Raw genomic sequence first — 104,076 nt, 5'->3', positions numbered from 1 at the left:
AGGCAGCTCCTTAAGACACAGAACAGAACAGCAAGCCAATATCTCATTCTAAGCAAGGCCCTCCCTTCGGGTCTGTGAAAACCAAGGTGTAAGCAAGCAGCAAATGAGAACTTTGACACTCAAAGGCTGGTTCATGAGGATTAAAGAAATCAGCTGGCTTTGGAGTATAAAATACAAAAAGATAGGCTTAGGGATTGAAAGCACTCGTTGCTCTTGCAGAGGACCTAGGTTCGGTTCCCAGCACACACACAGTGGCTCACAACTGTTTATAACTCCATTTCCAGAGGTTGATAGGCCCTTTTTTGGTATCCACTGTATGCATGATTTTTTAATGCAAAGGGAAGCACAAAGCCTGATGTAAAAGCTGAAGCAAGTTGTCTAGAAAATGAAGCTAAGATTCGTGATGAGGGGTGGCTATATTAAACAAATCATCAGGCTGGGATGTAGCTCAGTTACCAGAGAGTTCTTGCCTAGTATGTAAGAAGCCAGGTTCAATTCACAGAGCTGAATAAACTAGGTGTGGTATGGTAGTGCATGCTCATATTCCTAGCACTCAAGAGGCTGAGACAAGTTCCAGGTCACTTTTGCTTACATACAGAGGCAGTGTCTGGAACAGTCTATGTGAGACCCTGCATTGTAGGGAGCCGTCCCTGCATTCTCCATTACAATGATGGTGCCTGCAGGCACTGAATGTAAATTATTTCACAGGAGCTGGGTAATTTTCCATTTCCTTGATCTCTGCCTATTCCGTGGCTCATATGGCCTGAGGAGCTAAAGCCAATCATAGGGGTGACACGTCCCAGGCGGGGCTGCCAGCCTTTATTAGGGGACGGGATTCTTGGCTCGGGGTCTCCGCTCTGGTAAGCTTATGTTCTCCTCTCAAGATGCATTAAAGCTTTCCTGCAGAAGGATCCGAATGTCCTGTGTGATTCTTGCCGGCGAGAATATCGCGCGGGACATCTGGTGCCGAAACCCGGGAACTTGTTAACATCGCCGGCACTGCGGAGACCCCTTGGCTACAAGGCGGATTCAGAACTGCAGGGTGGTAAATTCGGAGAGGTATGTCTTTTCTGGACTTTGGCTTGGGAATGTTGCTATTTTGGGAGGTTAGTGTAGAGGCTTCTGTGCTTTTACTAGGAGCCATTTTGACCTTTCTCACTGTTGTAGCAATCTTAAAGAAGTCCAGAATTACATGTCAGAAACCGAATGTAATGAGAGATGGGGCGCGCCCAACAATAAAATATAAGGAAAAAGGACCTCCCGGGATGTCTAATGACAAGGGAGTATGTATAAAAAGAGAAACAACAACAAATAAGGAAAAAGGACCTCCTGGGATGTCTAATGACAAGGGAGTGAATAATTTGTTAGATGATTCTGTAAATAAGTTTAAAGCTTTAAATCTTGATAGCTCTAATGACTCTAAAAGCTCAAGAGATAAAGTTTTAGAGGAAACAGCTCAGCTAGGTGAAAAAGAAACAAAAAAGGGGGGAGAGAAAATAGGGAATAACCGGTCACACCCCGGTAAATTTAAGAGACCTGTTAATCCAGCGGGTGTACTTCCATCAACACCCCCATTATTCTGTACTGACTCCTTTTTACCATTAGAGGAGCGGAGAAAATTACAGATGGCTTTCCCAGTCTTTGATAGGGGAAAAGGCCGTGCATGTTATTCAACACTTCTTGGAGGCCTGGAATGCCTGGGGCTTTAAAGCCTCATAAACATTGACGCTCGGGGCCATACTGCGGCCAAGCGTCACACCTCAGAACCTAAAAGGCCAAAGGAAATGGTAAAATGGAAAGATATCTTAACTGGTCTTTGGAGAGGCCCGGATCCTATTCTCATAAGATCCAGGGGAGCTATATGTGTTTTTCCACAGGATGAAGAGAATCCCCTGTGGATCCCGGAAAGACTCACACAAAGAGCCCCTTCGGACCTTCAAAAGTCGGAACTCCACCCTCTCCCCGGGAGTTGAGAGCCGCTATTATTATCCAGATTAACTCCTGTCCTTGACGGAGAGATTGTCATCGCTTAATGGGTGGGGATGGGATTGTTTGGTGCAGCCATTTGCTGCGGATTGGTGTTACTTCTCTGGCTGGTCTGTAGGCTCAAGGCTCAAACTAAGAGAGACAAGATGGCTATTGCCCAAGCACTTATAGCTTTGAAATAAGGGGCTTCCACTGATATTTGGCTAACTATGCTTAAGCAATAGGCCGCCGGCCAGACAGCTCTTGCACACCCGGAGCCTAGGCTCATTGCACAGGGTAGAGTGTCTGGTTTGAGCAGCCCATGAGGGATGTTGAGCAAGGCATCGCACAGAGAGTTGCCCAGTATGCAGGCTTCTCTGGGAGGCATGTTGTCCTGCATAAGGGTTGCCTGCCCGAGTCTCCCTTTCCCAGAAAAATGGCAGAGGACAGGTCGAGAGCGCTTCGGGTCAAGCTAACAGCCTGATGGCGACTCTTGTACACAGTCTTAATGTTTGATTGGGAAGGTACAACCTCTGCCTCTATCCCTCAACATATGGGTGACCTATTTGCTTGTAAAAATATAAAGCCTTATCATTAATTAATAAAAAAAGGGGGATCTGTAGGGAGCCGTCCCTGCATTCTCCATTACAATGATGGTGCCTGCAGGCACTGAATGTAAATTATTTCGCAGGCGCTGGGTAATTATCCATTTCTTTGATCTCTGCCTATCCCGTGGCTCATATGGCCTGAGGAGCTGAAGCCATTCATAGGGTGACACGTCCCAGGCGGCTGCTGCCAGCCTTTATTAGGGGACGGGATTCTTGGCTCGGGGTCTCCGCTCTGGTAAGCTTATGCTCTCCTCTCTCAAGACGCATTAAAGCTTTCCTGCAGAAGGATCTGAGTGTCCTGTGTGGTTCTTGCCGGCGAGAACATAGCGTGGGACATTCAGGTTTTAATACTGATTGGCAATATCTCTTTAAGAGACAGGCCCTGCCCCCCGACAACAGTCAGGGCATGCACAGGAAAATGTGCTATGTCATCACCACGTCACCCGCCACGCATTACGGCCTGCTGAGGACTCTGGGCATGTGTAGAACCTCAGTGCGCATGCGTAGACCTCCTTTAAAAGTTCCAACTTCCCTGCTGTTGTCTCTCTCTCTCTCTCTCTCTCTCTCTCTCTCTCTCTCTCTCTCTCTTCTCCCACCTATGCACTCTCTCTGCCTCTCTATGGTGACCAGCCATGGCGGTCAGCCATTACCCCTGTTCCTCTTCTCTCTTAGTGTCCCTACTCTGCCGGGCCCATATAGTAAACTGGTTAACATGTCTCATCCGCCTCTCTTTTCCTCTTTTTCTTCAAAAACATAACAAATGGTGATTAAAGAGAGCAATGTTCACTTCCTATTCAATGCCTCGTAGGGCCCTTCATCATGTTCTTAAATCTCCATGTTCTATAAATGGAATAACAAAGCTTGGATATCTGTACCTCTGGTTACAACGTGGTCTACTACCTATTTTAAGGACTTTTCAGAACTACTGATCAGAAGAATAATATTGCTTGCCAACAATTGCTGTAGTTACCCAAGCGATCCTATATAGACCTACAAGATTAATGCTGTTTTCATGTCTTTGAAAAAGACATCTCATCTTCAGCTCATGGATAAAACAATAATTTAACCTTCAAGTTGTATTTAGGAAGCACATGAAGTTCTTTGTGGCAGAGCAGTGATTCCACAGTACCTTTTCTGAAGGATCTGGGCCAAGTAAAATGAAACACGCTGGGATTTGCCATTCCAGAAACCATCAATAGCACCCATGAGCTGGGTGTGGTGGTCTGCACCTGTAGTCCTAATTAACACTCAGGAGGCTGAAGCACGAGGATCTCCTTGAGTTCGAATCCAGCCAAGACTATAGTGCAAGACGAAAGGGGAAGGGAGCAGAGGAAGAGGGAGGGAGAAACAAAGGAAAAGTCTGGGACCCAGGTCGTGGTTGCCCGTGGCTACAATACTAATACTCGGCAGTGCTGAGTACTTGAGGAAGAACATGGAGATTGAGGTTCCAGGCCTTTCCAGACTATATAACAAGTACTAAAGAAAACTGAAAAGGAAGGAAAATGATTGAAGAGGACTTGGAAGGAGAAAATGCCAGATGATGGAGATCAGAAAGGAGGTTATGAAGCAGGCCCTGGTCTGTAGAGTAAGATCTTACCAATTCCTACCCACACAGCCTTTTGTGGTGTCCCAGAGTACCAACACCCCTCATGGAGGGAACAGCACCCCAGTCTCATCTCACTTCATGTTCAAGTATATTTTACACAGGGCTACCATGCTGGAAAGAAGCAGAAGGATGATTTCCTTTCCTGTTTGGAAGTTCTGTTTGAATTTTGTAGTGATAGAGATTCCAGGGCCTTGCACATGCTATCAAGGATCTACCCCCATGCTACATCCTCAGTTCCTGGCATTTTGAGACAGGGTGTCACTACGTAGCTCAGGCTGGCCTTGAGCTCACCATGTAACCCATACTGTCTCTGGCTCTGAAGTACGGGGATTACAAGTAGGAACCACACACTTGGCTTTCAGGACACTTTTTGAAGCTGGAGTTGATAGGTTTGGATGGAGTTTCTCAGTCTCATCACTACTGACATCCGGAGTCCCACTTTTCTTTGTTGTATGGGTTGTGTTGTGCACTGGAGTTCTCCTGCCCTTTATCCACTAAATGCCAGTACCCTGCCCTCAACTTGCAACAACCAAGAAACATCTTGAGGCATGGCTGTCAGGGTATGAATGGGAAATGCACCCTGGACACCACCCCAACCTTGGGTTCCTGTTCTGAATGTTCCAGTCACCAACTGGCAGCACTGGTTTTGTTTTTTGGGTTTTTTGTTTTTTCCGAAACAGGGTTTCTCTGTATTGTTTTGGAGCCTATCCTGGAACTCGCTCTGTAGACCAGGCTGGCCTCAAACTCACAGAGATCCACCTACCTCTGCCTTGCAAGTGCCAGGATTAAAGGCGTGCACCACCAATGCCTGGCTGGCAGCACTATTTTAATGGTTGTAGAGACTGTGGCAGGTGGGGGCTTGGTGATAGAATAACTAACGACAGGCCTTTGAAGCCCTGGTCCTGGCCTCTTCTCATTTCCAGTCAGCTGCTTCACATACCAAGGGGCAGATCCTCCCCTGGTGCCTTTCCCCACCATGCTGGACTAATGCTTTGAGCCAAAAGAAACGTCTCCTCCCTCACTTGTTTCTGTCAAATACTTGCTAAATGGCCACCAGAGACAAAATTGCCCCTACAGGGTTCCTCTGTATAGTCCTGGACAGCTTGGAACTCACAGATATCCACTTACCTCTGCTTCCCAAGTGCTGGGATCAAAGGCATGCTTTGCCCATTTTCTTATTTATCCTAAACCACAGAACCATGCCTTTCCTCAGATACAGGTAGGGCTTCAAAACCCCCTAAAGTGTATCTAAAGTGATACAGGGTCAGGGGTGTTCCTGCTCTGTCATTACTCTGTTCTAGGAAATGCATGCTCCGGTCAAGCCTTGTTTTCCTATGTAAAATGTACAGCTGTGTAACAATTAAATGGATCAGGCAAGAGTCCAGTTTGATTAAAGATTGGTTTTAAGCCAGGTGTGCTGGTGTGTGCTTTTAATCCCAGCACTTGAGAAGCAGAAGCTGGTGGATCTCTGTGACTTTGAGGCCATCCTAATTGACATAGCTAGCTCCAGGATGGCCAAAGATACATAATGTAGTGAGACTCTGTTCCAGAAAACAACATCAACAAAACAAAACAAAATTGATCTAGGATGGGTCTGGCTTAATCTTGGTGTTATAATACAGCTCGAGGCGGGACAGAGGAAGAACCCATGGTGTGGGGGGGCACAAACATGCCACCAGGCAGAACTTAAAATGGGAAGGAAGTTTTATTGGGGAAGAAGGGGGATGGGGGGGAGAAAAAAAAGAGGGAAAAGAGAAGGAGGGGAAGGAGAGGAAGAAAAAGGATGACGAGAAGGAGAAGAAAAAAGAGACAGGAAAGTCCTGCCTGCCCCTTCAGAGGAAAGGTGGGGCAGGGCAGGCAAAGCTAATCTCTTAAAACGGACATTTGCACCTGTATGCGGGCTACTTAATGATGTAGCAGCCATAGGACTCTGGGCTGGCCATGGTACTGCCTGAGTGAGTGCATTCTGCCAGTTGCGGGGCACTCAAGAAGCAAAGGTGGGTAGATCTGTGAGCATAAGGCCAGCCTGGTCTATGTAAGGCATTATGCTAGCCTGTCCCTGTCACCTGGCAGAAATGCACTCAGGCAGTACCCTGGTCGGCCCAGGGTTCCATGGTTTCATAGTCTGCAAGTGCGAAGAACTCCTTTAAAAAGAAAGACCCCTGCCCAGTTACACTGTTTCCCGCTGTTCCCCTGGGGCAGATAGGACTTACCCTGTCTCCCTTTTCTCTTCTGTTCTGTGTCTCTTTACCTCTTCCCTCCCCTTCCCTTTCAAATACAACTTCTCACTAAGCTCTCTCTGCCTGGCATGTTTGTCCCTCTGCCTAGGTCAACCTCGTCCAACGCCAAGGCACCCCACGCAAGTTTCCCTGCAAGTTTCCCCACGTGCATTATCATACCAGTTTACATGGCAATTTTCTGGTTAGCCAGTACTACACAGTGAAATCTTGTCTCCAAAAATGTGGGTTGTTTTGTTTTTAGGAGTGTTCATCAACAAAACAAATAAACCTTGCTATTGTTAGACCCCCGAAAACTCAGGTCTCCAGGGTCCCAGGCCACGACCGCGGTCACCCAAATCACCAGGCAGATTCGAGAGCTTGATGCAAACTGCATGAGACTTTATTGTAATTTTAACGAGCTAACCCCATATTAGCTCAGGTCTTTTGTCCACCCACCATGGCGGTTGGCTACAAAAGACAGTTTTAACCGGCTGTCGAGAGATCTTGTAGGGCAGCCTAAGGGGAGTGTCTAGGGGTATGCACAGGCTCACGATTGGTGTGCCTCCAGGCTTGGAGGGCTTGCCCCGTGTCGATCGGTCAACTGGTTGTTATGGCCCATAGGCCCTCCCAGGGTGGTTGCTATGCTGTGTGTGTCATTGCTGTGCGCTTGTCCATAAAGTACACCCAGGGTCGTAAAGCATAGCGCCACCAGCTAACTTCTGATTGGTTCCTTGTCACGAGGCAGGAACCTAACCTCTAGTGACTAAGACAAGGTCATAGCGAGCACGTGTTACTGTCATGGCTGCCGAAATGGGGAGCTGGTCCCTTCACTATATTCGCTTTAAAAAGTGAAGACAGCCTGGGGATGTAGCCCAGAGGAAGAGTGGTTGTCGGCACAGCATGTACTAGGCCCTGGGTTCAATTCCCATCACTGGGGGAAAAAATAGAACTAGCCAGCCATGGTGTTTCCTATCCGTAATCCTAGCACCAATGGCTAAGGCAGGAGGATCTTGAATTCAAGGCCAGCCTGTGCTACACATTAAGACCCCGATTCAAGAAAATAGAAACAGATTTTTTCCTCCTGCCCTCTGTGCAGCAAGCCCAGATTACCACCAGGCTCTATTTTGTTCTTTCTGACTCCTGACTCAGAAAAGTGTAACTTTCCCTCTCCTTCCCACCTGTTTTGTTTTCTGAGACAAGGTCTTACTTTGTAGCTTGAGCTCACTGCCGTGAAACTCACTATGTAAACAAGCCTGGCCTGAACTCAGAGATCCACCTGCCTCTGTCTCTGAGGGAGTGAGAGTGAAGGCAGATGCCACTGTGTTCAACCTTTTCCTTATGTATGCTTCCCTAATAATCTGGATTTCTCTCTAAAACTCTCCTCTGTGCCGTGTGTGTTTGTTCATCATGAGGCTGGCACCCCACACACACCACATTAACTCAAACTCTGAGGCTTTTTCTTTCTCTGCTCTGTCTCCCTCCTCTAGGCTCCTTGCCTAACCTGGAGCCTTTCTTTTTCTTTTTCTTTTCTTTTTTCTTTTCTTTCTTCCTTCCTTCATTCCTTCCATCCTTCCTTCCCCCTCCTTTCCTTTCCCTCCCCCTCCTTCTTTTCCCTTTCCCCTCCCCTCCTTTTCCTTCTCGCCTTGGTTTTTCAATACAGGATTTCTCTGTATAGCTCTGGCTGTCCTGAAACTCACTCTGTAGACCTAGCTGGCCTCATAGAGTCTGCCTGCCTCTGCCACTCAGCTTTTCATTAAAACTCTAATGAAAGTGTCTTCAAGCTTAAGAAGAGAGAAAGAAGGAAGAGAGGGAGGGAGGAAAAGGGAGTGTATGTTACTGGAAGGAATGACTGTGTGGTTATTTGGATCATTATACCAGAAAGAAATGAACAACACAATTCAAAAAAGGGTTGTGGCCAGAGCAGCTTCAACAGCTGTTCCTGTCACTCAGAAATGTCCTGCCATTAGCATGACTCATTTAAAGCCTCTAGAGCCTGTAACACTCAACTCAACCCAAACTTAGAAGTCATGGAATGTTTCTCTCCTGGCTGACAGACAGGTCAGCCTGGCCTATAGTGTGTGATCTCACAATAGAAATAGGTCTGCAAGAACCTACTGGAGGAAGAACAGCCCTGATGTGTCCCTGTAGCCCCAAGCCTAACTGTATCTGGCACTAACACTTGGCCCACCACATAGTTCTCAGTAGATCTTAGGCTAACGATAGTGTTTGTAGATTTCCTTGTGGTTTGCAGCCCTCATGTTTCATTAGACTATGTTTACTTCTGAAATAACCTTGCTTTCTCTTTCTGTCTCTCTTCCTCCCTCCTTTAAATCTGTTCCCAGATGATGAAACCCATGCCTTGTGCCTTCCCTCCTTTAGGTGAAAACAAAAGTGTCCATTTATCCATTCATTTAGAAAAGATTTGTCTCATACTTATTATGAATCAATGATCTTGGCAAAGAAACTAAAAGTCAGCTTTCATGAAACTTATTTTCTAGTAGGGACCAGATGCTAGGACTATTATACCCATAATCCATGAATTAGTATGACTTAAGGTAGTGGTTCATGTCAGAAAGAAAATAAAGCAGTATAAGAAGATAGATAATGATCATGGAGTGAAAAGGACAATGAAACTTTGAACTAAAGAACTGGGATAAGAGCCGGGAGTTGGTGGCACACACCTTTAATCCCAGCCCTATGGAGGGTGGTAGGAGAGGGTGGAGAGATGGCTCAGCAGTTAAGAGTGCTTACTGCTCTAGCAGAGGATCCTGGTTCAGCTCCCACATTGTGGTTTCACAAGCACCTGTAACTCCAGTTCCTGGGTGTCTTATGTCCTTCTCTGAATTTCTGCATGTACTTGTGCACACTGACTCACACAGATGCGCGCGCGTGTGCACACACACACACACACACACACTCACATACCATATATAAATAAATCTAAACAAACAAATCAATATAAGAGGCAGACCTGTTGGTGTACACCATTAGTTCTGACACTCAAGAGGCAGAAGCAAGTGGATCTCTGTAAGTTCAAGGCCAGCCTGGTTTACATAACAAGTTCTAGACCAGACTAGTACAAATAGTAAGACCCTGTATCAAACAAACATTAAAAAAAAAAACAAGACAACTTAAAGAAAATAAGGCATATGGAAGTTGAGCTAGAGAAATGGCTCAGTGGTAAGTGCAAATACTACACTTGTAGAGGACCCCAAGCAAGCCAAGGCTGAAGGGACCAGCTCCCCATTTCGGCAGCCATAACAGCCAAACACGTGCTTGCCTGGCCTTGTCTTGGTCACTAGGAGGTCAGATGCCTGTCTCATGGCAAGGAGCCAATCAGAAGTTAGCTGGTGGTGCTATGCTTTACGGCTCTGGGTGCGCTTTACGGACAAGTGCACAGCAATGATGCGCAGAGCATAGCAACCACCCTGGGAGGGCCTATGGGCCATAACAACCAGTAGACCAATCAAAACAGGGCAAACCCTCCAAGCCTGGAGGCACACCAATCCTGAGCCTGTGTGTACCCCTAGACACTCCCCTTACGCTGCCCTATAAGATCTCTATGTAGTGGCTTCGAAGTGTCTTTCCTAGCCATCTGCCATGGCAGGTGGATGAAAAGCCCAAGCTAACATGGGGTTAGCTCGTTAAAATTACAATAAAGCCTCTTGCTGTTTGCATCAAGTTTCCGCCTCCGCATGGTGATTGGGGTAGCTGAGGTCCTGGGCTGAGATCCTGGGGGCCTGAGTCTCTGGGGGTCTTTCCAGGCTACACAATGAGACTGTCTCAAAAAACAAGTTAGGGCTTCTATTGTTTTACTAAAACACAATGACCTTTACAATTTAGGGAGGAAAGGATTTATTTTATTTTATAGTTTTTAGTTCATCATCCAGGGAATTCAGGGCAAGAACTCAAGGTAGGAACCTGGAGGCAGGAACTGATGCAGAGACCATGCTTACTGGCTTGATTCTCATGGTTTGCTGTGCCTGCTTTCATGTACTATCCAAACCCATCTGTCCAGGATTGACATCACTCACAATGGGCTGGGTGGCTCCTCAGCTTTCCCACATCAATCACTAATCAAGAAAATGCCCCAGCCGGGCGTTGGTGGTGCACGCCTTTAATCCCAGCACTCAGGAGGCAGATGCAGGCAGATCTCTGTGAGTTCGAGGCCAGCCTGGTCTCTAGAGCGAGTGCCAGGATAGGCTCCAAAGCTACACGGAGAAACCCTGTCTCGAAAAAAACAAGCAAACAAACAAAAAAAAAAATCAAAGAAAATGCCCTAAAGGCTTACCCTCAAGCAAGTCTCACCGAGGCATTGTCTCAGTTGTGGTTCCTTCTTCTCAGGTAACTCTGGTTTGTATCAAGTTAACAGAAAACTAACTTTGTGGCATCTGCCTGCCACAAAGCCAGACAAGCTGAGTTTGATCCCTGGAATGCACATGGTGTATGTATACTAGTTACTTCTATATTGTGATAAGACACCATGACCAAGGCAACTTATGGAAGGAAAAGTTTATTTATCCAGAGGATAAGAATTCATCATGCTGAGGGAAGCATGGAAGGAAGCAGTAGGCTTCTTGTTTGTTTTCTTGTTTTTTGTTTTTTTTTCTTCGAGACAGGGTTTCTCTGTGTAGCTTTGGAGCCTATCCTGACAGTCCTCCGTGGACTGGCCTCGAACTCAGAGAGATCCAACTGCCTCTGCCTCCCAAGTGCAGGGATTAAAGTCGAGTGTCATCAATGCCCAGGCACTCTAGTTTTGATAATTATCTTTCACAATGCAAGTTGCTATCACAAATGTGTATGTCCATAGATATACATTATTTTTTTAATTTTGCATAAATAGTCAGCAACTGTTCCAACAGAACTCACTATATAGACCAGGCAGGCTTTGAATTTGCAGTGATCCTCTTGCCTTAGCCTTTCAAGCCCTGTAATTAGAAGCAGCCAATTTTAGCAGTATTTTTGAGGTTTGCCCATTTTTACATGTATTTTTGACTTGTTTTTCTTATTCTACAAATAGTGTTCTCTTTCAGGAATCTATTGCAATGTTATACAACCACACACCTGATGCATGAGTTTGTTTTTATTAGTATCAACAGTGATGAAGTACATATCTTACTATATGTTGCCTAGTGTGGTTATATATGGTTGAGTTTCTGTAGGTTAATGCTTTCTTTTTTTCTTTTTTTTTTTCTAGACACTGTTTCTTTTTATTGCTTTGGAGGTTGTCCTAGAACTCATTCTGTAGACCAGGCTGGCCTCGAAGTCACAGAGATCTGCTTGCCTCTGCCTCCCGTGTGCTAGGATTAAAGGTGTGTGCCACCAACGCCTGTCTGGTTAATGCTTTTTTTATTCAGGTCAGAGACCAAGTAGAACTGACAAAATCTGTGTAATCCCACTCATAAACTAGAGAGAGTGTCAGTCTGAAGTTTGGTGGAATAGATGATTACATTTTCTTTAAGGTCATAAAAAGATACATGAAGTACAAAAGTGTTAAGGAAAACATGAAATACAAATTTTGTTTGCATCTATTTTTGTTTGTTTTTCCAGGCAGGGTCTTGTGTAGCCAAAGCTGGCTGAACTCACATATCAGAGGATGAACACAACTGCTGATCCCTCTCCTCTGTCTCCCAAGTGCTGGGGCTAAAGGCATTCAACAGCATAACTGTTTCCTGTCACCTTCACTTGGGACTCATATGGCATGATTTCCGTCATATTATATACTAGTGATAGTACATTTTGAGGGGAAGAACTGTAAAAACTTGTGATTGTCCAAATTTGATCACACCTATCCTTAACAACTGGGGATTCTTCACTGAAACCACATAGCTCCAAAACAAAACAGGTATCAGAAAAACCTGGCTAGGGGCTGGAGAGATGTCTCAGAGGTTAAGAACACTGACTGCTCTTCCCAAGGACCGGAATTCAATTCCCAGCAACCTCATGGTGGCTCACAAACCATCTGTAATGAGATCTGGTTCCTTCTTCTGTTCTGCAAGCATGCATGCAGACAACAACTGTATACATAATAAATAAAATATTTTAAAAAAAGAAAAGAAAAACCTGGCTAGATGTTTAAGACTAATCAGTCCTGGGGACTGAACTCAGGCGGTCAGGTTTGGTGGTAAGCATCTTAGTTGCTGAACATCTAGATAGTTCCTTGTTATGATCTTTCGGTCATAAGCCACCAAGCCCTACTGCCACATGGGCGGTCTCTGCCAGCCGCCAGAGTTCTGCCCGCAGCGTGGATGGACAAAATAATAGAGAGACATATTAGGTTCAAAGCTGCTTGGTCAATGACTAGGATTCCTCATCTGTTAGCTCAGTCTTAATTATCATAAATCTATATATTTTATAAGACTTATCTTATTGGAGGCCTTATTGGCGTCCTCCCTTGCCGGTGGATCACATCCTGACGCTGGAGGAGGAAGGGGAAAAGAGAGCCACTTCCTATTTCTCCTTGGTTAAATATGAGTCTCCTTGCTATGTCACTTCCTGCCTGGATCACCACTTCTCTACTACATTTCCTAGAATCCTCTTTGACTCCTAGTCCTGTCTAACTTGCTGTCTCATTGGCCAAATAGTATTTTATTCAATAATCAACAAGATAAACATACAAAGAAGTACATTCCCCATCAGTCCCTATTATCTTTTGCAGATTGTTTATTCTTTGTTTGTTGTGTTTTTTTTAAATCATTTCATTCACTGGCTATACCTTTTCTCCTAAGAGAAGATTTACTTTTATCCTATTATGTTATTGACCCTATGCCATAATTCTATGTTGGAGAAGGTTCTAGAATCTAGATTGTTTGGGTTTTTGAGACAGGGCTTCTCTGTGTAGCTTTGGAGCCTATCCTGGCACTCATTCTGGAGACCAGGCTGGCCTCAAACTCACAGAGATCTGCCTGCCTCTGCCTCCCGAGTGCTGGCATTAAAGGCATGCACCACCAACGCCCGGCCTAGAATCTAGGTTATTAAACTCACAAACCACTTTATTTTGGTCTGCTTGAGACAGGTCCTTACTAGGCAGGTCAGGCTGGCTTGGAACTTATCATCTGTCTTAGTCACTTTTCTGTTGCTGTGACAGATCACCACCACCAAAGTAACATGCAGAAGCACAGGTTTAACTCGTGGTGCCAGGGGCATGAGAGTCCATCAACATCACTGCTGTGAAGCATAGCAACTGGAGCTGAGGGCACACATCTCAAACCACAAACAAGGAAGAGAGAGGAAACTAAGAATGCTACATGTCTTTTGATAGCTCAAAACCCACCCCAGGTGACATACTTCCTACAGCAAGGCCACACCTCCTAAACTTACACAAACAGTGGGAAACTACCAACTGGGAAACAGGAGGACTGTGAGGACACATCTCATTCAGCCCTGAGACTCTAGGTTCACCCTCCTGAGTGGGGAAATTTACAAGCTACTTCATTTATAATCATCAAATCTTGGAAACAATTTAGATGTTCATCAACACAGGAATGGACAGATTGGTGTCTAATCATACATGTAATACTACTAAGCAAATAAAAAGCAACCAACCAACACGAATAATGTTAGGCTAAGGTCAGTATGCAATGTTGAATGAAACTTCAACTGTTTAGATTTGAAGAATTTATTTTTCAGTTTGTAAGCGCATAAACTCTACTCATTTACTTTATTTCCCTTAATCCTCTAATACCCTAGAAGTAGGTATAGGTATAACGTTCTACAGATTAAAGAACCCAGGATGAAACTTTGTTCAAATGATATAGTAAATGTTAAATTTTCTTTGCATATTTGACTTCACGAAATATAACTTTCAGATTTTAATAACAGAATTTGCAATTAGTGTTCTAACTGGACTGATTTTAAGGCAGTGATCTACTGTGGTATTCCTCTAGACCAGTGCTTCTCAACCTGTGAGTCACAACCCCCTTTAGGGTCACATATCAAATATCATGCATTACAGGTATTTACATTATGATTCACAACAGTAGCAAAATTACACTCATGAAGTAGCAATGAAATAAATTTATGGTTGTGGTCACCACAGCATGAAGAACTGCATTAAAAGGTCCCAGAATTAGGAAGGTTGAGAACCACTAATATACTCAATTCACAAATATTGTGGAAATTTGTTGTCATTATAAAGTGTTAAATGAATAACAGAAAGAAAATACACACAAATACCCTTCAATGAGGTTTATTAGAATGAAAAGTCCCCAGATGAGAGGCTGGGAGGGAAAGCATCAGGCCAGACAGTAGAGATATATGGAGATCTAAACATGGCAGGACCTTGAAGGGGAAGGACTCTCCTTCAAAGCTGGGAGAGGAGCTTTATTAGTGGAAATTAGAGAAATGACTGCTCTTGCAGAGGACTTCCAATATCCACATAGCAGCTAACAACTGCCTGTAACTCCAGTTCCAGGGCCTCCCCAGGCAGTGCACACATGTGCTGCACAGAGACATACATGCACAGAAGTAAATAACTTTTTGTTGTTTTGTTTTCAAGGCAGGGTTTCTCTATGTAGCACAGGTTGTCCTGGAACTCACTTTGTAGACCAAACTACCTAAACGCAGAGGTCCTCCTGCCTCTGTCTCCTGAGTGCTGGGATTAAAGGTGTGTGTTACCACTGCCTGGCAGAAGTGAATCTTAAAAAAAAAAAAAAATGAAGCTGGGCAGTGGTGGTGCACGTCTTTAATCCCAGCACTCAGGAGGCAATGGCAGGCAGCTCTGTGAGCTCAAGGCCAGCCTGTTTTATAGAGGGAGTTACAGGACAGCCTCCAGAGCTACACAGAGAAAACCTGTCTCGAAAAACCCAAAGGAAGCGGGGGGGGGGGGGGGGGAAGGGGAAGGGGGGGATGGACATAGGGAGAAGAGAGAGGGATAGAGATGTTGAGAGAGATGGTGTGGAAGGGCCATAAGAGTCTCCAGAGAACAGCTTTCAGAACAATGGTGAGAAAGCATGTTGTTGGTTTTTTGAGACAGGGTTTCTCTGCAGCTTTGGAGGCTGTCCTGAAACTCACTCTGTAGACCAGGAAGGCCTTGAACTCACAGAGATCCGCCTGCTCTCCCTCCCACATGCTGGAACTAAAGGCATGTGCCACCAATGCCTGACGAGGAAGCTTTTTTTTTTTAAAGATTTTATTTATTATGTATACTGTTAGACCCCCGAAAACTCAAGTATTCGGGGTCCCAGGCTACGTTCGCGGTCACCCCAATCACCAGGCGGATTCGAGAGCTTGCTGCAAACTGCACGAGGCTTTATTGTAATTTAACGAGCTAACCCTATGTTAGCTCGGGTCTTTCACCCACCTGCCATGGCGGACGGCTAGAAAAGACGGCTCCTTGGGTCTCCCAAAAGATCTTATAGGGCAGCGTAAGGGGAGTGTCTAGGGGTACGCACAGGCTTACGATTGGTGTGCTTCCAGGCTTGGAGGGCTTGCCCTGTGTTGATTGGTCAACTGGTTGTTATGGCCCATAGGCCCTCCCAGGGTGGTTGCTATGCTCTCTACGTCATTGTCGTGCGCTTGTCCGTAAAGCACACCCAGGGTCGTAAAGCATAGCGCCACCAGCTAACTTCTGATTGGTTCCTTGTCACAAGACAGGCATCTGACTTCTAAGTGACTAAGGTTCCTTGTCACGAGACAGGCATCTGACCTCTACGTGACCAAGGCAGGTTTATGGCAAGCACGTGTTCGGCTGTTATGGCTGCCAAAAGGAAGCTGGTTCCTTCAATACAATGTTCTGCCTGCATGTACGCCTGCAGGCTGGAAGAGGGGACCAGATCTCATTATAGATGGTTGTGAGCCACCATGTGATTGCTGGGAATTGAATTCAGGATCTCTAGAAGAGCAGTCAGTGCTTTTAACCTCTGAGCCATCTCTTCAGGCTCCACTAGGAAGCTTTTTTTAACTCTAAAAATTTTGTGTGTGTGTTTATGAGTCTTCCTGTGTGTATACTGTTGTTCATTTGCGTAAGTTATGCTTGATGAAACACAAACACGAGACTCAACAAACCCAGGAGGAGTTTATTGGGGGAGGAAACAAGGAAGGGGGTTAAGTGTTGGCCAATTGGAATCAGAAGAAAATCAAAGAGGTGAAGGGGTGAGGGGCACTTGTGTCAAAGGGGAAGCTTGCACATGCATACTGAATCATTACGAAGCCCCGTAAGTAGTGATGTAGCCATGATGTGACCACACAGGGCCCATTGAGCTGCCTGAATGCTGCTATGCTATGCGTGTCCCACCCATTGTCAGGGGGCAGGGTCAGCATAATGCCGGAGTTCCAAATACATCACCTCTTTTATTAAAAAGGTGGGGAGTCAGGTGAGTCAAGGCACCAATGTTAGCATAAAACTTGAGGGGGTCCTTGGGTGAGGGTCCATGGCAGATTCCATGGCAGGCGAGGGTGACCAAGGTGGGAGACAAACATGCCAGGCAGACAGAGTTTAAGTGAGAAGTTTTATTAGAAAGGGGAGTGAGGGGGGAAGAAGAGGTAGAGAAATAGAGATGGGAACAGTGGGAAAGAGAATGGGAAGAGCTGGAAAAGAGCAAAAAGAGAGGAGAGCAGAGAGAGAGAGAGGAGCCAGAAAGAGAGAAAAGAGCAAAAAGAGAAGAGAGGGGAGAGAGAACAGCTGGGAAGAGAGCAGAAAGAGAGGAGAGTGGAGAGGACTAAGAGCCAGAAAGAGCTTAAAGAGGAGGGGGGGGAGGCAGAGGTCTTTCTTTAAAGGGGTTCTTTGCATCTGCATTCAGACTAGTACTCATGGAATCCTGGGCTGACCAGTGTACTGCCTGAGTGCATTCTGCCAGGTGACAGGGGCAGGCCAGCATAATGCCTGAATCCTTACATATACTATTTGTGTGTGGGTGCCCATGGAGACAAGTGGAGGGTATTGGATCTCTTGGAGCTGGAGCCATAGACTGTTGTGAGCTACCTGACTTAGGTGCTGGAAATGAATTCAGGTCCTCTGCAAAATGCAACAGTGCTCTTAATGCCAGAACCATCTTTTCAGCCCCAAGAAGTGGTTTATTTTTATTTTTATTTTTTTAAAAAAGGTTTTTTGTTGTTGTTGTTGTTTGTTTTTTTTCCTATTAAAAGCTCACCAAGGGTCAATAGTCTAGAAGCCCCCATCTTGTGGTTGTGTTTTCCCAACCCCTAGACTGTACAGCCCTTTCTCTCCCTGCTAATCTGCCAATTGGGATGGACTATGAGGCTGGGCCCATGGGATAAGACTTAGTCATCACCTGTACTAGAATGAAAACTAAGAGAACTTCCTGCTCCAGTATGCTTACTCAAATAGTTTGGGTTGTGGTACATCTTTTTTTTTTTTTTCAAAAGAAATTGCTCGGCCAGGTTACTTTTGCTTTGTTCTTGTGTTTGTGTGTGTGTTTCTGAGAATATTCTTTCCCAACACAATCTCCTCAGCAGTCTCCTGAGGGATCTTGGACAAATGCACCGAACAAAGGAAATATCTCAATTTTAATAACTATTTATAAGTGATGGGAAATTTCATATCATATAGCAAAAAGCATGCAAGAACCAGGCACCATAAATTGAGAGCTGCCAAGCCACAGCACAGATTGTTTCTTCCTCTTTTGTTTTCTGAGATAGGGTTTTACTATTGAAAGACCCCCCGAAGAGGTACTTTCGTAGAAGGAGACCCGTACCCAGGAATCAGCGAGACCACGAACTTGGATGCAAATAGCAAGAGGCTTTATTGGATACACGGGTACCCGGGGCGACTTAGCTTCTGTGAGGCCAAGCGCGCCGAGCCAAGGGAAAGGGGTCCTTATATAGGGAAAAAGGCGCAAGCTAGAAGCAGGGATTCTATTGGATAATTCTAATGAGGCATTGTACAGAGCTATTCCCATTGGTCAATGTAAATGAGGCGCTATACAGAGTTATTCAAATGAGGTGAAACACAGAGTCTTTCAAATGAGGCGAAATACAGAATCATTTCTATTGGATGGTTCAAATGAGACACAGAGCCATTCCAGATCAGCATTTTCTCAAGGTCTGATGTCTGGTACAACAGACTCAATTCCCCCCCCTCCGCTTCCTGATGGCTGACCTTGGGGGCGGAGACCTTGGGACGGAGTGTTTCTCATCGGGCAGGGGCTCAGGGGCAGGGCTCCAGGCCGGCTCACTTGGTGTCTGTTCTCGTGCCGGCCCACCTGGTGCTCGCCCTTGTGCCGGCCCACCTGGTGCTCGTTCTCGGGCCGGGCGTGCGGCGGGGCGCGGGGGAAGTGGAGGCCGGTGGGGGGTGGGGATCGGGGAAGCCGCCGACCAGAGGAGGAGGCAAACTTGAGAAAGAAAGGGCTAAGGGGCAGGGGTCTTTCACTATGTAACCTGAGTCTAGACTTCACTATGTAGACAAGGATGGCCTTGAACTTACAGAGATCCATTTGCCTCTGCCTCCTGAGTGCTGGGTTTAAGGAGTGTGTAGCCATCCTAAGACCTATTGTTTTGTTTTGGTTTTTTCGAGACAGGGTTTCTCTGTGTAGCTTTGGAGCCCATCTTGGCGCTCTCTCTGTAGATCCGCCTGCCTATGCCTCTTAAGTGCTGGAACTAAAGGCGAGCACCATCACTACCACCCCACCCCCTTTGGACAAGTGAGATGTACAAATCTAACTCAGAGTCAACTCACAATAGTGAAGAAAAGTAACAAGTGTCCTTTACACCTTTTAGCACTGAAGTCTTTCCTTTAAGTGGATAGCACATGACTATTAACTGTAACTTCAGAAAGGCATCCAATAATCTGCCTCAGGGAGATAATTCCCCATTCTGGGGTTTTTAGTGGCAATTAACAAAACACTCAAAATATTTACATGCTAGAAGAAAGGTACTGGCAAAGGCAATTCTGACTTTTTGTCATTTCTGATCATGAGGCCTACTATTAAGGTTGGCTTCTCAACCTTAGCAAAATATTTCCCACCAAGAGTTCTCTCATTTGTAATCATTGAATGCTCCCAACTTCCCTGACCTGCCAATCATAAGATACACTTGATCAGCTGGGCGTCGGTGGCACACACCTTTAATCCCAGGAAGAGGCAGTCGGATCTTTGTGCGTTCCAGGCCAGCTTGGTCTCCAGAGTGAGTGCCAAGATAGGCTCCAAAGCTACACAGAGAAACCCTGTCTCCAAAAACAAAACAATAACAACAACAAAAGATACACTTGATCTAAAAGACCAAGCCTGGAATTGTCCAAAGGCAGCTGGAGCTGGAATCACATGCCTAGCATTACTCTAATCACTGACTAGACCTTTAAGACAACAACCCGCCCCAAAACAAACAAAACAAACCCAAACAACAAAGCCAAGGACCTTGCTATGAAGTACAGGTGAGTGAAGGCTGGAGTACCCCTTACTGCCTCCCAGGTCATGTGGTATTACAAACATCTTAAGAGCTTTTTTTCATAATTATCAGAACTTGGAAGCCATGACACGGTCAGGTGCAGCAAAACAGAAGTGAACTACTGAGGCATCTTCGTTGGTTACAGCTTGGTGGTTTGAATGACTCCCATAGGCTTACATATTTGAATACTTAGTCACCAGGAAGTGGCACTATCAGGATTAGGAAGTGTGGTCTTGTTGGAAGAAGTGTGTCACTGGGGGTAGGCTTTGAAGTTTCAAGCTCATAATCTCTCTCTGTGCCTATGCATTAGGATGCCACTCAGCTATTGCTCCAGCACTGCCTGCATGCTGCCATGCTCCATGCAATGATGATCATGGACCAAACTTGTGAAGGTGTAAGCAAGCTCCCAGTCAAATACCTTTTATTATAATAGTTGTCTTTGCCATAGTGTCTCTTCACAGCAAATGCATTCTGACAGACAGAAGTTGGTATCAGGAGTGGGATATTGCTGTGATAGGCCTGACCATGTTGCTCATTGGTAGAAAATGGGCTTTAAATTAGGAAAGCAGTTGAATGCTTTAGGTGGGGCTTAATAGGCCATCCTAGTAGGAGGATGCAAGATAGTGGTGCTGATTATGTTGATGGCCCAGCTCGAGAGGTTTCAGAAGGGAAGAATATTAGTAAGTGGCTTAAAAACAAAAACAAAGTATGTGATTCCTTTTTGCCTTTGTCCTAAAAATCTGCCTGAGGTGAAATTGAAGTTTGGATTAATGGCTGTGGCAGGGGAGATTTCAAGATAGCCTAGTACTGACGCTGTCCTGTGGTTATTAATTATTCTTATGTAGATCTATAATGATAAAAATGTTGAAGATGGACACACAAATACAAATATTGTTTGGGGAGAAAAGAAGCACCAGGAAGCATAATGGAGCTAAATCCAGTGCTCAAAGAGACAAAAGTTTAAAGAAAAGCATAGTGCTAAATGAAATAAAGGGAGTTGTGACCTCACCCAGCTAAGCTTCCAACTTGTGGAAAGGAATTAAAGAAAAGCTTAAGTGGTGAAGAGAACCATCATCAACAGAAAGCTGGTGAAAATTTAATTGAAGAAGAGGGCCAAGTTCCAGTTCCAGCAAACAGCAGAACTTGGCAGCTTCTGCCATGTGGTTCTGGCTTTAGAGACAAGGAAACAAGAAGGGGGTTGTAGAATCTCCCTCTGAGACCAAGGAAAGCTGTTGAGACCAGGCATGTTGGGGAGTCCCTGCATGGAGGCCCAGAAAGGCCATTGTGTGAAGCAGTGAAGATGCAGCCTGGATTGTCTTGATAACTCAAGGTGTTGGAGGTACCAGTCTTGGGATCACCTGCTAAGGAGAGCTGCTAACAGGTTATGGAACCAACCCAAGAGAAAGAAGTATGTTGTGGTCAACAAAGCTGAAAGGAGCTGGAGATCTGAAGATTGCTTTCTCATCAGACATAGAGATGCAGAATTTGGAGTTTGCTTTGGTCCGGTATTTCCTCACTATCCTCCCTTTTGGAATGGTAACACATATTTTGTGACATTGTATTTTTTAAGTATGTGATCTGGTTTTTTATTTTGATTTCACAGGGAATTACAGTTAAGAGATTGCATGAATGTCTAAAGGGATTTTGAACTTTGGATTTTGAAGCAATGTTAGGACTTCTTTTTTTTTTGTTAGGACTTCTTATGTTGGACTAAATTAATTTTACATTATGAAATGGCTACAAGTCTATGGGGCCAGTGAGTAGGTTGTGGTGGTTTGAATACCCCTCCTTGGCTCATATATTTGAATGTTTATAGTCACTAGGAGTGACACTATTTGAAAGGATTAGAAGGATTAGGAGTTGTGGCCTTGTTGGAGGGAGTGTGTCAATGGGAGTTGTCTTTGGAGTTTCAAAAGCCCATTGTAAGCCTAGAGTCCCTCTCTGTGACTATGTATCAGGACATAGGTCTTGGCTACTGCTTCAGCACCTGCCTGCATGGTGCCATGCTCCCTACCATGATGATAATGGACTAAACCTCTGAAACTGTAAGCAAGTTCCTAATTAAATGCTTTCTTTTATAAGAGTTGCCTTGGTCATGGTGTCACTTCAATAGAAGTGCTGTGTCTAAGAAACAGATGCAGCTTTTTGGTTTTGAACCTGTACACATTCCACTCACTGAAGCTCAGTTATTTATTACATACAAATACCTTACTCAGTTTAGGCTTTCAGTCAGCTCTTGGGTAAGGACTTAAGAAGAGACATACTAGGGCTTAGTTTTTTGTTTTGTTTTCCTGTGCTGGAGACAGGAGGTCAGGGCCTACCATTGTCTAGACAAGAGCTTACCAGTGAGCTAAGACCTAACTTTAGGAAGGCATTTGAATTCAAATGGGCAAGACTCAAGAATGTACAGAGTAGGAATTCTTTGTCCATGGATCCAACACTTTTAAACTCAAAAGTGCAATGCTCCCAGAATGAATGCAAACGGAAAGAAGTCTTAGGTAGGAGCAATGGTAAATGTGTAAATGCATCGTCACTCACTTTTTTTTTTTTTCAGTCTCACATTTACTCCAGGCTAGCCTCCAGGAATTGGTAACAATTCCTGATCCTCTGGCTTCAGCCTCCCAAGCGCAGACACGTAGCCAGCCGTTTCTTTCTTTCAACCCCCATTCTTTCAACTTCACCAGGGTTCTCTTGGGGCACTCTTAACTTCCCTTTTCTCCTAACCTCACCCCACAATTCTTTCAACTTTGTTGTCCAGGCCATTGACATTTGCTTCAAGGTCAGTTAAAAACCAGTCAAGGTGAATACTTTAAAGACATAAACAAAAAGCTCTTATGCAGCTGGGTGTGGTGGCACACTCCTTTACTACCGAGTTAGAAACCAGCATGGTCTACCTGAGTTCCAACCTGTCTCAAAAACAGACAGACAACCCCCCCCCCCCAAATTGTTATTTGTGAGCACCATTAGCTTGGAACAACGGTTTACCCATAACCCATACTTGGATTATCCCACCATAGCTACTCTGGGGATGGCACTGAGGCTGCTTCCTGTGTTCTCAGCCACCTTGGGAAGAGCACTGCGAAATCTTCCCGAATGCCTCGGTGAGTCCGTCACCTCTCTTTTCCCCGCCACTTCCTCAGCCAAGGCCTTCCTGCAAGTCCGGGAAGAACGCGGCAGTTACGACCGCGCTCCTACGAGCCTCGGTAGCGGCCAGCGTCCCCGAGTAGGGAAAAGGGAGAGGGGGTGGGGCCGGGAAACGCGGGCCGGCGAGACTCAGCAGGGACAGGCCACCACCGGAAGCGCGTGGGGGGCGCTCGGGCGGAAGGCCGAGAGCGCGTGGTGGGCTGGGGCGCCGCGAGGGGCGGGGCCTGCGCGCGCGCCGGGGGCGGGGCCCTCCCGCGCAAGGTCACGTGGACGGGCCCGGTGGCGGTGGCGGTTCGGCGCGCGGCGCGCGGCCGCGCGTCTAGAGCGGCGCCCCAGTGCAGGATGTTGCAGGAGGCGGGCGGCGGTGTCGTTGGCGCAGCGGGTGGAGGAGCGGCGACGGCTGAGGCGCCCGCGGGCGGGAATAAAATGGCGGATTTCGAGGAGTTGAGGGTGAGCGTCGCGGGGGGGGGGGGGAGCGGAGGCCGCTGGCGGGGGAGAGGGGAGGCGGGAGCAGCGCGGGCGGCGCCGGGGCGTGCGACCCGGTTGGCGGAGCCGCATCCTCGGCGCCTGCGCGCGGGGAGGGACGGAGCGGGCGAGGGCGGGGCGAGGGCGGGCGAGGGCGGGCGAGGGCGGGCGGTTGGCCCGGGGTGGTGGGCCGCACACCTGGAGGGCCGGGGCCCCCGAGGGCCGGTGGGCTGACTCGGCGGCGGCGACCCCGGACTCTCGTGGCCGCCGTTCGCTGGGTGAAGACTGCCTCCGGCGACGTTAAGTTGCGTTTGGGAATTTTCCTCTCCCCGCTGTGGTCTAGGCAGGTCTGTCAGGAGATCAGGCCCCTTCCTCCCACCAGTGCTTCCTCAGCGTGGGGAGAAGCGCGCCCTTTTGGGAACACCGCCTTCCGTAGTCGGCCTCATATCCAGATACTTGGTTTGTAACCATGGTAAGAGATCTTCAAAGTCCGTGTTGTCATGTAGTTTGTGCACCCCTTTAGCTCTTGAGGAAAAACTGTTTCTTAGCACGAGAGCAAGGTCATAACTTTATTGTAGTCGGGGTCTAAAAGAGAGGTGGTTACACCGAAAAAGATTCTTTTCCTCCACCAGATTCACAGAAGTCTTATCCCTAACCAAACCAGGTGTGATAAATGAGTCGAGTTGAACCCCGAATTACTGACGACGAATGTGGGATGGTTACAGACAGAAACCCTGATTTTTAATTGTGTTTTAAAGTAGAGACGTATAAGTCTGGATTTGAAGTTAAATGAATTGCAATCAGCTGTTTGAACTGGTAAAACTGTTCTGCTTTGTAAGACCATTATTGTGTGGGAAAAGGATGTTGTGTGGTTGGACACCAACAAAAGAATGAATTTCACAGTACCCTCTTGTTTCTGAAATGAGTGATTTTCACAGTAAAAAGTATATCATACATGTTGTATCCCATATCAGTTTATACAGAGAACCATGATTGTAAAGCATATTTGAACCTTCTTACTTGTCCTGTGTTTAGTGGTGCTCCTGACGCAACTGTGCCTCACTATAGGAAACTGAACACTGGAGTTTTTTTCCCCTGCAATATTACCATAACTTTTGTAGAGTAACATGTATATTTCCTCTTCCAGGGAAAGTAGTCTTTGTTTTCTTAAGTTTGGTTGGTGGAAACCTCACTAGGGTTTCTTGTATTAGACTTCTTGTTGTTGTTTTCCGTTTTTTGTTTGTGTTTTTCAAGACAACATTGCTCTGTGTAGCTTTGGAGTCTGTCCTGGAACTCTCTCTGTAGACCAGGCTGGCTTCGAACTCATAGAGGTCCGCTTGCTGGGATTAAAGGCCCGGCTGTATTAGACTTTTAGAAGTGTCACTGGTTAAAGTGAAGAGCTAAACTAACCTTAATCATATAGGGTGGAAAAGGGCATTAGTACTCAGATGGACCTTGAAAGCAGTGGAAACCAAAGTATCCCTTTTTGCTTTTCTCCATTTTGTTTTCTGGATAAGCTTCACCTGAGACACAGTGGTGTTTGCATCTTCTTGTGCTTGGTACAAGGTAATGTCCTTGGCTCATCTGAGGCAGTAGATGACCACAGGAGACTTGGCCTATGAAGGTTTTTGGAGGACAGGAAAGAAGGTTGCAGGCTGAGAGGTGTTGTGTGATATTTTGTTTCTGTTCTGACAAAGCTTGCCTGGAGGTCAGAGGGTGGAGTTAGCCACTAATTAACCATAGAGGTCTGGAGGTCTGTACAAACAGGAGACAGAAAGTGATAAGGCTGGACATAGGTGGGATCTCAGCCCTTTTGGTTTGAGGACTGGGTGAGGTAAGAAGTGTGGGTGGCTGTTCTTTGTATCTCTGATCTTTCCACATTTACCAAGATATCTGACTCCAGGTTTTTATTGATAAGACTATTTAGGACCATGATTCAGAGTAGATGCTGGAAGATTATCCACTATCTTTTGCCTTAGCTGCTTAGGGCAGACACATGTTATCCTACTTCTCAGTGCAAAAAGTGATGATGATGGCACATACTCATTTTAATATGTCCCTATACACACCAAATTCTGGTTCAAATATTTCATATATATATTGTTATTCTTGTAATTCTGTGAGGAAAATGAAACATAGATTGTAGTCATGATGATTATAATACTGTGGCTTGCTTAAGAAGCTTTCACGTGCTGGGGAAATTATTTGGTTCCCTAGATGCTCACTTATAACATCTTTGTTATAATTGAAGGGATGGCCAACTAGTTTGTGAATTAACTAGCTAGATGTAAATTAACTTGTTATAAGATTGTATTAGTTTCTATTGTTCTAGTTCTGTGAAGAACCACCATGACCAAGGCAGCTCTTAGAAAACATTTAATTAGGGCTTGCTTTCAGTTTGAAAGGGTTAGTCCCTTATCATCATTGTGGAAAGCAGACAGGCATAGGCTAGAGCAGTAACTAAAACAGTGGTTCTTAACCTTCCTAATACTGTGACCCTTTTAATATAGTTCCTCATGTTGTGGTAACATCCAATCATAAAATTATTTTTATTGCTACTTTATAACTGTAATTTTCCTACTGTTATGGTTTGTAAATATCTATGTTTCTGATGGTCTTAGGCCACTCCTGTGAAAAGGTCATTCGTACCCCAGTTTGAGAACCGCTGAGCTAAGAGCTGTGTATCTTGATCTGCAGTCAACAGGAAGTGAGAGAGACCTCAAAGCCCACCCCAGCCACATACTTCCTCTGACAAAGCCTTGCCTCCCAATCCTTCTAAGCAGTCTCATTCAAAACCACCATAAGCGGGGCCTTTAATCCCAGCACTCGGGAGGCAGAGGCAGGCCTGGTCTCCAGAGTGAGTGCCAGGATAGGCTCCAAAACTACACAGAGAAACCCTGTCTCTAAAAACCAAAAAAACATCCCACAACGAAACCACCATAAAGGGCTGGGTGGTGATGGTGCATACCTTTTATCCCAGCACTTGGAAAGCAGAGGCAGGTGGATCTCTGAGTTTGAGGACAGCCTGGTCTACAAAGCCAGTTCCAGGACAGGCTCAAAAGCTACACAGCGAAACCCTGTCTTGAAAAACAAAGAACCCCCCCCCCAACCTAAAACACTCCCAAAAAAACACCACAAAGAAGTGTGGCATGTCTGTCGTTGCCTCTTTGCTTTTCCCCCTTAAAGTATTCTCTCAAGGATCTAAGTACTGGGTGAAGTCATAAAGGCAGAAAAGTTGGGTTTCTGATGTAGACGGAGTTTCTGTCCAGTCTGGTCCTGCTGTCTTTTAGCCCCAAATAAACATACTGATTCTTATATTAATTATAAACTGGCCGATGGCTTAGGCTTCTTTTTTTTTTTTAAGATTTTATTTATTATGCATACAACATTCTGCTTCCATGTATATCTGTATATCTGTACACCAGCAGAGGGAACCAGATCTCATTACGGATGGTTGTGAACCACCATGTGGTTGCTGGGAATTGAACTCAGGACCCTTGGGAGAGTAGTTGGTGCTCTTAACCTCTGAGCCATCTCTCCAGCCTGGCTTAGGCTTCTTACTGGATAGCTCTCTCTTAATTATTAACCCATTTCTATTAAACTGTGTATCTCCATGTGGTCTTGGCTTACCAGAGAATGCTTCAGCATGTTATTCTTTCAGCAGCTACATGGCGTCTCTCTGGTGGCTTCTCTCTGCCTTTCTCTCCCCAGAATTCTCATCTTGTAGCCCCACCTATACTTCCTGCCTGGATACTGGCCAATCAGTGTTTTATTCATCAACTGATAAGTGAAACATATATGCAGAAGGACATCTCCATCATCTCTTTTCTGTCTAAATAAAAAAGTTTTTAACTTTAACAGTAAAATTATATATAACAAAATAGTTACCAAGCAAGAACTATATAGTTAACAGTATTTAGTCCTTTAACATTTGGCAAAATTTAAAGACAATATTCTATCTTTCATCTTTGTGAGTCTAAAATTTTAAATGTAACTTATCTTTTATCCTTAGTTATCTGTCTTCAACTCCATCAAACACCCCAGAAGGATAATGTATAAACTCTAGAATTGACAGAGATCACTTACTGCCTGGACAGTCACCTAGAGATCTTCTGTAATGTTGGGGCATCCATCTTCAGCCTATAGTCCTAGAGTGTCTGGCAGACTTCTCAGCGAAGCAGGAAATTTAACCTGTCCTGCCTGTATTGGCAGTTTGTCAGTCATTTTTCTGTGTCCTGCAGAATGTCTGGCAGACTCTTCCATGAAGCAGGAACCCTGAAGGACTGTCTTGTTTTTGGCAAGTTCAGCAGTCAGTTTCCTGTGGGTCCTGCATGTCCAGTTTATACAATATACAGCCAAACAGTTCAGACAAGAGCCCAAATGACTAGTGTTGCCATGTCGAAGGCAAACTCCACAACAAGTTTCTTTGATGCCCATCTTCTTCTCTGATGTAATTGTTGTTGCCAGGAGCAGTTGTGTCTCTTTGTCATGAAAACCCTAATAAACCATTCTAAATGCCATATTTTGTAGGTCTTTGAAAGGCTTGAAGAATATCCAGCTCAGATATATCTCTGCATATCTAGAAAACTAACATGACTGTAAGTTTTGACTATTGTAGGTGACTATAATCTGTATTTAACTATTTATTTTTAAATGAGCTGTATAAACACAATGCCTAAACAAGAGTAGAAATATACACAACAAACTTGACTTAAATTTGTATTAATAAACCAAAGTCCATATCAATGCAAAGTATTCATTTCTATATCATAGTTTCTTTTTTTCTTTAGAAAGAGATTGACTGTGATCATTAACCATTTATAACCACCTCTGTTTAAATGAAAACAAGCATTTTAAACAATATTTGGGAATTTGGGCATAGTTCCCTCCAAACTGCTTCCTGCTGTTTGGGGGCGCTGTCAATCCCAAGGATATCCTGAGAAAACCCATAATCATGGCCAATTCCTGGCTGTAGTAGTCTGAGGCTGCATCATCTCAGCTGTTTTGGATGTTTGATCACCTGGACCACTGCTTGAGAGGGTTTTGTTGCCTAAGTTTTTTTTTTTCTTCTTCGAGACAGGGTTTCTCTGTGGCTTTTAGAGGCTGTCCTGGAATTAGCTCTTGTAGACCAGACTGGTCTCGAATTCACAGAGATCCACTTGCCTCTGCCTCCCAAGTGCTGGGACTAAAGGCGTGCACCACCAACTCCTGGCTTTGTTGCCTAAGTTTTGCCACAAAAAAAGTAAAGTTATTAATACATCTTAAATGCCATCATTCTGTAGTCACTGAAGTATTTGAAGATAACCTGTCTATTTAAAATAGGTATTTTTGACTTTGAAAACATACCTAATATGACTGCAAGTTCAATTGTAATAGGTGTCTAATTACTAACTTGAATTTTCTTATTATCCTAAATAGTTGGTAATAATAACTTTCAAGGGCTAAAAATTTGCATTGGATTGTTAAATGAGTTGCATAGGTGCAATATGTTGAACAAGATTAGAAATGTATGTACAGTATGTTCTAACAAAAATAATCTCAACTTTTACCAATATACAAAAAAATCCAAGCCAGTGTAAAATATTTAAAACTAGTAGTTGCTTTTTTGGTTTAAAAGTAGATTCTTTTTATCCTATTTCCATATTCACCATTATTTTCAGAATAGAGTCAATAATCTACCCTTATATCCTATCTATATCTCCCTTTTTTCTTTTTAAAACAAGAACTCTGAATCTAATCTTTAACTTTCTTCCTGACTATAACTAAAACAATTTGTAACCAACCCCCCTAAAGAATAACAAGTATCCATAACTCATTGATCGACCAAAAACCACCCATTGTACCTCTTGGGAATGTGGGTGTCATTATGTTCTTAAATTTACTTCCTGTTGTCTGGGGGGTGATGTCATTTTTTAGGGGATCCTGAAAAGAATAATTTGGGTTAATTGTCAAGCCCTGGGAGAGGTAGCTGTATCATTTGTCGTCCAGTCTCTGAGTAATGGGAAAGTGCAGGGCTTGTCTCAGTCAAGTCATAGCTAGAGTAGTCTGTTTTGCTGGTTCATGTCAGCTAGCTACATCAAAGTTGTCCTGAGCAGTTTGTGGTCCAAAGATGATCTTTAGGTGATGTTTTTCAGCTTAGTGGTATTATCATAGTCCTAACAGAATTGTCATTGTGGGTCCCTATCATCCTTTTGTAGACTTCAAAGGTCACTGTTACGTGTGTTCTGTGGTCGTGGTTCACTCCAGAAAACATTTTAAATGTCATATGCAGCACATTTCAAAGAGGTTAAAGGATCAGTATTTGTTAGGTACATCTAGAGTACAAAAACTTAGTTCCTAGTTACCTAATAGAGACCCGAACCCAAAATCATGTACAAGAAACTACATGATGAAGCCTTTTTCTAGAATTAATTAGTACTTTATGTGACCATTAATATGAAAATTAAAAATATGAATATATTAAATTTTGAGACAATGATTATACCTTAAGAAAAGCTTCCAAGACTCAAAATAGGACCAAAGGATCATGAGATTAGTGGCAGTAAAATAGTTTTGTAATTTTTGTTTCACTTCATATTAGGTAGCTGTTCTGACAGGAGACAGATTTTAGATTTTACTTTAACAAACATTCTTGGGTTTAGAGGAGGAGAGAGCCACATTGTAACTCCAAAGCTAGCTTCAATTTTTAATTGGACTGGGACTATAAAAAGACCATTTGCATTATATGTTGGTAGAGAAAAGCAGAAACAAATATTTGGGAAGATTTATGAAAATTCTGTCCTGTTGGAAATATGTTATACTAATAAGCCAAATTACTCTTTTTCTTGGGACTTTTTTTTTTTTTTTTTTTCCTGGATGATTTGTCCTTTTTCTCATTCCTTATTTATTCAGTGATCTTCAGAGTCCTTAGCAAGATGCCTTCAATCTCCTGAAAAGACAAAATCAAAACCCTTCCCCAAACCTAATTTTGGGGGAGATTCCCTTATGGCAAGTTATAACTGATCAAATAACAAGCATTTGTTAGTTTTAAAATAACTTTAGATTGAATGGCCATGCTGTTTGATTAACTATCATCACCTCCTAACCAGGAGGTCTCTCCTGTTCAAGTCTAATCTTTATCAATCTTGATGGTATCTATAGTGTTTCTTCTGTGGAAACAAGGAAAACCTCTTTCCCAATGTAACACATATTATGGTTTCTATTCTGAGGTCAGTACATCTTTTTTTTTTTTTTTTAAAGATTTTATTTATTTATTATTCATACAACATTCTGCTTCCATGTATATCTATCTGCACCAGATCTCATAATGGATGGTTGTGAGCCACCATTTGGTTGCTGGGAATTGAACTCAGGACCCCTGGAAGAGCAGTCAGTGCTCTTAACCTCTGAGCCATCTCTCCAACGAGGTCAGTACATCTTAAAATATATAGGCTGATTTAATTCAGGTTTTTCTGTTATCCATTGCCTCTCCACAGCCATTGTTCTTGTGGTGGCACTTGCCTTTAATCCCAGCATTCCGGAGGCAGAGGCAGGCGGATCTTTGTGAGTTTGAGGCCATCTGGTCTACAGAATGAATTCCAGGACAGCCAGGGCTACACAGAAAAACCCTGTCTCGACAAACAAAAAGCAAAAGTCACCAAAGCACTGTGTAATCTATCTCTGGGAATCTTTGTCCCCGTTTTTTGCTTATTAAGCTTACCTGATTTTGTTTTTTTGAGACAGGGTTTCTCTGTATCTTTGGAGCCTGTCTTCTAACTTTCTTTGTAGACTAAGCTGGCCTTGAAGTCACAGAGATTCACCTGTCTCTGCCTCCGGAATGCTGGGATTAAAGAGGTGCACCACCATTGTCCAGGAAAATATATCTTTTAAAGTGTGATTAGATCTTTCTATAACTACTTGCCTCGTAGGATTGTGTGATATACCTGTAATATTCGAAAAATTGTTTCATTTTACTAGAGACATATGCAGGAACATTGCCATGCGTAATTTATACAGGTATCCCCATAATGGCCATGACTTCTAATAATTGTGTAATTATGGAATCAGCCTTTTCAAAACTTAAAGCAGTTACCCATTAAATTCTGAATATGTTTCTATGATATGATGCACATATTTTTAATTTTCCAAACTCTTACAAATGAAACTCTGTTTGCAAAATTTTATTTCTTTGAGTACCTTTTGGGTTATGTCCTGTAGGTCATGGAGTTTGATTATACAAAGGACAAGTAGGACATTTCCTTATTTCTTTGTCTTCTTGCCAAGTAATAGAAAAATATTCCTTCAACCATTTGCATTTGAAGAAAATGTAAAATGATGGTGTTTCTTACGAAATTCGGAGGCTTCTAGCACATTTCCTAACAATAATTGATCAATTTCATCATTACCTTGTGCTAGAGGGCCTGGTAGACCTGTCTGATAAGTGTTATATACAAAGGATGACTTCTCTTTCTGATTACTGATTACTGTTGTAGATGAATAAATAACAGTTAATTCTGAATCATCTGAAAAAGTTTAGCAGTTTCAATATGTAAGATAAATCTTAATACATATTGAGAGTCAGTAACTATATAAAGAGGTTCTGAAAATCTAATAGTGCCACGAGAATAGCATATAATTGTGATTTCTGAACTGGATCATAAGAGTTTTAAGTCACTTTACTTAATTTTCCTGACTTACAGCCTTTTCTGATTTATTTGCATCAGTGTAGAATGTAGGGGCTCCAGAAATTGTTGTTACCATTGTCATATGAGGGAAAATCCAATTCTTTTTATAAACAGGTCTCTTGCTTTTGGGATATTTGTTGCTAATATCTCCCTAGAAATTACTGTTTATTTTCTGTCCATAATGAGGCGATTTCAGCATTGGTAGAAGGTACCACAATTTCTGCTGGGTCTATTCCAGCTATTTGACCAAGTCTCAGTTTTCCTTTCAGAATCAATTCAGAAACCTTCTGTACATAGGTCTTTAATTTTTTTACTCTGTGTAGTAAAAACATCCATTCTAAGATATCACCTCTTGATGGGTGTTGGTGGTGCATGCCTTTAATCCCAGCACCCAAGAGGCAGAGGCAGGCGGATCTCTGTGAGTTCAAGGCCAGCCTGGTCTACAGAGCGAGTGCCAGGATAATGCTCCAAAGCTAAATAGAAAAATCCTGTCTCGAAAAAAAAAAAATCTCTCTGCATAAGAATTCCTGTAGGAGAATGAGTAGAAGGTTAAATAAACAGAATATAATCAAGCTTTGGATCTAAGTTATCCACACACACAGCTTGTAATTTCTTTTCTACCAGAGCAATTCTTTCCCATCCTCAACTGGTAGTTTTCTTGGTCTATATAAGTCCTTATCTCCTTTAAGATTTCAAGTAAATTACTTAGGCTTTTGAGTTGTGTGCCATAGCCAGTTAATATCTCCCAGCAATTTTTGAAAATCATTAAGAGTTTGTAATTGATTGTCTCTTATTGGTACTTTCTGTGGTTGAATTTTCTGTAAACCTATCATATATTTGAGGGCTTTTTGTTTTGTTTTGTTTTTGCTTTTTGTTTTTGTTTTCAGGAGCAATTTGTAATCCCCAACAAGGCAAAATTCTCTTCATCAAACATTTTTTCTAAAATATCTGTGTCTGAATCATCCAATAAGATATCATCCATAAAATGGTAAATTTTAGATTGGAGAAACTATGAATTAGTTCTAATGACTGTTGTAATAAATATTGAAATAACATGGGGCTGTTTCATTGTGGAATAACCTTCCAGTGGTAGCATTTAACTGGCTGGGGATTATTATAAATAGGCACTGTGAAGGCAAATTTTTTTTATGCTTTTCTTGTAAAGGTATAGTAAAAAACCAAAAAAACAAAAAAAACAATCTTTTAGATCAGTCAGTAAAGACAGTCAATACAGATGGCAAGGGAATTCCCAGCTGTAAAGAGCCCATTGACTCAATCACCTTATTTCTGGCTCTTAAATTTGTTAACATTCTCCATTTTCCAGATTTCTTTATAATAACAAATACAGGAGGAATTCAAGGACTGGTTGATTCTTCAATATGTTGAGCATTTAGATGCTCCTGTGCCCGCTGTTCTTAATGCTTGTAATTTCTCTGATGTCAAAGGTCATTGTATTACCCACAGAGGTTTGTCAATTAACCATTTGAAAGGTAGGGCTGTTGGTACCTTTGAAAGATCAGCAGCTGTTATGCCCTGCTTATGTACATCCTGAACAGTCGGTGACTGTTATTGATAATCCCTTTTAATATGTTTCTCAGAAGCATATGTTTATGGTTTGTTTCAGACCTTGGATGAATGTTAATCTCTGCTTTCTATTGCTGTAACATCATGTCTCCCCAAAACCATTGCTATGTTGACCATATGTGGTTTTTACTTTCCTTACTGTTTTCTGGCCCTATACACTCAACCCATCTTGTACTTTTTTTTATGTGAGATAAAGCTCCAATCTCTGGACGATGAAAAGGGCAAACTGGATGCTAAGATTTTGGTGAAATGATAGTTACATTTGCCTTGTGTCTACCAAACCCTTAATTTTAATGGCATTTATTTGTATTTTTAGCTTTGGTCTTTGATCATTTTTAGAAGTTTGCCAAAATACTTGTTGGATGGTCTCTCATGAAATTTTTTTTTATCTACTGAAGCTGTTATTTCATCAAGAGCAGTATGGTTTTTAATAACAGGCATTAAATCCAATATGGGCAAAAGGGTCTCAAGAGCAGACAGAGTCAGAAACATCCCCACTCCCACTATTAGGCTTCCCACAAAAATATCAAGCTAACAACTATAACATATATGTAGAATATCTATCTAGCACAGACTTTTGGTTGCCATATCAGTTTCTGTGGGCCATTATGAGCCCTACTTAGGTTGAAGTCTGTGGGCCATGTACTCCTGGCTCCTACATTTCTTCCTCTCCCTCTTCCACAGGGTTCTCTGAGCTCCAAGGGGAGGGACCTGATGGAGATCTTCAATTTGGGCTCTCCTAATGTTTGGCTGTGGTCTCTTCATCTGCTTCCATCAGCTGCCAGAGGTAGTCTTTTTAATGATGATTGGGATAGACACCAATATATGAATGTTTAAGAATTCTATTGAATTCTTCCCCTCCCCCATCATAGGTCCCTGGGCTGTACAGCCTCCCCTTCCTGGTCATCCTGTCAGTGTTGGGCATGGGCTCCTCTCTTGTGGTATGGGCAGTTAGACTAGTTATTGCTTGGTCACTCCCCAAAGTTCTGTGTACCCATTTTCCTAATATATCTTGTAGATAGGATAGATATGGGTTGAAGATTTTGTGGCTGGCTTGGAGTCTTGTTTCTACCTTGCCTGGTTACAGACGATGGCCAATTGAGGTTTCCATATCAGTCCACCACAACCCCTGCCAGATACATTTCCAATGCACTTGTGTCTCCTTCCCACCCCCACCCCTCTTGTTCCCAGTCTACCCACAAAAATCTATCACCCCCCCCCCCAGGGAGATTCATGCATCCCTCTTAGAGCCCTCCTTGTTAGCATTTCTGGGTCTGTGTATTGTAGCATGATTATCATTGACTTAACAGCTAATATCCTCTTATAAGTGAGTACATACCATGTTTTTCTTTTTGGGTTTGGGTTACCCACTCATGATTTTTCTTTTCTTTTCTTTTCTTTTGGTTTTTCGAGACAGGGTTTCTCTGTTTAGATTTGGAGCCTATCCTGGCACTCACTCTGGAGACCAGGCTGGCCTCGAACTCACAGAGATCCGCCTGTCTCTGCCTCCCGAGTGCTGGGATTTAAGTCGTGCGCCACCAACGCCCAGCTCAGGATGATTTTTCTAATTCCATCCATTTGCCTACACATTTTCTGATGCCATGTTTGATTTTAAACACCTGACCATTGTGTAAATCATTCTTCTCTTGAGGGACATGTAGGTTGTTTCCAGTTTCTGGTTGTTATGAATAAAGCTGCTGCCTATTTTTAAACCCGGTAATTGGGAGGCAGAGGCATGCTGAGTTCTGTGAGTTTGAGACAAACCTGGTCTACAGAGTGAGTTGCAGGACAGCCTTCCAATATACACAGAGAAACCCTGCCTTGAAAAACCAAATAAATAAATAAATAAATAAATAAATAAATAAATAAAGAAGAAAATAAAGAAGAAAATAAAGAAGAAAATTGAACAGAGCTGCTAAGGACTTGTCTTTGTGATAGGGTAGAGCATCCTTTGGTTATCTGCCCAAGAGTGGTGTAGTTGGGTCTTGAGGTAGATGATTCTTAATTTTCTGAGAAACTGCCATATTGGTATTTACACGGTGGTTGTATGAGTTTGTACTTCTACCAGCAATGGAGGAGTGTTTTTCTTGTTGCACATCTTTGCCAGCATGAGCTATTCACTTGTGTTATTGATCCTTGCCATTCTGATGAGTTTAAGAAAGAATCTCAGAGTAGTTTTGATTTGTATTTCCCTGCTTGCTATGGATGTTGAACATGTTCTTCAGCCATTTTGTCTTCCTTTATTGAGAATTCTCTGTTTAGATTTATTCCTCATTAAACAAATTATTTTTATTTTATTTTATTTTTTTATTTTTTTGGTGTTTTGCCTGCATATATGTTTGTGTAAAAATGTGTGATCCTCTGGAACTGGAGCTACAGACAGTTTTGAGCTGCCATGTGGGTACTTGGAATAGAATTGGGGTCCTCTGGAAGAGCAGCCTGTACTCTTGAACTGTTGTACCATCTCTACAGCCCCAGGACCCATTTAAAGAAATGGATTATTTGTTTTCTTGATATCTAGTTTCTTTATGTATTTTGGGTATTAGCCCTCTGATGTGGAGTTTATGAAAATCTTTTTCCATTCTGTAGGCTACTGTTTTGTTCTATTGACGGTGTTCTTTACCTTAAAGAAGCGTTTCATTTTCATGATGTCCCATTTATTGATTGTTGATCTTAGTGCTTATTCTATCAGTGTTCTGTTCAGTAAGTTGTCTCCTGTGCATTCAAGGCTATTCCCTACATTCTCTTTTATCAGGTTCTATGTATCTGGCTTTATGTTGGGGTCTTTGATCCACTTAGATGTAAGTTTTATCCAGGGTATCAGATATGGATCTATTTGCATTCTTCTACATGGAGATATCCATTTTGACCAGCACTATTTGTTGAAGATGCTTTTCTTTTTTCCATTGTTTATTATTGCTCCTTTATCTAAAATCAGGTGTCCATTGGTTCATGTCTGGGTCTCTGAATCAATTCCATTGATCCAAGTGTCTTTATGCCAATACAATGCCATTTCTATTATTATAGTTTTGTAGTACAGCTTGAATTCAAGGATGGTGATACCTCCAGAAATTCTTTTATTGTACAGATTGTTTTAGCCATTCTGGGTTTTTTGTTTTTTCCATATGAAGTTTAGTATTATGTTTTCAAGGTCTATAAATAATTGTCCTGGGACTTTGATGAGGATTGCCTTGAATCTGTAGATTGCTTTTGGTAGAATGGCTGTTTTTACTATGTTGATCCTACTGACCCATGAGTATGGGAGATCTTTCTATCTTCTTATGTCTTCTATTTCTTCAAAGACTTAAAGTTTTTAATCTTACAAATCTTTTGCTTGCTTGGTTAGAGTATTTATATTTATATTTATATTATATTTATATTTTATATTGTGGCTATTGTTAAGGGTGTTTCCCTAATTTCTTTCTCAGACCATTTGTCATTTGTATTTAGGAAAGCTACTGTTTTTTTTTTTTTTTTTTTCTTTTCAGTTAGTCTTGTATCCAGCGACTTTGCTGAAGGTGGCTATCAGCTGTAGTCCCTCATAGAATTTTTTTGGGTTGCTTATGTGTACTATCATATCTTTTGTAAATAGCAGTATTTTGACTTCTTTCCAATTTGTGTCTTCTTGATCTCCTTTAATTATCTTTGTGCTCTACCTAGAACTTCAAGTCCTCAGTAGAAATGGAGAAGAGTGGACAGCCATGTCTTGTTTCTGCTTTTAGTGGGATTGCTTTGAGTTTTTCTCCATTTGATGTTGGCTATAGGCTTGCTGTAAATTGCTTTTATTATGTTAAGGTATGTTCCTTGTATCCTTATTCTTACCAAGACTTGTGTCATGAAAGGGTGTTGGATTTTGTCAAAGGCTTTTTCAGCATCTAATGAAATGATCATGTGGTTTTCTTTCTTTCAGTTTGTTTCTATAGTGGATTACATTGACAGATTTTCCTTTGTTGAACTATCCCTGCATTTCTGGAATGAAGCCTTGATCATGGTGGATGAACTTTTTGATGTGTTCTTGGATTCAGTTGGCCAGTATTTTATTGAGTAGTTTTGCATCAATGTTCATGAGGCATGTTGGTCTGTAATCTTCTTTGTTGAATCTTTGTGTAGTTTGGATATCAGGGTGACTGTGGTCTCAAAATGAATATGTCAATTTTCCTTCTGTTTCTGTTTCTGTTCTGTGGAGTAATTTGGGGAGTATTAGTATTAGCTCTGGTAAAGTCTGGTGGAGTTCTTTGCTAAAATTGTTTGACCCGGGCCTTTTTTTGCTTGGGAGACTTTTTTTTTTTAAATTAATTTTTATTTAAATTAAAAACAATCTTATTTTACATACCAATCCCAGTTCCCTCTCCCTCCCATCCTCTCATTCCCCCCACCAATCCCCATCCCATTCCCTCCCATGGGGTGTCATCAAAGTCTGTCACATCATTTGGCACAGGACCTAGGCCCTCCCCTGTATATCTAGGCTGAGAGAGTGAGTATCCTTCCATAGGGAATGGGCTCCCAAAGCCCATTTGTGCTCTAGGTATAAGTACTGGTTTCACTGCTGGAGACCCCAGTAGTAGTAGTAGATTGCCCAGGCCTCCTAACTGACACCCACGTCATGGGGCTGGTTCAATCTTATGCTGGTTCCCTAGCTTTCAGATTCCTTTTCCTCATGGGTTATAGGTCTATTTGAATTGTTTATCTGATCTTGATTTAATTTTGCTAAGTCCTATTTATCAAGAAAATTACCATTTCTTTGAGAATTTTCCAATTTTTTAGAGTATAGGTTGTTTTCCTTTTTCTTTCCTTTCCTTTCCCTTTTCCTTTTCCCTTCCCTTCCCTTCCCTTCCCTTCCCTTTCCTTTCCTTTCCTTTCCTTTCCTTTCCTTTCCTTTCCTTTCCTTTCCTTTTCCTTTTCTTTTCTTTTCTTTCCCAGGTTTTGTTTGTGTAGCCCTGGCTGTCATCCTGTAACTCAGAGACCTGCCTGCCACTGCCTCCTTAATGCTGGGATTAAAAGCATAGGTTACCACTGTCTGTTGCAGTACAGGATTTTGAAGTAATACCTAATGATTTTTTAGATTTCCTAAGTGACTCTTGTTGTATCCCCCTTTCCCGTTGATGATTTTGCTAATTTGGATATTCTCTCTCCCTCTTTAAGTTAGTTGGGGTAACTCTGTATCGTTGGTACTTTGTATTGTTCTCTTTGTTTCTATCATTGATTTCAGCCCTTAGTTTATTTTCTGTAGTCTACTTCTCTTGGGTGTTCTTGCTTTTTTTGTTATTTCAGGTGTGATGTTAAGTTGCTAGTTAGCATGAGATCACTATAATTTCTTTTTGAAGGTACTTAGTGCTGTGAACCATCCTCTTAGTACTGCTTTCATTGTGTCTTTAAGTTTGGGTGTGTTGTGCATTCATTTTCATTGAATTCTAGGAAGTCTTTAATATCTTTATTTCTGCCTTGACCAGTAGTCTTTCAGTAGGAAGTTGTTCAATTTCCATAAGTTTTTAGGCTTTCTATTGTTTCTGTTGTTGAAATCCAGCTTCAATCCATGGTGTTCTGATAGGATGCAGGGGTTATCTCACTTTTATCTGTTGAGAACTGCTTTGTGACTGAACATGTGGTCAGTTTTTGAGAGAATTTTGTGAGGCGCTGAGAAGAAGGTGTATTCTTTTGTGTTTGGGTGAAGTGTTCTATAAATTTCTGTTTGGTTCATTTGATTTATAAGGTCTGATAGCTCCAGTATTTCTGTTTAGTTTTTGTCTGGGTGACCTGTCTGTTGGTGAGGATGGGATATTGAAGTCTCCCACTATCAGTGTGTGATTTTAAGATTTTGTAATGTTTCTTTTGCAAAGGTAGATGCCCTTGTGTTTCGTACGTAGATATTAGGAATTGATATATAATTTTGGTGGCTTTTTCCTTTGAGCATGAAGTGTCCCCATCCTTCTTTATTAATTTTGGTTTGAAGTCTATTTTGTTAGATATTAGAATGGCTACTCCAGCTTCTTTTTCAGGCCCATTTGATTGGAAAATCTTTTGCTAAAACTTTACTCTGAGGTAATGTTTATCATTGATGTTGAGGTGTATTTCTTGTAGTCAGTGGAAGAATGGATCTTGTTTTTGTATCCGTTGTTATTCTGTCTTTTTATTGAGTCATTTGATAGTGAGAAATGTCAGTGACCAATGATTATTCCTGTTTTTTTTTTTTTTTTGGATGGCGGTGTGTGTGTTCATGTTTATATGCATGCACTTCCTTTTTGGTTTTTGCTGGTTGAGATTATTTACTGTGCTTTCATGGGTATATTTAATCTTTTTGGATTGGAGTTTTCTTTCTAGTACCTTCTGTAGGACTAAATTTGTGAATAGATATTGTTTAAATTTGACTTTGTCATGGACTATCTTGTTTTCTTGTTTCGTGTGGTTGAAAGTTTTGCTGGGAATTGGAATTTTGGCTGGAATCTGTGGTTCCTTTCAGTCTGTAGGACATCTGTCCAGATTCTTCTAGCTTTTAGAGTCCAATTGAGAAGCCAGTTGTAATTCTAATTGGTCTGCCTTTGTATGGTACTTGCTCTTTTCCCTTTGCAGGTTTTAATATTCTTTCTTTGTTCTGAATTTTAGTGTTTTGATTATTGTATGTCAAGGGAACTTCCTTTTCTTGTACCTTTATAGACATCTACTTTAGGGTAGGAAATGTTCTTCTATGATTTTGTTGAAAATATTTTTAGAGCCTCTAAGCTGGGAATCTTCTTCCATTCCTTTTATTCTTAGGTTTGGTCTTTTCATAGTGTACCAGATTGCCTGGATATTTTGTGTCAGGAACCTTTTACATTTAATATTTTTATTGGCTGATATATCTTCAATGCCTAAGATTCTTTCTTCCACCTCTTATATTCTGCTGGAGATGCTAGTGTCTCTGGTTCCTGTTTGCTTACCTAGATTTTCATTTCCAGAATTCCCTCAGTTTGTGTTTTCTCTTTCTTACTTTTCTTTCTTTCCTCCTCCTCCTCCTCCTCCTCCTTTAATATAAGTTAAGACAACCACAGGTTGGATACAACACATGCTAAAAAGTGGACTGTCTTTTAAAACCTCAAAGGTGAGTGGGGCGTTGGTGGCACATGCCTTTAATCCCAGCACTTGGGAGGCAGAAACAGGCGGATCTCTGGAGTTCGAGGCCAGCCTGGTCTACAGATCGAATGCCGGGACAGGCTCCAAAGCTACACAGAGAAACCCTGTCTTGAAAAACAAAACAAAACAACCCCATAAAACTTCAAAGGCAATTTTTTCCCCAACCCCCACAGTTATTTGTCTACAAAATAAAGGCCCACATTAAGACATTGAACAGTAAAGTATGTAATAAATGTTCCGATCTTCCCCAATAATTCAAAATCATGAATTCGACTAGCCTTGCCATTGAAAATCACTCAGGGTACTCGAGGATGAACCAGTTTTCAATGTATGAGCCCTTGAGAACATTTGATGTTAATCCCATCTTCCACCCCCAGCATATTCTAATTTGTTTTGATTTTATAAATAAGGAATTAACATTAAAGCCCGTTTAAAAAAAAAACACAAAAATTAAATGAAATTCCTTTTAAGATTTTTTCCCCTGGGCAAAACACACCAATTTCTGGGAAGACATTTGGACCTACTTATCACCATTCTGAAATAAAGCTGTTGGCAAACCCACTTAAATCTATGGCTATATTCTGATCTTTTTAGCAGTTAGCACATTAAATACAATCTGAAGAACTTTTCTTACTGTGCTTGTGATTATATTGCCTCGTTTTCTTCCTTGTGTTGGAGTACTGACTAGCCTACAATCTGAAGACCTCTAAAATGCCCTGAAATAATCTGGAGACATTCCTGGCTGCCAATGTGATTCTAAGAACCCTGGCAAGTCAGTGAGGACTAGAGTGTTGTGTTTTTATTATCACTTCTATTTCCATCTTCAGGTCTTAAACAGTTATTTATTTCCTTTAATTTTTTTTCTTGAATTTCTTTAAGGGATTCCATTTCCTCTTTAAGGACCTCATTCATTTTCATGTAAGTTGGTTTTTAGGGTCTTTTTCGTGTGCTTCTGCTGTGTTGGAATATTCAGGGCTTGCAGAAGTAGGATAGCTGGGTTCTGGTGGTGGTATAATTACCTTGACTGATGTTGATTGTGTTCTTACCTTGGTTTGGGGTGATTATAGGTATAGGTGCTGATTTCTGAGTTTGTCTGTGTGTTTTGTTCCTTAGTTTATGTTTCTTCTCTGTTCTTCTGAGAAGTGTGGACTGTAGTTGAGCACAGAGTCTCCCCTAGAATTGGGGCATGGGATACATTGATTAGGCAGTCTCAGGATTGGGAATAGAGTAGGTGGACACTGAGAGAGAGTGGGGGAGTTTGGGGGACAGGCAGCCTACCTGGACTTCAGTATCTGTGGTCTCTCAAAGCTTGTCAACTTTTAAGGCTTCAGAAAATTAAGTTTTTGACTTTATGCTCTTTATTTTATCATTTCCCCACTTCATTAATTTTTGCCCTTCATTTTTTCTGGGCTAATTGTTCTCCCCACCCCCTAGTTTCTTATATTGAGTGTCATTAATTTTCATCATTTTAGTATATAGGCATTTAAGACCATGGGTAGGGAAAGAGGGGGGGGGGAGGGAGGTAGGGGTGTGAGTGTATGTATGTACGTGTACATGTATATGTGTTTGGAGGCCATAGGTTGGGTGACTTCTTTAGTTGCTTTCTACCATACTTTCTGAGATACTGTCTCATTGAATGTGGCTTTTTGGCTGCCATGAACTTTGGATGTCCTGCGTCCTCACCTTCCTAGCACTGAAGGTGCTAGGTGTGTGCTACTGTACCCAGCTCTTTTGTGGATGCCAGAAATCTAAACTCAAATTCTCATGATTGTGCCAGGAGACCTTTACAAACCAAGCTATCTCACCCCTCTCCCCATTTTTAAAATTTCACTTTATGTGTATGGGTGTTTTGTCTGCATGTGTATCTGTTTCCCACATTTGTTGTTAGTATCCATGGAAGCCAGAAGAATGCATCAGATCTGCTAGTACCAGGGTTTACAGATGGTTGTGAACCATCATGTGGGTGCTGGAAATTTAACCTGGGTCCTCTGCAAGAGCAGCCAGTGCGCTTTAATATTAAATCATCTCTCTAGCCATCTTTAGTTTTGTGTGAATGAGTATTTTACCTGTATATATGCATGTGTATTGTGTGTATACCTAGTATTCACAGAGATCAGAAGGATGTGGTAGGTACTGGAAATCAAAGTCCTCTGCAAAAGCAAAAATTAAATTTTAATCACTGAGACCTCTCTCCAGTCCTGCATTCCCTCTTCCCAGAGATGGAGTTATACCTGTATTATTTCGGGATGATTTTATTTGTTGATGGAACATGAGGTGTCATGTATCTAAGGCTGATCTTGAATTCATGTGCCTGAAGATGACTTTGAATTGCTGATCCTCTGGAATGTTGGAATTGTATGTATGAGCTGCCATGCTCAATTTTGTACGGTGCTTGGGAATCAAACCTAGGGCATTGTACATGCTAGACAAGCATTCTTCCAACTGAGTTAACTGCTGAGAAATTCTCCTCCCCCTGGATTTTTTTGTCTTGTTCAGATTTTTCTTAATGTTCTATCAAGATATATATATATATATGATCAGTGCTTTAGGATTTTTATTGCTGTGAAGTGATGCCATGACCACAACAATAATCGTGGTGATATCTTACTTGTACAAATAAAGCCTGTTTGAAGGTCAGAGAATGGAACTTACCACTAGCTTGCCATAGAGGTCTGTACAGACAGACAGGAAGTGAGGTAGCGGGGCAGAAACGGGATATAATCAGGGAGAAACAAAACTCATTCTCTTGTCTGCTGAGACGCTAAGGAGGTAAGATGTGGCCGGTGGCTTGCTCCTTCTCTGCTCTCTCAACATTTCTCTTTTTCTGACCCCAGCTTTTTATTAGCTAGACCAATTAAGAACTCCATTTACACCCGGCGTTGGTGGCGCACGCCTTTAATCCCAGCACTTGGGAGGCAGAGGCAGGCGCGTCTCTGAGTTCGAGGCCAGTCTGGTCTCCAGAGTGAGTGCCAGGACAGCCTCCAAAGCTACACAGAGAAACCCTGTCTCAAAAAAACAAAAACAGACAAAAACAAACAAACAAAAAACAGCCCTCTTTCCCCCAAAAACAAAGATGGGTCACCTATGGTGTTATAGCCACACCCAGTTCTCTCTCACTCACTAACTCCTAAACCTTAATCTCTGAGACCCTCCAAGCAGTTCTTCTTTCTGGGTTTATTTTATTTTATTTTTTAATATTACATAAGGACTGGAGAGATGATTAAGAGTGCTTGGTGCTCTTATCAAGGACCTGTATTTGGTTCCCAATACCCAGGTTAGTTTGCTTACCACCACCAGTCATGAGAAAAATATAAAAGAATGTTATATAAATTATGTCTGGGTTCTGCCTCTCCTTTCCCTAGCTTTTTTCTTTGTGTAAGTGTGTTGTGTGCATTCATTTATATATATGTGGAAGCCCAAGGTTGATGTCAGGGATTATTCTCAATTCTTTTCAACCTTACTCTTTGAGGCAGGGTCTCAATGAACCCCCCAGTTTGCCAATATGCTAGCCAGCCTGTTCCCCGGATTCTGTCTCCACCTCTGAGACTGCTTATTTTGCCAGTCCTCAAGCATGTATGGCAGCTTTTCCATAGAGCGTATCTCCCTGGTCCCAGTGTTGCTCATTCATAATGAATTCTCTGGAATGCCATCTGGTCCATAATACACAAAAATGAGTCATTCCTTTTTTATTGTTGAGTAAGTAGTAGTTGTGGGTATATATTTATTGCAGTTTCTTAGTCATCTGTTAAAGGACATCTGAGTTAATAGTTATGAGTAAAAGTTTTATAAAGATTCATTCACAGTTCATGCGTGTGCATGCATAAATTTTCATTTCTCTTCCCAGGAGTATAATTGATGGGTGTTATGGCTATTGTATGTGTGGGTTTTTTTTTTTTTTTTTCTTTTAAGAACTTGCTAAACTGTTTTCCAGAGTTGCTGTACCATTTTACATCCCTACCAACAATGTATGGACTGATCCAGGCTCTCTGCCTCCTTGCCAGCATTTGGCGTTAACACTGTTTTTCATTTTAGCCATTCTGGTAGGTATCTAAGTGATATGTTAGTGAGGTTTTAATTTGCATTTCCCTGATGGCTAATTATGTTAATTTTCATGTGCCTGTTTGCCTATATATTCTCATTATTGAATTGTATCTGCATGTCTCTTGACCCTTTTCTGATTGGATTATTTCATCCCTTTTTTTTTCCTGTTGAATAACAGTTCTAAGTATATTCTAGATTCTAGTCTCTTATCTAATGTAGTTTGCATATATTAAACCAAGCCCGATACCTGCGTTTTCATCATTATAAAGGGTCTTTTGCAAAACAATGGAGTCTAGTATGTCATTTTCCTTTTTATGTCTCTTTTTATTGTCATATTTAAGAAGTCTTCCTAGACCTAGATCCTGAAGACTCTTCTCTTCCCTTCAAAGGACAAGACATCTGGTGATCTATTTGAAGCTATGGATGGCCAGTTGCTTTAACACCATTTATTATGTTGTTTTTTACACTTTGGTAAAAAAATAATTTGGGCATATTTGTGTGGTTCTGTTTCTGTTTAGGGGTTTCTCTTGTGTTTCATTGAGCTACCTGCCTGTTTTTCACCTAACACAGCACAATCTTGAATCTGTATTACTGAAGCTATGTTGTAAAGCTGGAATAGATTGATTTCCTCACCATTTGTTTGTGGTTTGGTGCTGAGGATTGGTTGCATTCCTTGTACATGCTGTGCAACCACTCTACCACTGCTACATTCCCAGCTCTCTTTTCTTTAAAAGAAATCAGAGCAGCTTTTCTAGGATTTTTTGTTTGTTTTTTTTCCCTTTGTTAGTTACTGTTCTGTTGCTGTGAGGAGACGCCATAACTAATGCAGGTTACAGAGATGGAGTCCATGGTCATCATGGTGAGAAGCAAGCAGGCAGACCTAGCATGGTGCTAGAGAAGTAGCTGAGAACTTTATATCTTGATCCACAGGCAGCAGGCTGAGAGGGGGGCAGGGCTGGCCTGGCCTGGCATTTTGAAACCTCAAAATACACATCCCCCCCTAGTGATACACTTCAACAGCACACTTCCAAATCTTACCAAACAGTTTGACTAAGAATTCAGACATGGGAACCTTCAGGGGTGCTCATTCACACCCTTGCCTCATTCCTAATATTTGGGGAAGGCATTCACTTCATCTTTGAGTAAAATCTTAGGGCCCCACCATTTGTAGATACTGTTTGTCAAATGAGGACTTGCCTTCTATTTCTAATATTTTGTTTTTGTTTTTTTTGAGACAGGGTTTCTCTGTGGCTTTGGAGGCTGTTCTGGAACTAGCTCTTGTAGACCAGGCTGGCCTCGAACTCACAGAGATCCACTTGCCTCTACCTCCCAAGTGCTGGGATTAAAGGCATGAGCCACCACCGCCCGGCCTATTTCTATTTTTTAAGACAGCGTTTTGCTGTATATCCTTGGCTGACAGACTATGTATTCCAGGTTGGCCTTGAACTAGTAACTGTCTCTGCTGAAGCTTCAGCCTCCAGTACTGTATTACAGGCATGCACCAAACACCCACGTGAGAACATTCCTTCTCCTTTTCCAAATTATGATTGGGTTTTGAATTTGTCAGTAATTCTCTGTTGATTATGTTCATATGACTTTCCTTTTTAGCTGTTAAAATGTAATACTATGTTAATTTCTTGAACCCAGTCTTGCCCCCCCCCCAGCATAGTCCCACTTGGTATGGTGCTTAATTATTTCTAGATATTGCTGCACTTTAGTTATTATTCTTTTGAAATGTGGGATATTGATTTGTAAGTTTTTTTTTTTTGTAGAATTCTTTAAAATAGAGGCCTCAGCTTTTGTGGGTTTTTTTTTTTTTGTGGGTAAGCCCCCCCCCCCCAACAGGGTTTCTCTGTATTGCTTTGGAGCCTGTCCTGGAACTCGAACTGGCAAAGGTCTCAGTTTCTTACACACACACACACACACACACACACACACACACACACCCACCCCCACCCACCCACCCACCCAGAGTTTGCATACCCACATGCATGCAGTGTCAGGAGCTAAACTCAGTCCTTTGGACGAGCAGCAGATGTTTTCATAGGCCTCACAGTTTTTCTTTGGGGAGTTTTGAGTTGTGAGTTAAAAACTGGGTGTGGTGACATGTCACTTTAATCATGTCACTTTAATCTTAGCATTTGGGGAAGCAGACGATCTCTGAGTTCAAGATCAGCCTGGATTTTCTTAGTGAGTTCCAGGCAAGGCCACACAGTGAGGACCCCCTCTCCACCCCCCAAAAATTGACTTAAGTTTCTTGGCAAACTAGGAAGATACTTAAGTTATTTGTTTTATAGTGAGTTTGGATTGTTTTGTAAGAAATGTGTCCACGGGCTGGAGAGATGGCTCAGCGGTTAAGAGCACTGACTGTTCTTCCAGAGGTCCGGAGTTCAATTCCCAGCAACCACGTGGTAGCTCACAACCAACTTAAATGAGATCTGGTGCCCTCTGCTTGCCTGCAGGCAGAAAGTCTTCTATACAAAATAAATAAAAAAATGTTTCCACATTCTCTAAGTTGGATATAGAGTTCTCTCCATTCCTGTATTATCTTTCTAATACAGTTTTTTCTAGTGATTTTCCTCACCTTTTAAAGGGGGTTATTAATATATTTCTATTTTAACCCTTTCATTTTATCTTTATCTTTTTATGCTATTCTGTGGTTTGTTTTGTCTGTCTGTGCTGCATTGCTATAGGGTTGATTTTAATTTTTTCTTTCCTCTTTGTTGTGTTTTTTTTCTCACTTTACCAGTTGTGACGTTACATTTTTCCTTTTCATATTCTTTTGACACCTCTTGAAATTTTGATGAGTTCATCTAAAATTACTTTTGTTTTCTCTTGTGTATCATTTTAGACTGCTTACCAACCTGCTTGTTCATATGCTTACTGTTGCCTTTTCCGTTTGTCTGACCTAACACATGGAATTTTCTTTTCCTTTTTTAGAGTAAATATTTACTTAAGATAAACATTACTCTTCTCAGGTTTGTTATTTTCTTTGCTTATTGTTCTGTTCTTTGTTTTTGATGATGATCAAACATAGGACCTTGTGCTTGCTGTGTAAACACTCTACCAATGAGCTGTAGCAGCAGCCTAAGCATCTGACTGGTAATACTCATTTTATATTTATTTCAGTAGTGATGATAGCTTCTCTGATATGTTAAAACTTTTTTTCCCCTGTTGTGTTTTATATTTGTCATGCTTTGGAATGTTTCTTATGCATCCATTGTCTCCTTATTTATGACCTCCCTCCTCCCTCCCCTCCCTCCCTCCTCCCTCCCTCCCTCCTCCTCCCTCCCTCCTTTCTTTCTTTCTTTCTTTCTTTCTTTCTTTCTTTCTTTCTTTCTTTCTTTCTTTCAAGGCAGGGTTTCTCTGTAGTTAGGAGCCTGTCCTGGAAAACTCTATAGACCAGGCTGGTCTCAAGCTCACAGAGATCCACCTGTCTCTGCCTCCCTAGTACTGAGATTAAAGGTATGTGCCACCACTGCCTGGTTTATGATTACCCCCCCCTCTGGTTTTTTTGAGACAGGGTTTCTCTGTGCCTTTGGAGGCTGTCCTGGAACTAGCTCTTGTAGACCAGGCTGGTATCGAACTACACACAGAGATTCGCCTGCCTCTGCCCCGGAGTGCTGGGATTAAAGGTGTGAGCCTCCACTGCCCAGCATGATTACCTTTTCAATTAATCATTCTCCATTTAAGATTGCAAATCTTTCTTTGTTGTTTCCTTTCTTTGTCTTTATTAATTTTATCCATCATTACTTATAAACATTTATTTCTTTATTCCAATTTGGATCTAGTAAATTTTCCAGTTGCTCATTAGTTACTCATTTGAAATCTAGAATTTTCTCCTGTTTGTAATTCACCTTCAATACTGAATTTTATTTTTAATCTGATAACATGTTCTTTTAGTCCTTAATTTACTTAGTATTTCTTTTACATTCCATGTCTTTGGTTGGTACTTTGCGATCACGTATCACTTTATAACCCTGGATTGCTTGGAACTCTCTATATAGACAAGACTGGTCTTGAACTCAAAGCACCTGTCTGCCTTCCTCTGTGCTGGGATTAAAACTGGACTACCACTCCCCCTCTCAGTTGTGTTTTAATGTTTGAAATTTATTCTTTAGTATTTTGAGTTTGTGTTATTTAGGGTTCCCCCCCAATTATTAATTTCCCTTAGACATTTGAGGCAGGTTCATGCTTTGTGATCCAGGCTGGTGTGAACTTGTATTGTTAGTTCCTCAAATGCTAAGATAACAGGTGTGCTACTCCATACCCAGTTAATGCAGTGCTGGGGGATGGGACTGTGGGCATCATACATGCTAAGCAAACATTCTACCAAATGAGCTATATTTCCAGCTCCTACTTCAAAGTCTTTATTGCTTTGTTATGTTATCTGTAATTTTGGAATAATGTTTAATGACAAAATAGTATACATTTTATGGGCCTTCAGTTTATAATTCAGTGTTTAATTTCTAAGAATTTGTTGGTTTCTGATGTCATCGTGTTGACAGGTTTTTTTTTATGCCTAATTGGGTTTTTATTTTACCATGAATAAATAAAATTTTGTCAGATGCTTTTCTGTCATTTATGTAAGACATGTGGCTTTCCTTCTTAAACCAGTAAATCTTTCTTAAAAATTGGTTTGCTTTTCATAAACTTCAGAATAATAATTTGGTTACTCTTGTCCTCTAAAAGAAATTAGTGAGTTTTCTAAATGTCATTATGAGCAAATTCTAATATATATATATATATATATATATATATATATGTATATACATATATATATATAATTTTTTTTAAAGATTATATTTATTATGTATACAACATTCTGCTTCCATGTATATCTGCACACCAGAAGAGGTCACCAGATTTCATAATGGATGGTTGTGAGTCACCATGTGGTTGCTGGGAATTGAACTCAGGACCTCTGGAAGTGGAGTCAGTGCTCTTAACCTCTGTGCCATATCTCCAGCCCCACAAATTTTATTATATATTTAGTGTTTAAATTCAGTGTAACTAACTACTCTTTTCCCATTCTCCTAATTACATCATTCTGACTGAGACCTCTTAAGAGTTTTTTTTTTTCTGTGTCCTTCTAATAAGATCTCAGTAGTTTTGTTACTTTTTTGTTTTCTGTTATCATAAAATATTATAAAATATTGTAAATACATCTTGTATAGTTTTAAACCAAGGCCTGTAGTTCCTATAGTGAGCTATTTCCTTCAAAGAGCCTGGATTCCTTTTATATGAATTAGTATTTTGACTAAAACCTTTTTTACCCCACCATAAAATACAAAAAAAAAAAATTGTTTCAATTTAGATTTGAATAAAAGTTTGGAAATTAATAGCCTCTATATGTCTATATTGACCTGCTTAATCAATCCAGGAAACGTTCTTGCTTTTTCAAATATGGCAAAGTATCTATACTCATTACTCAGTTTGTTTAATTATTGACTACATTTTTAATTTCTCCACTTTGTACAAATTATTTGAATGTATATGCCATACTTCTAGTGTAAGTACTCAACTCAGATATTGATTTAGGCTCGGGGTTTCAGAGATTTCAGCCAATGGTTCCTTGGTACCTTTCTTAAGTCTTCTGGTGAGGAAGAGCACTTCAGGGAATGTGCTTACTTCATGGCTGTCAGGCAGGAAAGTGATCTCAATCCCAATAGTCCCTTCAGGGTTATGCACACTCTACTGACCTCTTCCTTTAAGTATTCCTCTACCTCCTAAAGGCTCTATTGCCATCTCTTAGTATTGTCGTAAGCTGGTGACTAAGCTGTCAGTGTATGGCCATTGTAAGACATTAAAACCATGGCTGGGCATGGCATGTGCCTTTAATCCCAGCAGTTGGGAGACAGAGACAGGCAGATCTCTGTGAGTTTGAGGACAGACTGGTCTACAGAGTGAGTTCCAGGACAGCCTTCAAAGCTATGGAGAAACCCTGTCTCAAAAAACAAAAGAAAACAAACAAATAAACAAAAAAAAACCCCCAAAAAACAACAATTATTATGGCTCATTTTAGGAAATGCAAAAGTTGTATGTGAATCTAATGTTTCGTCAGACTTTTACCTGAAAGTTTGACTAAATGATCTGCACCCTTGTTGTCTAACAGTTTCCTCTGAGATTGAAACAGTCCATTCTGCAAGGAAGCTATGCAGAAAGATTTGCGACTCAAAAAGAGCTTCAGGAAGCCCCTGAAACTGACCAGATTCATTAGGCCCCTCCCTGCCAGACTAAACAATAAAAGCTGAGTGTCCTTCTCAGAGGATAGAAAGCTGAGCTGCAAAGAAGACTGAGACCAGACCAGCTGCCTGAAAGAGGTTTAGACCAACAGGACACTTTCCAATGTGTGGAGCTGCCTGTAGGCTATTCAACATGCTATAGGTTTCCCTGCTCTTTTTTTTTTTTTTTAAGATTTTATTTATTATGCATACAACATTTTGCTTCCATGTATATCTGCACACCAGAAGAGGGCACCAGATCTCATAATGGATGGTTGTGAGCCATCATGTGTATGCTGGGAATTGAATTCAGGACCTCTGGAAGAGCAGCCGGTGCTCTTAACCTCTGAGCCATCTCTCCAGCCCAGTTTTCCCTGCTTTTGTGAGCTGTCACCCATGCTGGAATGGGCCTTGGTGATACAGCTGTCTTTGAATCATTTCTGCTCCTGAAGCAATCCCTAACCCATACTTCTGTAGGTAACCAAGTCAGACTTTGGTGGTATCTGTACTTTGTCATGGGATCCCTGTCTGGGGTGAGTAGACACCTGTGCTGTGTCTTGGTGACAGGACTTAGCCTCTGACACCGGTATATAGATTTCAGGTCACAGGATTTCCACTGGGTCTCTTAGACCCTTACACCATTGTCTTTGCAGGAATTTCAAGACAGAAAAAGTTGTGTCACACTTAACTCCCACTTGCTCGTAGTTTTGAGTATCAATACTTTACATAGTTCAGCATTTTTTCAATTTTTTTCTTTTTTTCTTTCTTTCTTTCTTTTTTTTTTTTTTTTTTTCCCCAGAAACAGGGCTTCTCTGTGTAGCTTTGGAGCCTATCCTGGCACTCGCTCTGGAGACCAGGCTGGCCTCGAACTCCGCTTGTCTCTGCCTCCTGAGTGCATGCTTATTTTATTTTTTTATATAGAGTCTCTGATATACGTTAATTCCCCAGTAAGAACGAGGTGATTACTCTGTGTGCTAAAATGTGCTTAACTTCACATTCTCTTCACGGTCCAGGAAATAGGATTCCTTCTTTTCCTTGGAGGTTGGGCAGGTTTGCTCACTAAACTGCTTGGTCTGTGTAGTGTCTTTAAATGGAGGTGGTAAACAATATTACTACTTGTTCCTGATTCAGGTGACATAATTTAGGTTTTCCATCAGAGTGCATACATGTGAGCAATTGCTCCCTACCCCTAGCTTGCCTCTGTGCTGTGTATGTACATGTACACACAAGGGACTTACTCTGAAGCTCACACTGTTGACTTGGAACTTGTTGCATGTACTTTTTTTCTTCTTCAAGGAAGAGCAGCTTTCATAGCCCACAGTGCTCTCAAATTTGCCCTCCTCCTGCCTCAGTTTCTAGATCACAGGGATAGCAGGTATGACCCACCATGTCCAGTTTCTTTTATTGTTATTATTAATTTTTTTTTGAGATAGGGTCTCTATGTATTCATTGATATTCCTAGAAATAGCTAAGTAGACCAGGCTAGCCTTGACCTCATAGAGATCCTCCAGCCTTAGCATCTGGAGTGCTGAGATTTAAAGGCATGTGCCACTACTCCTGACCCCTCCCCCCCCCTTTTTTTTTTTAAATTCATAGTCCTGTGCATTTGTTTACTTTTTTTTGGGTGGGGGGAGTTGACTTCATTTTGTTTTCTAGTTAATTTTTTTCCTTTATCCTTTATTTCTCCTTTTTGGGTTGATTTTGATACTATTTGTTTCTTGAACTATTTTTGTAATTCTAGATAAACATTTAGATGTCTAGAGCTGTGGGTTGCTCTATCGATTTTGAAATCTAGTATTTTTTTAAGGGTTTATTTTTATTTTTTATTTTTTGGCTTTTCGAGACAGGGTTTCTCTGTGTAGCTTTGGAGCCTATCCTGGCACTCGCCCAGCTAAGGGTTTATTTCTACTTTATGTGTAGGAGTGCTTTGTATGAATGTATGTTTATGTACCATGTGTATGCAGTGCATGTGGAGGCCAGAAGAGGGTGTCAGGTTCCCTGACACTGGAGTTACAGGTGGTTGTGAGCTGCCCTGTGGGTGTTGGAAACCTCTTTTTTTTTTTTTTTTTCTTTTGCAAGATGCACTTGCTGCTTCTGCCTCCCAAGCGCTGGGATTAAAGGTGTGTGTCATCAGCCCGGCTTAGTCTTAATGTTTTAAAGTATCTTTTAAAAAAAAAAAAATTTTTTTAGCTGGGCAAAAGTTGGTGGCACACGCCTTTAATCCCAGCACTCTGGAGGCAGAGGCAGGTGGATCTCTGTGAATTCGAGGCCAGCCTGGTCTCCAGAGCGAGTGCCAGGATAGGCTCCAAAGCTACACAGAGAAACCCTGTCTAGAAAAACAAAACAAAACAAAAAAATTTTATTTTTGTCTGTTCCTTAATGTTTGAGTATGGGTTAAAAATACATTGGCTTTGGATACCAGTTACAACTGGATTTTGTAATTCTGCTAAGCAGTGCTAGAAGTTAAACATGTGGCATAAAAAATCAACTTGTTTGTTTAATTAGTGACAATTTTGTAACAAATACTGTGTAAGTGGAGTTCTTAATCAGTCTAATAGAAACCCAGAGTCAGAAATACAGGAAAATGCAGACAGATCAAAGAGAAGAAGGAACCAGCCACCGCCATACTTTACCTCCTTAGCGTTTCAGCATACGAGAGCGATTTCCTGTTTCTTCCTGCTTATATTCTGTTATCATCACAATGTTGAGCTTTATATTAGGAGGTCTTAGTTTTGAAAAAGAACATATTCATTGGGTAAAGAGCTCATAATGAAGAAGCAAATAGCGATTTATATTAGAGCATAATCTGACAATTAGGTGGTTAATATGAACCAAGACTGGGTTTTCAAAATGAAGAGGAAAGCAAAATCTGATTTAACAACATAACTCAAATGGATGTTTCAAGAGAAGATAGCTTTTTGAATACTAATGTTCCAGGTGGTATGGTATATGTAAATATTGATTAATATCAGGAAAAAATATGACTTTATACTATAATTTAGGTAGTAATTTTTATATATGCTTGATGATGATTTGTTCTTTTTTTCTTTCCCCTTTTAGAATATGGTTTCTAGTTTTAGGGTTTCTGAATTACAAGTGTTACTAGGCTTTGCTGGACGGAATAAAAGTGGTCGTAAGCATGACCTCCTGATGAGGGCGTTGCATTTATTGAAGAGTGGCTGCAGCCCTGCGGTTCAGATTAAAATTCGAGAATTATATCGACGCCGATACCCACGGACACTTGAAGGACTTTCTGATTTATCCACAATTAAATCATCGGTTTTCAGTTTGGATGGTAGTTCTTCACCAGTAGAACCTGACTTGGCTGTGGCTGGAATCCACTCGTTGCCTTCTTCTTCAATTACACCTCATTCACCATCATCTCCTGTTGGTTCTGTGCTGCTTCAGGACAGTAAGCCCACATTTGAGATGCAGCAGCCATCTCCTCCCATTCCTCCTGTCCATCCTGATGTGCAATTAAAAAACCTGCCCTTTTATGACGTCCTTGATGTTCTCATCAAGCCTACAAGTTTAGGTAAGTATTAAGAAAAATTAATTTTTAATTAAAATTTTTTAGAAGAGAATAAAACAGCTTACAAAATATTTATTAGTGATTTGCTCTTAATACCTTAAAATTGATAGCCAAGTTTGGCAAGATGGCTCAGAGGGTAAAGACAGTTGGTGCCAAATCTGACAACCTGAACTCAATTACGAAGACCCACAGGGTGAGAGGACAGAACCTATTCCTGGAACAAGGTCTCTGATCCTGCATACATGTACCACAGCATGCATCCTCACACAGATAAATAAATGCTAAAAGTATTCATAAGAACTAATAGCCAGGGGCTGGAGAGATGGCTCAGAGGTTAAGAGCACTGACTGCTCTTCCAGAGGTCCTGAGTTCAATTCCCAGCAACCACATGGTGGCTCACAACCATCCGTTATGAGATCTGGTGCCCTCTTCTGTTGTACAGATATACATGGAAGCAGAAAGTTGTATACATAAGAAATAAATAAAATCTTAAAAAAAAGAACTAATAGCCAGCTATGATGGTATGCAGTAACCCAAGAGATCTTTGGACTTAAGCAAGGTTATCATAGGGAGTCCAGCCTGGATTTCTAGTAATTTTGAGTCCAGTCTGGATTAACATAGTGAGTCTATCTCTCAAAAGCAAAACAACCCCCCCACCAAAACAAACAAACAAAACACAAAAAACAAACACCAAGCGGGCTAGGGAGATGCTTTATTGTCAAAAGCAGCAAGCTTGAGGACCTGAGTCTGAATAACCGGAACCCATGTAGACCCAGACTTGGTGACACATACTTCTGTAACTTGTTGTCCCTACAGGGAGGTGGAATTGGAGACAGAAAATCTCAGGGACATGTGTGCGCGCACGCGCATGTGGGTACACACATAAATGTTAAAAGTCAAAACAAGTTAGGCATGATGGCTATTCCTATAGACCCAGTACTTGGGAAATTGAGGCAAGAGGGTTGCTGAGAATGGGGCTAGCCTGGGCTACATAGTACCTGGGCAGTACAGGATTACATAGCAAGATATTGTCTCAAAAGCAAAGGGAGATAACAAAACTGAACAAACTAAAACTAAAAAATGGAGGTCTTACTGCTAAATATTTAAATGTATGAGTGAAAAATTGTGGTACTCATAACTGAAATTTAATGTAATATGTTATATCATTTGAGTGTCTTTTTTTGTTTTTGGTTTGTTTTTTCAAGACAGGGTTTAGGTTTTCTCTGTGTAGCTTTGGATCCTGTCCTGGAATTCACTTTAGATCAGGCTGGCCTTGAACTCAGAGATCTGCCTGCCTCTACCTCCTGAATGCTGGGATTAAAGGTGTGCTCTACCACTACCCAGCTCTTCTAACCTTTAAGAGTTGTATATGTGTAGCAGAGGGATAGAGATGGGTATGAAAATCCAATATAGAGCTTATCTTAACTCTTTTTTTGTTTGTTTTGTTTTTTGCCTTTTTATGTCTTAAGGACTCAAATTGCTATTGAATGAAGGGAATAGACTTAAGACCTTAATGTCTCTATCACATTAGACACAGAGTCCTAGTTTTTGTTTAATGTACTGTTAAGCTTCTTTCCTAACAAATAAACCTCTTGGGGTAACAGTAAGTACTACTCTTGCAGAAGTTCCAGGTCAGTTTCCAGCGCCTGTATCATGGTGGCTCACAGTAGCTGTACTACAGCTTCAGGAATCTGCCCACCCTTGTACCCACATACAAGCATATACACACACTTAAAAGAATTAATCTTAAAAAATAAACCTTATACATTTTTTTCTAAGGTGGGAAAGAGTGTTTGATAAACTTTATGATTTTTTACCATTTCTATTATTGTGTATGTGGGTGGCACAGTATATCTTTGGTGACTCAGGATGAAATTGTGAGACAGGGCTGGTTAATGGGCTTATGATGGCCTGATTGCTGACAGGCCAAGATGGCTACTTGGTCTCTTTTACTCTTTGTTTCATTTATTTATGTTTTAGTAGTTTAAATTCTTCAAGAAGAGCAAGAAACTCATTGAACTTCTGGGCATTATTAATGCTATTAAAACATAGGGGGCATTGCGGACAGTCAGGTGGCTCAGTGAGTAAAAGTTGTCTGCTGTGGAGTCGTATAACCTGAGCCTAGATGCCTACAACCCACACGGTAGAAGAGGTCTGACTTGTACAAGTTGTTTTCTGATTGTGTGTGGTACACATACAGATATATGTAATATAATGATGTTCATCCACCGTAAAAACTACATTATCTTTGAGATTTTTTATATGAAAACTTGCTTGTTTAAACTTTTTGTTTTGAAAATTAATATTATAGGGAAAGCAATATGCCTCAGTGGGTCAAAAACACTTGTATAATACTGACTTTTGCTTATCCACTTGTCTCCCTGTAGACACTGGGTTGCTTTTACATTTTAGCTATTGTGAATAATACTTCTGAAAACATGACTATAAATATCTCTATCCAATGTAGAATTGTTGGATCACATGGTAATTGTTTTTAATTTTTAAGCAACTACCATATAACAGCTGCACTATCTTAAAATGCCATGAACTCAGACATTTGCATGAAAATTTCTCCACATCCTTGCCAAAATGTTTTGGTTTTGGAGGGAAATGCTTTATTTTGTATTGTAGCCAACCCAGTGGGTATAAAGTAGTACTGAATTGGAGTTTACACTTGTATTTCTCTAATTATGAGAGAAACTGAGAACTTTTAATGTGATTATTAGTCATTATGCATATTGTTTGGAGAGATGTCTTTTCAAATCTTTTGACTTGTTTGAATTGGGTTACATTGGTTTTTAATGTTGAATTTTAGGAGGACCTTCCCACTTCTTTCTAGCACCCATTTACTTTTGATTAAGAGATACAATGTAATAAGGAATAAAAGAAGACTATTCTTAGATGATAGTGCATTGATTGATGGGGGATGGAAACCAAGCACAGTCTTAGATGATGCAGCATAATAAATTATCTTACTCATTATTAACTTTATTAATTATGAGATTAGTTAAACTGAGCTAAAAATCTACCTGCCAAACTTTAAAATTAAAAAAGTTTAATGCATATAATTGTCTTTATATGTCTGTGTACCACATGCATGCCTGTTGCTCATGGTGGCCAGAAGAGACCATAGGATCTCCTGGAATTGTAGTTACAGATGGTTGAAACTCTGTGTAGGTGCAGGGAATTTAACCCTAGTTCTTTGGAAGAGCTGGAATTTTAACCCCAGTTCTTTGGAAGAGTGGCTTGTGTTCTTAACCAGTTAGCCATCTTTCCAGCTCCCATTGAGACTAATTGTTACATCTCATTATAAACCACTCCCAACCTGAGTACAACTTTTAGAGAGCAACAGTGACCAAAGTAAAAGCCTATTACAGGATGTTAATATAATACTTCAGGGAATGAAGGGGATGGCTTAACAGACTTCATATTTTATTTGCAGTATTTAACAAGGTATGTTAAAATGCTAACTTTTTACCTAAATGTTTTACTAAACCAGAGTCATTATTATCAAATAGGTGGCAAAATGCATGTATTAGACTAGAGCTCTTTTTCCTTGAAATATTTCATTTATTCTACTTATTTTGAGACAATCTCACTATGTAGCCCTGGCTAACTTGGTAATTGCCATGTATTACAGGCTGGCCTTGAAGTCACAGAGATCTGTTTGCTTCTGCCTTCTGAGTGCTAGTATCAAGGTGTGTGCCATCATGCCTGGCCCAAATTTTAATTTTTTTTTTGGTACATGTGTGTATTTATCTTCAAAATCCAAAGTAGATGTTGGGCCTTCTGGAGCTGGATTTACGGGGAGATGCTAGCCACAGGATCTGTGTGTTCAAAGTTTAACTTTGGTTCTCTGTAAGAACATCTAGCACCCCTAGCTGGTGAACCATCTTTCCAGTCCCCTCTCCTCCCTCCAGATATATGCCTGTATATTTTCTGTTTTCAGAAGGCTTTCACATGTGTTTCACATTTGGCTTATAAAAAGTCAAGAAAAGTGTTCCCATATTAACTGAGAGAAAAGGTATTTGGAGTGTGTGTGTGTGTGTGTGTGTGTGTGTGTGTGTGTGTGTGTGTGTGTGTGTGTGTGTGTGTGTGTGTGTTGTGTGTGGCTTCTTTTTTGGGCATACTGTACTTGGCTAGAGAAACCCAGTGCTCCTGCTATTAATTAAGATTAAAAACTGTATGTGTTCACTTGTTTGCGTGGTTTGTGCTGTGATTAGGTTTAGGGTCTTGTGCATCTTAGACAGTGATTCTAGTGCTGAGCTATAGCCCCTAACCACTTCGTGTCATTTATAATCTTAAAATGTGGGTTATTGTATAATATCTCATAGTCATGGGTGAACTTAACTATTAGTAGAGACAAGTGGAAACCATACAAGGAGGAAGGAATGAAGAGCAAGTAGGAGCTATGGCAGTGCGCAGACTTTGTTTGATGTCTATAATTATCATGTAATGTGTAGTTCATCTTAAATAGCCCCTCTCCTCATTTTAGACATAGTCTGAGACAATATGAATTAGGGTTTTATTTCTATGAGTCATAATTCTGCAATAAAGTTGACCATACTTTTTACTCAAAGAGTTAATATTTTTCTTTGTTTGGTGTGACTGACAAAGAGGGCTTTTTGACATTAGACATTTAGTTATTATCTTGTTCATGATCTGGGATAATTATAGCAATAACATACAGAAGTTACTTTTGCTTGGTCTTGGGTGATGTTGCAGTATTTTATGGTTTATTCTTTCTCTCTCTGTGTCAGTGGGCTCTGTTACTTTTTGAGACAGGGCCTCTGTAGCATTGAACTCCTTATGTAGCCCAGGGTGGTTCTGAACTCATGATCCCCTTGCCTCAGCCTCGTGAGTGATAAGATTACAGGCCTGTGCCACCATGCCTATAATGAATATTAGAACATCATTAAATAATTCATCAGTATTAATGTGTTACAGTGCTTCGTGACATTATCAGTACACTTCAGCTTTTAATAATTGTAGTTGGACAGGATGACTTTACCAGCTAATCATTTTTAACTAGGTAGTCTTTTAAAAGTAATCGTTACTATTTACCAGATTTATGTAAAGTTCTGAAAATTTGGATTTTCTTTTGTATGCTCTGAAATAAAAGTGCTGAAATAAAGAAACAACAAATATTCTAAAAACATCTGTTTTTTGGATTGCATTACTGCAAGTGAATGTTTCTGACATGAGATAATCCAGAGTGAAATGTCATCCTGAGTGGTTTCATTGTATTCTGACATCACAATATAGTCAATGTTTTAGAATATTGAATGATTTAAGTATTTAAAATAGAGTCACTTGGCTAACTACTCAGAATTGAGTATGAATGCAGTCTCACGAAACACTGGAGTTTAGAGTGTGTATATTTCTAGGTTTAGCAAATACTTTCTCAAAAGGTTCTGGTTATTGCAGGTGTTTATTTGTACTGAATTTTTTTTTTTTTTTTTTTTTTTTTTTTTTTTTGCCTTCTCAGTTCAAAGCAGTATTCAACGGTTTCAAGAGAAGTTTTTTATTTTTGCTTTGACACCCCAGCAAGTTAGAGAGATATGCATATCAAGGTAAGAGGAACATTTCATATATATTTTTCCTTAAGGGTTATGTGTGTTTCATCTTGAGTTATAACAACATATGATAGACTGGTTGACTTAAAGAGAAACTTATTCTCAAAATTCTGGAGAGTTCTATCAAAGATTGAGGTATTGAGATTTTGGTACTTCAGAAGCTTTTCCTTAGGCCTTATGTCACACATGACTTTTGTGTTGCAATGCATCCCTCTATGAAACATGACACCGTGTCTTTTAGCTTAGGGATTCCTTTAAGAACTTTAATTGCATCTGTAAAGGCAGTTACAAATACAATCGCATTGTGGGTTAAGGCTTCCATGTATAAACTTTGGGGGCTCACAGTTCAATCTTTTAAAGTTCAACTATTTTTTGTTTTTGTTTTTTACACATTTTTTTCGTGTGTGTGTGTGTGTGTGTGTGTGTGTGTGTGTGTGTGTGTGTGTGTGTCGCGCGCGCACGCGCGCGCGCGCGCGCGCGCACTCTCAAGAGAGGAGAGAGAGAGGAGAGAGAGAGGAGAGAGAGGAGAGAAATGCTGCCATGGTGCAAGTGTGATGTCAGAGAATATCAGGAATTCAATTAGTTCTCTTCTGTTATGTGACTTCAGGGATTAAACTCAGATCAGGCTTAGTATCAAGTTCCTTTGCCACTGATCCCTGCTGCCAGGCCCAATTGGAATAAGTTTAGTTAAGTAGCAAACACTATATATTAGAAAAAGTTACAACCTTTGAATTAAACATCAAGCATCTTTGAATTATTTTTTAGTAACATTTGCCAATACATTTGTTTGTTTTTCTGATACTTGGAATCAAACCCTAGCCCTCTTTCTGTGTGCTGGGCAAGGGTTCCTGTCACCATCAATATTTCAAAGGAAAATTTTATTTCAAATAGGGCAACATAATAAAAGAAAGTGTGAAAATTGGGTGTGGTGGCATGCCTGTGATCCTCCTGCTCCAGAGGTAGAGGCAGGAGGATCAGAAATTCAAGGCCAACTTAAGCTCTCTGAGATTCAAAGTAAAAATGGATTTGATAGTAGCCCAAAGATAAAGCAGCTATGAACAAACATTTCTGAGACTAAATGTGAATAACATTAATGACTCTGGGGTGAGAACAAAAGCTGGGCTTGGGCATGGTGGCATTTGTTTTTAATCCCAGCACTTAAGACACAGATCTCTGTGAGTTGAAGGCCAACCTGGTCTACATACTGACACCTTATCTTTAAAAGAAAAGTACTGGCTATCTTTATGTCAACTTGACACAGACTAGAGTCATTTTGGATAAGGGAACTTAAATTTACCAAATGCCCCCACTAGATTGGCCTAAGGGCAAGCCTGCTGTCTTAGTGTTCTGTTTCTGTGATGAAACACCATAACCAAGGTAGCTCATAAAAGGAAGCATTTAGTTGGGAGCTTGTTTATAGTTTCAAAGGGTTAGTCAATGATCATCATGGTGGGAAGTAGGCAGTCATTGGAGCAGAAACTGATAGCCTGATTTATAGGCAGAGAGAGTGGGGGTGGAAGAGAGGGAGAAACAGACTTTGGGCCTGGCCTGGGCTTTTGAAGCCTCTAAGACTACCCCTAGAGACACACCTCCCCCAACAGGCCACACCTACTCTGACAGCACCACACCTCCTAATCCTTCCCAAATAGTTCTTCTAACTCGTGACCAAGAATTCAAACTGGAGCCTGTGGGACTGTTCTCACTCAAACCTCCACATCTGCAGTGCATTATCTTGTTTGTTGACTGATTCAGAACAGCCAGTTCTCTGGATGGTGTTCTGGGATCTATAAGAAAGCAAGCTGAATAAGCAAGTAAACAGTATCTCTCTGGCCTCTGCATCGCCTCCTATCTCCAGGTTCTTGCCCTGATGAGTTCATGCCCTGACTTCCTCAGCAGTTGACTGTTGTTACCTAAGAGTTGTAAGCTGAAATAAACCCTTTCCTCCCCAGATTGTTATGGTCATGATGTTTATCAATACAATAGATAACCTAACTAAGATCACAAACAAAACCACAAAACCCAGAACAGTTCAAGGTAAAACTGAACTAAATAATAGATACCCCAAACAGTTGTCATTTTGGGATGGAGAAGAGGAGGTCCAGTGGCATTTAACTTAGGTGTAAAGAAGAAACTCAGGTCATTTTATTACTCTGTAAAACATATTTAAGAGGTGAAAAGGGAAGAGGGAAAGTCTGCAGTATGATCACTTCCGGTTAAAGAGGGACTCATTTTACAGGTGCTGGAGAGATGTCTCAGTGGTTCAGAGCACTTGCTGTACTTGCAGAGAACCCAGGATTGGTTCCTAGCTCTCACCAGGTTCACAGCTGGCTGTAATTCCAGTTCCAGGGTTCTGGTGCCCTCTTCTAGCCTCTGTTGGTTCCAGACATGCACACAAACAGCATACTACGTAAGTGCAGGCAAAACACTCATAGAATTATTAAATAATCTTTTCTAAAAGTGGGATAAAGATAGGCAGACATCATTTTTTGCTGTTAATATATTACTCATACTCTTTTTATTTCCTTTGTGGCACTAGGGAACGTCAGACATGACTAAGCAAGTGCTGCTCTGCTGAGCAACCCTAGCAGCCCTTAAAGCTGCTTTCTTACAGGTTACATTATGTCCCGGGACTATAGTGAAAAGCAGAGGGAGGATTTGAAATCAAATGACAGCTCTTCTTTTTTCACCTCTTCCTTAAAGGATGTTTCTGTGAGATGTTAAGGCAGAAAGGATATTGTAGTAAGTAACTTTGGGAAATTCTGTACTTAGCATATTATATGTATTTACAGACATTTCAATATTTATTATGGAAGTGTGCATTGTCAAGCTTCTAAGTGAGTATAGCCAGATTATATATCATGAATTTTTTGTTTGTTTGCCTTTTTTTTTTTTTTTCCAAGACAGGGTTTCTCTGTGTAACAGTCTTGGGTGTCCTAGAACTCGCTTTGTAGACCAGGATGGCCTGAAACTAGCAAAGATCCGTCTGCATCTGCCTCCCAAGTGCTGGGATTAAAGGTGTGTGCCACCATTGCCCAAAATTACATATCTTAAAAAAAAAAATCTTATACAGGGTAATGTTTTCATAAATAAACTGGTTTGTAACAGTCTTGAGAAATTACTAAGTCAAAAAGAAAGAAGTAAATTATAATTTATATAAAAATGTATCATTAATCTGTTACTTAGTGATAAATCTTTGCTTACGGTCAGCACTAAGTGATTGCTAGGTACAATGTGAGAAATGAAATGACATCACTTTACACAACTGGTTGCAGTCTTATTTTGTTGTTGTTGTTTGTTTTGTTTTTTGAGTTAGGGTTTTCTTCATGTAACCCTGGCTGTCCTATAACATACTCTAGATCAGGCTGACCTTGAACTCACAGAAATCTACCTGCCCCTGCCTCATAAATGGTGGTATTAAAGGTGGATTACAATCTTGTTAATGAGCCAAATTATTTAAATAAAATATGCATTGGCACTGTAAATTGTTACATTAAAAAATAACTCATTTAGTCATGGCTGATGAGTCGCTGTGAGGAGACAGGAGATCACTGTTAATCTTGGTGCCTTAGAAAGCTTTACTGAGTAATGTGTGTGTGTATGCCTGTATGTGCCCAGAGTTGTAAATTGTTGTGAGCTACCTTAGCTCTCTAGCCCCCAGTGACCATGTAATCTTAAAATCTGTTTTTGCTTTGTTTTCTACCTTTGGTGCTTAAAAGCCTGTGCCATAGGACTTTTTGTTGAATTCAGACATTGTTGTCTGGCAGCTCCTGTTGCCTGCTGTTTACATCCTCCTTCTCTTTTCTGGAGTTTTGCTTCTTGTCTCCTCTCAGTCTTCTTTAGCAGCTGTGCACTTTCTGCCTTTCTGGGCTCACCTCTTGGCATTTCTCTTTCAAGTTATGCTCCTCAGCCTAGCAAAGTTCTAATCTGTCTCTAGTTGAGAAAACTCGTACTCATGGAAGCACTAAACAGAAAGAGAATTACTATTGTACTCTCCTGTGTTCTAATTTGATTGTGGCAAGTAACTTCAACTTTGAAAACAAATTAGGAACCCCCCCCCTTTTTTTTTTCCTGTAGGAATTGTCACATTTTGTTTTGGTTGTATCTACTACTAGCATAAATCCTTAAGGAAAATACTATATTTCATTTATCTTTGAAGCTCCAGGAACCATACTGAATTGCTTGACTCGAATAAATGGAATATTTAAACAATTTAATGAAGAATTGCTTAGAAGGGGTCAGTAATATTTAGGATATTGGGCTATTTTGAAGAAATGCTTGAGAAGGATGTAGGTTACTGGAAGAAAGGGAAGCAGCAGGGACAGAAACGCTAGCTGCTTATACTTGTGCACATCTTAAACCCAGGCATTTGAGTTACTGTGTTTAATCATCACAGTAACTTGATGAAGTAGATATATTCATTTTCTCTCTTTAACACATAAAGAAACTGAACACAGAAAGTTGACTAATTTGCCAAAGGTCAGAAAATTTGGGACTGGAGAGTTAAGTTAGTTACTGCTGTCCCTTCCAGGGAGCTACACAATAAAGAAATAGTGCACAGGGTGAAGGCTAGAGTGCTTCTTAAGGTAGGACGACTCTGTAACGTTTTCCCGCTACAGTCCAGTGCTTAGAATAATGGTTAAGAGTGATACTGCATTTTTATCAGATTTTATATATTGAATTTAAAAAGTGTTCTTTTGAGACAGGGTGTCATATAGGTTAGCTAAGGATAACCTTATGTTCCTGGTCTTCATACCTCTGTGTTGGGGTACAGGCACACACCACCCACCATGTGTACTGGCTAGTTTTTTTTTTTTTTTTTTGTCAGCTTGACACAAGATAGAATCATCTGAGAGAGGAGGGATTTTTTTTTTGTTGTTGTTGTTTAATGTATACAACATTCTGCTTCCATGTATATCTGCACACCAGAAGAGGGCACCAGATCTCACTACAGATTGTTGTGAGCCACCATGTGGTTGCTGGGAATTGAACTCAGGACCTCTGGAAGAGCAGTCGGTGCTCTTAACTTCTGAGCCATCTCTCCAACCCGAGAGGAGGGAATCTTAATTGAGAAAATGCCTCCATGAGATTGGGCTGTGGGTAATATTGTAAGGCATTTTCCTAATTAATGACATGCTTGCCTGGACTATGCATCAGCTCCTGCCTTCGGGTTCCTGCCCAGTTTGGTTTCTGCCTTGACTTCTCTCAATGGACTATGATGCCATTAAACCAAATAAACCCCTTCTTTCCCTTTTGGTCGTGCTGTTTCATCTCAGCAACAGTAACCCTAAGACACTCATCAAGGAAACTTCTTGAATTGTAATGTGCGTACATGTCACCTGGAGGTCTTGTTTTATTTTGTTTTTTTTCTTAATTGTGTGCAGGTGTGTGTGCAGGTGCCAGTGGAGGCCAGGGGAGTTGGATTCTCTGGAGTTGGATCTTTAGGTGGTTGTGAGCCATCTGATAAAGGTGCTAGGAATTGAGTTGAGTCCATTGGAAGAGCAGTTTATACTGTTAACCACTGAGTCCTCCCTCCAATCCCTGGAGATCTTGTTAAAATACAGGTTCTTAATTTTAGGTCTGGGACAAGACCTGATATTCTGCATATTTAATCATCTCCTAAAATATAACAGTTCTTAAGTGTAAAGTGTAGACTCCATTCTGATAATAATACAGAAATAATAAACGATTCTGTGTCTATAGTTTGATACATGGTTATGAAATTACCCTTATTATTGTGTTGGACCTGTAGGTATTAGTTTTACTGCTTTGTTTGAATCACCTATGTATCTCTAAAAACTGTGGGACTATACTCAAACCAATAAGAATTATCTGATGAATGAAACTTTATATTAAAGAAGTTTCCAAGTGGTTAGAATGTTCAGTCAAAGTGAAGGACAACTAAGCATGTAGATTAGTAAACTTCAGAACCCCATGTTAACTAAATTTGTTATGTGTTAAAGCAAATATTGTATCACCAAAGTTTCTTCAAACTGAAAAATATACCTCAAAACTGATATGAATAATGACTAGAACTGTAGTAAGTAGAGGTTATAATTATTGCACTGTTTGGTTAGTGTCATTTTACATTTAAAAAATTGTGTGTGTGCACACCTGTGAACTCAATGATGGCAATCTTGAGTGGTGGCCAGAAGTTACCTTCCTCTGTTGTTTCTATCTAGTTCATTGAGCCAGGGTCTCTCTGTGAGCCTGGAACTTGTTATTCTAGTTAGTCTGGCTGGGCATGCAATCATGGATTTCCTGTCTGTAAATCCTTCCCCCTGCAGGGTGGCAGGGTTTAGTTGCTCACTGTAAAAACAGCACCCCACCTTTAACATGAGTGCTTGGGATCTGAACCATTATCTACTGAGTCATGTCCTCAGCCGCTGTTATGTGAATTCTTATTGTATGTTTGTAACCTTTTTTCCCCCCTTGCCAATAGGGATTTTTTGCCAGGTGGCAGGAGAGATTATACAGTCCAAGTTCAGCTTCGGTGAGTTTGATAATTTTTTAAGTTCTATCCATTGGAGTTTTAAAATATGTAAGCATGGTTTGGAACCCTAACAATTCTTTGTATTTTTCTTTTTCTTTTTTTTAAATACAGACTTTGCTTGGCAGAGACCAGTTGTCCTCAAGAAGATAACTATCCCAATAGTTTGTGTATAAAAGTAAATGGGAAACTCTTTCCTTTGCCTGTAAGTTGCTATCTGTTCACGAGATTTTTGTGTAGGTTTAGTATAAATAGTGACAACTTGGTACTGAATGATAATTCTAGCCATCTCTAGGGAGGTGCATGTAACTCCTTGGATAAATAAATGGCTGATTTGGGGCCTAAGGAAGATACAAAGGATGAGCCTGAAACTTTATATTCTAGAATTCAAGGAAGTTTTGATTGGCTCTTGGATCATATCTAACAGCTGAACTTGGGCACTTGAGCTTACAAAACATGATATATTTCTGAATTAGCTGGGTTTAGCCTGTAGATTCTATCAAGGAGAGCAGAAATAGCAACCAAATCCAGGATTGTAAGCTTGTCCTTGATGATGCACGTACTTGGGGTCCCAGCTTGTTGTCTAACAGTGAAGCAACTTCTGGAATATATACAGTGTAAACATATATAGCTGATTTCTGGCTTGAGATTACTGGAATCTTCAAATCCTTATGTCTTAAAATAGCATTTCAGTTGTTGAACTGTACTGTATTTTAGTTACTACTGTGGCCTGTAATACATCACTAAATTGGTATGGTTGTGTAGAAAGCTAACAATATTGTTATTCAGGAGCAGGGGAGAAGCCTGTATTGAGTACTACAAATAGAGGTGTATATTTGTGTGATTGTAGTGCTGTGTGACTCCACTGATATTCCATGTTGCCCTTTCAGCAAAAGCAGCTGTTAGAGACAGGGAAGCTATTTGGCAGTCTTGCTAGGCTTGAGACTTGACTTTGAATGATTATGTGAGCAATACCTTTGAGCAGCTGAACAAGTCACATAGTGCAGTTCAGGAATCTAGTTTCTCCAAGAACCAAGTGCTTATAACTGTTCACGATACAGGCTACCCCCTTTCACCAAGAAATTCTGTAGTTGCTAGGAATGTCATTTGTTTTATTAATTAATAAGCTATGGGGCTTAGAAACCTGAAAAATTACTTGTCCCTTGAAATTTTATTTACGAGAGTGCACGCGCGCGCGCGCGCGCGCGCGCGCACACACACACACACACACATATACACACACATATACACACACACACACACACACACACACACACACACACACACACACACACGGATGCATAGGAGTGCCATGGTGAACACATGAAAGTCAGATGACAGTTTTGAGGACTGAGTTCTCTCCATTTTTATGGGTCCTAGGGATTGAACTCTGATGACCAGTCTTATATGGCAAGCTCCTTTACCTGATGAATTCATTTACTGGCATGCCCAATAAATTTTATAGAGCTTAAGCACTGCTGTACCACTCACTGACTTTTTCTAAAAGATGCTTGAGAGACTGTGAAGTCTGAAATAGTCCTTTGAGAACAAAAGGGTATGGGTTCATATGATCAGGAGGATTGCTTACCTTGGATGATCTGTACATGTTCAAGTTCAGAAGCCATGTGAGTGGAGCATGGGAACACACCTGGAATCCTGACATGTGGAAGGCTGAGGCAGAAGATCTAAGGTTCAGTGCTAGTCTGGGCTACATTATGAGACTGAAAAGCCCAATAGGACATTTTGCCTCTCAGATTTCTAACCTTCTGCAGTAAGAGTCACAAGAGCTGTCTTTTTCTGAGTGTATTGCACAAACATCTGAACCGGAGAGGAAGCACCTCTACTTTGAGCTGAAGAATGCCAAATTGGGTGGTTGGATGTTTGACAAAGGTAGTCTGGCAAAATCACAAATCATAGGGTAATTCTATGCATACTTTATGTGATATTTTCCCCCTCACGTTTATTTTTTACTGCTTAGTGTGTGCTAAGATTCATTAGACTCTTGTTGTTTACCTCTTTTACTATCCTAGGAGAAAGATAAAACTGTGGAGGCTCTTTTTATGTGTTTACAGACTCACTTTAAACCTATCCTGTGTGATATGACTGTGCCATTGATGGAGTTTGCGGTGTATCAGATCCTCCTAAACTTGTTAACATTTTTATAGTAACTATGATACCTATACAGTGTATCTCTAAGTTTCACAAAACTTTAAATGGCCCAGTCAGTACCATTATTTTAATGGATGAGGTCTGTAACTTCATTATGATAGGTCTCTGTTACTCTTCCAGACATTTGGCAACAATGAGAATGAGATATTTGAGTACTAGTGTCTGCCCTAAAGCTCCAAAGACCCCTAACTCCCTACATTAATTAGACTGTCTGTGAAGATAGGGGTTCTCTGGCATTCACCCTTGAGCTAGGGTGCTTGTGAAGAGGAAGAGTATGATTATTGGGAGAAAAGACTAAGACATATTTCAGAGACAGAAGCAGCAAGGCGCTTGGTGTTCTGCATCAAGTCCACAAACTTCATGAAAATCTTTTCCTCCTTATTTTGAGATCTGGTTGGCCTGATACTTGTTATGTGGACCAGGTTGTCCTAGTTACCATCCACCTCCTGTTTCCTGAGCTCCAGGATTAGAGCTGTGCCACCATGCTTGGGAAACTGTAGAGAACAGATGACATAAGCTCCATGCAGTTGACAGAAAACTTCAAAGTACCTATTGGTCCCCAATTACTAGTCACTAGGATAATGAAACATAGTGTCTGTATTTGCACTTAGCAGGATTCTGAGGTTCATGACAATCATAAAAGTATACTACAGTCTCAAGAAAGATACAGTGGATCTTTAGGGGTTGAATTGAGCTCTGTATATAGATGCGGGACCTTAATCCAATTGTAAAGACCATTAATAGGCCACAAAAGATTTGACTCATCTTGCCTGTGATCTCAATTTGCTGAAAACAGATCCTGCAGGGATAATCTTAATTGGATTATGAAATTTCCAATGGTAAATCTGAATATAACTTGTCTTTGACCTAGCATAAGACCTTACATGTGTGAATCTATTATAATATACAGTCATTGTGGACCCATTGCAGATGGCTACTATATTGCATTTACAAAGTAAATGGAATAGGAAATATTAATTGCTTTGACAGTAGTGTGTGCTTGGACTCCCACATAATCAAGTAAGTGATAAAAGCAGCTTTATCTTGCACACTTTAAGATTATTTCATTTTTAAATGTATATGTCGTGTGCATGTATATAGTATTTTGTATTCACATGTTGGCATGTGTTCAGGCTGATGTTTGTGCATGCATGTAGAGGCCTGACATTAATATTGGGTGGTATTTTGATCATTCTCCACTTTATGTTTGGAAGCAGGCTATCTAACTGAACCCAGAGTTCACCATTTCCTAGCTAGTCTAGCTATCCAGTTTGCTCTGGGAATCTTGTCTGTCCTCTATTGTTGGGATTATAGGAGGCTGGCATGCCATCCTGGTTTTCCCCTGTGTTCTGGGACCAGAACTCTGGTCTTTATATTTGTTCAGCAAGTGTTTTATCTACTGAACTGGCTACATGTTTTAATTTTTAAGTTTGTGTGTGAGTGTACATGTGCCAAAAGTTGACATTGGGATGTCTTCCCTTATTCTCCCTCTTAATTCTTTGAGATAGTATCTTGCTGAACCTGAAACTCACCAACAGTCTTAGTTTCTTTTCTTGTTGCTGTTATAAAACACCCTGATAAAAGCAACTTAGGGGTGAGATTTCTCCCTTGATGGGAAATCTTATTGTAAAGAGTGAAGTCCTTGGATTGATGTCATGAATCAGGGAAAATGGGACAAGTAGCTTTCATTTGCTTCATGATGTGGTACCATAGAAAAGACACAACATTCCCTATGAAATACTGGTATCTAAAAATTCAAACCCAGTGTTTAAGAGTATTTGATGATGTGACAGAAGACCTGAGTTTAGTGTTCAGCATTCACATAGGGCAACTCACAGTGGCATGTAACTGTAGTTCCAGATTTCAGTACTTGGCTCAACTCAGGTTCTTCTTGCTTCTGCAGGTATACAACACCCACCCACCCACCCCTCTTTAGAATAGATTAAAGAAATAAAAGCTGAGCACACTGAGAGAGTGAGGCCATACTGTTGGTTGAACCCACAGCCTTGTTCATGCAAAGCAAATGCCCTATGTTGCTTTTAACACTCTATAATACATTTACTTTTGTTTTCTCTGCTCTTTTCCCTCCCACACTGTTGAAATGCCTTGTGACTCAAATTCCAACTAGAGTTGATATTTAGCTAGGGCACAAACTTTTTTTTTTTTTATCATTTTGGCATACCTGCCAAATGATTTGTTTGTATTTGGTTAACTTACTAATATATGAAGCAAAAGCAGAATAATTTTCTAGGTCCCAAACAGACAAAAACAAAAGATTGCATTTATAATTACTGAAATAGTCGTATTGATGTTCCTGTGTTTGTTGCTCGTTAAGTACTATCACTTTCCTCCTTACTGCTTTGGGACAGGTCTCTAACTGAATTGGAAGCTGTTTTGCCTAGGCAGACTGGATGGTCATCCAGCTCTCGGGATCCACCTCTGTCTGCCTTCTGGTGCTGGAGCTGCAGGCCTATGCAGACCAGCTTTTTACATGGATGCTGGGGGCTGAATTAGGTCCTCATGCGCCCACTGAGCCATCTCCCCAACTCCTAAAGTAAGAGGATCTATTTTTGAGTTTCTCTTTTCCTCTATGTTTCACATGGACCAGTTTAAATGGGCACAACCTTCTTAAACATATAAACACACACCACTCCTATTCCCATGCTATAAAGCAAGTGCTTTGTGCAAGAGGTTTTGATGATTAGAATTTTGTTGATAGTCGTAGGTGACAAATTATCATATGGCTACTCACTTAATAATACTATGCTCCCTTTAAGAGACAGTGAAGGAGAGGGTGCTCTCAAGTTCTGGTTGACTTGAGCATATTCTGTAGCCCTGCTTTTGTATCAATATGAATCTTACCCTTTGCAAGGTATGTAATTCAACATTGTTGAAATCTTAAAAGGATCTCTTTCTTTTAAAAAATAATATTATGTGCATTGGTGTCAGATCCCCTGGAACTGGAGTTACAGATGGTTGTGAGCTGCCATGTGGGTGCTGGGAATTGAATCTGGGTCCTCTGATAGAGCATGGCAACTGCTGAGCCATTTCTCCAGCCCCCATCTACAAGGTTCTTAACCTTTGCTGATGATCTGTGTGAGCTGTGATATTTTGCCAATGCCTATATGTGTACAGCTTTGATGCTATTCATCAGACCTGACTGGGTAGCTACGTGCCCTCAGCTTTTGGGCCAATAGATAATTTTAAGGACATTGCGAAAAAGAAGCATGGATCTTGACTGTTGTCTGAAAACCTTTCACCTATAATGGGAGATCCCAGATTGTATTATCATTAACACATGCAATTAAGGTTGTCATTGACTTTCAAGGAGATCTGAGATGTGTTAGTGGAATGAAGTGTAGTTTTAAGATGTATTTGTAAAGCTTTTCTGTGTAATAAAGGATAAAAAGTGTTAGTGTTAGAATGAAGAGTTCCTCAGAAGATTCTTCTGTCAAAAGAGAACATGGTAGGCCATATATGGTGGTACACACCTTTCATCCCAGCACTTAAGGAGGTTAGAGGGCAGATCTTTGAGTTCCAGACCAGCCAGGCCTATTAATAGAGAGACCCCTGTCTTAACAAAAAGAAAATTAAAAAAAAACAAAGGGTATAAGACTATGGTAGTCAATTCATTGTGTTTATATTTTCTTGGAGTATGTATGAAAATAAATAATAGCTGGGCTTGATGGCGCATGCCTTTACTCCCAGCACTTGGGAGGCTGAGGCAGGCGAATCTTAGTGATTTGTAGCGAATCTTTGTAGACCCTGGTCTACAAAGTGAGTTCCCGATTGGCCAGGGCTAAACAAAGAAACCCTGTCTCAAAAAACAAACAAACAAAAAACCAAAAAAAAAAACCAATAAATAAAATCTGGTATTTTGTATTAAATAAAACCAGGAGTAGCTAAAATGTAAAATTAAAAAGAAAAAAAATAAGTAATGATATAATGAGTTGTGCCATGGGTGTTTTATGGAAAGATCTAAATGGCACATCAGCTGTCATACATAGTGAGCATGTTGTCTGCTCTTCAGTATGTGGGCATTACTGCAACTAAGAAGTTTTGCTTTTGAAAATCATAGCCTTTTGGTAATTGAGAATTGTATATAATAAAAATAAAACATGAGTACGTTTCTTATTTAAGGCAAAGTGCAGCCAATTTAATACTAACTGAAATAGTGATTTTTTTTTTTAATTATTGCCGTGGGTTTTCTGTTTGCTTTTCGTTTTGGTGTGCTTTTGTTGTTGTTTTGAGACAGAGGCTTACTACATGGTCCTAGCTGACCTGGGACTCACAGAGCTCAATCTCCCTCTTGAAAGTTTATCGGGTTGGTTTTGTTTCTTTGGGTTTTTTTGTTTGTTTGTTTTTTGGTTTTGGTTTGTTTTTCTCTTAAGATTTTGTTTAAGTTTTATTTGGGTATGTGTGCACACATGCATTTGTCTGCGAATTCCAGCTGAGTCCAAGAAAAAGGGAGCCTGATCACTTGGAGCTGATGTTACAGGCAATTGTGAGCTATCTAATGTAGTTTAGTGGGTATTGAACTTGGGTTCTCAAGAAGAGCAGCAAGCACTCTTAACTGCTGAGCCATCTTTCCAGTTCCTTAACCAGGTGTTGAAGATCATAGTTTCTTTCATTCAGAACAGACAATAGAAAGCATTTTTAACTACTCACAAGATTTTAATGAACCCTTTAATAATGAGTTCATTCCCAAAATTCACTCTTACTCCTTCCCATTCATGCATATGTATTTTGAGTGATGCCTCCTTTAGATGAGCAATTATTGAGATGTCAGTTATCTGTATAGATTGCTTTTCTGTAAAAAGATTCATAGCCAGTTATGGTAAGGTGTCAACATTAATTTAAATGGTGAGATGGATTTTTACTTTTTTGTTTTATTTGTATCTAAGATAAAAATAACATGTACAACAGCTAGGCAAGATCCTGTTTGTATCTTGAAGAAAACATTTAAACCCTACAGAGCCTTTAAAATTATTTTTCTTTGTATGATTATAGGGCTATGCACCACCACCTAAAAATGGGATTGAACAGAAGCGCCCTGGACGGCCCTTGAATATTACATCTTTAGTTAGGTTGTCTTCAGCTGTGCCAAATCAGATTTCTATTTCTTGGGCATCTGAAATTGGAAAGGTAAGAATTTTATTCCTGGGTAGGATGAAAGTGTGCCTTCATTGGAAATTAATTTCTTTTCTTAGGATGCCAGCTTTGTATAGTACTTAGTTGTTGCTGTGACAAAATCCCAGATAGAAATCAATTTAATGAAGGGAAGCTTACTCATAGTTCTTGTTGATATAGTCTAGCATGGTAGACAGAGCACAGTGGCAAGCAACTACTTGCTCTGTGTCTCAACCTTTCTTCCTAAAGTTCCACAGCCTCAAAACAGTGTCACCTTCTGGGGACCAAGTCTTCAAAGACTATGAGGGACATTTAACATTAAAACTGCAGAATTCTTTTGTTTCCTGACTGTAACCTCCAAAAAGCAATTGTTTTCTATGCTGTGATGGTGATGTGGAGATTAATGTTTCATAAATTTTGTTTTCATTTTACAGTGAAAATATGTGTATGTTTATATTTCTTCAAATAATGGTTTAATTTAAATTTGGATATCAGTTGCTTTCCCATTTCATGGAAATAAAATGTACTATTCCTGTCTTATGGCCAAAATTGAGCTATATGTTTATAGTAAGATTATTTATTTATTTATTTATTTATTTTGGTTTTTCGAGACAGGGTTTCTCTGTGTAGCTTTGGAGCCTATCCTGGCACTCGCTCTGGAGACCAGGCTGGCCTTGAACTCACAGAGATCCGCCTGTCTCTGCCTTCCGAGTGCTGGGATTAAAGGCATGAGCCTCCAACACCCGGCCCAGGATTCTTTTATTTGTTTCATTTTAGCCACAAAGATAATTATAGATATGTAAATAGCTTAAATTTTTAAATAAATTAAAGGTTAGAGTCATTGCAAACATCGTGGTTTTGTTGTATAATGGAAATACTTTTTTTTTTGTAATTAAGGTGATCAATGAACCTAAACTTTAAGCAGTGCTGTTGGAATTTGGATGCTTAAAAGAACAACAAAGCTGAGCGTTGGTGGCACACGCCTTTAATCCCAGCACTCAGGAAGCAGAGGCAGGTGGATCTCTGTGAGATCCACCTTCACTCTGTGAAGGCCAGCCTGGTCTCCAGAGCGAGTGCCAGGATAGGCTCCAAAGCTACACAGAGAAACCCTGTCTCGAACCCCCCCCCCAAAAAAAAAAAAGTAAAGAACAACAAAAAATATTTGGAAGTATTTGGTTTGGCAATTATTAAATGTTTTCTTCATTTTGAAATTGAGTGAATGTATGCAATGAAAAGGCATAATAGAGTATTTTAGCCCTTGGCCCTCTGTAAATAGTTAACAGCAGTTCCTTTATGTAATATCTAGGCATGAAATTGAACATAGGAACTTCCTGGTCTTGGTTTATGTTTTTGTAATTTGTTTCTATGTCATGTTTGTAAAATACCCATTTAGGAAGTAGAGTTAATTTGTTATTCTTTTCCTCAGAAAAAAGCTGGTGTGGCTTCATTGGTGTGATTTGCTCAAGGCTGTAACAGCCTCTTCTGAAAGAATTGAATTTTGGCACTGTAAATTTGAAGTGTTGATTAAGAGCAGTGTCATCGTTTGTGCAGTGTGAACTGTTTTCAAACGAAACTATAAGAGCGGTCTTTTCTAGCCATGCGCCATGGTGGATGGATGAAAAGCCCGAGCTAACATGGGTTAGCTCCTTAAACAACTACAATAAAGTTGCTTGCTGTTTGCATCAAACAAACGAAAAAGGAAACTATAAGATCAAACATTGTTACATAAGTAAAAACAGGATTCTAGTTGTCATGGGCAGGAAAATGTTCTCATGGTGGCCCCCAAGTTACTCGTTTGCTAAATTAGAACATATAATCAGAAAAGTACTTGTCCACACTGTTTAACATTCAAGTAGATATTTTAAAGTAACTGATTGAAAATAATTTCACAATGAGAAAACCATTGCTTCCCCAAATGCTTAGTTGATGTTGTCCCTGTCCCAGTTAAAGACTTGCCACTGGAGGTTGTTTTAGAGCCTAGAGTTTCTTCCATCTGTATTTATGTAAGTAAAAAAAAACTAAACAAACCATTGCCTTGTCCTTAAAACTGATTTTCTTTTCTTATAGAATTACTCCATGTCTGTATATCTTGTACGACAGCTTACATCAGCCATGTTATTACAGAGGTTAAAAATGAAAGGTATTAGAAATCCCGATCATTCCAGAGCACTAAGTAAGTATGTTTGTTAAGACTAAAATACGAGACACTTTGATGAAGGGAAATTCTTACATAGCAATATACCATATATACACTATATGTACACATTAATCATCATTAACATATACATACACATTTACCATATATATACTATATATACACTACATACACACACACTCCCAGCCCCCACTCCCCACACTTACACATATATGCTCATGTGTATGTAACTTGTATTAATATGTTACCTAGTGGAAGAAACCTCAGACAGATTACCACATTGTTTGTAGTTGTTAGAGGCAATAAAGAATATATCTTTCTGTCTACAAATTGAGCAGTTGTTGGAAACAACTAATGCAGCCGAATTAAAATGTAATGAATGTGTGCTGGAAAGCGTTAAAGCTCAGGCCTGTGCTCCATTTCTTATTCCTCTCCTGTTTTGTTAAATTCTAAAACAATTTTTGTTTGTAACTCTTCCTTCTCAGTGGCCTTACGTTTTAAAAGAAATGTTAAAAATTCAATTAAATATGTGATGCAGCGTTTGCCCGTTGGTAATTCCTTAATCTAATAATGGGAATGTGGTTGTGTTTCCATTATTAAGATTCAACATCTTGTCCTTTTTCACCTATTCAAAGGGGGTAGGGACTTTTCAAATATTTTCTGTAATTCTGCTCTAATGTTATCATTAATTTCAAAGTTTATTATTACCATTTTCTTTTTTTTAAAGTTAAAGAAAAACTTACTGCAGATCCTGATAGTGAAATTGCTACAACTAGTCTTCGAGTGTCCTTAATGTGCCCTGTAAGTAAAGTGACAAAACACTCTAGCCAATTTTGCTTTTCATAAATGACTAATTGTCTTATAAAAGCTAGGGTGGGAATGAGTGAAGGAGTATTTGGATAGAATTCTAAACTTAGGTATTTTCATGATTTAGGGAATTTTTGTATTCTTTAAGTAATTATAAAGCAATAACCTAAAGACTGTAATATCAGAGAAGAAAGCTTTAGGCTCAGAAACCCTGTTATAATTAATAATGAGTTTAGTAAGTTTCTTTTATCAGAGTTCATGTAATACTATAAGTAGCAATAACATTACTAGAGTTTGAAAATGCTAATTGATGGTCTTGGTTTAATGAGTTAGGATGTATGGACTGTCTTTGGAGTGCACTCAAATTACACAATAATTTTTATTTCATGTCTACTTATATAGAGACTTAGGTGAGAAATCATTCAGCAGCTCTGAGATTCTTTGTAATGTGTAGTTAGCACTGAGATAACTGAGAGAAAGCAGACAGTCTATCTAGCAAACACATTCCATGAAAAAGAGGCAGACTATATCTAGTGATACCTGAAGGTGGAGGAGTGTCAGGGAGAGTGGATGAAAGCTTATGCAAAATTAAATGTGTTGAAGAAAGCCTTTTCAAAATGAGAAGATCTTTATGAAAAAAGCAATGAATCATGTATTTCTAATGTAGTTTTGGATGGCAGATTAGATGATTAATGATTAGCTACCTTTGTAAGCTGTGCTTTTTAAAAAAAATTAATGGAAAGTTATGTCAGAGGGAAAGAGAAGAAAATAATTATTGTTTCCATAACATGTAAATGTTGGAACATTTTTATTCTGTAGATGAGGATACTGGTCAAGGTTGGCTAACATACATCATATGGTCACTCATGGAACTGAAATAATGCTTTTATTCTGTGATTATTTCAATTTTGTTTCCAATAATTGCTGCCAGATTGGGCTAAAATATCAGTACACTGTTTTTTTAGTAGTCCTCCTGCTGTTTTGACAAATGCTGTTTAGTCATTTATCTGTCTGTCTGTCTGTTTCTGTGTGTGAGGCCAGAGGTCAATCTTAGGTGTTGCTTTTTTGGGAACTCTGGGTTTGGAGCCAAGCCCTCACTGGAAAAATGGGGTTTGCTAGCCAGGCATGGTTTCTGGTTAGTGAATCCCAGGGATCTCCTGTCTCTGCCTCCTCACCTCTGAGATTACAAACATGCTGCCACACCCAGGTTGTTTGCTTGCTTGTTTTTGTGGTTTTTAATCTCTCCAGCCCTTGGTGGGTTTTTTGTTTGTTTCCTTGGCTTTCAGTTATTATGTTAGTAGTTACAAGGTCTTATTTTAATTTCCCTAAGCATTTTGTTGAGTGAGTGGTAACTTACTCAGCTTATTTTAATGGCTTATTTCCACACACTAGTAGTGTAAAGAAACAAATTCATTTATTGTTGTAAAATTCCTAAATTGAATATGACTGTGCCATTGACTATACCAGTACTATTTAAAAACTTATAAATGTAGGCATTCCTTCTCAGATTTCAGAGATAGTTTGCCGTTAGAAAAGCTCTTGAAACTGTTCATCTTATAATTTGAAAAAGTTAAAAGAAATTCACATTGAGCACCAAATAACTAGTCAGTTTCCATTCTGAGTATGACATAAATTTAGCAAAATCAGAAAAGATAGGGATTAGATTCCTAGGTTAGTGTTCTTCTATTTAATGTTATAAAAGCTAGACGCACATCAAGGCACTAAGGTACATTTGGCTGTGCATACAACTCCTAACAGCTGTCTCTCAGGAGTCTAGTTGTCTTTAGCTTCTTGTAGCTTTTACAGTCTTATCTCAAAATAGAAATGGAAGTTTGTGGCTTCTGGACTGTAGGTTGCTCTTAGCTTTACTGTAAGAGTCTGAAAACAAAAGGGATAATCTGTTTTTAAAGAAAGAAAAACAGGGAAACACATACTTTAAGAAGACAGGTTGCATTTTCTGTTAACCTTGGGTTAATTCTGCATACTTGGTCAAGCCTTTTGCTTCTCTCTCTCTCTCCCTCTCTCCCTCTCTCCCTCTCTCCCTCCCTCCCTCCCTCCCTCCCTCCCTCCTCCCTCCCTCTCTCTCTCTCTCCCTCCCTCCCTCCCCCTGCCCCCACTCTCTCCACCTCTCCCCTCCCTGTCCCTACCCTCCTTTCTTCTCTATGTAGCTCTCTAGCTGTCCTGGAACTCACTCTGTAGACCCAATTGGCCTGGAACTCACAGAGATCCACCTGCCTCTGCCTCCAAGTCCTGGGATTGAAGGCGTGAGCCACCACTGTTGGCTTAGGTCACTAACTTTTAGGAATCCTTTCTCTCCCTTGTTTTATCTTTGTCCCCTTTCTGTAACCTAGCCTGCAAACACTGAGAACACTTTATGAGCTGGTATTGAGCTATCACTAGGGGAATCACAGGAAATAACATAATAATAATAATAATAATAATAATAATAATAATAATAATAATAATACTATCCTTGTGGGCATAGAACCTAGTGGAAGAAAGAAATGTTTGGTCAAAATAAATGCTTATAAATGAAGATATTTTCTGTAAATGACATGTAGTGAGGTTTTTAAGGGTTATTAAAGGAAACTTGACTGTCTAATGTGGGTGTGGTTTTTAGTGGACCTCTTGTATTAGTATTAAGCAGAACAATATAAATAGAACTATATAAAAATGTACTGGAAATCGACACATTTGATTAGTACAAAGTTTTCATGAATATTTTTAGTTTCTATTACACACAAGATTTGGTTTTTTTACGTAAAGAGCTCATATGAATAAGTTTAGTGACCATGTGAAAAATGAATAAAGGATATTCATAGAGAATTCTTAGAGTCACATATAGCTCTTTAAAGTAGAAGAGCTTCAGTTCACACTGAAAATAAGAGAAAAATGTAGTTCATAACTGCCTTGGAATATATCTTCCCAGTCAGACTGCTGGAAATTAAACTTTAATTAACACTGGTGAAAATGGTTGTGTAGAGTCAAGAACATTAGTGTACATGAATTTACAGATCACTAGATTTCTCTGTTTAAGGTAGTTTGTTAATGTTCAAAAATCACAAAGATTTCCCTTTGATCCAAAAAAATTCATTTTGAGGCACCTATTTATAACATAGTGATACAAGGTGGGAAATCATAAATGCCTATGACTAGTATATTGATTAATTAAACCATGATGTCTTTGTATCATAGTAGCTTAAAAGAAAAAGATTTGCTTTCTAAAGTGTGTGTGTGTGGGGGCGGGGGGAGGCAGGTGCCCATGGAGGTCAGAGGAGTTACAGGTGGTTGTGAGCCATCTCATGAGGGTGCTGGGAATTGAACTCGGGTCCTCTTTACATCAGTCTGTGCTTTGAACCATTGATGTAACTCTCTAGCTCCTGCTGGTTGCTTTTTTATGTACAGATTTATATGCAGTAGCTAACAAACTGGGTAGCAGTAAGGTACAAAATTTTGTGAAATATAACGCCATTTGTGAGAAAATAATTTTTTAAATGTGTACTTGATTTCTGCTAAACTTTATGAAAGGGTATTCGAGAGATGTCTAACGGTGATTTCCTTAATAGAGAAATGGTGGGGGGGGGCAAATAAGGCTTGGAGTTTTCTGTTTATTTATTTATTTTTTGTTGTGTGTCTTTTCCTTTGGACTTACATATTACTAAAGTGAAATGATCTTTCAAAAATCTTGAGACCACCCTAAATAAAAAGATAAAAGTCTTTATGAAAGTAAATTCAGGTTGGATCTTTTTATTTTGATCATCTTGTTTGAATACTTCTTTTCTCCTGAAGGCTTTCTTGACTGACTTGAACAAATTTTCATGTTGTGTTACAGTTAGGAAAAATGAGGCTGACAATCCCATGCCGGGCAGTGACTTGTACACATCTGCAGTGTTTTGATGCTGCCCTTTATCTTCAAATGAATGAGAAGAAGCCCACCTGGATTTGTCCTGTTTGTGATAAAAAGGCTGCCTATGAAAGTCTGATACTAGATGGGTAAGTGTATCTATGGATAAGTATAACTGTGGGCAAGCAGCTGGAAAGAAAAATAGAAAAAAAAATAGTGGCCGGAAAAATAATAAAACACAACTTTAAGCCCTGCACTCAGGAGGCAGATCTCTTCGTTGAAGGATAGTCAGCCCTATATAGTAAAACTCTGTCCCCAAAAAACAAAGCAATATGTAGTAACGGGGGAACATGGTAAATGCAGTCACATTACATAGCTGCTAAGCTTTTAAAGCTGTGCTTAGGTTATTTTGGCTCTGGAATTCTATATTGCTTACATTAGAATTGGGCAGATTATGTGAACTGCTTTTTTAATAAGTTAGGTCTTCTTTTTAGTAAAGATTTAGTTTTTTAGTTTTGTGTGCCTTAGTTACAAGTACAAGGCCCTGATTCTATTCCTGTCCTTCCTATCTTCCCACCTACCTGCCCGCCCATCCATTTCTCCCTCCCTCCTTTCCTTCTTCCCCCTCCCTCCACCTCCCCCCCCCCATAGAGGAATTGTAATTGAAGTTCAAAAAATGTATCATATTACTACTTTGTCTTCAGTATATACTACTTTATTTCATCTTTGACTTTTATGACATGTGTGTACTTTAATTGATTTACAGGCTTTTCATGGAAATTCTTAATGACTGTTCTGATGTAGATGAGATCAAGTTCCAAGAAGATGGTTCTTGGTGTCCAATGAGACCCAAGAAAGAAGCTATGAAAGTAACCAGCCAGCCCTGTACAAAAATAGAAAGTATGTGCTGCATGGCAGGGTGCCCAAAGAAGTGTAAATTATGAAATGTTAACTCTGACCACTAGGACTATTTTGAGCATTTAATTGGCTATCTTTGGGCCATTAGGCCTCCTCAGTCATTTTCTTTTTTTAAAGAATGTACTAATTGCTATACTATCTTAACAGCTTTTAAATAGTATTTTATGTGCAAACAAGTAAAAGTTATCTGAAGTTAGAAAGCAAGGATGAGAATAGCATGAAGACTGTAGTTCAGATCCTGGGTACCCACAAAGTGGGTGACCATGTGTGAGCCTTGTGTAATTCCAGTGCTCTGTAGGCACTAACAGGAATCCCTAAGAAAAGCTGCTCTCCCCTTTGGAGTCAAACAATCCTTTTTCAGGGTTTGCCTAAGTTCATCGAAATACACAGATATTTGTGTTACAATTCGTAACAATAGCAAAATTACAGTTATGAACTAGCAACAAAAAAAGTTATGGTTTGGGTCACCACCACATGAGGACCTGTATTAGGAATGTTGGGCATCACTGAGCTAAACTCAGTAACCAAATTGGTTCAGTGAGACTCTGCCTGAGTCAATAAAGTGGTAAACAGTTGAGGAAGATGCTTGGTATAAACCTCTGACCTTCACATGCATGCTCATATGTGTACATACATATGCATGTGTATTATGTATACACACTTGAGAAACAAAAAGGTTAGAAATTATTTTGTGTATCTGTACAGAACCCAGTGTGGCTGGAGAAATTAATCAATATCAGTGATCATGAAGTAGTTGTTATTGAACAAATTCTTCCATTTTTTTCTTCATAGAGGAAATTTATATCTTTAGTTAACCAGCATGTGTACTTGTTTTTAACTTCCTACACTAATTTGCAATGAAAGAACACACTAAGGGAGTTTGAGGAATTGAAATTCATGTGCACATTCAACATCTGAATTAATTGCATTTGACTTTTTTCTTGCTCTGTTTAAATTCTAAAAAAAACAATAAAATTTTCTGAGTATGAAGGGAAAATAAAAACTATATGGCAATGATAATTATTTTCTTGTGATTGTCACAGACCTCTTAGGGGTTGGATTGCAAGGGTTGTCCCTTATTATGTAAAAAGTGTGAGCAGAAACAGTTTTTTTTTTTTTTTTAAGATTTTATTTATTTATTATGTATACAACATTCTGCTTCCATGTATATCTCCACACCAGAAGAAGGCACCAGATCTCATAACAGATGGTTGTGAGCCACCATGTGGTTGCTGGGAATTGAACTCAGGACCTCTGGAAGAGTAGTCAGTGTTCTTAACCTCTGAGCCATCTCTCCAGCCCGAGCAGAAACAGTTTTATTGATTAATGTCTGATGTTTTATCACAATGAACTAGCATTCATTTTTGACAGATTATAGTGAATAATGTTACATAACATGATAAATGTGATTGCCTATATAAACAGGACGGGTAATGACTAGATGATTCATGTCAGAGCAACTTAGGTAATCAGTTTGGGACTTTTTGTTTTATTAAAATATGAGGAGGATTGCTACAGTGAAATGTCTGATTCTAACTCAGTGATGCCACATGTAAAAATATGCAGCTGTTGAAACTGCGTACTGAAGGCCGGATGGCTCTAACTTAACTGTGCCACATGTGCATAACAACACACAGCTATCTGTGCACACTCTACACTATTGTCCCATGGTGTAAGACCAGTTCTTTAACCCTCAGGGTCTGTCTGTACAGTGGTTACTAAACTAGAGAGATAGCATGAGCAGCACTAGGCTCTGTACTAACCCCTGATTGTGGTTGGGAGAATAGGTGCTGTGAAGGAGAGGTCTGATCTCTGTCCTCACAGGAATGTTTGACAAGTTAGGTACCTGGACTCTGTCCCTACTAGAGAAAAATGGCTTCCCTGGATGTGTACTGTCATGAATATAGGTATACATTTAAGACTAATTTGTTTTATGTCTTTGATATTTCTTTTTTCTTCTTGTTTATCTACATCCAGGTTCCAGTGTCTTTAGTAAACCGTGTTCAGTGGCTGTAGCCAGTGATGCAAACAAGAAGAAGATAGATGTTATTGATCTAACAATAGAGAGCTCTTCTGATGAAGAGGAAGACCCTCCTGCCAAAAGGAAATGCATCTTTATGTCAGAAACACAAAGCAGTCCAACCAAAGGGTTTGTCAATTTATAGTTTAGTTCGCTATTGTTCATTGTACTTAAAACTACTTGTTCTTGTGATAGTTTTGAAATATGTCTATGAGGAGTCACTATAGAAAGCAGTTTTCATCTGCTTTGGGTACAGTTGAAATATTTTCACTTAAGCATATGACTGACAGGAAATCAAAGTTTGATCAAAATATTCAACATCTCTGGGAAGTGGGAGTTAGTGTTTATACATTGTGGCTATATTCTTGAACCTGCTCATGAGATTTGATAGTCCAGTGTAAGGATGTTGGTATAATGGAATGTAGATGCAGGAATCTTATAAGTACATTTCTGGCACTTGTACTTGTGTGGTGATTTTGGTTATAATCCTTGACTGACGTTGAGCCACTTTCTGTTTTGCTAAAATGAGGTTAAAACAAAACAAAACAAAACAAAAAAACTGCCTGATTCATAGGATCACTATTAGGTTTTCATGAGATTATGAAAGAACCTGGCCACCATGTCAGGAATGTGATAATTCCTTAATGAAAATTCATCATCTTTCCTTTCCACTTTACAAAGCAAAATATGAGCAAGTAGATGGGTGCATCTAATGTACATTCTGTGACTAATAATAGGGAAGCTAATGGAACTTTTAAGACAAGAGAGTCCAGCAACAGATCTTTGTCACAGAGAGATCTTGACAGCCATAAATTGTTGTGACAATCCAATATTGCATTCTTAAAACTTGGGTGTGCTAGTTTGTGTCCTCAGCCTATTTAGTGTTTTCTTGTGCATCTTTTTATGAACAAAATTTACCCATCTTAAGTATGTATCATAAAATTGTACATTCAACATTCCAATGTTTTAGCATATTTCCATGTAAGTTTGTTATCATGTATCCTCCCCTACTAGTAGACAACATCAATTTTTCTCTACTTAAATCCCAACACTCAGGAGGCAGAGGCAGGTGGATCTTTTTGAGTTTGAGGCCAGCCTGTTCTACAGCCAGGACTACACAGAGAAACCCTGTCTCAAAAACAAAAACAAAAAAAATTTCTGTATTGCCTGTTTTGGACACTGAATATAAATTAATTATATTCTGAGTATACTTCAAATATACTTTGAAATAACTTTTTAACAGTTAGTTACATGTTATACTTAAGATGCTTGAGCTGCTTTCTGGACTATTAAAGCATTTATTCTAAGCAAGTGTGGTGGTTAATATGTTTCAGAGGCTGAGGTAGGTAGATCACCATGAGTCTAAGACCAACCTAGGCTCTTGCAAATATGCTAAAATAAAGTTATTTATGTTTTGGATGTGATTTATATATCACAGTATGAATACAGACTTTGGTTTTCTTCTACCTATTTCATTAGAATAAGGTTTTATTTTTAGTAATACAAAGTGAGGAAAATAACTTATAGATTTTTTGTTTTAGTGATGTGCTGATTTTTGCTTTATTTGGATAATTTGATATTCTGAAGATCAAATGATAAACAAATGAAGGTACAGTTTTGAAGTGCTTACTGCAATGGATGCTGACGTATTATTATTTCTATATTTTATCTTATTTTAAATATAATTAAATGTTTTACAATTATAACAGTTTCAAACTTTTTCTATTCATGATCAGTTTTTGCTTGAGAAATTTTTATGTGATCCCAGGAATAATAACTAATTATACAAATCAAACACTTACTGATGATAAATCATAAACTTATTTAAAAGCAGTTCTTTAGTATACATACAACTTTGCTGTTTATTAAAAGGGGAAACAAATTGTGTACTAATGAGATAGGTGTGTCTAATTTTACATAAAGAATTAAATGGGAGGCCAAGGAGATGATGGCTCAGTGGGTAAAGTGCTTGCCATACAAGACTATGGATCTGAACTTAGATCCCTGGCACCCATATGAAAATCTGACTTGTGCATCTTTGACCCAGTGTTAGTTTGGGGGGGATAGGCAGGCAGTTCCTAGGGGCTTGTTGCCCATCTATTCTAGCTGAATCAGTGAGCTCCAGGTTCAGTGAGAGATACTATCTTAAAAACTAAGATAGGAAGGTGATTGAAGAACACATCTCGATAACCCCCTTTGGCCTATACATATGCACATTCTCTCTCTCTCTCTCTCTCTCTCTCTCTCTCTCTCTCTCTCTCTCTCTCTCTCTCTCTCTAAATTTTGGCTAAATAGTTGGTGTTCCTGGATATAGAACATCTTCAGCATGTTTCAGAATTGATCACATTTAATTTTATAATCATCAGTGCTAAGAACACCAATTCACACAAATACATAGTATAAAACTATGTATGTTAAGGAACACTTCAGAAATTGTTAGGAATTTCTTCCTAATCATACTCAAATTCATTTAATGTTTTTTTTTTAATGAACCTCAAAAGAGCAATTCTAAAATAAATATTTGAAGTCAAACAGTGTAGCACAATATGATCCAAAGATGTTATATTTTGATACATACTGAGGAATAGTGATATAAAAATTAAGTTTTATTTCATAAATGTTATATTCCTATAACAATAGAAAACTTCATATGTACAGTGAAAACATGGTGGGTCGTTATAGTGATGAATTTGAGCCAAGGCATTTCAGGTCACATGTGTTGGCATGGTGTAACTGCTTGTACAGTGCATGATGTGCATATCTGTGCTAAGAACCAAGGGTTGAAGTCACATGGTGTAACATCAATGAGTATTTCTAACAAACACCTTGAGTTACTCATTTAAGTTCAAATTAAATGTTGGTAGTTTATTCAGAAACCTTTGCCTATTACCCCATTTACATTATCCATAGTTTTAAGAAACTGTACTTTAGAATATGAGGAAAATTGAGTGGCATGTCTTATTGTTCATTTCATGTGTGGCTGAAAATTGTATAGTGATGCTGACTCATAAATTGCAGCAACTCATAAAGATGCTTATTTCATTCTACAAAGGTCTACCACATGTGTCCTGCACCCTGTTAACCAATACTTGGGGAGGATATGAAACTTGAGGAGTGGCACATACATTAGGTGCCAGAAGTCAAAATGACTACAGTATGCAGAACAGAGGTAGTTTATAGTCATGGTTATATACCACAGAGGTTGATATTAAGATCATTCAGATTGAAAAGAAAAATAACACTGCTAAATATAAGATAGAGATTTGTAATTATATCAAGGATACTTTTAAGTTTTTGTTGTTTTATTTTTAAATTTTATTTACTTATTATATATACATTATTATACAGGAAAGCCTGTACCCCCGGAAGAGGGCACTAGATCTCATTTTAGATGGTTCTGAGCCATCTCTCCAGCCCCAAAAGTTTTTATTTTTAAAGTCTCTAAATTTCAGCTCCTTGGTTACTTGCCTGTTTCCATAAAGTTGACATAATCCTTAATACCTAAATCTCATTTGTACCTTAACACACATAAAAATATAACTGAGGATTCTGAGCTCAGTCTTAGGAGGTTATTAATTATGTATTAAAATGACTGCAGCTATAAATAGTTATTCTATGAGTTCCTTAGTATTGGAAATGATATTGATAAAATGGTTTTGTTATAAGGACTACTATCTAGTTAATCTTAATAGATGCTTTAAAAGTATTCAGTAAATGTCTCCTGATAAAAATTGTAATATCTTTTAAATATCTGAATTTACTTAATGATGATGGGTCACTGCTTAACCTGAGTTCTTATTAGACTGCTTCAGTAAAAGAAACAGTGTCTAACATACAGACCATACCAGTTTTGTTCCATTTAGGGTATGTGACTGTACTTAGTATATTAGCCAGTGCTGGTCATTGAGAAATGCCCATGAATACAGCCCAGAGGAAGAAGCAGGAAAATGAGCAGTGTGAAGCCTAGAATGTGATGGGTGAGTGGGTGTTTGGACTGAAGGTACTAAGCCATTAAAAACAGACTGTTACAACTATTCTGATCCTTAAAAAAGAATTATTGACTGCTGGATTTTTCTTCTTTGTATGAAATTTAGAAGAGTAGAAGACCAGTAGAGTAACAATACAGGGGAAAATTTCTTGATCCCTGGTAGTTGCTGTTTTGTGTTAAAATCTCATTTTCTGGGGGCTGGAGAGAAATGGTTTAGTGATTTCGAGCACTTTTAGTTACAGAGAAACTGGGTTCTGTTCCCAGCACACACATGTTGGCTCACAACCGTAATTCCATTTCCAGGTGTTGTGATGCCCCCATGGAGACCAGGCACTCACGTAGTACACTTATATGTATTCAGCAAACACATACACTAAAAGTAAAATATCTCTTAAAAACACTTTGTAAAGTCTTTTTTTTTAAAGTCAAGAGTAGATGTCATTTGTCAGAATGTCATGGTATCAGCTTATGCAGTGGTTGACATCTTCCTCCTTCCCTGCTCTTCTGATTTAAGTGTACTGTTTCTGGTAATTTCTTATTTTATATCCCAGTATATTGAATTTTTAGGTTTTTACTAGTTTTTAAAGTTTATTGAGAGTAAGCAAATGAAGAATAGAAAATGAGAGGTCAGGAAAACTTAGTGTAACTTACTCCACAAGAATTATATGAGCCATCTAATTTTTAAGAGGTGTGTTTTAGTTTTAGTAAAAATTATAAACATTTTTTTTTTCAATGAATCAAGAAGCAAGTGAAACACTTTTCACCTGGAGAGAAATACTGTCACCATTTTGATGGCAATATTTCCAGGGCCCTTTAATTCAGCTTTGTAACTCCTGTCTGAGGAAACTTGTACCATATATAAGCATGCAGAAAATATGTGTGTGAGGGTTGTGTGGTTTTCTAAAACTACTCTTACTGTCTTAGTTAGGGTTATTATTGCTGGGATGAACCACCATGACCAAAAACAATTTAAGAAGGAAAGGTGTATTTGGCTTAACACTTACATCCCTGTACATCATCAAAGGAAGTCAGGACAGGAACTCAAACTGCCCGGAACCTGGAGGCAGGAGGAGCTGAAGGAAGGGAGCTGCTTAGTGGTTTACACTCATGGCTTGCTCAGCCTGCTTTCTATAGAACCTAATACCACCAGGCACCTCCTACAATGGGCTGGGCTTTCTTCATCAGGTCTGATTACAGCTCCCTCCTTCCTTCCCTGGCATTTTCTTAATTGAGGTTTTTCTCCACTTTGATTACATTGAAAAAATATGATTAGGAAAGCAATACTGTGAGTCACTGAGAATAATATTTTAAGCCCCCTCCTCAGTGCTGTCATAGGCAGTTTCTTTATTCTTGTCCTCTTACCCACCGCTACCACCGCTCCCTCTCACTCTGATGAGCACATAGTCACTGAAAACACTGTCTTTGTTAGGGTTTCTTTTACTGTGATGAACATCAGAAACAACTTGGAGAGGTAAGGGTCTGTTTAATTTACAGTTCCATATCACAGTCCATCATCACAATCAGAGCCAGGACTCAAGGCAGTAACCTGGGGATAGGACTGCTGCTTAGTGGTTTGCTCTTTGTGGCCTTGTCAGCCTGCTTTTTCCAACTACTGCCTAGCCGTGGTACCTCCTGAAGTGCTGGGCCTTCCTACATCAATCATCATTCAAAAAAGTGCCCTCACATGTAAGAGGCCATTTTATGGGGGCATTTTATCAGTTGATGTTTCCTCATCTCAAATGATGCTGGCATATGTCAAGTTGACAACTAACTGGCACATTTGACTCCTTGTCAGCTTGATACACAAGCACATCACTGTTCAAACACAACTGTTTGTTCCCAAGATGATGTTACTATAGTATCTCTATATAAAATACTCCCAACTTTTTTGTTTGTTTTATGTGTGTGTGGTTGTTTTGACTGTATTATGCATATGTCCTATGTGCAGGCAGTTCCCTCTGGAGCCAGAATCCCCTGGGACTGGAGTTACAGTTTTTAGCCCTCATGTGGTGGGGGACCACTAAGAAACCAGTTTTCTTTTTTTTTTTTTTTAAAGCAACCAGAGCTTTTTACTGCTGCACCATCTTTTCAGCACCTGTACAGAGTTTTAAAAGAGTTTTAAAGAAATTCAACATAAAATCCAAAGTTTTTCTAGAACTCCAAAGTGTCTCAAAAATACCCATGGTCTCATAATTGTATGTTCCTGTAAAAATAAGTTAAATCTTTTTATTCCAAGAGGGAATAATCAGGACATAGTACTTACATTCAAATATAATCAAAAGCAATGCTTTTATTCCACCATATCTAATGTTCCTGATAGTATAAAACTCAGTGTCAGACATCTAAAATCCATGATGATCCAGGCTCTAAAGGCTTTTACTTCTCCAGCTATGCCCTCTACAGCACACGCAGCTTGTTTCCTAAGCTCGGGCCTCTTCACTCCACACTTAATGTTGTCCTTGGCAGTTGTTCCATGGTGCAAAATGCTGGGCTTCCCATTGCAACTGAGCTGTACCTCCAGTAGCCCTTCAGGGACTCTAACCCTGCCACATGGGGCTTCTACTGAAACTGAGGCTGCCCCTTTACTAGTGGCCTTTCCTGGTCCCTTTCAGTAACTCTAACCCTGCCAGGCCTTAGCTGTCCCCTATGGCACCTTCTTGCCTTCAGTATTATTTGGGTGACTTGTCTACAAAGTTCAACTGTAAGCATAAGATGTAGTCCCAGCCACACTGGACAAGTTAATCCTGAGAAAATACCCCTAGATTCATAATTCTTAATGATACTGATCTTTTCTTAATCACTAATTTTCAGCACCAGCTAACCAGTATCATTTGTCCCAGGAAAGCAAAGGTTTCGCTTCAGTGATTCTGGACTCTTGCCAACCACAGGTCTTTTTGAGCCCCAGGTGACCAGAACCACAGATTTTTAGTTTACCATATCAAATCTCCCTGAATGAGTATTTCCAACTTCCCTCTGAACCTTCACAAGCTAGGCCTCCATTATCTGTATTAATCCTATCTTCCAAGCTCCTACAGGACAGCTCACTGAACTATGAACATGAAACATAATTCTTCCAGAAGTATATGGTCAAGGCCCACATCAGTACCATGCACTACCCCTTAACAGATTCTGTCTTAGTGTTTCTGTCAGTGGTAAAACACCACAACTAAAAAGCAACTTGGGGAGTTAAAAGTTTATTTCAGCTTGCAGTTCTCTATTATAGTCTATTGTAGGGAATCAGCACAGGAACTCAAGGTAGAAAATGAAGCATAATCCATGGAGGAACACTACTTACTGGTTTGCTGTCCATGCTTTGCACAGCTTGCTTACTTATAAAACCCAGGACCATCTGCCTAGGGGTAGTATTACTTACAGGAGGCTGGGCCCTCCCATATCAGTTTTTAATCAAGAAAATGCCCCACAGACATGCCCACAGGCCAGTCTGAATGAGACAGTTCCTTAGGTTAGGTTTTGTCTTCCCAGATCACTCTAGTTTGTGTCAAGTTGATAAAAACTAACCAGCACACCAGGTTTATGTTGTTGCCTTAATTATATTGTATTTTCTGGACATTGTACCTTGGTCAGCTTTTATCTAAGATGTCTGAATTCTTATCTTTATTACTCACTTTTTTTTACGTTGTCATAATTACCAGTACAGTTGTGTATGTATACTTAAGACAACGTTGTTTTCTACATTTCCAGTATCTCTGATTTTGGCCAATTAACGGAGTGTAGTAGCTAGGCATATCGTGACACAAGCTAGTTTTAGAAGGACTAACTGGATTCTGACTACTTAGATACTAAGTCAAGATTCCAGAAGTTTATTAGTTAAATTTAGATTGAAGAATCATGTAGGTATGATAGCAGAAACATGTTCAGCTGTGGAAATAGATGTCTAGATGCCCTAATTATCATCCTAGTTTTCCTTAAAATTTCTAAGGAACTTGTACTTTTCCTCTTTTTTTTTTTTTTTGCCTTTGCGTTTATCTTTCCCCTTCTCCCTGACCCTCTCTTTTGCTCCTCCTCCTTGCCACCCCCCTTTGGTTGGTTGGTTGGTTGTTTGGAAAACAAATGATCTTGAACTTCTGATGTCTCTGCCTCTCAAATGCTAATGCTAAGATTACAGACTTGTGTCACCATGCTTAATTTTATGTGGTTTTGGGGACTAAACCCAATGCCTCATACATGCCAGGCAGTCTTGGTTGTGGTGCATTCCCTTCCCAGAGAGTTTTGCTGTCTTCCTCCTTATACTGGTTTGCTTCAGTCTTGGTCTTTTGAATTTGGGGTTGACTAGCATCTCTGGGATGCTAACTTGTATATTTTGCTCCCTTTCTGTATCTTATTACTTGTTGCTAAAATACCCATTTCCATTGTAATCAGTTCATAATGATGCTGAGTTTCTTAAATACATACGGCGATATTTCTCTTACAAAGTACTAGTTGTTTCCCCGAGCTAAGAAAAAAATTCAGGTAAATATGAGTGATGTCTCTTTAAGCCTAGCCTTTCAAACATATACTCAAATTTTAATTATACTACTTTTTGGGATTATAAATTCATAAATTATATTGTATGCATATTTTTATATGAAATAGATTTTAAAGTATTTGTTGTATGCTTGATTTGTATTTGTAGTAGCCTGAATAGCTCCTTTCAAAGTCATAGGTCCTCTTAGAGAGTAGACAGTATGCTATAGTAACTAGCATTTTTATTTCTGGATAGCATAAAGATCCTAAATCCCAAAGACTGGTCATTTGTCTTAATTTCTGACTATATTGTTATAAAACCATGCTGGCTAGCTTTAGGATTGATTAATTTAGTTCAGTTAGTTTCCACATTTCAGGTAATGTAATTGAATAATTATAGTTAAAGAGACTGATTTAGCTGGTGTTAGTGGTTTTATATAGGTGTTCTTATTTTAAAACCTTTTCATTGTTTCTTTTTTTGAGACAGGATGTCACTATGTAGTCCTAGCTAGCTTGGAACTTGCTATGTAAATCATGCTAGGGAATGCCAAGATTAAAGGCATGTTCATTGTGCCCAGCAATTAAAGCAAACCTTAACAGCTCTCTATTTTAGTCTCAAATTTCCTTATAGACAAATTATTATTATCCATATATATATATATATAATATTTTTCTATTTGTGAATTAAAGTATTCCTTTATAGCAGTGGCTTTCAACCTTTCTAATGCTATGACCCCCCCAACCATTAAATTATTTTCGATGCTCTTTCATGACTACAATTTTGTACTGTTATGAATCATAATGTAAATAAATCATAATGATATGCAGGGTATCTGATATGTGACCCCTATGAAATGGGTGTTCATCCTCCACGGGGGACATGACCCACAGGTTGAGAACCACTGCTTTATGATATATTTTAATTCCACCTTGCTCCTATAAGCTCCTTCAGCAGCTAGTGGTTGGAACCAATATGCATTCATGTTAGAATGAAGATTGTTAGGAAAGATGAGTATAGAATATAGGATGTGCTGTGTAGTGAATGGCTGACATATGATTTGCTGAGACTAAGTGAACGTATATCTGAAAATGCCCAGTGGTTCAGCTCTTATTTTTTTTGTGAACTAACAGCCAGATTATTTGTAATTTCCCATACTATTTAAAACAGGGTTCTCATGTATCAGCCATCTTCTGTAAGGGTGCCCAGTGTGACTTCAGTTGATCCTGCTGCTATTCCACCTTCATTAACAGACTACTCAGTACCATTCCACCATACGCCAGTGTCAAGCATGTCATCAGATTTGCCAGGTATGTGGAGAGCTTTTGTTTTGTTTTAGTTACATTTTTTATTCTTAATCAGCAGAACAAGTGTGTGTGAGTGTGTGTGTGTGTGTGTGTGTGTGTGTGTGTATACACATACATATAAATAAATTTTGGATGTAATTGCTAAAAGAAATGTCAAGGCTTCATGTAGAAGCCTTACTGTCTTAGTATCTTATATTTGGTTGTTATTTTAATTAGTAAGAATCTATAGATTTCTATTAATAGGAGATAATAGGAGTATAGAATGAAATTTTTATAGAGTTTTGCACTTAGGCTTTTTCTGGAAGCTTAGGGGCAGAGTTTCCTCAGAAGTCTTTTCTTCAAAACATCTATACAGTTGGGTCCATTTTTACTTACTGATTTTTACCTTGTTGATTTTCTTCTCTGTAAGGATAGTGTTAACCATGTATTTTTCTAAAATAGGTCTTAATATTTGGAGATACTTTAACATGTACAATGATTACATTTTAACAAGTCAAATTTGCTTGAATTCCTTTAGTGCCAGAATTTATGCAACCAAGACCATGATCTAACATTAACCACAGCCTCCCATCCTCTTTCTTCTTTCCTCCATGCTGAGATGCTTTCTTTTCATATTTTTTGTCAATCAAGTATGAGCAAAGTTAGAACTAGTACATCATATATCCATGACTATCTACAAAGTATTTTTATTAATACACTTTGCCTTCATCTGTTTTTTGAAAATTGATTTTGATCTGCAGTTTATTTTTATTCCTTAATTGCTAATTCTTTTACCTATCCTTGTATAGTCTTGCCTCTTGAATTTAGTTTTACCTGAATAAATTGTAGAGGGAAAAGAGTAGTTGAAAAATAATACCAAAAATATCTTTAAAAAAACACCAAATGTCATTATGTTTACTCCATATGTAGTTTGTGATTTTGTACTTTTCACATTCTTTGTGAGACCAACCAGCACCAGTCACAACACATCCACGGCATAGATGTAAGGATTCCTGGTCTCATTTCAGAGTTCTTCACAGTCATGTGTTGTAACCTTGGCTAAGTTGATGAATGAATGTTCATCGTCTTAGTATGTGTTAAATATAAGTATTTCTAAATGATTTGCTTGAGACCTTTATTTAAATGTTAGTCTTCGATAAAAAAGGTAGTGAACATTTATGTTTACTAAAGTGAACTGTTAAGCAATAATACCGAAAAAAGTATGCATCATTAGTCCTGCTGATTTGCAAATTATGAGGATCTGGGCGAATTTATATTCTGATTTTGGGCATAAGTAATTTTTTTTTGTGTGTGATATGTCTTAAATATGTCTCGCCTTTGTATTTTATAATTAAGCTTGTGGGGATCATACTTATATTCTAGACTGATATTTGGCCAATATAAACCAATAATCTGGTTAAATGCTGCAAAGCTTTATTAGCATTTGATAAATTTAAATAGAATAGGGTTAGTTAGTTATTCTTAGGAAAAATTATTAGTTATTAAAAGTTATGTAGCAATTAGACATCTAAGTTTAGTTCTTCTGTTTTATTATCTATGTACTTTTTTGCAATCAGTGATCTGCTGTGTAATATTTATGTAATTAGTCATAATGTGCAGTTTTGGTATTGGTAAATTTAATAATTTTATAGTAAAAATTTAAGTAGAACACCAAGAATGGAGAGAAGACAGTTTTAATAGATTCTAACATTCCTTTTAAACATCATAAATCTGAATCTTCTGAATCTGCAGGAGAACAAAGAAGAAATGATATTAATAACGAAGTGCAGCTTGGAACATCTTCTGATACTGTGCAACAATGAATACAAAATAAAACATAATTTGTATTTATGGAGTGGAAAACAGCTTGATTATTTCAAGAAAAAATATGTCTGCCTTATTATTGCTAGTGCCATATTGTCAGGTGCGAATGGTGCTCAAGAGTTGTATGATTAAATTTTAAAGTGCTAAAACTTTTACATATTCAACCTTGTAGCATTTATGCTTTGTGAAGTTCATGACTTAAGTAAGTAAAAATTGTGTGGTTATCAATGAGGGGATGAAAAGCAAATGATCAGTCCATTTTATTAATGAGGCATTCAAAATTCAAAAATTGCAACTCCATTAGTGTTAATTAAAAACATATAGATCATATTATCAGAATTTTTAATAGTACTTTTTTTAGTTAAAAACAACAGCATTTTCAACTGAAATATTTGAGTCCAAAATAAAAAGCCTATCAATATGCTGTTAACAATTGAAATATAAAATATGGAAGTAGCATTTTGCTAACAAGGCAGTAAAGTTTTACTGTTGGAACCATTTCATATGCAAAATAATGTAACTAAATGATAAAAATCATGATAGTCTATTAATAGTAGGGATAACTTTCAAACTACATGGAAATGTTTTCATTGAGGAATATTCATATTAAACCCTCTTTGGTGTTTGCGTGATACTTTGAAGACAATTAAATTTCAACGAAACTTTATAAAAATGTTTATACATCTTATTGGGGTATTATGTAAGTTGTAGTATGTCAAGTTATCTGTGGCTGAGACGTTAGAACAAATCAAGTTCTTCTAAAAGCTTTTCTAGATTTTACATTTGCTGGGTCATACGAAGTCAGCAAAGAAAATTACAGTACATCTGAAAAGCTGAGTTGAAATAATTAATATTGGAAACCATTGGCCCTCAGTGTACATCTTACAATAACAGCACAGAAACATTTGTAGTATTTTATCAAACTTACTTGTTTATTTAGCGTTATGAATTGGCTACAGTTGAACATTGGGGAAAGTGATTATTCTCAAATGATTATTCTCAAATTTATTTCCATTCGTGGCATATCTTCTGAAATGGTAGTACTTTGTTTACTTTCTATTTAGCTTGTTATTAAAACAGAATGAGGAACCAACATAAACATAGTGAGCCAGCCATGGTGAGTTTGCTGCCATCCTGCACTCAGGAAACAGAGGCAGGAGGTCTACCAGTGCATGTGTCAGCCTGTGCTGCAGAGTAAGATGTTTTCTGACAGTTCCGACAGAGGGAGGACCTGAGTTCATTCATAGTACCCATGTGGAAGCTCACCAGAACTTTTAACTGCAGCTCTTGGGGATCCAGTGCCCCCTCTTCTGACCACTGTGGGTTCCTGCACACAAAAAACACAATTAAAAAAAAATAAAAACAAAAAGTAGGAGCTATTGTCAAATTGAACAAAATGGTACACCACTTGGAGCAAAACAACAGAGAATAAAATCATGACTTGGTCATATAAAACTCTTAAAAGACATAAAAAGGCTAGACAGGGTTGAATTGTTTAAAAGAAGAGAGATTTATTAAATAATTTAAAGTGTTCTCCTCATTTAAATACATCATCTGTGGCTATCATTTTAATGGGTATCTCTTGCAACAGTGGATTGTGGTTTACTTTGTTCATCAATTTAAACTGCTATGTCATGTAGCTAGTAACAGATTATACTAACAAATTTAAAAATGCTTTAGAAGTTGTTTCAGTAATTCCTTCCAAATAGCTGGGGTTACGGCTTGTATCATGATAAATGTTTAAAATACACTTATTTGTAAATAAGGGACTACTGATGCTTTAAATTTTTTTAGTTAAAATTATTCATAGTTTTTTATCAAATGTGTCCGTTATCTTTTTTACTAATCTCTATTTTCATAATGATATAGTATTATATTAGAATTTCACTCAGTGTGGTTGGTTTATTAAATGCCAGCATATAAATATTTATGGGATTGAATAGACATTGGCATTTTTTGTTTGTATGTTTTTTGTCTTTTGAAATAGGATCTCACTGTGTAGCCCTGGCTGGCCTGGAACTCATAGAGATCTGCCTATCTCTGCCTCCAAAGTGATGGGCAACATTGCCCTAACTTAATGGCCCCATACCCAATATGTGGTTTTGTTTTTTAATGTTTTAAAATAACTTGAAAGCATTTGATCACACAGGGAAGTCTTCAGAAGTTGACTTTGAATATTATTATTAAACTTTTTGGACATGTTTTTTTCTATAGCTTATTATTTGAGTACTTATTTAAGGAAAATCTTTTTCACATTCCTATTTCCAGAATATGGTTGTAGAGTTCTAGTTCCTTGGTTTAGGGCATTGCATTAGCTGAGAACCTATTAACTGTTGACTACCTTTGTAGTGAGTAGCAGTTCCCATTCGTGCACAAAGCAAGCACAAAGTAGTAGCTTGCTTTGTGCAGAGTATAACACTCTGTAAAACTCTTTTTGTGGGAGTGGGCAGCAACTAGCTGTTGATGAAATATCTGTTAAAGAGTTGGTATTATTAGACTAATGTGGTGTATTTCTGAAAAATAAATGTGAAGTATCTTAAGAACCTAAGTATGTTGTTTTTTAATGGTCCAAAGATTTTTATTGCTTCTTGCTATACTAAATGACAAAAGGAAAAGATTTGGATTAACTGGTCCAACTCTGGAAATTGTGGACTTCTGCTTTTGAGTTGCTGAGAGGCAGTTTTTCCAGTTGTTGGGTCAGAGAATATATTCACCTTTGGTTTTAAATGCATTAAATATCACCAATTATGATTATAGAACTTCACTGTGGCAGAGAGGTGAGCATTTGCCACATATGTTCCCTGGCTTATACATACAGAGTGATCTTGGGAAATAATTCTTGTCTCCAAAATATGAGACAACTATTAACAAAGCATTTTTGTTTTAGGTTTGGATTTTCTTTCCCTTATTCCAGTTGATCCCCAGGTATGTATCCTGAATTTAAGCAACTAATTTGTATTTGGTTGTCGATTAAGTCATACTAACTAAAAAGACCAGTTGCATAAAATCAGGACAGTCAATTTTCATGTGGATAGAAAAGGGAGTACTATATAAATATTATACATTTTTTTAAAGGAATAAAGTTGCTGGTTTTCAATTTATTTTATTGATCTTACTCTATTTTTATTGAACATAAACCGTTGATGTTTCTTACAAGTGTTGAGTGATTAGGATGAGTGAAAACAGTACTAAATGCATAGAAGTTAAGATTTTCATATTAAAAGCATTTATATAAAACAATTAACTAAGTTCATCAGATTTCGATCAAGTTTGGATCATTGTTTGAAAGACAGAGTCAGACTTTGAAAAGGCCTCAGTTGAAAGTTGCAGAATTGCAATCAAAGAAAAGAGATTCTAGGAGTATCCTAGAATTCCAACTGCAAGGATTCTGCTGACAGTCTTTAACAGCAGAGGCAAAGGACAGAAAGCAAAAGGGGCAAGGTGGAACAGCAAAAGAAAGCTCTTGAGGTACAGATGTGGTACCTAGGGAGAGTTGGAAGAATTGGACATGTCTCACCAACTTCAGAATTGACTAACTGCAGGTCCAGTATGAGTCTCCTATCTCAGTATCTGCATCTCATTGCAAGAACAGCACAGGAAATTTGTGCTCAAGATATGTGTGGACTGAGGATGTTCTTCTCACCCTGCCTTGACTTTGTTGTATGAGTAAGACATTACAAGGGAAGTTACATAGTTTTCTAGGATATAAGTTCTTCAGGCTTAAGAGAATTACATACTTTTATGTCAACAGTGCTTTAAAAGAAAAGTAATCTTGGAACCTATGGGGTTTTTTGTTTGTTGGTTTGTTTTTTTGTCTCCCGCCCCACCCCCAGGGTTTCTCTGTATTGTTTTGAAGCCTGTCCTGGAATTTGTTTGGTAGACCAGGCTGGCTTCGAACTCACAGAGATCCACTTGCCTCTGCCTCCTGAGTGCCGGAGCCCATGGTTTTTATTTCATAGTTTTATTTGCATGTGTATTGGGAAGCTGATTTATTTGGTAACTTGGTAGGAGGATGAGAGTGGTACCTTCTGCTGATTATAGAATCCCTAGGTTATCTTACGTCTCCATGTTATTCTATAATCTATTATTCCCTATGCAGGTATATACTAGAGTAAAAAGTAAAATGGTTACAACCCAAGTCTAAGTATTCAAGACACAGAGTCATTGGCAGCAGGATGGCAGCATTTAGCATTTTTACAGATTAGTGCTACCGTATAGGTAAAAACAAGCTTGTAAGATAGCAGATTAAAATGGAATCCTAGGCTTTTCTTTATATTTCCTGTTTTATTATAATTGACTTGATTTTAGAGAATTTTTAATACTTGACAGTTTCACTATCAGAACAAATGTCTGTTAAATTTCCTAATGTGTGGCATTAATTTTGTAAACAAACCAAGAGTTAACCATTCAAAAAAAAAAAACAGTAACTTTCTTTGTCAAAAGGCAGCTTCAATCTGGCATAGTGGATCACACCTTTAATCCATCACTTGAGAGGCAGAGACAGACAAGGTCAGCCTGGTTTACATAGTGCTTCCCAGGAAAGCCAGAGCTACATAGTGAGACCCAGTCTGGGGGAAAAAAAAAACATAAATAAATAAATAGATGAAAATGCAGACTCACTTTCACTTGTTCTCCTAGCTGTTTCCTTTTTTTTTCTTTTAATGCGCCTTGAAAATAATGTAATGTGAACAGCTTAGTTTTAAATTACTGTCCATTACTCATTGTCTCTAAGAAAAATCTGAATAATGGATAGGATAGATAATATTAGATGTCCTTGTTGATTGTTTTTTCCTGTAGTCTAATTGAAGACAAACTTGGCAGCACTAGACATTACATGTGCTAAAATCAGTGCAATTGTGCCTCATGTGAAACATCCTGCAGTGAAATACAAAATTCCTTTTAGCTCTTTATCTCAATTCCTTCTCAGTTTAGATTACTGTGCTCAGGTTTGTATTTGTGTTGGAATCAGCCATCCAGATGGAAGGGTACTTGAAATAAGAACATTGCAGAGGGATGTTAAACATCATAAGGAATATTGAATTTGTGGTTATGGTATTATTCTCTGAACATCCCATGGTAATGAGCTGCCCTGTAACCTTCCAATTCAGAATGAATGTTAGGTTCTAAATTACAGAAGTATTGCTCTTTGTTTACAGAGGAATCCAGTGCTATCATTTAGCTTGTTACTCTTAATATTACTCATAAAGGGCCTGTTTGATTCTAAATTTTGAAGAATCCATGAACTTTGTTTCAATTATTAAGTTGTCTTTGAGATTAGTTCAAGTCATAATTTGGGGGATCAGTATTTAACATAAAATGATTTCAGTTATTGTTGACATTGTGTTTTCCCTGTGTATATGGTCAACAAACAAGTTCCACACATTCAAGACAATTAAGAATGCGTGGCATTAAGTAAAGAATGTAAATAGCTAAGTCCATACCATCTTCCACTTAAAGATGAAATTTGGTATTTTTAAATCCCAAGAGGATTTAACTTTGTGACTGTCAGTTGTACATATCTAACAATTTTTAGTCTATTTATTTAAAACCAATGTAGCCTCTTCCTCATCAGCATCATTGTTTGTTTCAAGCAGTACTGTCCTCCTATGTTTTTGGATAGTCTCACCTCACCCTTAACAGCAAGCAGTACGTCTGTCACCACCACCAGCCCCCATGAAAGCAGTACTCATGTTAGTTCATCCAGCAGCAGGAGTGAGACAGGGGTCATAACCAGCAGTGGAAGTAACATTCCTGACATCATCTCACTGGACTAAAGGCGGACATATTTGATTCTGGGAATCATTCGTCAGAACTACTCCTTCTTGGATATCTAGTCCATGGAAGCTAACTTTTGCAATTTAATATTTATTAAATTGTCAGATGAATTCTTTGCTGAGAAATGAACACAGATAACTTCAGCAAGAACCAGATGACAAGCAAGGACTTTTGTTATGCTGTACACTGAGCATCAGATATATTTCATCTACAATGGTGTCTTCTTGAGCAGTGGATTTCAGTTTCTACATTACTGGATGGATTCTACAAACAAATTTTTGTTACAATAAACAGCAATAAAATTATGTAAATACTTTTCTAATTAAAATAATGTAATCACTGATCTAGAATAACAGCAACTTCTGTTTAATCCAATATGAAGGAAAAATAGATGGGAAGAAGTCATGTTTGCTGAATGAATACTTTCTATAGAGATTTGTTCTATTTTGTTGAAGTAATGAAGTTTCAGTACTGGCCAGAACTTGGGTTCCACTTTTCTTCTTTCGGTTTACTGTTCTTCATGATCCCATCAAAGAAAATGGTCTTCGTGTTGTGTGTTTTTTTTCTCTTGTCGTTTACACTTTAAAGTTATTTGCTGATAGATACAAAGTGCTGGGGTTTGGTTGCTGTTTATAGTGATTATGTTTAAGAACACTGGGCACATTTTGTCCTGATATAATGTGTTATTTTTGGTTACTATACATTCTTCTAGAATTTCCTACAATCTTGAGACCTGTTTTTTCAGAAAGAAAGTCTACAGCGTTTGAGTGAAATATGCTTGCATTAAGATGTGGCTAGAATATTTGGTAGAAAGTTTTTTACAATGTTCAGAAATATTTAATAGTTGGAAGGCATTAGAACATATGTAGGAGAGGTGGAAATAGCTAAATTCTCCCTAAGAACTTAATTTGTTTTTATAGAATAATAGAGTATACTTTGTTTAATGGCATTAATATAGAAATTATATTTAAGATCTCTGATCATAAATCTCACCAATGTAGTTTCAGTTTCAGCAGTGATTTTTCAAGTTTAAAGAAAAGTCAATAGTAAATGATGGAGGGTGGTATCAGATATCATTTTCCTGAATTTTTTTTAAAGAAGTGTTTTATGAAAACATAGACATAATAATTGGGGATGTTTGAATAAAGTGGGGAAAGGGGGTGCAAAGGCCCACTTAATGCTTCAAAACACACCTCTCATGTGGCTCTTCTGGGTGTGCTTTGGAAACTACTGTGCCTCCTACCTTGTATGTGAGTCACTCAGAAAGCTGGGTTTCACTTACGGAGGCTTTCAGCAGTCCTTATTTTCCTTTGCTTCATTTGGGTTCCTTAATTTTCAGTACCTAAATGTTTAGTACTTTCTTGATTCCTGGCTTTCTCTGCCTATGCCTATCCAACTTAAAGGTTTTGTTTTTTGTTGTTGTTGTTGTATTTTCTTTTAAAGTGGCTATTCTTAACTTCTCAAATAAGTTCCAACATGAGGAATCTCTGCTTCCACTCCTGACAGGGACATGTTACTTCCAAATCGGTGCAGCTCTGAAGAGCTGCCTTGTCCCTGGTTGGTGTTTTATCTTCTCAAGTTTTTGTGGCCTTTGTGTGCTTTTTGTACAAAATGCCCGTGTAGTTGTCCATATTGTCCCTTCTTTGCCTCCACCACCCTTTGTTATATGATCCTTCCTTTTAATAGGGCTTTTGTATTGTCAATGATATGGAAAGCAAAGCCAGCCCCTGTGATCACAGTAGTCATTGTACTATTGCCCCTGGCTTTAACTTGTTAGCCAGTCCTGGATAGAAAATTTTTTCCTGTAGGGTTTATGTTGCTACTGTAAGTACAGATGCAGTTTCTGTTACCTCTGTAATCAGAAAAAGTCACCTGGCTTCTGTGGTATAATTTGTTAATAAAGAAGTGATGCAGAGTTGTCATCATTTTGTTTACCCATTAGAGTATCAAAGACTCTCTTATTATGATCAGTGAAGTCTTACAAGTAATGAAGATGGTAATATAAATTATTTACCTAGGTCTCATAATGGATATCTCTGTACATTTGCCACTTTCATGTGAGAAGTTTTAGTGTTCAATTTTGGTGTTTAATGAAATTACAAAAAATTTTACTTTATCTCCGGTGACTAGCACCTTCAAAATAGACTTAAAATTTTTAAAATTGATAATTGGGATTACTTTGTACATATATTTGAAGGTGTGTAGGATTTTTTTTTGCCCTTGGCTCTGTGACTGCATGGTGGTTACAGAGCCAGTCTCTCTTTACTGTCACTTTCTTTTGAAGATCCTGGCTTCTTAGCTGTGTCTTGCTAATGCAGATTTCTATAGGAAAAATAGTTCATCCTGGTGTTACAGATGTTAGCCAGCTGGCCATTATCTCAGATATCTCCATTTAGGGAATAGTGCTTAATGCTTACAGTTACTTGGCTAACCTTTATTTTCATCCTCTCCCCCCCCCCCCCACCACCACTTAGAAATTTGAAGGGCTTTCTTGCTTGGTAACTTGAGGCAATGTAGCTGCTGCACAAGAGTTCTCTCTACTCATGAGGACTGCCTTCACTAGCTAGCTTTATGACCCCCAGCAGAGTGAATTTAGTTTTTATTTCCTTTTCTGCCCCCAAAGTAAAAACACTTGGTATCTGTCCTAGGCCAAATGAAATAGATCAGGTGAATTTAATTGAATGGCCTTTATTTCATTTGTAATATTGTAATAAAAACATGATGCATATAAGGGATAGGGATCCAGTTGGTCATAACTTTTTATGTTAAATTTCCATTAGTCTTCATGAATTTGAAGGGAAGATGCTGAATTTTAAAGTCATGTTGAATGGAATTAAAGGAGTCTATTTTGACTTTAATGTCTTCAGCCCCCAACATTCACCTTTGTCTTCTGCCAATAAAGATACTTGTTTAGTTTCATTTGTGTTTTTAAGTAAACTTGGTTTTCATAAAATATTTCTTAAATTCTCAGGTATGCCTTTTCAGGTGACTTTGCTTGGTTATTTAAAAGGAAAAATACTTTTTAAGTAAACATTTTTTTTCCTGCAAGTTTATCTCTACTTCTAAGGAAAATCATAATTTATTTCCCATCTTTTTTTATCTTAAAAAAATAAAAATTAGTGTCCATTTTACTTGA

General features: G+C 39.3%; 1 protein-coding gene across 11 annotated transcripts; it reads left to right on the top strand.

Annotated features, from left to right (window-relative positions):
* Window positions 1-23,172: 23,172 nt before the first annotated feature.
* Window positions 23,173-103,859, top strand: Pias2 (protein inhibitor of activated STAT 2). 11 transcript variants are annotated; one of them, XM_027397935.2, is made up of 15 exons: window positions 23,195-23,333; window positions 34,280-34,382; window positions 54,028-54,502; window positions 59,988-60,072; window positions 66,515-66,565; window positions 66,677-66,767; window positions 73,742-73,876; window positions 75,929-76,034; window positions 76,744-76,817; window positions 80,656-80,816; window positions 81,434-81,567; window positions 83,563-83,734; window positions 93,226-93,365; window positions 98,053-98,090; window positions 100,757-103,859. In XM_027397935.2, exons 2-15 carry the CDS (start codon window positions 34,338-34,340, stop codon window positions 100,937-100,939), a joined length of 1,890 nt encoding a protein of 629 aa, XP_027253736.1. In that variant the 5' UTR covers window positions 23,195-23,333; window positions 34,280-34,337; the 3' UTR covers window positions 100,940-103,859. The 11 variants fall into 11 exon arrangements, with proteins under 11 accessions (XP_027253734.1, XP_027253738.1, XP_027253742.1 ...); XM_027397939.2 differs by lacking the exon at window positions 34,280-34,382 and adding an exon at window positions 44,634-44,742 and having other exon boundaries at window positions 23,218-23,333; XM_035440047.1 differs by lacking the exons at window positions 23,195-23,333; window positions 34,280-34,382 and adding exons at window positions 23,712-23,820; window positions 44,634-44,742.
* Window positions 103,860-104,076: the final 217 nt, after the last annotated feature.

The sequence above is a fragment of the Cricetulus griseus genome, chromosome 2 (assembly GCF_003668045.3).
Source record: "Cricetulus griseus strain 17A/GY chromosome 2, alternate assembly CriGri-PICRH-1.0, whole genome shotgun sequence".
NCBI classification, from domain to species: Eukaryota; Metazoa; Chordata; class Mammalia; order Rodentia; family Cricetidae; genus Cricetulus; species Cricetulus griseus.
The sequence above is the reverse complement of the archived record's forward strand: the minus strand, read 5'-3'. Positions and strand labels throughout refer to the sequence as shown.

Coding starts and splice junctions, on each gene's coding strand:
- Pias2 (XM_027397933.2), top strand. CDS start 23,226: ATGTTGCAGGAGGCGGGCGGCGGTGTCGTTGGCGCAGCGGGTGGAGGA. Junction 23,334..54,027: donor CGGATTTCGAGGAGTTGAGG/GTGAGCGTCGCG, acceptor TTCCCCTTTTAG/AATATGGTTTCTAGTTTTAG. Junction 98,091..100,756: donor TTATTCCAGTTGATCCCCAG/GTATGTATCCTG, acceptor GTTTGTTTCAAG/CAGTACTGTCCTCCTATGTT.